Source organism: Cupressus sempervirens, chromosome 4, assembly GCF_028749045.1.
Source record: "Cupressus sempervirens isolate cs-2001-9-10 chromosome 4, ASM2874904v1, whole genome shotgun sequence".
Taxonomy (NCBI): Eukaryota; Viridiplantae; Streptophyta; class Pinopsida; order Cupressales; family Cupressaceae; genus Cupressus; species Cupressus sempervirens.
Genome location: NC_143121.1, coordinates 857,550,864 through 857,695,042, shown reverse-complemented (window position 1 = coordinate 857,695,042; position 144,179 = coordinate 857,550,864).

Here is a 144,179-nt window from a genome sequence, read left to right as displayed (position 1 = left end):
AGTTGCTTTCAATTTAAGATTTCTCCTTTGCCTTGAAGTTAGGCCCTCTAGATATTCTCCATATGTTAGCAGATAAGTAATATTCTCAAACTAAGGATCATGCAGACCTATAGCCAAAACTAGTTGCTTTTCTCGAAATTCTTTTGATTCTTAAGTGATCTTTTTTTCTGCAATTTCCTTTCACAAGGCATTACCCCTTACTATCTTGGTAGGTTTAATTTCAATATCATACACTTGTGTCTTTGCTATCTATGTTCCTCTAACATTACACCCTACATCATATTGTGTTAACACACTTTTCACTACTAGGACATAAATCACAGAATCCAAATGCTAGATGTAAAATCTAAAAAATTTAAGTGCTTTGACTATTGCAAAAGTATGTTTCTCAATTTGTGAACACTTTAACTCATGATTTTATAAGGGTATGCTCATGAAAGCTATTGGGGCTTGTATCCCTTCACCATTATCTTGCATGAGTATTGTCGATAAAGTGTGCTCAAAGGCATAACAGTAAATGATGAAATCTCACTCATAATTTAGGTGATATAATACTAGAGCATTAGCAATAGAAGTTTTTATATTCTAAAAGGCCTACTTTCCTGCCTCATTCCATTTAAAATTTAAATTTCCCTTCATCATGTCCACAATACGCTTAGTGGTCTTTGCAAAATATGGTACAAACCTTCTAAGGAAATTCACTTGCCCGAAGAATGATTTAACTCCTATTTTATTTGATGGTAGGCTCAATCTTCAAATGGCTTTGACTCACTCAGGATCAATTCTAATGCCCTCTTGAGAAACTATGTGACCAAGGAGCTTTCCCTCTGTCACATAGAGAATGGATTTTTTTGGATTAAGTTAGATTCCATGTTCCCGACACCTTTGCAATACATTCTTCAAATCTTCTATGTGATATTTTCTCTTTTTTGAAAACACAGTGAGGTCATCCAGATATATAACTATAATTCGATCCTTTAAATTAGAAAACATTTTACTCATACACGTTTGAAATGCAGCGTCAACATTAATGAGTCCAAAGGGCATTCTATGATATTTGAATGTACACCATGGAGTAGTCAAAGTTGTTTTGTATTGATCCTTCTCTTCTACCTCTATTTGATTATACCCTGAGAAATCGTCGAGCATGGACATCATTTTAGCTCCAACTACTATTTACAATAGGTATTCCATATTGGGAAGAACAAAATTGTCTTTCAAAGATGCCTGCTTCAAATTTTGAAAATCAACACAAATTCTTATTTCTCCATTCTTCTTCCTTACTGGAACTATATTAGCTACCTAGGTGGAATGATGAATAGGATAAATAATCCTTGCTTTTAACATCGTATCTACTTCCCAGAATATGGCATCAACTACTTTAGGGCTATAATTCCTCTATTTCTATCCAAAGGGGATTGTGTCAGGCTTTAGGGGAATTTGATGTTTCACTTTCCCATCTTTGTAGCTTTTCAAGTCTTCATAAATCTAGGTGAACACATTCTAGTATTGTATGAAAAGTTTTTTAGCAACTTCTTTTTCCTTTGGTGAACAAAACTTACCAATATTGATCATTTTAGGATTATGGACATCACCACTATTTATTTCTTCATACTCATTGTAGTAGGCCCCTTTTCTGCCCTCATTTTCTTTATTTAGGCATCATGTCTATTAAACAATTTTTCCAAAGATAAAAAGTATGGGGGAATAATATTACCTCGTATATAATTGGACTTCACCCATTTCATTTTCATTTGGGTCAAGATTAGAATCTTCATCATTACCTTCAATAGATTGATGTCTAGAAGTAGCCTTGTCATCTTCTAAGAACAGTTGCAAGCTCTTGTCATCTTCAAAAACTTGCCAAGATTCTATATTATCTAGAATAGAGGCTCTATATACAATCTTGATCTGGTACTTCTTGTAGGTAACAACAGAGAAGCATAAATCACTAAAGAATCAGCTTTGGTGTTCATCTCTCTTGGTATTGATTTGATAGAAAAGGCATCAAGATCTTTTATATCATCCCAAACTCTATTTCTATAATTCTTCAACTTGTGATTTTTCACAGAGTATTGCCCTTTAACTTTTCTCACAAACCTTGAGCTTTCAGGATCTTTATTCCTTTTTATTTCACTATCATTATCCCTAGTATCAAGGCCTCATACTCTATAGTGTTATCCATATATCCAAACTCCAATTTGAAGGCCATTGGTTCAGGTTCTCCCACTGGGGGTATTAATACTACACCTGTGTCGAATTCTAATGAGGAACAACTTCCATCAAATTCTAGTGTCCATATGGTTGTTAAATCTTCTTCCTCATTGGGAATTCTTTTCTTTAGATTTTCATTTCTTTGTTCATCTAGGCCTCTTTAGTAAATAACATGTAATTACCAAATTCTAGCTCCTTGTAGAGGATCTGAGCTTTAGGATCATCTGACTTTAGCATAGTGAATTTTTCTTTTTCTTTAGGTTCTAGTTTAACTTTCTTATTTCCTATGGGTATGACTACCTGAGACCAGTCTAGTTTTATTTCTCCTCCTAAGTCTCAGCAAAAACTCATGCGCAGAAGAAGTGCATAACTTCCTAGAATATTCACCACTAGGATAGTCAATAATAGTTTCTTTCCAAGGTGTGAAGCCAAGGCTACCTGAGCATCTTTATTCTATCCAAGCAAGGGAACTTGTTTGGCATCCATGGAATTTAGTGAGATTGAGACCTAGGGCTTTAGGTATAGAATAAGGCATAACATTATCCAATGCACCTGAATCTATAATGCAATTGCTCAATTTGCATCCATTGATATATAATGAAATATAGAATGGGTCAAGTTTTTGCCTGAGAGAGGTTGCTAAAATAGTAGAATCATCTTAATTAAACAAGTTAGACATCAATTTTTCATTCCCTTCTTCAATAGTCACATTATGATTTAAATCTAAAGTATTCCCTTTACAATTATCTACTAGTCTTTTCGACCCAGAGGGATGAGATTTCAAATAATCTATGGGGGAAATTTAGATTTTCGATTCTTTACAGAATTGAATGAAATCAAAGGGCATTTTATCCTTACCTATTTGAGATGTGGATACTCCTTGATCAACATGAATATTATTCCCTAAAGTACTAGGATCATTCCTATGAGTATGACTTGAGGATTGATTCTTTTTCCTTTGACCTTGAGTCAAAACTATATATGAAGTTCCACCAATAGTTGCATAGCATTTTCCTTTTGGTTTAGAATCTAACTCATACTCCAAAAATAAATTTCTAGAGTCACCATTGAGTATGAACTTGACTCAGAACAAGGAGTTGCACTGTTCAACTCATGGGTGGACAACAACTGCATCATACAAGTAGTTTTCGGATAGCTCTCACTATCATGATCTATTGTCAAATGAAACACACACATATTTCCTTTCTTTGGTGTTGCTCCAATCGCCAACTTGGATTGTAAGCCTATGGGCTACAGGTATTTTCCATCATTGTTCCTTTTGGAAAATTTTGATAATTTTGCTAGTAAGAATTATTGAATCTGGGTAATTACCTTTTTACTTCTACCAACTCATTTAATAGTTTCAAAATCATTTCTTCAGATAATGTGGTATTACTGGAACTTCTTTTAGTTTGAAGTTCCTGCTTCCATTTTCCCACAAAAATCAAATCATCTTCAAATTCAATTGCCTTTTGTGTATCTGCTAGATCTGTGGGATGTGCCCTTCTCAATTCATAATTGATATCCAGGGGCATCGCACTTATGAAGAAGGTTTTCAGATTACCTGTAGTGGGCCTATCAACAGTTGGAATTCTACTAGTAATCTTATTGAAAGTAGCAACAAAATCACTCATACTCATGGAATGTTTCTTTTTAACAGATGTCAACTGTGTTAACAAAACATGTTCATCCTCTATAGTATTAAATCTTGTTTCAAAGGTCATTCTCATTGTATCTCAATCAGTGATTGAGCCATCATCCAGATGATATAACCTATCTATTGCACTTTCTATCAAGGTTTCCACAAATAATCTTATGAAAAAATCCTCATGTGCAACTCCTAAGATGTGAGTAGCTACAAAGAAGGCCTTAATGTGTTCATCTATGGTAACCTTCCCACAACTTGAAAATTTAGGGAAATTCTTCCTTGAACCAACTGGGAGTGGGTGATAAGTTTTTAGTGCTAATGGTCTTGTTGTTATAGCCCACGGAGTTGCCATAATTGTTCTAGCAAAGTATGGCATAAAATTGACAAAAGGGGGAGCAGTGATTCTATGTAGGGCCAATACCTAGCAAGTAGTATGTGAAGTGATTTAATTCCTAATAGGGAAAGGTGGTATACTTTGACTCTTCTTTTCACCTTTCCATTTTGAAATGTCTAGGATGGGAAAACCAAGTTCTACAAGCTTGTCAAAAATAGGGTCTTGTCCACCCTATTCTTTGGTACTTCTGAGGAACCTTGTTTGTTCCAAAGGTGCTAGGTTAGTTTTATCTTTAAGCTTCACATCTCAATTGTCTTTCTTCTCTTTGGATGTCTCTCCTCTGAACAAACCTTTCTAAATATTTGGCTATTGATTCTTCCTCTTCCAATACTTGGCTAGTGTCCCTCTAATGTTCAATGTTCCTCCTATTTCTCCAAACCAATGTATTAAGGGATGAAATTATGTCCTCTTGGTCATCTTGGAAACCAAGGTTAGGTTGGAGCACTCAAAAAATGTTCTCATGAGGTAGTCCCATCTTCCCTCATGATATAGTCTTATTAACAAAGAGACTATTCATATTCCTCAGTAGAGTCACCAAAAATCTATTGGTAAATAGATTTGTTCTTTTTTTATTCTAACTCTTAAATGCCCAAATTATGAACAATATCTGATTACAAATAGCTGAAAAGTCGCTTCCAATAAGACTAGCTTTTCTCTGAATTAATAAGTACAACTCCCTATGGTGGATTTGCAATGAATTATGTTTTATTCCTAAAACTAATATAGGGGTGTGTTCTTGACCCAAGAAAAGGAGAGGTAAAATCGAGTCAAGATAAACAAGATTTAACTCAAACAAAAAGTGATTTCTGAAGAATTGGTTAAGTTCCTGAACCCACGCATTTTATGGACTCACAAAGTTTAATGATTTAAAATAGGATAATAACTACTACTAAGCTAATTCAGCTAGAATCTAAGCTACAGGGAAGGAAAGGTTAATTGAAGGGAAAAACATCTAAGATATTTCTCTTTGAACATGCAATGACACTACTTTTCACATCCCTTCACTGCCTCAAAGCAAGGGAATGAAACTCCATTCTTTTGTTGCTTCAATTCAAATAAAAGAGAAAACATATAACTAACAACTAACAGAAATGGAATAGAAAATATTTGATACAAAATACCATTCAATCGACTATACAACATCAAGTACTTCACTTGAAAAATTCAATCTTTCAATTTCATACATATAGGATTTTGAGATGACTATTACAATAGGAGTTCAATCGGTTCATCTCCTCAAGAGAATGACAATTGGCTAGAAACTAGTTTTTTGTACTACAATGATTACATAAGAAAGTGAAAAGGGGATGGAATATGAATTACTTCACCTTCTTTCCCTTTTCCATTTGTGTTCTATTGGCCTTAGCAACAACTATGATTGGATTATCTCTTCATGCCTAGGCACATGTATGTTAGTGTATCTTAAGAGCCACTTAGAATGCTCCCTGGCCAACTCCTTCATAGCATTCAATTGATCTGGAAATTCCATAGTGGCCACATGTATACATCCACTAAGCTTTTGGAGTTCAACAACTCTATTTTCATTATTGAAGGATATATCCATCAAACTATCTATGTTTGTAGAAATTCTCCTACATGACAGTTATTCCAATGAGTTCTTTCCCTTGGCCACTAGTTTGTGAATTTGTATGCAGTCCCCTCATGAGTTCAAAACCTCTATCTTGGACCTTCTTCACTTTATCCTCTATCTCCTTAAGTCCTTTCTTTGCTAACAAGATCATTTTTTATTTGAACTACATGCACTGAAACCATTCGAACAAAGGTGCATCTCCCTTTGGCAAGATCTTTGCTTCAATGGCTTCCTTTTCCTTCATTTGAATAATCCTCTTCAGAAGAGAGATATAATCATCACTCTTCACTCTTTCTCCAACCAAAATATTGCTATTTTCCAAGATGTTATCCTTCTCTATTTCTAATCTTAAGATAACATTACCAATTTTCCCTATAATAGAGACTCCCTTTAATTTGAGCTTCCCCTTCTAGTGTTTACCAATTTGGCCAAAATGTGTATCTTCCTGAAGTTGAGAGATAAGGGCTTGAACTTTGGTAGTAGTAGGATTTCTTGTTACTAACACTCCAGAGATAGTTGCCAATGGAATGACCAATTGTCTGATAAATATGTTCAACTTTTCTATTTCAGACTTCATCCTAACTTTTGACAACTTGAGGTTTTCCAATTGTCCTTCAATTACTTCATTGGTCAACTTCCACAAGCCAACCTTGGTGTCATGTCTGGCCTCTCCAAGATCCACTGAGTGTAGAGTGAATCATTAGTAGTCATATCTTCAATTCTTCCTTCCCTGTTGGGCTTGGCTATATCCATTGTTAAATGCCCTATTTTTGGATCTTACCCAAGTATTGACAACATTTTTTGCTTCTTCACTTTGGTTAATGTAGATCTAGAATGAACAACAAGGGATACAGTATCCTTGGTGGGGGTGCTTTCATCTTTCCTTTTTCTCTTTCTCTCCAGAGTATCCTCCAACTAGGAATCAGTGCCTATCATCTTGGAGGCTATTCCAACAGAGTCTATGCTAAACATCTTCTTCTTAACTAGAGTAACTATCATTGCAGTTGAAGAGAAGGGATTCTTTGGGGCCTAAGAAATGAGCTTGGAAGAGCTCTAGCCTTTCTCTACTTCTGAGGTTATGTTAGTTGCCTCATCAAATTTAGTAGATTCGCTACTACTACTCTTTCTATCCCCTAAATCCACTAGCTACACTAGGGAGCTATTTGGTTGCAAAAGTGTATCACTTGCTTGCAGAACTGGCCTATGATGAGGTGAAGAAACTGGAGTGACATGAGGAAAAGGAACTAGGGAAATATGAGGAGAGGGAACTAGGGTAACAACACTATCCTTTTTCTCCTTTGTCTTCTTCTCAATCTCTAATTGTGTACCAACCACTAGAGGGGGGCCATCTTGACAAATCTTGGTCAACAAAATGTTCTTGTCTAGGGGTTGGTCACCTCCACCTGCCAGTTGAGCTTGTCCTTGAGTGATAGCTAGTGTTACTCCTAGTGTACCACTATGAGAGGAAGAAGGAGTTGGAGTTGTTGGAGAAGCTTGAGTGGCTATGCCCTTTCTTTGAATCTTTTTTCCTATCCATTCAACCCACTTCCTAGTTTTTTTAATGATTTGAGCCATCATGGTATCTAAATCCTCCTCAACATCTTTATAAGGCTCTATACTGATAGGAGTGTTTCTTAACTTTGTCAGATATGTATTACTATACATATGTTTCCCATCATCCTCCAATCCTTCAACATCAAGATTGATATTATATGTTTTTATTTGCTCCACTATGAGCCTGACAAAAGCACAATCTCAACTTTTGAATTCATCTCTACAATCTGCCCAATAGTCCTCAACAATGGTAATGTGTTTGATCACACTTCCAATCATACCTCCCTATCATATCCATTTAGATCAAACATACGTCTCAAGAACTCATACATCTCCAATTTATACTTCATCTCAAACAATTTAAGCATATTCTTTGCATCAAATCGAGACTCGCATCTAAAAGCTCCTACTTTCATAGGGAACCCATATCCCTTCTTTTGCAAGCTCCCGCTCAGTATGTTCACTTGGACTACCTATCTCATGATCTTTATTAGCAAGATCATGTCACTTAGATACCTAGGTAGCTTCAAGGGGAATCCATTGAAAGCTACAAGGCATAAATATGAGAAAGATGAGAACTGGATAAAATAACTCCTGAACTAGCTAATAGTTGCCATTGGTTTTGGACTAAATCTCCTCTCTAGGCATCCCTAGAGCTCCCTACAAATTATCATAGTGAACACATCATTAACTTTGACATACTCCACATAACTATTTTGCAATTGCAACATGGATAGAACTCATAACACATCACATTATCAAGAAATTTTTTTATTCTTGAGAGGCCCAGCCATAACTATAGAGATGCTAGCATGTAAATTAGGAAGGAAGACATATAGAAAGTGTTGTAGAACTTCACGATGTTGAGAGCATTGGAAAGATTTTCACTTACCTCATGAGCCCAGTCAATAGATTGCATATCTGAACAAATAACTTGTACCAAAAAGAAATATTGCTCAATGAATTTTAGACATTCTACCTCACCTTTCAATTCGTGCAAAAGAACTAGAATATCTACAATCTCAGGTTTGAGATTAGTACCAAATAAAGTTTTGAGGACCTTACTCTTGGCACTCTACAACTTTTGAAACCAAGACTACATAATCTCCTTCCTCCAAACCATCTTCTTTGTGGAGAACTCAGAGACTACTCCTACTGTCAAATCTAAAAAATCCTCTCATTCTAGAACTCAAAGACAATTCACCACAGTTTTCCTGTTAATGGAGATCAATACTGTATTATCTGGTAATACAATATGTCTGGTACCTAGATTGTAGTGATTTATGCATTCATAAATCAATTCTAGAGCTTGAACTTCCACCAGGAAACTAGCTGCTTCCACTAGTCCACATCCTTGGAGCTTATTAGTTATGGGATGAATTGACTCTAATTTTAGCCTCCTTTGGAAATCTTGCATATCATAAAAATGGAGTGAAGTATTCCAGAAATTCTACAATATGGACTTGATTCTGTTCAGCCCATCAAAACCTAAAAACCTAGTTGCCATTATGTCTGAGAATGAAACAAATTGAAATTCTAAATCTAGGAGAAGAACAAGGTATTGAATTTGCAAATGCAGACTATTTGAAAAAGTTGTGCAATTTTAACAGAATAACAATTCAAGAAAAAGTGGTAGTTTGAATAACTATTATGTCCCATTTATATAGGAGTCTCAATCCATCCATTAATCTTTAGGATCCATGCCACATGAATGAATTAAAGGATTAATCTATTGAAATAGTAAATGTGGGAGCTCTAGCGGGTATTTTGGCGTCTTTTCATTATTTCCATTAGCCCAATTGTAACTTTTGGTTCTTTCATACGTACTTTCCCATTTCCCATTAAGTCTCAAAATGTTATGAATAGAGTACCCCATAAGGAAAATTTTGCCTAATCAAATTCTTCCCAATACACCTTTCTCGCAATAGTTAGATTATCACCATTATCATTTTAAGATGTCTTGTGTATAATTTGTGAGTCCAATTTGATTACAAAGTTGATTTTCTTTTGAATGTGGAAAATTGTCCTCATGGGTTGGAAATCCATCGAGGAGAAGATGATTTTCATTTATCCACCCAGGCTTTCCTTCAAATGTTATCTTTTGAGTTACTATCTTCTTTGGGTTCAGAGAAGTTTAAAAGGATTGCAAAAGTCAAGAGGGACCCATTTCCTTTTTTCTTTTCCTTTACAATTACCTTTGGTGGAAAATGGACTTCATGGGTTGAAAACCCACTGAGGAGAAGTCAGTTTTGAGTTTTTCACTTAAGGTGATTCTGGGTGTTGTGACAAATCATGAATATTTCCCAAGGTGGTATATTGTAGTGAAAATAGGAATCTTCCATAAGATATCTCATTATCTTCTCACATAGATCCATGAGCATCATTTGTTACTCTTTGCGATAAATCACCTTCATGGGTTGAAAACCCACCGAGGAGAAGGCGGTGCTCAATTTTCTGAAAGCTTCCTCTTTTCATTGAAAATATGATAAATTGCAAGAAAGCTTAACTTTGTGAATAATTTTAGTATGTTTCAAGAATCTCCATAAGATTAGGTACTAAGATACCTGTAAGACTCACAACATAAAGGAAAACCACCCAGCTATGAAATGTGGGGGAAGGAAAAGATGAAGAATTTGATGAAGACTCTTTTCACCTAAGGGAACTTAAAGCTAGACACAAACATACCTAGGCTTAACTAAGACACAAAATTCTTCACTTTTGCAAAATGGTTACAGGGTGAAAAGTGAGGCAACAAGATGGTTGTACCTTTATGATGGATAGTCATATCTTTATGATGGATGGTTTCATTTATTGTATTGTACTTTGCATCATGTATCTTGAAGGGATGATGTAATCTATTTTTATAAATGTATATTCTTTTAGCCTTTTTTACCCTATGACATGTACAGTGGATGATTGAGCATTTTGAATTTTATTGCCAAGTGGCATTTGAAACAAATATATATTATTTAAATGGACTTTGGACTTTTAATTATTCTTTCATGTGGATGTGGTATTTGTTAGACATAGTATCAATTAAATTAAATGTGATTCAACACCTTGGGATCCTTAATAAATGTAATCTATTATGTTTGCTTATGGATGATTGTATGTCATTGCTTTTGCTACTTTATGATTGATGTGTATGTTATTCTTTCATTTTAAAAAAGTTTGGAAAACTTAGTAAAACTTTAGGTTAGTTCTTTTGGATCCCTTGGTGAGGTGTTACATCTAGTATTAGAGCCCAAGTTCTACATTAGGAGATTTGAGCATACTGGAATGCCACCAGTTGTTAACTAGTTGAACAAAAGAAATAAAACTTTAAACTATTATTTATATCTATTTCAAACGAAAAACTTGAACTAGTTGAATTGAAATAGAACTTAAACTTTTAGTTGTATACTTTCAAACTTGAAGATTTAGACTTCAAAACTAAATTATATGTAAACCTAAAAATAGGAAAAACTAAAAATTGAACTTATATTGTTTCCTAAAAATGTGTCATTTATATATGCTTTCAATAGTACGGTTTATGGTTATTATATCATCTTGTATCTTGGTTATTATTGTAGGATGAGATCTTATGTTAGAGGTCATAGCCTAGGTTGTAGACGAGGCAAAGACATCAATGTACATGAATCTATCCATGAAGGGCCTACTCTAGAAGGGAATAGGGAAGAGCATGTTAGAGAGAAGCATGCCAACTCTAAGGAGGTTGACCTGAGGTAAATGATGAACCTCCTGTTCATTGCTTGGATAGAGCACATCAGATAAGACCTAAGCATAGACCTAGGTTTAGGATCCCTTAGAGGGATTGACATAGATCCATATAAGCTACTCAAATGAAGGACCTTCAGAGTTCCACAGTTAAGCCCTTTAATGGGCATGGTTTAGGTGATGTAGTCAAGTAGTGGTTTATTGCTTTTGACAAGGTTTTTTCTATTTAGGACTTTGACACAAATGTCAAAGCAAGGTTTGCTATTATCAACCTAGAACTTTTTGGAGCCACTTGGTGGACTATCAAAGAGAGGAATTTGGGCATAGACATAAATAATGTCACATGGGAGTTATTCTTGGAAAAATTTCTATAGCAATTCCTACCAGAGGAATGGAAGCAGCATAGAGCAGATGAGTTCCACAACTTGAGATAGTTCACTATCACTGTAGTAGAATATGAGCACAAGTTCTATGAGCTCATGCCCTTTTTGATAATTAGGGATAACCCAGTATAGTTAGCACAACATTTCATCAGAGGCTTGAACAATTAGTTGGGGATGTTAAGGTGTTTGAGCCTAAAACCCTCAAAGATGTGATACATCGAGCCATCCTTCTAGAGTAGAGTGTCAACCTAGGACATGGGGATTTTGTTGGAGCACCTACAACATCAAGACCTAAAGGAAACCACAACTTAGTTGGGAACATGAAGCCTCCTTTTCCTAAGGAGAATCAAAACTAGTAGTAGCCACAACAATAGAAGGGATCATACACTCAAGCACAAAGTGGTGGCGGTGGTTCTAACTCTAAGAACTATTGCAATTTACAACACAATAGGTGAAATCAGTACAGTCAGCCTACATAGAGCAACTAGTCTTTTGCTAGTAGGGATAGCTACATGATGCAGGAGCATCCAAAGGTATAAGGGCAATCCTGTGTCACCCAAAAAAATACTTCGACTTAGTTTCTATTTCATGTGTTTTCATTTTTGGATACCCATTTGGGTCAAATAAAGGTTCGAACTCTCACAGTTCCACTATCAGTGTTCGTGTAAATCCCAAAAAAATATGAGTATGTAATTGAGCCATCATTTTGGTGAACTAGGAGGTGTAAATTGGCTAGATGAATGTAATTGTAATTTAGAGCATTCCAAAAAAAGAATCAAGTCAAAAGGCCCCACGGTTTGAAAGTTATTACAGTTTTTCGGGTTGTAGAGACCTCCTAAGAATGCTTCAAAGTGAGGTTAGGGGTATTAAATGACCTTGAAAAGGGCCAAAAAATGGGGGATGAGAAAATCTTGTCCATAGGTCTATAGAGAACTTTGAGAGCTTTTCAAAAATGTAAACGGTTCGTCAATCGGAGCTACGATTCAAAAGTTATGCCTCCCGAAAGTTCGGTTACCATTTCTAGATTCTTCTAGATTTGCATCGACTTCTAATGCAGCTTATGGAACCTTCTATTTGGTCGATGGATGCCTACTAGCACTTTCTAGAATGTACTCCTAGTCCTTAACCCTCTGGGGTCTATTTAAGGAGATTTTTGGCATTTAAAAGGCAGTTCGGAGTGGAGTTTGAGAGGAGGTATTGACAGGAGAAATTATCTCCAGATTTATGCTATTGTAAGCCCTTAGGGCATGTTTTGAAGTTTATTTTCTCTGTACTATTTGTACTAGCTTATTTTCTCAGTTAATATAATTTCTCCTTTTCTGTTGTGTCCATTCTGTTCTTGGGTTGTGTCCCCATCACTACAAGTAGTCAAATGCACCTCCTATAGGGAGAGGATCTGGTATAGGAACAAGATGTTATTCTTGTGGGTAGATTGGATACTTTGTAGCTCACTATCCATAATGTGCTTCTCAATATTTAGGGTCCAGGCCAGCAACATATGAGCCCATAGTCAGAGATGTATGTAGAGCTCACTAGGTATTTGTGACAGTGGATCAATATCAGGAAAACCATCAGGGGGCTATGGTTAAGACTACGGGAGCTATCTAAGGTACACCTCTCTCTGTATTGTTTGATTCAAGTTCCATAGACCCTTTTATTTCACCATCATTAGTTGCTAAGTGTAAGTTGGAAGTGATTAAGCAAGATCTAGGTTGGCAAGTGGAACTAGCCTCAAGCACTAAGGTTTCCACAAATTTTGTAGTACAGACATGTGAGCTAATCATAGGAGGGGTTGTGAGATTAGTTGACCTTTGAGTTATTTGTCTTGGCTCCTACAATGTGGTCTTAGGTATGGATTGGCTTAGCTCTCATGCAGCTAGACTGCAAGAAGAAGACCATCATGTGTGAGGATGACCAAGGGAAGGATGTAGAGATTTTTGGGATACTGAGGCCGATATCTCTATGAATGATATCTACTATGCAGTTGAAGCAAAGATTTCATAAGTGATGTCAAATATTTTTTTTTATGATAAGTGATCTGGAAGAAGAAGATCCTCCATGAAAGACTATGAACCAACCTATTCTACAAGAATATGAAGATGTCTTTTCGAGTGAGATTTTGGGCATGTCCCTAAAGAGAAATATTGATTTCAACATTGATCTCACTCTAGGAGCAGAGCATATTTCTTGAGCTCCTTATCATATGATCTCAAGAATTGAGTGAGTTGCACCTATATCTTAAGGACCTTTTGGCCAAAGGTAGTATCTGATTGAGTGTATCACAATTGGAAGCTCCACTGCTCTTTGTGAAGAAGAAGGATGGTTCTTTGCACCTTTGCATTGATTATAGACAGCTAAACAAGGTGAAAATAAAGAATAGGTATCCTTTACCAAGGATCGATGATTTATTTGATCAGATTAAGGGAGCTATAATGTTCTCCAAGATTAATCTTAAGTTAGGATACCATCAGCTTTGCATCAAGGATGTTGATATTCATGAGACTACCTTCCAAACTAGATATGGGCAATAGGAGTTCATAGTGGTTCCTTTTGGGCTAACAAATGCTCCATCATTTTTCATGTGTTTGATGAATGGAGTGTTTCATTCCCATCTTGATAGATTTGTACTTGTGTTCCTTGATAATATATTGATATATTCTAGATCCCAGAAGAAGCATGAGGAACATCTAAATTTTTTTTTGTAGTGCTTGAGAGATAATCAACTTTCTACCAACTCAGCAAAGTGTGATTTCTTTCAATCAGAGATATCGTACTTAGGGCACATCATATTAGATGAGAGTATCTCTATAGACCCCATGGAGATTCAAGCAATGGTAGATTTTCCTACACTCATCTAGCTAGTTATTATCATAGATTCATCCAAAACTTCTTTAGAATAGCACATCATATCACTTCCCTTCAGAGGAAAGGAAATAAGTTTTTATGGATAGATAAATGCGAGGAAGCATTTTCAAAGCTCAAGGAGATTTTGACCAATGCATCAATCTTATCAGTACCTGATGCAATAGGTGACTTCATGGTGTGTATAGATGCTTTCCTTGAGGGGATTGGAGTGGTATTGATGTAGGATGGATAGGTGATTGCCTATGAATTACACAAACTCAAAGATCACGAGTTGAATTATCCAATACATGATCTTGAGTTAGCTAAAGTAGGGAATGCCTTAGTGAGATGGAGACATTTATTGCTAGGACATAGATATGAACTTCATAATGATCATTGCATTCTACAATACATATTCACTTAGCCTAATCTAAATGCTAGAAAAATGTGTTGGATGGAGTTTCTATGCAAGTATGACTTCGAGATGAAGTATGTTCAGGGGAAGGAGAACATTGTGGTTGATGCTTTGAGTCGTAGGAGACATGTGACATTATCTATGACTCAAAGTGTGGATTTGAGGAACTAGATACTTTAGACACTCCCTACTGATACTTGGTATCAAGAGGTGAGTAGAGAGATAGATTTAGGGAGACCATTGGAGGGTAAGTTTTAGGACTATGTTCTAAAGTCAGATGGCCTTTTGAGACATTTAGAAAGGATCTAGGTACCACTACTAGATGAGCTTCATAAATTGATCCTATCAAAGGCCCATCGTGCACCTTACTCAGCACATCCAAGTGTCAAGAAGATGCATGTAGGCTTGCAATGTCTATTCTATTGGATAGGGATAAAGCATGACATTGCTGATTTTGTGGCTAGGTGTCTTGAGTGTCAAAGAGTCAAAGCAAAGTACCAACACCCAACAGGGCTTTTATAGAAAAATCTCATTCCTTCATGGAAGTGGAACATCATCTCTATGGACTTTATAGTAGGATTACCTATGATAGCTAGTCGACATGATGCTATCATGGTCACCGTTGATTCATTGACTAAGGTGGCACATTTTTCACTAATGAGGTCATCCTACATTGTAGCTTCTATATCTAATATCTTAATGCATGACATCATGAGACCACATGGTATTCCATAGAAGATCATTTCGGATAGGGATCCTATATTCGCTTCCACATTTTGGACACCATTGTAGCGTGATCTTGGAGTGCAATTGAACTTCAACTATGCATATCACCCAGAGACAGATGGATAGATAGAGAGTGTGATTCAGGTTTTGGAGGATATGTTGAGGATGTATGTGATGGATAGATAAACTCTTTGGGAGGACTATCTTTACCTAGTGGAGTTTTCTTACAACAACGGATATCACAGTTCTATTGGCATGGCACCTTTTCAGGCCTTGTATGGTCATCCTTATTGTACATCTTTGAGTTGGGATAGTCTTAAGGATTGCATCCTATTGGGTCCTTGAGATGCTTTGAGATATGGAGCAATAGTTAGTGCACATCTGACATTACATGTCCACACCATAAGATAGACAAAAAATGTATGTTGATACTCATCGAATGGATAAGTAGTTTGTTGTGGGAGAGAAAGTTTTCTTGAGAGCGCGTCTGTGGAAGAGTTTGATCCATTATGGAAAGCATTTGAAGCTAGCACCTCACTTTGTGGGATCATTTGAGATTCTTGAGAGGGTAGGTCCAGTAGCCTATTGTCTTGTCTCATTGCCTAGCCTAGCTCACGTTCATGATGTTTTCCATCTTTCAATACTTAAGTAGTATATTCCTGATTTGGTACATGTTCTTGATTGGAATGTGTTGTAGGTAGAGGATAGACAGCTGGCTTTGGAGCCAGTTCACATTCTAGAGTAGCAAGAGTTGACCCTTAGGGGTTGACCCATAGAGGTAAGGGTCCAATGGAACCCTACAGATGATTCATCAGCTACATGGGAGGTTGCATCTGGCTTATGAGATTTATATCACTACTAGTTTATAGGCTTCTAGGAGTAAGCCTAAGTCTAGGGGGGTGGATGTAGTGCCTACCCCTAGTTTACATTTTTGCTATCATTGATGAACTCTTTAGGCCATTTTTATGCTTGATGATTAGTAGCATTATTTTAAAATTATCATATATTGTTTCAGATTCAGTTAATTTTATGATGAGATTACTTGGTACTCTATACTTCATGTAGGCATGATGATTATTACAGTGATTTTAGTTATTGATGATGATTAGGTAGATGGATTATCACATGTGTTTTCTTATGGATACTTACCCCATATTGCATGTGTACGGTATGCGTGTAATTTTCTTTATGTATGACATTTATGATGTGGTTAAGGAAGGGAGACATAGTCACCTGCTACTCGAGATCTACACGATGCATCACTTCCTGCCATTGCCTATTTAGCTTAGTATATATGTGTTTGTACATGCATAGATTTTATGCAAATTACAAGTACCAGGTACTGACTTCCCTAAATTTCCAGGATGAGTATACCCTATCGCATTATCTCAATGGTAAGAGAGGGGAGATAAATTCTTAAGGCCAAATCCTAACCTTTAAACCCATTTTTCCTAGAAAATTAGGACAAGTATTTGAGTTGATTACCTTCTAACCTTGTCAATACATCATATGATGTAAATTCATGATTATAACCCTTTAGTTTGATCTTGTATGTGTTTTTCTACGATGGGTTTTTGTATTTTGTCTTATAAGTCTTTGGTGATTTTTCTACTTATTAAGTCAAATTAAATGATTTAATTTAATGAAAAATTATTATGATATTTTTAAATATTTAATTATATTTAATTATTTGGGAAAATTAATTATATAAAGAATAATTAAATTTAAAGATAAAATTATAAGTTTAATTTTAGAACGTGATAACATTTATTTAACTTAATAATAATATATTTAGGAGTCCATTTTTAAATAAATGCTAAATAGTATTATTATTTAAGTTAATAAATATTTTATCAATTAACATTTCGAAATTAAATTAAAAAGTGAAAAAGATATTAATATATTCAAAAATATAAGATTGCATAAAGTGTGCATGAGATTAAAATTTAATAAATTAATTAAAAAGAGAAGTCAAGTGAAATTAAATAAAGATATTTTATATTTCAATAAACATGCATGAAAAAAGATAAAGAAAATAAAATAAAGAGTTAAAGACTGGTAAGCAAGGAGTCCTCTCGTGTGATCGCACAATTAGTGCCCCAATTTTAGGAGAGAACTCCATATCACAATTGAGGGTTCATTTTTGAAGGACTGCAGATTTTGGAAGAAGGAATTTTCGAAAGAGAGAAGCTGTTGAGAGGAGAAATTTCTCTCACAAATCTTTTTGGACATTGCATTGTTAGCATCAGAATCTAGGTAGATTCTTGTGATTAATTTACATAGTTAATTACGCTATTTCTTTTCCTGTCTTCTTCGCAACTATGAAATGGTTATCTAAATAATTCTTTGTGATGAGTATTTCAATATGGTGAATTTCTGGTATGCATGTTGATTCTTCTGTATATGTAGAAATTGAAATATTTTAGAATCCTCATCTAGTAATTTTGCAAATTAGAATTTAAACCAGGAAGGGTTTAGAATTTTTTTTTAAAAAGATAATTTTAAATGGAAAATTTGACTAATTGGTCGTATTTTCCTTATCAATGAATCATTAATATATATATATATATAGAACTGAAATAGTAGAGGGTTTGTCTTAAAAATTTATATGAATTTTTTTTTATAAAATAAACAAATAAAAAATAAAAATAAGATTTAAAAAAAGAATATATATGATCAAATTTATGGTGGGGAGGTGGGGCCATCAAACCCCTACCTCCCACGAAGGCAGAGACTATCACATGGTAGACCCTAGTCATGTACAATAGTACCTTTTGTCTGGTACAGCAGGGACTGCTATCATGCCAGACCCTATCGTGAAAAGCAAGGTTCTGTTGTTATGATAACAAGATGTCATGGGTAGTGACCTTTTTTTTAAGGGGTGTTTTTTTGTTTAAAAAATTGTTTTTATTATAATTTTATAAAATTTTAAAACTACATTTATTTAATTTAAATTATTATTTATTGATAAATATATTAATAATTTTTACTAATATTTAGTAATTTGATAAATCATTAATGAATTTTAATATAGGTATTTTATATCTAATCAATTTAATTTAATTTATTTATTTAATAATGGAAATTATTTAATTGTGTTGTAGATTTATTTAATTATTAACAATTCTAATTTTTAATAAAATTGCAAATTATTTTATTAAAATCAATGAGAATTATTTTAATATTTTAAATAAATAATCACCCTTAAGTCATTTGGATCAATGAACTTAAAAATTCAATTAGGGTAATTGTGCACTTTATTCAAATGTAAAGATGCGGTAAATTGTAAGGGTTAAATTGTAAATCGTAGGTACTTGAAACATACATGGAAACAAAAACTGAAACCTTACATTTAACTCAACAATATGTTTTCAAAATCCAACCAAATAATGAAACCTACACCGTGTTATCTAGATGTTTTTTATGTTTTGGGTTTGGGTTGACTAGAGTGTTGACTAGTTTTAGGACGTCTACAAGAGGCTTGGGAGTTCTGTGATTGTGGTATTATGTTGATCTATTCTTGATATTTTTTAACTCAACCATGGTAATGCATTGGTATGCTCTATGATGAGTGTGATTATATTTTTGGTTATTTTTTTCATTGTCATTGTGGGATAGTGAGATGAATGCTATGATATATTTGACTTAACCATTTTGACTCTTCGATCAGTATTTTGGGATACTTTCCAGTTGCTTGTAGAGAACTAATGGGTATTTGATTTATATTTTTATGCTTTCTAGTCACTTGTATAGGACTGAGGTGATTTACTATGATTATTTGATTTATGATTTCATGAGCTTAGGGTAGGTTATCTATATGTAATGTCGAGAAGTGGCTTACAATGGAGGTCAGGGCCCTAAGTGGCTGCTAGGGTAACCCATTGTAAGTTGTTTAGTAAGTGAAAACACTACACTAAATGAGAGTAAAATGAACCTAATAAGAGTCTTTGTATGTTCTTTCTCATGCCTCGAGTGCTAGTACAGACTAGGATGGAAGTAGAGAGAATGTTTGGTTGCGACCATGCATCATTAGTATGCCTTGTTAGTACGAGAGGATACTAGTGTCGCATAGTTTCACTAGGGAGCTAGGGTCCTAAGAGATTGCTAGCGTAACTCTAGCATTGATTCACATGATAAAACTTGCTCACTTACATAGTAGATTCCCTACATGTCTATGTTTGCCTCTAGGTTTAGATGTTGATTTATCTTGGAACCTTTGAGTTAGAATACTTTTAGGGTTTCCTGGACTTAGAGATTACTTTTGATATTTGGATTGATATCATGTTTGGGACTTCAGACTATCTCCTTAGCATGGTGGGAGTGGGCCTTTTTGGGTTACCACATGGTCAAGTGGTAGTGCTTTTTACTCTTACCATTGAGATCCATCTGTAGAGGTCATGGCTAGAGTTCTTTGTATGCATTTCCTTTCATTCTATCTATGTGTATTATGATGGATGGTTGTATCTTTATGATGGATAGTTATATCTTTATGATGGATGGTTTCATTTATTGTATTGTACATTGTATCATGGATGCAGAAGGGATGATGTAATCTATTTTTATAAATGTCCTTTCATACCCTATGACATGTACAGTCGATGATTGAGCATTCTAAATTTTATTATCAAGTGGCATTCGAAACAAATGTATATTATTTAAATGGACTTTGGACTTTTATTTATTCTTTCATGTGGATGTGGTATTTTTTAGACTTAGTATTAATTAAATTAAATGTGATTCAACATCTTTGGATCCTTAAGGAATGTAATCTATTATGTTTTCTTATGGATGATTGTATGTTATTGCTTCCACTACTTTATGATTGATGTGTATGCTATTCTTTCTTTGAAAAGAATGTTTGGCAAACTTAGTAAAACTTTAGGTTAATTCTTTTGGATCCCTTGCATTACTCCACCCAATTTGATCTTCTTGTTGTAGAAGCAAGCAATAGAGCTATGGAAAGGATCTATAGTGTTGAATTCTACAGTGAGAAAATTTGCAATGCAAAAATTGTTGCTGCATAATGAAAAATTGTGTTTGTTTCTAGGTTAAAAACTAGATAGATGCCAAAAATCATTCATTTCAGTTTTACTATAATCCTCAAAATGAAAAACCTTGGATTTAATTCCCAATTCCTATTATTTTGATGCAAGACTAGTATCCTTGTTTTGGGTCAAAATTAGAAGACTGGTATTCTAATTCCGTTTTAACAATTTTAATCCAAACACTCATTTCGACAAAACCAGATTTTGTCAAACCCAATTCTAGTATAATTTCGCAAAATAAATGGGCCTTATGGCCCCATTTGGTTGGGGAAGATGAATTTGGCTAAAAACCTTATTACCTCATAATCAAGTTTTCGAAAACCTGGTTTTACATTTTGGGAAGATAGTTGGATGGTTTGATTGAAATGGAAGATGAATATGCAAATTCATATTCTGCATTTGTTTGTTGATGTAGAAATTGGAATTGGCACAGAATATGACTAGGAATATCATTTTCTTGCCTTTGGTTGTTCATTTTCCAATTGGAATTGTAATTTGATGTAGATTTTTTTAATCTTATTTTATTATGAAACACAAGTATTTTAAATAGATGCCAACTTCATCCTATACAATTTGATTGATGGAAATTCATCACATATAGATTGCATAATTTAGTTTTAAAAAATAATCCTTCCTTTATAATTATATTTCTATTAAAAAATTAATTAATACTATTTTATCTTATTATTATTTTCTCATTTAAAAATTATTTTATAATTAAGATGCACCACATTTTTTTACTTGTGAATGTCAAATGAACATAAAGATATTCATTCGATATTTGACTCAATTGATGTAGCTCCTTTGACGCACAAATCTATACAACATTGTGAGATTGCAACAAGGAGTCCCTTCACTTCAAACAATCAGGCAATCCTATGCAGACATGAAAATGCACCACAATTTTTGACCTGTGAATGTTGAATGAGAAAAAAACACATTCATTTGATATTTAACTCATTCAATGTATCTCCTTCGATGCATGAAACTGCACAACACTACGAGATTGCTGTCAATAGTCATTTATGGTCATTACTCACCCACTCCACAAAAAAAAAATTCAAATAAATGATCATTGTAACTCCTGGTGAAAAGCATGTACACACCTTCAATTTCTTTATCTCATTATTCATAATAATGATATATTACATTTTTCACTTTTATTGCTATAGAAACAATGATAACCCTAGCGGTCATCACCATATCCATTTCTTGTAAAAGAGATCATCCATGATCAAAATTGCCTTATTGATATAATCTATAGCGATCCTTGTTATAGGCATATGACTTTTTTGTCATAACACATAATGATATACATCTCTTCATTTCTTATCACTATGTCATCTTTACACCAAACATGATGCATGATCCTTTTGACCTATCACTATAGTATATAGTGACCTAACTTCTTTGTCATCATAACACATAGCGATGTGTGTGTCTTCATCACTTATTGCTATGTCATGTTCACTCCAAAAATGATGTGCGATCCTTTTAAACCATCACTATAATATATAGAAACCTATGTTGCTTTGTCATCATAACACATAGTGATACACATGTCTTCATCATTTATCGCTATGTCATGTTTATGCCAAATGTGATGTGCAATCCTTTTGACCCATCACTATATTATATAGAAAATTTTTGAGAGATTAGACTACCATCACCATAATTTATGATGATCATGTATTTTCTATTGTTGATTGCCACAACACAATCCTCCCCTTTTTGATCACCGAAAACACTTATCACTGAGACATATAGTGATATAATATCTTTATCACTCATCACCAAGATGACTATATTTCATTTCTGATTGCTGATAATTGCTAGGTGTTATAGTGAATGTTGACTAAATAGAAAGATATTTGTTTGATATTTGACTCATTCAATCTATCTCCTTTGACACATAAAACTACAAAACATTGAAAGATCACAACAAGGAGTCTTTTTGCTTCAAAAAGTCTCGTGATCCTATGTAGGCATGAAAATGTACTACAATTTTTGATCTATGAATGTTGAACAAGCATAAAGATATTCATTTGATAGAATCATTCAATGTATCTACTTTGACATATGAAACTGCACAACATCGTGAGATCGCAACAAGGAGTCCTTTCACTTCAAACACTCCTGTAATCCTGTGCAGCACAAAATTGAACCATAGTTTTTGACCTGCGAATGTTGAATGAGCATAGATATTTATTTAATATTTGACTCATTCAATGTAGCTCCTTCAATGCACGAAACTACACAATATTTTTATGGACCCAAGAATTCTTGAAACTGTACAAGTGTATATGGCCTAAAATATGTCAATTTTTCTTTAGATAAGTATTATGATTTGAGGTATTTGTTTTGCTAATGTTTTCACATGTTGTATATAGAGAAAACCTTGATATACATTTATTTAAATAATTATTCTTAATATATTATTATTTTAAACAAATAAACATTTAGCATGTTCAATCATACACAAATTTGAAAGGATCTTATTTATTTTTTAAAATATAAAACAAAACAAAAATGAAATTATTTATAAAGAATAAGAGATAGACAGGTTCATAGTATCCATAAAAGAAGAATATTGATTTAACATTATATTGAATTTGGTATTGACATCACATAACTTCTCACAAATATATTAAAGAATGTAAAGAACCTTGTAAAACATACTTCCAATTTGTTAATAAAATAAGATAGATAGAAATTGTGTTAAAATAATCTACTATAGAAACATAATTTCCCTCCAACCAAAAGAGTCACCTTAATTTTTGAAACATCCTTTTTAATTTAGAATATTTATCATTAAAAAAATCAAATGACTCTATTCATTAAAATTGAACCTGAATCATTTTGTACTCAATTAAAATGACATAAATTGGTTGAATCCATAACAAACTATAATAGCTTCATTTTATAAGCAAATTGTTAGCAGAGAGATCTTTCATACAAGTTAATTTTGTTATCATTTGTGTAAGTTGATTTAAATTCACACTCAGTAATTTTGTTACAAGATCTTATGCTTTTGTTTTGTCTTTCTCCGAATTTTGTGCATTCTTATAAGCTAAATAGGAAAACAATACATATATTTTTTGCCTTCACTTCTTTGTAACCTACAATAAAATAAAAAAATCTTTATAAATTCAATGAAAGATAAGATAGGTGAGATTTACTTATTTTTTAAAAGCTATCATAATATTATGTTAATAAACATAGCCGAGAAAAAGAGACAAAAACTCTCTATTTTTCAATCATCAATAACAATTTTTTCTATAAAATCTCTAGTTTATGACCTCATAAATTGTTCATTGATCTAACATAATTGATGTAGTTGTACATTTTATTTCTACTAGTACAGATAATTCAAAGTAACATATGTAGCATGAGATAGAAGATGGAAAAACAATATCCATGAACTAATGGGAAAGAACAATATCCATGATCTAAATGGTGGTGTGAAAACACATCATTAAATATGAAAACGTAGGGAAATACACACTCTACACAAGAAATATCCATGAACTGATGGGAAAGAACAATATTCATGATCTGAATGGTGGTGTGAAAACACACCATTAAATATAAAAATGTAGGGAAATCCATGCTCTACACCCTTATGCCCCACATTCAGCGAGAAACCCTCTCATATGCTACTCAATCTTCCCATTACTGTCTATATTGTTAGATGGTCAATCTTGCATAGGGTGAGCGCACCAAGTTATGGTGCTAAAAGGGGGGTATAAGTGGACACCTTTTTGTTCTAAAATCAACAATTTCTAAATTTCGACGAGAGCTTGAAGATAGTTACTATCAAAATTTTAAGATATGACAAAAAAAAAAAGTAGTAGTCATTTGAATCTAGTTTCTAAACTACTATTTTTTTTTCAAAATGGTTTAGTTTTAGGCCCTCAGAAAAGGGGGCCACAGAAAGAGGTACTAATTTTTTGCAGAAAAAATATAACATAGTGCAAAGTGTGACCCCCCTAAAATTTGAAATTTTTATTTTGAAAATTTTTAATCACTTTAGTCAAAAGTTACCTAACACCATGTAGTTTATCCCAAAAATTTTGGGTAATAATGTGTTTTTTTAATGAATTTCTTAAGTGGGCACATCCCAAAAATGTGAAATATTTGTGTGCTTCCCCTAGAAATTATTGAAAACTAATCCAAAATAAAAACTTCTTTTTTGCAAAGTGTGTAGAATGGAGTCTAGTTTTTAAAAAACTTACTTTTTGCAAAATTTGACAAATGACCTAAAATCTACACCCCAATTAGCACATGTTGTTTTTTTAGATAAATTGGACATACATTCAAAAGAATTTATAGATGACAAGCTTGAAATAATATAAATTTGAAATAAATTATATGGTTATATAGCTAACATGGAGATATATATTACTATGTAACCTGATTTTATTGATTCTTAACCACAGAAAAACTTAAAGGAGAGCATAGAAGAAAAAATAACCATTTTTTGTATTCTTGTTGCAAAACATGTCTCATACTAGTTTAGAGCCTCCAAACCTTTGGGTTAGATCCCCAAGAAAATATAAGCCCTAGACTTGATGGTATCTAATGCTTTAGATAGTCCATGCATGCAATAGTGTGTACTCACTCTAGTGTGTGCATGCTATTTAAATAATTTTTAAATTCAAGGTTTAAATAGCAAGTACATGCTATAGTTCATGCACACTATTCAATTTTTTTTTAAATTGAAGACTTAAATAGTGTGTACGCACTATAGCGCGCACGTGCTATAGTGTATACATACTATTTAAGCCTTCAATTTTAATAGAGAGAATGGATAAGGAGAGAGGGAAGGAGAGAGGGAGAGAGGGAGAGAGGGTAAAGAGTGAGAGAGAGTAGAGGTTGGGGAGAGAATAGGGGATATGATGTAGAGTGATAGAGAAGAATGGAAAGACAGAAGGGAATGGAGAAAGAGTATAGAGAGAGAGAAAGAGGGAGTCCACATAAATTAAATAATTAAGGTAGGGGAGGGAGGAGAGAGAGAGAGAGAGAGAGAGAGAGAGAGAGAGAGAGAGAGAGAGAGAGAGAGGAGAGAGAGGATGGGGTAGGGAGAGAGGGAGGGAGAAATGGACAGAGGGGAATGAAGAGGGAAGGAAGGAGGGAGAAAGGGAGGGAGTGAAGGAGGGAGGGAGGGAGGGAGGTGAGAGACAAATAGACAGACAAAGAAGGATGGGAGTTCAAAGTGTACATGGGATATGATTCATAAAAAGTGAGAGGAACGTAGAGTAGGGGATGGGAGAGAGAGAGAGAGAGAGAGAGAGAGAGAGAGAGAGAGAGGAATGGTGGTTCAAAGATTACATGGAATAGGATCATAGCGAGAGAGAGAGAGAGAGAGAGAGAGAGAGAGAGAGAGAGAGAGAGAGAGAGAGAGGAACACAAAGTAGGGGATGGGAGTGGGATAGAGAGAGAGAGAGATAGAGAGAGTTTGTGTGTAAGGTCCATCCTCACATGTACTTATTAAATATGAATTTCTTTGTTAAATCTATTTTAAGATATTAGAACAAATATGAAGTAATGTTTTATGTTGTGAATGTCCTAATGAAATTAAGAGTAGTTGATACATCCATGTTTTAATACCCAGTGATTTGAGAACTACTACATTATCTTAATTGTTTAAACATTAAAATTTTACTAACAATGATACGAGGTGTTTTCATCTTATGATGATGACATTGATTATGGTACCTTGATGATTATGCATTTAGATAGTTTAGGATTCCTTAATTGGAGATGTTTATGATGTTAGGTATATGCATGTCTAACGATGATTATTCAAGTATTTTAATTTGAAATAATGAATAAGTTATGTTTTATTGATTATGTGATTTTTGATGATTAAATGTGAGTAGAAATTACTTAAGTAGTTAATTATATGAAAGATTCATGTTTGATTTATGTAACTATCCATATAAGTTTTAAAAATATGTATGTGATTTTCTTGAGCTATTGATGTGTGCAAGATATTTTAGCTGGCAAATCTAACAGAGCAACGAAATTGAACCCTATGTACCATTATGGAAACTAGGGTTGAATCTAAGAAAAGATGCAAACCCCATTATTTGTATTTAATTTGTATCGTGAGATGTATGAATGTATCATTCTGTAATCAATAAGTGTTAATGTTTTGTAACAATGGATTTTCAGTGTCGCTTGACACTCATAAATTGTATATGCATTCTAGCATGATAGTTAGGGTTAACCAAGTAACCTAAAGATCTAAGTCATACTAGGTTAGTGACCTTTTTGCTAATTAGTTAGTAATTGAGGTTAATTACCCTAACCAAGACTAGTGAGTAATCTACATTTTTTAAGGTTGTTAGAAAGTCCTAAAAAATTTCTAGCTTTTGATACGTCCCTAATTAATCCTAAAGGCCAAAAATCATGAAATCTAAGTACCTAAAGGGTATGGGTATGGGTTGGGGACATTTTTCACCCCCATAGCCCCTTTTGTTGACTTTTATGGTCACTCAAAAACTCCATTTTAGCTTTATTGCGAAAATTGAATGTTTTCATCATGAGTTGGATAACTTTAACTCCACCTTAAGGTTAACCTATGTCTAGTTGAGTTAGAAGACTCTAGAACTTTTAGGCAAGTGGATGAGTTATTGTTTTTTTAAAGGTGGTTGAGTTTAGGATATTATTTAGAGGGAATTTTGAGAGGGTTTGAGTGTTCACCCAACCTCTAGTTTTAGAGTGGAATTCAAGATTGAAGGAGAAGGAGAAGGAAGGGAATTCTCATCTCAAATTGCTCAATTGCCATAACCTAATTTTGAAGGTATGAATCCCTCAGCTCATGTTGTTCATGTTTTGTTCATGCTTAAGTTATTGTGTTTGCATTTGAATGTTCATATGTGTGTTGAGTATGTTTGGGAGGGATTGAAATAGGTTTTCTTAAATGTTTTTTGCTTACATTTTTTCTTTTAATTTCAAAGGGATTGTATGGGTTGTATTGGCATTACTCACCCTCAGATAGGGCAGAAGTGGCCATGTACGAGAGGAGGTCTTTAGTTGGACTCTAATAGTGTAGAGTCTCTTCTTAAGACGAGAAGAGGGAGAGAGGGTAGGGTGTTATGGGCCCCTACTTGTTAGCACAAACCATGTGTATGAGTTTTGGAAATTAAGATATGGAAGAACAAAAGTTCTTGAGTTTATAGCCCTGAAAGGGCACCTGTTATGGTGTTGTGTTTGACGTCTCTTGTTGGAAAAATCCACATTCTCCCTAGTCTCGTTCAATGTCAAACCTGTAATGTTTGATTTATCTTCATGTTATGATTGGTTGTCTCCTGGTTAGTTTTTGTTCTCTCCAACATCATCGTGATGTATTGTAGAATTCATAATGGATCGCTTGTTAAGGGCCAAGAAGGAAATTTAAATTGTTATTGAAATTCAATTATGTTGGGAGATTTCTCCTCGAGATTGAAATCATGTGTAAAAATGTTATTGTTAACTTATTGTGGAAATGGCAATGATGTCGAGTTTTCTTCTTGGTTCTTTCCTAGCAGAGCCTTTGAATCAAGTGGTCAATAAAAAAATGATTGAGTAATATCCTTGCTTATGAGATTCTTGTATTTTCAATTATATGAGTATGTGTATTGAAAAATAGATAAAATGGTGATATGCAATTATGCAATTTTAAGTCCAAATATGTTAAAGAGAATTTAATGATACGATTGGTATTTCATTTCATCAATTTCGTGAGTATTAAGAAGTATAATGCTTTGTTTCAAATGTTCAAGCATTACATTTAACATCTACATTATAAATCAACTTTAAAAAAAATACCCCCTTGGCTAATAAATAAATTTGATATTTCCATACTTAGATTTTAAAAAAAAGCCTTCAAAAAAAAAAGTATTCGCAAGAGCAAATATGCTCTGGATTTTGTATGGGATAGAAATTTAATGTTTTTGTGAATAGAGAATCTTAGAAGATTCTCTAAATATTCTTTTTAACCTTAATTAATATTTCAACTTATAGGAAAGAATATTAAATAATAAATAAAAATAAAAATCTATACATAAATATCTATTTTCAAATATCCTACAATATCCTAATCTACCAACAAACCTTTATCCAATAACTACCCTCCTTCCTCCTTTCTAGGTGAGTTGACAAGTTATCTTATGGCTCACTTAAAGTATAGTGTACCCCCATGTGTCTGGCATGTCAGATTGAAGCCAACAAATGAAAAAAAATAGGGGCAAGGTTTTATGTTGGGCAATTGCACCAAAGCCAATAACAAAGCCTTGTAAGATAAACTTCCACCACATACCTTTTTGAGCTCCCATTTAGGAAGCCATGTCATGCGTAGAAAGGGGGGACCAGACTTGCAAAATGGGTATGCTTAGTCAGCGTGGGGACAGCCTTTGGGCCATGTGCCCACATGGGTAGGATGGAGCGGGGGGGGGATTTAGTTAGTAAAAGAATTAAGATAGTAATTAGTGGGGTTAGGTTAGAAAAAGGTTTGTAGTTAGTAGAAAATGGTTAGGAGAGTTTTAAATTTAGTTAAGTTTATGTTTCAAAAATTTTAAGTCTATGTTTTTTTTTAATATTAGTTAGTTAGTATTCTAATGATTAGTAATTTTTTTGTTTTATTAGGATTAGTGTTATTTTATTTCAAGTATCTTTTTATAAGTATTATGTCATGTAATTTAATTTAAATGTGTTTAAATATTAGTAAAGTTAATGAATAGAAATTAATATGTTTTAAGTTTTAGTATATTTAAATTTTAAGTGATTTTATTGTGTTAATTAAAGTTATTATATTAAAGTTATAGTTAGCTAGTCATTTTATATTTTAGTTTTAGTTAGTGTTAGTTTTAAAGTAATTTTAAGTATTATGTTTTTGTATATTAGTTATTTAAGTAGATATTAGTTAGAATAATGAAATGTTAGATTTTATTTGGATAAGTTAGTTTTGTTATTAGTTTAATATTTTGTTTAAGTGAATGTTAGATATTTGGTTTAATTAAATAGATTAGTTATGAAATAGAGTTTAATTTAAACTTTAAATATTAAGTAAATAATTGGATTAAATGAGAATGTTATAATGTTAGTGTTAGTCTTTTAGTACTAGTAGTGTTAAGTGATTTTAATGTTTTGTCAACCTTATGCATGGAATATAGAAAAGTAAATAAATATGTATATATAACTTTAAAATTAAAAGTAATAACGAAACAAATGACAAGATCAATTTAATAATGACTGCTCAAATTTAATGATCTATTCATACACATTGATTTTAAACTTAAATGGAAATGTCAGGACATTGTTAGGAGATCCTATATCTGTTTTGTCATCATACCTATAGTTTAACTCATGAAAACAAACATATTAAACTTAGTGAAATACACTTTTTTTTAAAAATGGCGTGTGTTTTTGTCCTTGTATTTTGGGCATGACAAAGAGAGAGAGGGAGTAGAGGATGGGGGATCAAAGGATACATGGAATATGATGCATGGAAAGAGAGGGAGGGAAACATATTAGGGGATGTGAGAGGGTAGGATTGGGATAGAGAGAGAGAGGGGGGGGGATGGTGGTTAAAAGCATACATAGAATAGGATGCATGTATATATATATATATATATATATATATATATACAAAGAGAGAGAGAGAGAGACATAAAATATTGGATGATAGAGGGAGGGGGGGGAGGGTGAGAGAGAGGTAGAGAGGGGGGGAGAGGGAGAGGGAGAGGGAGAGGGAGAGGGAGAGAGAGAGAGAGAGAGAGAGAGAGAGAGAGAGAGAGAGAGAGAGAGAGAGAGAGAGAGGGAGAGAAGGAGAGAGAGAGAGAGAGAGAGAGAGAGAGAGAGAGAGAGAGGATGGGGGTTCAAAGAGTACAAGGGATATGATTCATGGAAAGAGATAACGGGACATAGATTAGGGGTTGATAGAGAGAAAGAGAGGGATGAGGGAAGGAGTATGAGATAGGATGAAAAGAAAGAGAGAGAGGATGGGTTGGGGGGGGGAGGGAGGGAGGGAGAGAGAGAGAGAGAGAGAGAGAGAGAGAGAGAGAGAGAGAGAGAGAGAGAGTATTGGATGATAGAGGGAGAGTGAGGGAGGGGGAGAGAGGGGGAGAGTAGGGGAGAGAGAGAGGGAGAGGGGGGGAGAGAGGGAGAGAGGGAGGGAGAGAGAGAGGAGAGAGACAGGGGGATTGGGTAGGGAAAGAGGGAGGGGGAAATGGAGAGAGAGAGAGAGAGAGAGTATTAGATAGGAAAAAGAGAGGGTGAGATTGATAGGGAGTAGAGGATGGGGGTTCAAAGAGTACATGGAATAGGATGCATATAAAGAGAGATAGAGAGAGAGAGAGAGGGAGGGAGGGAGGAGAGAGGGAGAGAGTGAGTAGGGAGAGGGAGAGAGATTGAGTAGCAGATAGGAGAGAGAGAGAGAGAGAGAGAGAGATCAATAGGGAGTAGAGGATGGGGGTTCAAAGAGTACATGGGATAGGATTCATAGAAAGAGAGAAAGGGACACAAATTAGGGGGTGGGAGAGAGAGAGAGAGATAGATGGGGGAAAGATTACAAGATAGGATGCAAAGAGAGAGAGTATGGGGTAGGGAGGGAGGGAAGGAGAGAGAGAGAGAGAGAGAGAGAGAGAGAGAGAGAGAGAGAGAGAGAGAGAGGCAAAAGTAAGGAGAGAGGGAGGGAGGGAGAAATGGAGATAGGGGAATGGAAAGAGAGAGGGGAGGGAGGGATGTAGGGAGGGAGGGAGGGAATGAGGGAGGGACATAGAGTAGTGGATGATAGAGGAAGGGAGAGGGGGAGAGAGAGGGGGGGGAGGGAGGGGGGGAGAAATGGAGAGAGAGGGAGGGAGGGAGAAATGGAGATAGGGGAATGGAAAGAGAGAGGGGAGGGAGGGAGGGAGGGAGGGAGGGAGGGAACGAGGGAGGGACATAGAGTAGTGGATGATAGAGGAAGGGAGAAGGGGAGAGAGGTGGGGGGGGAGGGGTGAAGGGAGGGAGGGACATAGAGTAGTGGATGATAGAGGGAGGGAGAGAGGGGGAGGGAGGGAGAGAGGGAGGGGGGGGGAGAGAGAGAGAGAGAGGAGGGGGGGAATGAGGGTTCAAAGAGTCTGTGAGATAGGATGTATATAAAGAGAGAGACGGAGGAGGATATAGAGTAGTTTATAATAGAGGGAGGGAGAGAGGGAGGGGGAGAGAGATAAGGAGAGGGAGGGAGGAAGGGAGAGGGAGAGGGAGGGAGAGAGAGTGTGTGTGAGAAAGAGGGGAGATGGAGGAGGGAAAGAGTACGAGATAGGATGCAGAGAGAGAGAGGATGGGGTAGGGAGAGAGGGTGGAGGGGGAGAGAGGGGGATAGAGAGAGCAGGGGTTTCTATTGTTGTATGTCATTTCCAATAGTGCATACACACTATTGAGTATTCCATTTCTCCATAGTGCCTACGCACTTTAGCACACATGCACTATTGAGAAATCCATTTTTTCATAGCACGTACATGCTATGGACTGGGCTCAACAAGTCCATGCCTAGGCCATTGCATGTACATGCTATTGGAAATTTTGAAGAAAAAGAAGTGTCATCTTTTTGGCACCACAACTTGGTGCATTCACCCCATAAACAAACTAAACATGCTTGAAAAAATAAAACATGATTATTTTTTAATGGAATACACTAAGGAGTAGCATCATAAATATTGACCATTTACAAACATTAATAGTAAACAACCATCAAATATCTCATTGTTTATCAGCATTAGTTGTCTCGTAATATCATCAAATCAAGATCAATAAGAAAACCAAAAGAAAGACACTTTGTCAATACCATTGATAATCTTGTCAAGAAACACATACATAGGAAACCAAATAGAGAAAAAAAGACAAGAAATAAAGAAATATCCAAGAAAATTAGGAATATACATATAACATGGGACATAATCATAAATTATACAATCATCTACTAAAACACATTTCTATTAGCATATGGTCTCAAGTTCTACAATTGAGCATTCACCATTTGTTACTCCTCAGTGTATTCCACATAGGTATAGTTCAACTATATCTCTAAATAACAATAAAATGAACAACTATACCAAACGTTTACAAGGTCATAAACTATGTATAGATCAATTATGTATAGATCCATGTCAATCTTGGCTCTAATCTACACATATTAGTTTATGATGTCATAAACTATGTATCGATCAATGCTTTCATGTCATTACCTCTAATTACTTGTATATATCATAGTTAAAGCTCTAATTATCTGTACCAATAGCAATGAAATGTACAACTATATCAATATCTTACGAGGTCATAAACTATGTATAGATCAAGAATGTATGGATCCATGCAATACCATTAAACAGACGCAACTCATAAACTAGAACTACTTTAGATGACGATCATGCCAATGCCAATGAAATGAAAAATTAAACTATGTAACAATTTTTTGCCAGTCTACTTAGAAAAATAGTCAATATGTGCTCAGTAATGAGTTCCAATTTAGTGTTGTTAGAGATCAATGTGTTACTATTAAACATAGCCAATTCATAAACTAAAACTACTTCATATGCCAATCATGCCAATGCTAATGAAATGAACAACTAAACTATGTATTGATCAATGCCAATCATGCCAATGAAATGAACAACTAAACTATGTATAGAAACAAAAAGTAAATGAAGTAATATTCAATGGATAAGATCAAAGTAATAGTCAAAGTAAACCAAGAAATTATAAAAATAACATTCACTAGCTGAAATAACTAAATTGCACCAAATGTCATTGCAATCTAGTCCACTTTCTCTACCTCATCCATCATAAAGAACCCTTTGGCTCTTTTGCATTGAAGCACAAAGGTGTCATATGCTTTCAAGAAAACAACTTGATTTAGTTTAGGGATGGCTATAAGAGTAGTATATGTGGCACTCAAAACATTATCCTCTTCATATTTATCCATTTTCACAATATGAGGCTTATTGAGGTCATCTTTGAGTTCCTTCATAGTTTTTCATATCACCTCCAATGTGTTGGAATTATAGATGGAGTAACTAAGAGGGGGGGCGGGGGGGGGGTGGTGAATCAGTTACCAAAAAAACAAATCCAGATCCCTTAGATGTCTTAAATAACTAGTTACTACTATCACTTGGTAAACACTTACAAAAATGCTATAACTTCTTAGATTAACTTGTTACTGATCTTTAAACATTCATAATTATTAACATGCATGCAAAAGTAAATAACATGAACACAAGAGACACCAGATTTAACGTGGAAACCCAATATGGGAAAAACCACCTAGTAACTAGCTACCAATTTTCACTCTTCTGAAGTGAGCCATGTTAGGAGCCAACCCTATTAAAGGTTACAAAACACACTATTAGGTGTGACCCTGTTAGAGGATTTAATCACCCTATTAAGAGTGGCCTTGCTAGAGATCTTTTAGAAAAATTCAACTGAACTATCCACCTTGTTAGAGAATTTACAAAATGGTTGTTAAACCAACTCTGTTAAGAGATTTTGAAATCATTGCTACAATGGTTAGAAAGTAACAATGAATTGACCTAAATAAGATGCAATTGAATTTTTTGATTACAGATCTCTAGTCTACACCATTAGATCCTCCTTGATCAAATAAAGCTTTGTTGCTCCTCAATGATCTCTTGTCATCACTCAAAATTTGCTCTTATAATAATCAGTCCTCCTTCACATTCATATCACATCAAATCCATCACACACTTAGAATTCACAACTTGACCTCTTATATATACCATTCAGATTATCAAGTCGGCTCATTCACAAGTTACTTTTACCAATAAACCATACATCAGTCAGCTACAAGTATAACATTAAAAAAAAAAAACTTTATTTCTCAATACAATAATATCCTTCATTGGCCAACCCAGCTTGATAAACATTTCTCTAAAAACAATTTCCTTAATTAAACATCTCAACTTGGTTAACATTATAAAATCTACAAAATACTTTGGCTACCGAATGAACTCGGTAAGAATTGAATCTCCTTTGTTGACCATGAGAGCTTGGTAAGAACTGTTCTCTGCCATATTTCCTTTGATGATCGAGTAAGCTTGGTAGACACGAAATTTCCTTTGTTAACCTTGAAAGCTTGATATCAACTATCTACACAAGGTAAAATCTAAGAATGCTTAGTAGACATTGTAAACCTTCTTGCAAACCTTCTGAGCTCAGTAGACTCTACCTTTTGCCTTGCTGACCAACTAAGCTTAGTAGACTCTGTCTGATAACTAATATGACATTTGTGTAACATCAAAGACAACACACAATTGAAAAATTGTATCCAAAAATCTCCCTCTTTAGCATTGATGGCAACCCAACATGTCATAGCAGAATGAAATTTGAGAACAAGTCTTTTCTGATAGAATGCTTCTCCTTCTTACATTTCATTCCCCAAAACTCTTTAAATATAGTAATCTCCCTCTTTCATAGTAATCTCTCCCTCTTTTATAAATTCTCTTTTTCTTACAAATTTCAAAAAGATATGACAGTAAACTCTCCCTCTTTGACAACACATGCTAAAGACAATACAACTCAAATGAAATTCAATGTACCTTAAGTACTGATTCAATGTCTTCATTACTTTTCTGCATCAACTAATAGATCTTCAATTCTATTCCTTTTGATGCATCACTAAAACTATATTTTAGTGAGCTTATGATAGGGTAATAACCCCTAACTTACCTCTTAGATACAAGAATGCATCCTTAGGTAAAGGTTTTGTGAATATGTTAGCAATTTGTTCCTTTGTATGGACATATTCCAATCTGATCTCCTTATCTTGCACCAATTCTTTGAAAAAATGATACTTCATAGCAATATGCTTAGTTTTTGAATGCATCACTGGATTCTTGGATATGTTAATTGCACTTTTATTGTCACAAAACATAACAATAGGTTCTTTGATTTCTTCCTTCATACCTTCCAATAACTGCTTGAACCAAACAATGTTTGAATAGTTTAATGTTGCTGCAACATATTCAGCCTCTACTGTGGACTGGGATGTACAATTTTTCTTTTTACTTGTCCAAGTAACCAACCTCTTTCCAAGAAAGAAAGCTCCTCCACTTGTACTCTTTCTGTCATTAATGTTTCCTGCCCAATTTGCATCAATAAACACTTTTAAATCCATATTTCCTCCAAGTTTATACCATAATCTATACTCTTCAGTTCCTTTCAAATATCTTAGGATCCTTTTGATTGCCATCATGTGATTTTCTCTTGGTTTTCCTGAGAATCTTGCTACAATACCTACTACAAGAGCAATGTCTGGTCTTGTATGCACTACATACTACAACTTTCCAATCATAGATCTATACAATGTCTGATCCACTTCCTTTGATTCATCATCCTTGGTAAGTTTCAATCTAGTACACATAGGAGTTCCAACTGGTTTGCAGTCTTCCATACCAAAAATTTTCAATATCTCCTTGGGTATTTAGATTGAGTGATGTAGATGCCATTCTTATTCTGCTGAATTTGAAGACCAACTAAGAATTTGATCTCACCAAACATTGACATTTCAAATTTCTTGTTCATTTTTTTTGAAAATTCTTTGCAAATATCATCATTTCCTGTTAACAAAGTATCACCTACAAATATTTCTGCCAAAACAATCTTATGATATGGTCCTTCCTTGATATACAAGCTACTATTATCATTAGTTCTTTGAAAACCAATCTGAATAAGATAGTTGTGCAATCTTTCATACCATGCTTTAGGGGCTTGCTTTAGACCATACAATGCTTTATGTAATTTTTAGACCATGTCCTTCTTTTCTGGATCAACAAAACCTTCAGGCTATTCAATGTAAACCTCTTCATCCAGTATACCATTGAGAAATGTTGACTTGACATCCATCTGATAAACTTTGAATCATTTTCAAGCAGCATATGCAAGTAAGGTTCTGACACCTTCCAATCTTGCAACAGGGGCAAAAGTCTCTCCATAGTCTACACCTTCTTTTTGAGAGTATCTTTTGCATACTAGTCTAGCTTTGTTCCTTGACACCTTGCCATCTTCATTTAACTTATTTCTGAATACCCTCTTAGTTCCAATTACATTTTTGTCTTTAGGCTTGGATACAAGAGTCCATGTTTTTTTTTTTTCTCTATCTGCTCTATCTCTTCATTCATAGCTTCAATCCAACTTTCATTGTCTAGTGCATCTTTGACATTTCTAAGTTCAAAAGTAGCAAGTAAACAAGTGCCTTTCAACTTACTTCTTGTCATTGTTCCTTACAATTTATCTCCAATGATCTGATCTGGTGCATGATACTTTTTGACATACTTAGCTAACATGGACTCCTTGCCTTTTGAATGACTTGAATTTTTATCTTCTTGTGTTTCAATTTTTGGTTTTGGTTGCTTGGGCTCGATAGCTGTTGATTCAGTAGCTTTTTTTTGCAACTCGGGTCCTTGCAGCTTGGTAGGTATTAGCTTAGTTTGAACTTCCTGCAACTTAGTTACTGAAGACTCTGGACTAGAAGATTTTTTATTGATAGGTGTATCTGGATCTATATCAGGTTCAATGAAAACAAATCTCCTGTAGTCTTCTAGTTCCCTTTTGCTTTCTTCTTTAGTTCTTTCTGCAAACTTGTTAACTTTTACATGTGCACTTTCTATGACTTTTTGAGTAGACAAATTCAAACATCTATATGCTTTACTCTTGCCAAAATATCTTAGAAATATTCCTTCATCACCCTTCACATAAAATTTACCTTTTCTAGATTCTTTCAAAATGTAACATTTGCTTCCAAATACTTTTAGGTAACTTACATTAGGTTTGTAGCCATACCATAACTCATAGGGGGTTTTGAATGAGACCTTCGTCAATTTTACTCGATTCAAGGTATGAACTGCAATATTGATAGCTTCCTTCTAGTATTTGATAGCAATACTCTTTTTAATCATTAAGATTCTTGCACAATCCATGATAGATCTATTCCTTCTTTCAGCTATTCTATTTTGTTCAGGAGTTCCAGGTGCTAAGACCTGCCTTTTGATTCCCCTTTCAATGCAAAATTTATTGAACTCATGTGAAATGAATTCACCACCTCTGTCTGACCTCAAGCATTTCAATCTTTTTCCTATTTCCTTCTCCACTCTGGCCAAATACCATTTAAACTTCTCAAATGCTTCTAAGTTCTCTCTTAGGTACATGATAGTCATCATTCTTGAATAATCATCAACAAAAAGAATGAAAAACTTTTTACCAGTATAACTTTCAATTACAATAGATCTACACAATTAGTATGCACAATTTCTAAAACTTCTTCAAACTGATAGTTTTTACTTTTAAAGCTAGTCTTTCTCATCTTGCCAATTTGACAATTCTTGCATAAACCAACCTCAAGTTTCTTTATGTTAGAAATGCCTCTTACTTTCCTGAATTTACTTATTTTCACCAAGTTATCAAAGTTCACATGACACAACCTCCTCTCTCATCCTCATCTGATCAAAATGACCTCTCAGACTTTTTTCTTTGGCTCTTCTCACATTATCATCACCTTCATAGATCTCTTTTAGCTTGTTCCACATTTCAAAAGCAGTTTTGCAATCCTTGAGATCATCAAATTCTTCATAACTAGGTCAGATGCAATATCTATCATCATGTTTTTTGTGAGTCTTCTTTTTAGCAATATCATTAATAGATAATGTGCCAGTAGGTTCTGCATATTTTTCATCAAGGTACTTTAGCCCTGTATCACCAATAGAAGCAAGATGAAGTCTCATCAATCCATGCCATGCTGAGAAGTTGTCCCTATTAAGTCTTAGAATTTCTCTCTTCTAAGACATCCTAATCTTTAGCTTAGATCCTTGAGATATTTCCCTGCAAGCACCAAAATCTTTGATACCAATTGTTGGAATTATAGATGGAATAACTAAGAGGGGGGTGAATTAGTTACCACAAAAACAAATCCAGATCCCTTAGATGTCTTAAATAACTAGTTACTGTTGTCACTCAGTAAACATTTACAAAAATGTTGTAACTTGGTAGATTAACTTATTACTGATCTTTAAGCATTCATAATTATTAACATGCATGCAAAAGTAAATAACATGAACACAAGAGACACCGGATTTAACATGGAAACCAAAAACCACCAAGTAACTAGCTACCAATTTTCACTCTTCTGAAGTGAGCCCTATTAGGAGCCAACCTTGTTAAAAGTTACAAAAAACACTATTATGTGTGACCCTGTTAGAGGATTTAATCACCCTATTAAGAATGGCCTTGCTAGAGGTCTTTTAGAACAATTCAACTAAACTATCCACCTTGTTAGAGAATTTACAAAATGGTTGTTAAACCAACTCTGTTAAGAGATTTTGAAATCACTACTACAATGTTTAGAAAGTAACAATGAATTGACCTAAATAAGATGCAACTGAATTTTCTAATTACAGATCTCTATTCTACACCATTATATCCTCCTTGATGAAATATAGCTTTGCTACTCCTCAATGATCTTTGGTCATCCCTCAAAATTCACTCTTACAATAATCAGTCCTCCATCACATTCATATCACATCAAATCCATCACACACTTAGAATTCGAACTTGACCTCTTATATATATCATTTAGATTATCAAGTCAGCTCATTCACAAGTTACTTTTACCAATAAACCATACATCATCGGCTACAAGTATTACATTAAACAAATAAAATTTATTTCCCAAAATAATGAAATCCTTCATTGGTCAACCTAGCTTGGTAAACACTACTCTAGAAACAATTTCCTAAGTTAACCATCTCAACTAGGTTAACACTGCAAAATCTGCAAAATCCTTTGGCTGTCGAGTGAACTCGGTAAGAATTGAATCTCCTTCACTAACCATGAGAGCTCAATAAGAACTGTTCTTTTCCATATTTCCTTTGATGACTGAGTAAGCTCAGTAGACACAGAATTTCCTTTGATAACCTTGAAAGCTCGGTAACAACTGTCTACACAAGGTAAAATCTAAGAATGCTCAGTAGACACTGTAAACCTTCTTGCAAACCTTCTGAGCTCAGTAGACTCTACCTTTTTCCTTGTTGACCAACTAAGCTCGGTAGACTCTGTCTGATAACTAATATGACATTCATGTATCATCAAAGACAACACAAATTTGAACAATTGTATCCAACACAATGATGCAACTATAGTTATCTTCTTCTTCTTTCCCCTCCTTGATGATGATGGTGGAGGAGTCCCTCTACCACTTGCACTCGATTGATTGGAATGATATAACTCTTCATCCAAATCTGGTTGGCTATCAAGAGGTACCACAACTGATATCATCTTCATAAATGAGGTGGAATGCATCGTTCATTGGGTGCCCTTCTTCAACATCAAGTGGCATTGTAGCTACGTACCCTTCAACAATGTCATTACCGATAATTATAGCCAACTCACTGCAATATTGGAAGGATGACCTCTTATACATTGTTGTATTCTCTCCTCTAAATGTAAGAATAAATAAATGCATTAGGTTGTTATTATTTCATTATTAAAATAAGAAGGAAACATTTCTTCAATCAAAATAATACAAAGATCATCCTACCTTCAAAAGGTCATCCCACACAGAATCCTTAGCATCCATAGTTTGAGTTGCTTAATTCCAAGAAAACCCACTTGTATTTCTCAAGTCCTTCATTACTCTATATCCTAATTTCCATGTTCTTAGCTTATTTTTAAAATTATCCCATGATAGATTCAAATTCATCTCTACATTAAATGTCCTCTTAATGGTGGACCATGCTTCTTTTTTAAAACTACCTTCACCTTTTCGTCCGAGATGAACTTGTTCAAGGAGAAAGTCTATAAAATTGTGTTTCGTCTATTTTGTCCATATTATCTTCTTTAAAGAAGAACAAGATATGTGGTTGGCATTGAGGGTTCTATCCATCTTGCTCAAACTAATGGGAGGATCCATCTGGCTCACACTAATAGGTTCATCCATGCTCATCATGAGCTTAGTATATGCCATACTCTACAATTTATGTTTACATAGTATATATTGTTGTCACTACTTTAAACATATTACAATTTAAACTAATCATATGATTGAATTTGAAAGTTAATGCTCTTTAAATTTAAATGGAATGCAACAAGGACTAACATTTTTAAATATAGAATTTTTAGTGAATTTGTTGTTCTCTTGTTAATAGTGGGATTATAATCTTCATCATTTGTTCCTCCTTATTGTATTTCATTTAGAATTGAATATGATAAACTTTAAATTTCAATTTTAAATACATCCTAATGCAATGAGGCTAACATATTCAATAGGTATGAACATATTACAATTTAAACTAATAATATTATTGAAATTGAAAATTAATGCTCTTTAAATTTAATTGGAATGCAACAAAGACTAACATAAAAAAAGAAATCATCCATCACTATATATGCATACATCACTTTAATCAAATAAAACACATTTTCCCATAAAATTTCTATTATTCTCAAGATCTTTAATCTTCCCATATCCTACTTGCTATATCTTCTCAAAATTGTGCCCACTCATTTCCATCATCCTAAGACAACTCATATGTATTAAGCACTAGTACCTCTATCCTATTACAAACATCTTCCTCTTCAATAGGTACTTTTGATGGAAGGCCATCCTCTATCGTAATGAAATTGTGAAGTATACAACATGTTAAAACAATATAGGTTTGTTTCATGATATCATAAGATGTTGCATATCTTAGGATTGGAAAATGCTACTTCAGAATACCAAATGTATGCTCTACTAGATTTCTAAGAGATGAGTGTCAGTGGTTGAACAACTCATAGTAAGAGCTTATTCGGTTTTCTTTTGACCACTCTTTCAAGTGGTAGCATGTACACTGATAAGGAGTGAGAAATCTAGGTTTATTTGGATATCCATCATCCACTAGAAAATATTTTCCTACATAAAGAAAGCATATTGTCAATAATTGAAACATTTAGCATACCCTTGAGTATATTAAAATATGATTTTTCTTACTAGGGAGAACTACAAGCGGATCTACTCTGGACAAAGTTGAAGCTAGAACATGATTATCCACAACAAGGACTTCCCAACTAGTAAGGCAGTACTAAAACTTACAATCAAAGGAGCAGACACCCATAACATTTTATGATAGGTTCCCTTTTCTGTCACGATATTTACCCTGTATGTCAACAGTGATGGTAACTAGAATATGGGTTCTATTGATAGCTCCAACACAATCCTATGGGATATGATACATTGATGAAATGTATTCTTAAGCAATAATAACATGAGGATAAAAATCCACACAATGAACTTGTAACAATGCACTATTTACTTTGAAGAATGGGTCAAAACATTCTTTCCCACTAATTTTGGGAGGAGTGCCTAGACCAAGTGGTATAAAGTAATCACTATGAAGGGCTAAGACAACCATCAACTCCTTGTGGAAGTACTAACTAACTAGATCTCTCTTGAGTGCCCAAAGTTATCGGCAATCTTATGGCTCCTTAGATTATGACCAAGGGTGTGGAGGTACATCACTAATTGTTCCTCTAACTTCAAGTGGATTGTCTCTCTCAAGCTTCCTATCAACCTAAGAATACAAGCTAGAAAAAAGAAGGCTTCCCTACTCATTTGAACTTGATCATGACAATCCATTTCATTAGAATGAATAATGCCTCTACAAAAAGAATTTCCTTTTCTTATTTGTTTACCCATTTGACTACATTCTTGGGCTACCAATACATTGGCTACAACAAAGAAAGAGAAAAAAAGCTATGAGAATGCAGGTGTATGTGGTCTTCTGTAAGGTCCCTCCTTGCATGTACTTATTAGATATGAATTTCTCTATTAAATCTGTTGTAGGAGATTTGAATGGATATGAAGTAATGTTTTATGTTGTGAATGTCCTAGTGAAATTAAGAGTAGTTGATACATCCATGTTTTAATACTCAGTGATTCGAGAACTACTACATTATCTCGACTATTTAAACATTAAAATTTCACTAATGATGATATGAGCCATTTTCACCTGATGATAAGGGTGTTGAATTTGATACCCTGATGATTAAATTTTATGTTCTAGATAATTCAGTATTCCCTAAATGGCAATTTTTATGAAGTTAGGTATATGCATGCCTAAAGATGATTTTTCTAGCATTTTAATCTAAATTAATGAATAAGTTATGTTATATTGATTATGTGATTTCTGATGATTAAATGTGAGTAGAAATGATTTAAACAGTTAATTATATGAGAGATTCATGATTTGATTTATGTAACTATTCAGATAAGTTTTGAATATATGTATGTAATTTTCTTGAGCTACTGATGTGTGCAATGAGTGTGCAGGGTATTTTATCAGAGAAAACCTAACAAAGAAATGAAACTGAACCCTACGTACCATTTATATAAACTAAGGTTAAATTTGATAAAGGATACAAACCCCGTTGTTCATATTTTATTTGTATTGTGCATTGAATGAATGTATCATTCTGTAATCAATAATGTTAATGTTTTGAGCAGTGATTTTATAGTGTCGCTTGACACTTGTGAATTGTATATGCATTTCAGCATGATAGTTAGGATTAACCAAGTAGCTTAAAGATCTAAGTTGGACTAGGTTAGTGAATTTTTTTGCTAATTAGTTAGAAATCGAGGTTAGTTACCCTAATCAAGATTAGTAAGTAATCTACTTTTTGAAGGTTGTTAGTAAGTCTTAAAATTTTCTAGCTTTTGATAGGTCCCTAATTAATCCTAAAGGCCTAAAAATATGAAAACCAAGTACCCAACGGGTATGGATATGGGTTGGGGGCATTTTCCACCCCCCTATCCCCTTTTGTTGACTTTTATGGTCACTCAAAAACTCCATTTTTGTTTTATTGCGAAAATTGATTGATTTCATCATGGGTTGGATAACTTTAACTCCACCTTGAGGTTAGCCTTAGGTCTAGTTGAGTTAGAAGCCTCTAGAACTTTAGGCAAGTGGGGGAGTTATTTCTTTTTGGAGTGGTTGAGTTTGTGATCTTATTTAGAGGCATTTTTTAGAGGGTTTGCAGTGTTCACCCAACCTCTAGTTTTAGAGTGAAAATCAGGATTGAAGGAGAAGGAGAAGGAAGGGAATTCTCATCTCAAACTTGTTCAATTTCCATAACCCAATTTTGAAGGTAGGAATCCCTCATCTCATGTTGTTTATGTTTTGTTTCATGCTTAAGTTATTTTCTTTGCATATATGTGTTTGTGTTGTGTGTTGAGTAAGTTTGGGGAGGGATTGAAATGGGTCTTTCTTGAATGTTTTTCCTTTGTATTGTTTGCTTTGATTTTCGAAGGGATTGTGTGGGTGTATTGGCATTACTCACCCTTGGATAGGCTAGAAGTGGCCATGTATGGGAGGTCTTTAGTTGGACTCCAATAGTGTAGAGTCTCTTCTTAGGACGAGAAGAGGGAAAGAGAGTAGGGTGTTATGGGCCCCTACTCATTAGCACAAACCATGTTTTAAGTTTTGAAATTTGAGAAATGAAAGAAAAAAAGTCCTTGTGATATCAGCCTCGAAAGGGCATTTGTGGAAGAACAAAATTTCTTGAGATTTTAGCCTCGAAAGGGCTTATGTTATGGTGTTGTGGTCGACATCTCTTGTTGGAAAAATCCACCTTCTCCCTAGTCTGGTTCAATGACGAACCTATTTTGTAAACAAGGATGGGAGTGAATGTTTGATTGTCTTCATGTTATAATTTGGTTGTCTCCCAGTTAGTTTTCATTCTCTCCATGATTACTGTGATGTATTGCAGAATTCATAATGGATTCCTTGTTAAGGGCCAAGAAGGAAATTCTAATTGTTATTGAAATTCAGTTATGTTGGGAGTTTTCTCCTTGGGATATTATTTTCTTGTGTAAAATTTTTATATTTAAACTTATTGTTGAAATGGAAATAATGTCATGTTTTCTTCCTGGTTCTTTCCTGGTGGAGCCTTTGAATCAAGTTGTTCAATAAAATAAATGATAAAAATGACTGAACCACATTGTTGATAAAAAAAAATTGATTGAGTAATATTCTTGCATATGAGATTTTCGTATTTTAGTTTTGCATATGTCTACTTGAAATTATATGTGATGATGTTTACCTTAATGTAGCATTATATGTTTTGAAGTCATATTCATTTGATCAAGGTTAATTAGACAAAATGATGATATATATTAAGATATGTAATTTAAGTTTAAAATATGTTATGAAAATTCGCATTTTGATTGGTACTTAAATTTCATAATTATTCATGAGTATGAGAAACTTAAGTAATTCTATTTGAATACTTATGTATTACATTTAATCATATTATCACTTTAAAAAGAAAAAGAAAAATTTGTTGGTGTGTTATTGCCGTGAATTTTGGGCATGACATATTCCTAACTATGCACCCTAGAACCTCTATACTTTCCATAGGATCCATCAATGGCCTGAAATGTGGAGAAAATATACACTATTAGTTACGAGATCAACTCATTCTTTTGCAAGTTGTTTGCATTGATGTATTTGTATCTGTGGGTTTTAATGTACCTAGGATTGAAGGATTGATCTCAGATGACATTCAAATGGTTATAACTTATAGATGACTATTTTAAGATGTAAAATGGATCTTAGTTTATAAGATATTTAATGAATATGATTTATGGGGATCCATTAACTTGAAGATTTTAGTTTGATAGTAGGCTTACTGTTTGTGGTTATGTTTTATAAAGATTTAGATGTACTAGTTACCATTTTTCACAAACTATGCATAGTTGGGCCAGCAAGTTTCCATTATTAGGTGAGCACATATTTAAATACATATTTGTAATTTGATATTAGGATCAAGTTTGAAGCCCTACAAGGAATATCATTTTGAATTGATGTATGTCTTGAATGTAAAGAAATTTTAGTTGAATCTATGTTTCTGCGGAATTAGATGCTTTGTTAGCCTTAGATTGAATAAAAGAGGCTTTTGGATTATATTAGGTAAAATAGGGAACTTAAGGTACAGGTAGTTAATTAATAACACACAAGTGTGTAAAATTTTTCAATTCATTATATTTTTTTTCAGAACTCCAAACTCTCCCCTTTTAGCACTTGTCTGCTAATTTATAACTATTATCAAGCATGTGATGGTATATATAAATTATGCAATGATATATTTTTTTCAAAATTTTAGATAATAATGGGAAGTGGAAAGAGAATATTTTGTCTAGGTAGAGTGGAACGTCATAATATTTTGTCCAAACACACATAAAAAAAATAAAAAAATGCAAAGATTGGTGAGAGAAGAGAATTGTGTGCCTAGAGATGAGTCCAAAACCATCATTCAAATCCATCACCATCATCCAAAGCCTCCAGCATCCAAAGAAGATAGAAACAAAGATACAGAAGTATCCTATTACTAAATGCATAACCTTCATTGATGTAGAGAAATCCAATATTAAATGCATATTCATTGTTGATGCAGAGAAACCTTATTCAGCCATCACCAGAGAACAATGCATAGAACAATGTCACCCAAGAAACCCTATTCTGAAATGCCTTTTTCATCTTCTAAAAAGCTAACCACAGTTTTGGCAGACTCAATGGTTTTATTAAAATGCATTCATAAAACCCAATTTTAGGTTATAATTTGGAATTCCACCTATTTCGTTGGAAGATGCATCTTCTAATTTTGGTCAAAAAATGGAAGATGAAAGTGAAAATCAGGTTATTGGTTTAATGAAACAATGCTCATTTTTGGCTCCGAAACTGAACAGGGCCTAAAGTTAAATGATCTCATAAATATTATGGAAACTTTGGAAATGATTTGAAACTTAAGGTTCAAAGGTATTAGAGAAAGGTAAGTTTCTCTTGAAGCTTTTTTCAAGGAGACAAGAATAGAAGAACATCACCTTCATTTTGAAAAAAAATGGAGACATAGATTTTTTGAATTGGAGGGAAATTAAGTTTAAATCATTATATATTTTTTTATAATCTATATAAGGAATTGTAATTTAAGCTATAAAAAATTTGGATTCAAATAATAAATAATTATTTATTTATTTCCCTATATCATATTAAAAGGAAAATGTTACAACTAGTAGAAATCATTGTAGAATCATTTCAAGATTTTGAATGGATAAATTAAGGGAATGAATTGAATGCATTAGGATGACAATGGATGGACAAGTTCTTTAAATAAATAACTATAAAAAAATTACAAACAAAAAGAAATATTGGATCTAATAGGATGGTAAATATGACAGTGCATTGAGATTGAATCCCAAAGAGAAGAGATGATCACTAACAATAGGGTTAGCAAGAATCTTTAATAAAATAATGCATTCAATTATCAAATCCCAAACATAAACCATAAAAGTGAAGATTCACATATAGAGGACTTATGTAGAAATAATAATTCTCAAGGTGCCTTTTAAGAACTTGAAATTTATTGTCTCATGTTGTAACTCTGGTGAAGACAATAGCTAACTTTCTTTTACAATAGAACAAGAAGAGTAATAGTACTTCAAAATAATGAGCTATTCATGAAGGGAGGAAATCCAATCACTCTTAGACATGGAAACCTTTGTGCAGATAGGTATCAAGTCCAAACATAGTTATGAGTAATGGGAGAGATTACACATCAAGTATTAGTAGAGACCTTCCTATTGAGGAGAGTATTTATTGTAGGGATATCAAATATAAGAGGTGTAGAAATGAGATAATTTGAAGAAAACCTCCATTAAAACCAAGAGAGGTAGACCTTTTAATAGTTCAAGGAAGATATATATATATATATATATATATATATATATATATATATATATATATATATATATATATGTAATGAAAAGAAAGAATCTTTGATATATACAATTCTCTAGTATCTAAAAATTCAAACTCAGGAGGGAGGAAATCAATGAAACTAGTAGAAAAATTAAACACGAAGATCTCCAAATTGGTACTATTAACTAAAGAAAAGGAAAGAGATGAAGGGAAAGTAGAGTCCGAAAAGAAAAATTGAAATAATGGAGCTAGAAAGAATTTGAAAGATAACATTTTGGAGGAAGGAGAATTAAATGAATAGATTGCTATAGGAGATATTATCTCTTTGAGTAAAAGAATAGGGAATGGTTCCAAAAAGAGATTTCTTCCTAGAATACTCATGGAAGAAGAGGATAAAAATTTTCCAATGGAAGTACAGACACAATATATGGCCCTTTTGGTATAAGTGAGTAGTATAAGAAAAATCAAGAGGAAAAATGGAGTAAAAATAATATATACAAATAGCATTAGAAGAAAAAATTATAGAGAAAGATGATTCATGAGTGAAAAATGCTAACATTCATTATAATGATAAGGACCACTTGTCATAATCCAGTTTGAACATCTTAGGATTGTGCCAATTATATTTAACCAAAGTCAAATAAAATTTGGGTAATTCATTGGAGAAGAAAAGGAGAAAATCCTTTTTGAAACTTAGGACATTGAATTGAGAAGTCTTTGGTCAAGCAAAAATAAAAGAATATTAGAATGTAGGGGAGAGGAAGTTCCTTCCCAAAGAGATATGAAGATCATATCGTAGAAAAGCAGTTTACTATAAAATATTGTATTTTTTCAACTAGGGAAAACAAATCTTCCTATTAAAAGAAATAAAGCTTCAATCAAGATGATTGGTAAAAATTTAGAAAAAAAATTGGCTCTTAGGAGGGGAAGCATTTAGGAAATACTATTATTTGGAATTCGCTTATAATCATTTTTTCCAAATTAGGAGAGATTTAAAATTGACGAGGTAGTTTTATTGCCTGATATAATGGAAATATAAAACTCAAAGTTATAAATGTATATGACCCTATTCCAACAAAAAGGAAGATGGAATTATGGAACAAGTTGTCTTTTTCTTCAAAGTTTTAAAGACGACCTTTCTTGGATGTGACTTCAATGCAATCATTCATATTTCAAAGGAGGTATTAAAAAAAAATGCAAACACAAGTTGATTTCAGAATTTGGGTCATTTCTAATAAACTTTTGGAAACAAAAATAGAAAATATTGTTTAACTTGGAGCAATATGAGGTTAGGATTCAGCCATATAGCAGATGAATTAGACAAATTCTTCTTCAAGGGAGATCTTAGACAAATCTTGTTTAATTTAAAATATTCTATTATGTCAATATTTGATCCAGTCCATTTTTGTCTTCTTCTTTACTTTCATATTCTTCTTGAGGTCTTCAATAAAACAAACCATTTTTTTTCCTTTAAATTTGAAAATATATGGTTGACCACAAAAATATCTTAGATCTAATATTAGAGTGTGGCTAGAAGCCCGAATTAGAGGTTCCAAATTGTTTTAATTTTTAATTAAGTTAAAATATATTAAGAATAACTTTCTTAAGTAGAATAGGAAAAAAATTTAAAAACATTATTTCTACCAAAAACTTTACTTGGAATGACATTAGAAAGATGAAAGAGGAAGTCATGTAAAATGACATGAATTCAAATCGATTCATTAGAGAAAATAACTTTTAGAGCAATATGAGGAAGTATTAGAAAAAGAAGAAATTGTTTGGAGAAAAAAATCTACATAACTTTGGCTAGAAGGAATAGGAGCACAAAATTCTTCCACAATAGCACAAATAAGACAAGAAGCATAAATGGAATACAAAATTTAAATGATGAAAATGATGTTTTAATAGAGGATCCTAAAAAAAATTAATGAAAGAGAAATTTGGGTTTTACAAATATTTTGAATAATGTAGAAGGGTTAGAATATGAAGCTTGAAGAATAATTCTACAAGGAATAGTAATGTCGCTTGTAGAAATTCAAAATAGATACCTTAATGCCTAGATAAGTGAAAAATTAGTGAAGGTAGCTCATTTTCAACTTCATACAAACAAGGTGTTGAGCCCAAAATGGATTTTAAGTTGCCTTATTTTAGAAATGTTAGCATATTGTGGAAACAAAACTAATAAAGACATTAGAGGAAACTAAGAATGGGGACAAATAAAGAGAGAAATTAACAACACGTTTATTTCTCTAATTACTAAAAAGTAGAAGACTCAAATGCTAGATGAACTTAGACACTCTTTTAATAGGTAATGAGTCAAAGCCTAGATTAATTATTATTAATTATTATTATGTGTTAAGATCTAGTTAAATCAAACCCAAGACCTCCCAAATATGAGGCTCACAAGTTACCATTGTGTTCTAGGCTCTTGCTTGAATTTAGACCTACTTTATCATGTAATGCATTTATAAAATTTTGGCCAAGGTTTTAGCTAATGGATTTAAGATCATTCTACCACACATGATATCAAAAGACCAAATAGGATTTTTCCTTGGGAGGTCAATTTTGATAGGTTGGTTATAGTTTAGAAAAGATTCCATTTAATTCAATAACAAAAGAACCCAGTATGATCATTAAATTAGATATCAATAATGCATATGATAAAGTTAATTGAAAATTTAATCTAAGTGTATGTAAGCATTTGGGTTCAACAAAGCATGGATAAATTTAATCTTTATTGTTTATATAGTCCTAAATTTTTACTACTCATTAATAGATCCCCACAAGGCTTTTTTGATAGATTGAGAGGAATTTGGAAAGGGTATCCTCTCCTCTCTTTTTATCTATAAAAACAACATAGGCTTTAGGAAGAACCTTATAAAAAGCTCAAAATAATGGTATCATTTATAGTTCTAGTTATAGTCCACCAATAATCTATAGATGATAGCATGGTTTTTGCAAAAAGGGTGAAAGAATAAGATTGATCTTTTAAGGGGATATTGGAGTTTCAATGCAAGAGCATCTTGGGCCTTTGATCAATCTTGTATCAACCACAAATATCTGTTGTAAATTATTTTTTCCGAGTTGGAAGTATGTTTAGATGATCAAGGAGATATATAAGGAGTTGATTATAATCCCTATGCAAGGTAATTAGCCAATCAAAAAATTGGAAGGACTAAGCAGAAAAAGGGATAGATCTTGATAATTCATTTAGATCTAGAAACTTTGTGAGATGATTATAAAGGAAGAGTAAACTCTAATCTAATCATGAGAGATTAAAAAATTTGTGTGATGATGCTAATTTAAGGTGAATCAGCAGGGTAAGGAGAGAGGTGACCGACCAATGAAGTACATAGTAAAAGATATGTATATATATGATTAGAGGAAGTGATCAAGGAATTGGATGGAGGAGATCCATTATCAACATTACAATGCATACTGAAGGACCAGGTACTAAACATTTTAACAGGTGTTTAAGGGTTCTAATTTCTTACTAGAGTAGCTTTAACATGCTTTTGTAAATATACTAACAAAGTATTCACTTAGTTGTCATGTAAAATACTTTAATTAAGGTAGAACTTAGTAGTTTTTTTAGCCTTTAACAGGGAAGACTCTTCATAGGGTAAATCATCAAAAGTGAACAAATCATTGTAGCCTTAACAGACACAACTTTATTGTTGCAGCAATGAAAACTTTGTGGGTGTCATCCCCAATGCAATTTTACCTTCAACTTGGAGGGTTTCTACATAACCAAATTTGTGTGCTGATGTGTTATGTGGTTATGAGTTTTCATTCATGTAGTTAGAATTTATATTTTATTATATGTTAAAGTATATGGTTACCTTAATATGAGATAAATATTCAAATGAGGGTTTATGTGATGATGTCAAATATGTTTCATGTTTGAAGTGTGAAAAGTTTTATAAATCCTTATTCACCCCCACTCCACCACCACCCCCCCCCCCCCCCACTTTTATCTCAATCTCCTTATTAGATTTTCAACTATTGGTATCAGAGTTGTATACTCCTGGAAAAAGTCTAACCACTCGAGAGTTAAAGATCTTGAAGATGGAAACCTAGCTACAAACTAGGAAATATAATTAAGAATTAGAAGATTGATGTCCATCTTGCATATGAACAAGTCAAGGCTAAAAAGGATACATTAAGGAAATCCTTGAAGAGAAGGAAAGATGTGGAAATACAAAACAATGATACCTAATACAAAGAAGAGACAGCTGAAGAACTATTTGACCAAGGAAGTTCTAGTGAATCTAATGTGGCAATAGAAGATCTTTTGGAGAGGAAAAATAATGTGAATGAAGAAATCAAATTATTGAAAGGAAAAAAAGATACAAGTAGTAAGGCTATGTGAAGTGACTGAACAAAAGAAAAAGGTTGAGGTAAAAAAAAAAAAAAGGCTTAACAAGATCGAGCAATGGATGATAAAGACAAGAGACAAATAGCTACACAACTTGATGAGAGGATCAATGCAATACAAAGATTGACCCATAATGAGTTTGACATGCTTAATCAGTTACTAAGTGCAAGTCATGAGATTGCAAGAAAAGGGAGATTGCAAATCTAAAATATGAGAATGATAGATTGGTGAATGAGTTGAAAGCTGAAAAGGAATTTGTTGAAACATTCAAAAAATGTAAAGAGGCAATGAGATTCCATAATGAACAAATGAATATATCAAGAAGACCTCATGAAACCTTTGAACTAGGCTATACTGAATTCCTATCAAGTTTCAAGCAAGGAGAATCATCAAAGAAATGAATGTGACTGCAAAACCAAAAAAGAAGAAGTCTACATGTTATTACTAAGGTAAACTAGGACATATAGAAAATATTTATAGGAGAAGGTTGGTAAGTCAAACCCTAAATCCATATTCAATGGTTATTATTTCACTTGTAATAAACAAGGTCACCAAGCACATGAGTGTAGATCAAAGGTTAATATGACACCAACTACTTCTAGATTTTAAGGTTAATGTTATACATGTTAGAAATATGGTCATAAGGCACAAGATTGCAAATCTAAAAAAAGAACAATTAGATACCTAAAGGTCAAGGAAAATTATCTAAAGAATGTGATACCATAAATTGGGATTACACTACTAGGTAAATTGTCAATATTGTGGAAGATATGGACACATTGCAGTAAATTGTGCTAGGATATATCTTAGCGGAAGATATGGAAAATGGAAATACTTTGGACCAATATGTTTCAAATGTCAAAAGGTTGGTCACCTTAGCAAGGACTATATAAACTGAGCACCAACACCCAATGTTAAGGAGAATAATGGAAAGGAAAAGGAAAATACTAAATAAGTAAGGAATGAAATGAGTCAAACATGGAGGAACAAGTTTGATGGAAGCAACAATTCTGATGGTAAATTTGTGATCACTGAATCAAATGGATTAGATGACTCCCTCACCTCAAACTAAAGAAAAGAGGTAGGTATGTACCTATATTTAAAATTGCTATAGTATACACTAGTTCCTAATATTATATACACATAGTATTGGAAATATAAGGTAGGCTAGGTTACTAAGAGGGGACGGGTGAATCAAGAACCAATAAAATTTTCTATTATTTCACCAATTAATCCTTCATATGTTATTCTGATCTAATTGCATGCATGAAATAATGAAAGCAATAAAAGATTCATAACACTTTGACACAAGATATGGTGACCCAGAAACCTTCGAATTAGAAAGTAAAACTGGGGTGGGGATGATACCCACAAGGTTAAGTACTGTAATATAAAGTTAACCTATTAAGGCCTACAACTGACCACTTCTGACAATCTACCCTATTAGGAGAAATAAGGACTATGAGGTCCACCTTGTTAAAATATTTACAAACATACACTGAAGTATGCACTCTATTAGGAGATTTAGCAAAAGACTGTTAAGTCTATTGAGTTAAAGGATTTGACTGATGCACCTGTTAGAATGAACCAGTGGTTGATCTCTAATCTACAACTTTGATTTTCTAAATGAGATTCCTTGTATTACAATGATCATCTGGCTATGATAGGTAAATCTCTACTATCCCTTATACTACTTGTAGCCTTCTTCAATTTGCACTCATATCCTTCTTATTCTACTTTTTATACTTCTTTTGATATGATAAAATGCATCACATATATGCTAATCCAATTCATTACCTTCTGGAGTTGACTACAATGTTAAATTCATCTTAATTCGCAAAGTTGGCCCAATTTTTGTAACTTAGTTTTTGAAGATAAACTCAATGATGTTCTGATACATGACAACCACTATTACTTGGCAAGCTCTAGCACTTGATTGAAGTTGAAGCTTGGTCCATACTAATGACTTTCGAGTAGCTCAAACTCAGTCAACACTATGTAACTCGGTGAACACTAAGAAACTCGATAGCTATTGAATCACTCAATTAACACTGCATGACTCGGTCAACACTAGATTTTTTGAGTTAACATTGCAATCTCAGTAGATATTGTAGAGTTTGGTTAGCACTATAGAGTTGGGTTAACAATGGATTCTTCATCACATTGACCAGATAGCTTGGTAGACACTACTATGCTTAGGATAAACTATCTCTAATGCTCGGTAGATGCTCTGTAGCTTGGCATGAACTGCAACTTGTCTATTTAGCTCAGTAGTAACTAAGGCACTTGGTTAACCTTGATGGATGAATGATAAGTGTTGAGATAATGGGTGTTGTACACATTGCATAATATTATTATTTTATTTTATTATGTAATATTGCACCTAGATGGATGTGCAACATGTAAGATTCCCATGGGATATACTTGATGAATTTGTATTGTAACATTGTGATAATATTTCATGTAATTATGTAATATTGGGAAAAAGAATTAAAATTCCAATATTAAATGTGGGGTCAATTGGTTAGGTAGCACATGGTTTATGTAATACCACATGGTAGTTTTGTGGGACTTGCTACTATATAAGTAGTCACAAGGGTAGTTGTTAATGTAGAAAAAGGAGAAGAAAAAAGGCAAAAAAAAAAAAAGAGTCAAGCAGGACAAGGCTTGACAAGTTAACCAAGGGAGTATATGTGAAGGTTGGAAGCATGGCACGGGATGTGTGGATTCATGCTTGTTCACATAGATTGCTTGGTTGTGGCTATGGCTTTGAAGGCTTTGATGGTTGTATTCAATGTTATTTTTCACTGAATAATACATAGTGATGGATGCTTTTGAAGGTTGAGTTTTTCCTTCAATGAGTGTTTCCTAGTGTATATCTTATGTCACAATTTTGTCAGTATGTTGTCTATTCTCTTGCATGTGGATTTTAATTGCACATTTATTTCAGATCTATTATGGGTTATGTGGAAATGATTATATTATTTCTTACAAGTTTCCTTACAAGTGGTATCAGAGCTATGGTTGTATTGTTGTAACCCTAGATTGAATCCATGAGAATGCATGAGAGGATAAAAGAAAGGGCAAGATATATGAGTTATTTATTGCAGATCTAAAAATTTTGAATTTTTTGTTATGATGGGATACTAGTAGATTTTGGACATGTGAAAATGTTGGACAAAAGGGTTTTTCAAATGTTTCATTTAAATGAGGGTTTTAGGGGGGAGCTTGCAAAAATTACCTCCTTGGTAAAAACAAATCTCACCATTGGATTTTGGTCGAAGTTACCATAAATCTTGATATATAATATGTCCTAGTTTGGCCATGTTCAGAGGATATGAAAGAGTTTTTTAATTTTAGCCCATGACGACCATCAAATTTAATCCTACTACAATTTTTCATCACAAAAAAAAATTTGTACTGAAAATGGTAAAAAGACTATCTTAGTTAAATGATCATAACTTTCTCTCAAGATATCAGATTTCAAAGTTCTTATAAAAATTGGAAAGCTAATTCAGAGCATTACAACTTGGTGTAGGTTTAGTTCTATGATTTTGACATTTTATTATGTTTTAAGAGCCCTAAATTCAGATTTATTTATTTTGAGTACAGATTGGTGCATAACTTGGGCATATGGAGTCAGATTTTGGACTTCAAGTAGTCAATAGAGAGCTCTTGTAGAGCTCTACACATCGGTTCAGATTTGGCATAGGTTTGGCATGGTTTATTTGGTGATATATTAATCTAAATAGTTTATGGTACATATTGACTATGGTAGCATTGTGAGTTTATGACATTGTATATTTTGGAGATTTAAGATTTGATGTCATTGTATGCTCAGTTCATATTTCATATTGGTCTCATGATGATATGGTTATCAATGTTTGGTTTGGATATGTATGATGACTTGTTGGGTCTACAAGTTGTGCAATATTGTAAGTGGTCTATACTTATAGGTTGCATTTATAACTTGGTTATGGGTTGTCTTTGCCCATTGATATTTCATTATTGATGCATATTTAAATTGGTGTCTTGGGTTTGGGTTGTCTATGCCCCAAGTCACATGATTTGTTGATTTGTCTTCATGTAGAAGGGATGAGATGTTGTTACTAGGTATAGTCATGGTGGAGAATTGTGGTTGACTATTTTATATTGAAAAGTTGGACATATTGAGGGTCAGATGCTTAGTTCAGGGATGTGATCATGGTGCCATAGATTTTGGCATGACATGATTGGATATATAGGTACATCCTTGTTGTTCATTGGCTTGGATTTTTAATTTGGTTATGGAAGTATATCTTCTTGGTTGATGATTATGGTTATTTATTTTCTTTTGAAGAGCTCATTATGTGCACTTTGAGTTCTTTGATGGTTTGATTCCTTGGTTGATTCTCATGGTTAAAGGATGGTTTTTTCATCATGATTTCATGGATAGCTTGGATACATGGTTCAATGGGATCTTTTGGTAGTAATGGGGTGATAGTGCAATATTAGTTCTTGGTTTGGTTTGTATCTTCTTGGGTTTGGAGATCTTGGTTTCACTTGGTATTGACACTTTTGATATGAGTGTAGACCTAGAGGATCCTAGTGTAGAATATGAATTTTATGATGCCATAGGTGACTTAGTTCCACAGTTGTGTAGGAGTTCTTGGCATTGATATATTTATTGAATGTTTGCATATGTTAGAGATTTGTCTTAGATCTTGTTGTGGCAGAAGCATCTTTGAAATTTGCATGGTGCACTTGTTATCTTCATGGTGTGTGAAGATTGTTAGATCTTGAGGACTCATGGGGTCCTTAGTTATCTTCAAAGTGTGTGGAGATGGTTCTTCATGGTATGTGGAGATAGTTTTCTTCATGGTGTGTGGATATGGTTCTTCATGGTATGTGGAGATAGTTTTCTTCATGGTATGTGGAGATGGTTGCATCTTGAGGACTCACAAAGTTCTTGATAAAGGTGTGGTTTATGCTTTCATTTGACATGTTGTCCTTGGTGTGAGAATAGTTTCATTATTATGTCATGGTATACTCTTGATACATGTTTAGAGTTGTGACATGTTATAGTACATTCATATGGAGCATGTTATCTCTTTGGTTGAGATGGTTAGATCATGTTATCATGTTTATGTTCCTAAAGCCATGGTTGAAACTTTGAAAATGATCTTAGTTTAGTTTCTTGGTATTGAGTACATTGATCATAAGCTAGATACTTCATGATATTGCTATGTTGCATTTGGAATTGGCATGAATTGATTGGTTATAGGTGCTCATGGATAGTTTAAAAGGGTGGTGATGCTAATTTCTCTTGGATTAGAGAAGTATTTGTTGGGAAAGTTGATGGTTTTGGCAAGAAGTCTTAGGGGAACTCACCTAATATGGACTTGAGAGCATATTTTTCTTAGATGAGTCTTGGTCTCATTCCCCACTCTTGTTCTACTCAGTAATTTGCTACTTGAGAGGTATAGCCCTTTGTTTCCTTTAGGTGCATTATGTTTATGCTTGTCTTTCCTGGATATAGATCTTGAGTTATGTTACATAAGTTAGTTTTGGAGGGTTCATTTGAGAGATGGTTTAGCATTGGTTATCTCCATTTGCATATGTTGTTATGTTTCTTGAATTTGGGAGATGGTTTTATAGTGGGCATATTCCTTGGATTAGGAATGGTTTATGAGTTTGATCTTCTTGTGAGAGGCTTACATCCATGATTAGTTATATGGTATGGTTTGGGTGTTGTTGAGACTACTTGGTTGGGGTTTTATGGAGGAGAACATACTTGTATAGTTTACATCTAGAGGTGTGTGTAGACAGACATGATATAGGTTATTATTTGCATGGTTTCTCTTTGGTCTTGGTTATCTTCCTGGATGATCAATTTTTCTTACATTGGATTTGAGATTGGTTAGATATTGTGATCATTGATTTGTGCTCATGTATGTCATGTGAGAGATGACATGGTTATTCCTTTATCTCTTTCCTCTGTTAGTTGTGGAGAACTTGGGAGAGCATTGGAGACTTGTTATGAGATTTTTTCTTGTATATTATTAGTTTATGTGTTGTGGATGTTTTTGAGACTACTGGATTCACTTCTTTGAGATGTTGTGAGTGGATTGGTTGTAGATTTGACATTAGCTTTTGTAGTGAGAACTTCTTCGTATATATGTGGCAGGTATTGCTCTTGAGGCTTGTGATTATAGGTTATGGATTGGATATGTTGATGATGTGAGACTCACTTGGTATACCTTTGGAGGTATGGATAGTTGGATGGGTTTGGCACTTGTTGTGGGTGCTATTTTAGCTATGCATATTTTGACAACTATGGATACATGTGATTACCTTTGGATCAAGATTTTGTGCTTGGCATTTTAGTTGGTACAAGATTACATGATCTTCTAATATGACAAGTTGGGTGGCTTTCTCTTTGGATGACTTCTATGTATATTCAACGACAGTGACATAATAAGAGGTGGGATCATTCATGTTTGAGTTGTTGGATACTTTGATTTTGTTGCAAGTACTAGGATGGAGCACTTGGTGTACTTTGATCGATGATGGTGGATATGCTGAGAGGGATTGTTCCATTGTTCATTTATGTGGCTACAGATTGACCCTATGCAATGTATACAACAAGTGGGAGATTATTGAGATAATTGGTGTTGCACACATTGCATAATATTATTATGTTATATTATTTTATTTTATTTTATTGTGTAATGTTGCACCTAGATGGATGTGCAACATGTAAAGATTCTCATGGGATATACTTGATGAAATTGTATTATAACATTATGATAATATTTCATGCAATTATGTAATATTGAGGAAAAGAATTAAAATTCTAATATTAAATGTGGTGTCAATGGGTTAGATAGCACACGATTTATGTAATACCATAGTGGTTTTGTGGGACTTGCTACTATATAAGCAGCCACAAGGGTAGTTGTTAGTGTATAAAAAAGAGAAGATAAAAGGTAAAAAGGCAAGAGTCAAGTAGGATAAGGCTTGATAGGTTAGCCAAGGGAGTATTTGTGAAGGTTAGAAGCATCACATGAGATGTGTGGATTCATGCTTGTTCACATATATTTCTTGGTTGTGGCTATGGCTTTGAAGGCTTCCATGGTTGTATTACAATGGTATTTTTTACTGAATAATACATGGTGATGGATGCTTTTGGAGGCTAGGTTTTTTCCCTTAATGAGGGTTTTCTAGGCTATATTTTGTGTCACAATTTTGTGGGTATGTTGTCTATTCTCTTGCATGTGGATTTTAATTGCATATTTATTTCAAATCTATTATGGGTTATATGGAAATGGTTATATTATTTCTTGAAAGTTTCCTTACAATAAGCTCAGTAGTAATGTAATCATTTGACTAAGTGTTGAGTCACTGATAAACAAATTGACTTTAATGTCAACAATTTCCCCGTTTGGCATTAGTGACAAAAACACTTATCAAATGAAAAATCTGAATACTCAAAATTACAAGTAAAAAAAAAAAATCATTTCTCGATATTTTGTTTCTTCAATATGGTTTTGACTTCCTACTATTGTAGCTTAGTAAATTACTCTATTTTTCTAATTTTTCAAAATTGTTTTTGTAAAGATATTTTCTCCTTATCTATACATGTATATTACTATACTACTCCCCCATACATATATCTCTCATATATACATACATCTGGAGTATAGTGATCTTCTCTCCCTTTATCACTAACATTCTATACAAATAATCTTTTTCTCCTATATCTTCTCCCCTAAGCATTATCTTCTCCTCTAAACATATTTACTTCTTCCCTTTTTTTGACATAAATGTCAAAGGTGTATAATATCTATAGGTTAATAGAAAAATGTGACAAGAAATTAGAATGTACTTTTAGAATTAGTACCATAGTCTTGTCCCAATTCTCTTGTAATAACTTACTTGCATGCAAGGCTATCTATACTTTTGTTGACAGTTCCATCATGTGGTCAGCTATGAAGAAGTTATTATCATGGATGAGAGTCTTTGCATATGCAATGCACTTTTGTTTTGTATCTATGTTTGGAAGAATCATGCCATGAATTTATGCAATTGTGGCCCTAATTTTGGCTTCTTCCATCAATATTTCTACCTGAAGATTTGTCAAATATCTAATCTTTTTGAAATGTGCAAAACTATAACTTGGATCAAGTGATAGTTGGTGGGTAGTTGCCTTCATATCCTCATCTATCTTGGACAATTTATCCTTGATCTCCTTTGTGAAGATAGATGTATCACTTAAATTGAAAACCAATGAAACAACATTACTAATAGATATTTCTAGTGTAGTAAGAATGTTAGACAATTCTAATTGATCTATTGTAATCTTTAGTGCAACTTACTCCAACACTATGTTTTCAAATTTTCTTTCAACTCTTTACATCAGTTTTTTTGTCCATTCAAATCTTCATTATACTTGTGGACAATTTCAGCTAACTGATCTAGAATAGGTTGTTTTCTATCAATCTCAATACTCAGAGCATCAAAAAATATGTTATTTATGTCCTTAAGGACTTGATTTTTATTCTTCTTCTCTTCTCTAAGATTTTGTTGCTTAGCCCTTTTCTTCAAGTTTTCTCCCAAGGTATCCATTTGATTAGGAGTGACGATAGAGATATCCCAATTTGGAATAACAATTTCCTCATCTAGATCAATTTCTTCCTCTTCTTCTTTACCCTTAACCTTTTAAATGGTAGAGACAATTTCTTTACCCTTATTGAGAAATTCATTGCTCGGTTGAGATCGATCTTAAACTGTCATTGCACTGGCTATGGATACACTTGGTATTGAAACAATTGTAGAAATAGATGGAAAATCACTAAATTTATAAGTAGCACTAACAATAGGAATACCTTGTTGTCTCTTGGTCAAGCTTGATGTTGGAAGAACTTGCTGCTCGATAGATAAAGTGTTGGGTACTTCAGTCAATGTAGCACTCGGTAGTACAGATCTAGAGATTGGTTGTGTGCTTGATGTAGTTTTTTTTACCTCAACCAACATGGTAGAAGCCTTCTCTGAGCCTAATTGCATTAAGTATTTTCTTGGAGAGTGAGGAAATGAATTCATAACTAATGTTGCAATCTTCTCTGCATCAATTTCTTTAATGCTCTATATTTTTAGAAGAATTTCCTCAGTGGCTTCCTAACCTTCCTCCTCATCATCAAGATCAACATCATCTCTCTTAGCATCCCTTATTTCTACTTTTTCTTTTTCATCCTCATGTTCACCATCCTTGTCATCAACACACACCACAAAGTCACTGGGTTTGTGTAATCCATGGATGCTTTTCCATATAGTAGTAGTAGATTGTACCACAGATTTAATGTCCTTAAGCAATATTATACATGTACAGAATTTGAGAGTGAGCTTCTTCTCATTCTAATTCAAGGATTACCTCTTTCTCATTGAGACTCAACATAAGTTTTCTCAAATTTTGTTCATAGACGTCCTTAGTAGTCTTCATTGTACTTTCCTATCTAGGTTTAACTGCCTTCAAAAGTTCATCATAATTTTTTTGTGAAAGCTCATAAGGTGAGTATTTCCACTTCCCCAATTTTATCTCAAGGGTATCCTTAATATTCTTTTTCTCTTTTTCATTCATATTCTCATATTTAAGAGACTTAAAACATGCCATACTAGATCCTTCTTCCATCTTCTTCAATTTTTCTTGAAGTGTACGTGTAGACCTTTTAAAGATGATATGTTTGGCTTTATCTTCACCCAACTTCAGCTATGTATTCATTGATTTGGTATAATATTAGAACATCCTTTCTCCATACTATAAATACTTTGGAAGGAAAAAAAACTTTTGAACAAAGAAAAATAGACATGTCAAAAGAGAACTAAACTTGCATGGGTTGTTCTTTGACACTCTGATGATTTCCATATTCTTGTTGTAATAGTTCAATAGCTCGGCAAGGTTGAAAGACAAGTTATTCTTCACCATCTTGTACACTAGATCAACAACTTCACATGACACATTGTCCAACTAGCTTGAGCTATATATCATGTGAGCAATCACATGGATCCTAAACTTCAACTCCATGTCTATCACACCACTTAGCTTCATGCAACTTCTATCCCACTCAGCAAGAGCACACTTTGTTAGTTCAACCTAACCTAGGGTTTGAGTGGTCTTAGCTTTATTCAACATCATAAATCTAATGATTCTATGTATCATTTTCTTTGTTATCAAGATAGGGTGATCCAACCACAACTTTCTATTATGAAATTGGCTCAGAATAGATCTGATCCACTTGACTTGAAATTGCTTTGGCATATGTGGAATATGTGTTAAGCCCTTTATTTCCAAATGATTGTGTTCAGGTTTGAAAACACCATCTACACACAACTTATTGAACACTTCATTCATTTATAAGGTTATAAGTTCTTGAATAGAACAATGATAGAATGAATAGATATCATGGACAAGAAGCACCTTGGGAAGAATTTTTGATTGCACTCCAGTGGGTCTAATGTCTCCTCAATTACTAGACTCAATTTGAATGCAAGCTCCTTACCATCCAATCCACAAACCAACATTTCCAATCCTTTCTTAACTTTTCTACTCAAAGGTTTCATCGCTTGGCAGGGTATTGAATGCAAGAGAATCTTCAACAATAATTGCTCAAATCACTCAAAAACTCTAAATTCTCTCTTCACTTTGTGCTTTGAAAATTCATGGTGAAATAATGCATTCAATTTCTTCCTTTTAATGAATTTCCTCATTTCAATTTCCATTAATTCTTCGTATGCATACTCACTTAGTGATAGGCTATCCTCCACTCAATTTGATCTTTAATGCTTATAAGAAATCTTCAACTTAATAAGGTATCCTAACTCGATAGGAACTACCAACTCAAAGAACTTCAAAACTTGGTAACATAACCACCATTTGGTCTGGACTTGGTACTTGGTAGAGTCATCAACTAGGCATCTGCATTATGAGACAATATGTAACTTGACCATACTCGATAAGGTCTTGCAAACCTTGTTATCTCTCAGTAATCCTTGTGCATCTTGAATGCTGATATGGATCTTTCTACTTGCTAGTTGGAACTGATGTCAGACTACTTCTAAATCACAATTCCAGTAATCTCCATAGGGAACTGAGTTGAAATGTTTGAGCCACTCAAATCACTCACTTGGGTGTCATCCACTTCATGAATTTGGCTTACATTCTCAGGAGATTTTGCTACCCATTGCTGCCTCATGTGTTTTCTGATATTGTCAGCTTTGGCTTTCTTTTCATCTTCAATTCTCCATATCTTCATGCAATTCTAGGCAAGATGTATGTCCAAATTTTTAACTAATAAATCTTCTCTTTGTAGTATCTACACTAGTACATTTGACCTCATTTTTAGACCAAAATTTTTCACCATCTAAAAAAATGGGGTCAAATTGGTCATTTTATGCAAGCAATGTATATAATTTTTTTAACTAGAAGCCTGTGTTGGTCGAAATTTTGACCAACACGAACTTACACTTTCCCGAAATTAAAAACAAGGTCTTTGCCATGCCAATGTATATAAATTTTTTAACTAGAAGCCCGTGTTGGTCAAAATTTTGACCAACACGAACTTACACTTTCCCAAAATTAAAAACAAGTCTTTGTCGTGCCCTAATTTCAGTCTTGCGTGATCGAAAGAAAGGCTGTGTGGTTAATGTTGGTCGGATACTGCATTTTGTGGTGTCATTACATGCAGAGGAAGGGTTTGAAGATTACGTACCATGTTTGGCAGCTTCAGTGCAACCTCTGCCGGAATAGTAAGGTTCTATCTCTGTTATATCTCCTCTTTTTCGTTGTTCAGCACATCATCTTCAATGTGATTGGAATTTGTAACATATAATTTTCCTCAGTGGCTCCCACCTTACATGCCTTGCATGGATGTTCTGTTTATTGGTTTGGGAGTTTTCTTTTCAGTGCTAGACACCTCTATTTTAAGCTATGATCTTGTAGCTATTGGCTAGTTTCATGGTGGATTCCCCAACTACAGGTTTGATGCTTTGGATTGGCATGAAAGGTTTTCCAAAGCTTTAAGAGATGCAAGCTTTGATTCAAGTTGCCTCAATTTCAGGATGTCAACTAAAGCCTCTATTACATGTGCATCAATTAATGACTCTCTACAGCTGTCATCAAGATCAAATTTTGCAAGAGCTTTTTCCATTTCCAATTTTGATTCAGCTGACCCCTTGAAAAGGAAATCAACCACTGGCTTGCACCAGTTTTCCATCACCATAGCTTTAATGTTTTCTGGAGAGTCTACCAGTTCATCTAACATTTGTTCAATTTCTATTCCCCTGTTTAAGCATCCATCACCTACATCATAATGCAAAAAGCTATTGAGATAGCTGATAATGGATTCTTTGCTTCTCACAATTACATAACAATTTCTATTGAACACTTATCCATAAAATGAGAATCTGCCAGTTCAAACAAGCCTTCAAGCAAGTGTGATACTGGTGGCCCCACTATATTGGCTTCTCTTTTGACTATAGCTCCTCAATTATTCAGTGCCTCTTTTCCCTATGTTTCACTTTTAATTGTTTTCATAAAAATTAAGCTTATAGAGTCTTCAAGAAACCATTTAGCCAATGGGCGAAAGAATGGAAAAATTATAGAAAAGAGACAGTTCAAAATAATTCACACAATTAAAACTATGCTAGAGTTTGTGTAAACTGATACAAAAATTATGTACCCCATTTTCTTCAATACAGATTCTATTCACAAATAAAACTTATCTACATCAATTGTACCCTTGTTTATCCAATGTGCTCACAAGTTTGAACCTCTTCACATTGATGTTGGTGGCATTCACACCAGATCACTTAATGTTGATAAAGTTACAGACCCTTGCCATTGTAGTCATGGGTTTTGTCTCTTTTAATATGTGTAGAGAATCCTCTTTCATTAGATAACAACACTCTTATGATCTCAAATCAACCTAGACTGTTGTTGTTCCCAAATTGGGACTATTTAAATCCGATGTAGAACTAAAACCAAATCTTGAAAAAGAAACCAGTATCATAAAGCATACCCCAATTTCATATTCAAACATTTAACTTCTTGAAACCAATAACTGATACCAAGAATTGACTTGGAGCAAAACAAAATTGAGATCTTTGAAATTGTATTGTAATTGGTGATGACTTCAATCACAACTCTCTTTTAAACTATTGTTAAACCATTTCATACTCATCATGACCAGCCACCAAGGTAAGAACAGAGAAATTATAGATAGCTTTAGTGTCTTCAAACCAAATAGCAATTAGCACAGGTTTTGAATACAATATAGTTCCATAAAATTTGTTTACTCCATCTATGATGATTCAAAAATTTAAGAACATAGAAATGTGCATAAGAACAATGAAGAAACAAAAGATCTAAACATAATTAAATTCTACCATTATTCCATTCATGATTACATTGTTTCTCCACTTTCCTTGATTCTCAAATCTTCTCATACTACTACTATTCAAAAAAATTATATATATTTCTCTCGGGTTTCTTTAATTACATATATCTAAAGATATTCAAAAGAAGGTAACCCAATAACTAATTCTTAAAACTGACTTTTAACTTCCCACACCTGACTCATTATAATTCTAAATATATTAAAGATACTAGTAAAGTATCTTGGAGTTTATTCAAAACTCTTAACTTATAACCCCCAATTACATCATTAAATTAACTATATAAAACTAAGACTCATCCCAACATTATTAAAATAATCATTTAAAGTGCATTAGAATCCCAGAGCTTGAAAATAATTGGAATCTCTGGATGCCCCTGTATCATTATGCCTTTGCCTTCTTCCTTGTAGCTCTTGTAGGTCCCTATTTAGCTAGTTTTTCTAGCTTAGCAGTAGGAGGAGTCTGATCTCCTTGTAACCTTGTGAGGTTGAGGAGTAACCTCAACTTTTATTGCCAAAATATCAGGTGTATCTACCACCTCTACACTCTTCGTAATGTTGTCCTTGATTGGTTTTATGCTTGTGCTTCCCAATTGAACCTTTATTGAAACTTTGCTTCCCTTCTTCATCATGTCCCATTATTCTTTGATAATGCCCTCCTTTTTTCTAATATTTTCCTCAAATTTCTCTACCTTCATTTTTCTAGATCATGTGTATAATTATTCCCTTGTCTAAATTTCTCGTTATAAGTCCCCCATTTTTATGCTTCCTTATCTCTAGGTGAGACCAACATAACCTCAGCATGTTTTTCAAGAAATTCTTGGCTAACCTCATAACCAAGAATGGTGAATAAATATCTCTCTAGGATCAATAACCTCCATGCATGCCAAATTAGTTTCAACCATAAAGAAATTTATATCTGTATACTTCTCCACAACTAACCTAGGTATTGTATGCATATATTTCATCTCTATTTGAAATCTCTTGAACAAACCAAGTAGATCACAAATAATGTCACCTTTGTATTACATGTGATAGTGCTAAGTTACCAAAGCATTTGTTGGTACATAATTAGTCGAAGCATGTGGGTGCATGTTTCTTTTCTTCATTACAAACATAAACATTTTAGTTTAATCCAATGGCTTTGGTCAATTGTTTATTGCGTAATCATTTAATGTTTAATGCTGATCATATGAGCCCTATAATATCTAACGCCATAGAATTTTAGGGCCACCAGTCGGCATCCCCACATTCCATATGAAATCATTTGAACATAGGGAGATCTCTAGAAAATAAATGATTTTAGAGATAACTAAAATAAATGTGAGTACTTCAAACTTATCATAAGAAGGAAATCACTTATTATTTTCTTTTTTATGTTATGGATGATTTCAACTTTCAACTTCACCAAAAGACCAAGGATGCATTGAAATATTTCACTATTTTGAATGCAATTGTAGTTAGTATATTCTAGGTTTAAATGTGTCAGATTATAGAAATTCTAATTTTTGTAGATACACTGCTAGATATTTTTTGTGTAGATATTTTGTCTTCAACATTTTGATTTTGTTGATAAGTTATCCTTCTCTAATTAACATACTCTTTCGGATGGAAATAATTAACATACATTGTCTCACTAGTACATTTGACTTGAATTTTCGACCAAAACTTTCGACCATCTGATAGTTTGGGGTAATTTTAGTTGAATTTTGATGGCTTTAGTTAAAGATGAGCCCATGTTGGTCAAAATTTTGACCAACACGGGCTCACACTAAGCAAAAATTGAAAAAATGTTATGTTTGCTGCCCTAATCTTATTGTTACCACGTGACCCAGAATACTCGTGCATTGGGGACTCCTTCTTTTTGTAGTTCTTGGAAGATGGGTTTAGTTGAGATTTATTATCCAATATTTCTACATTTTGGAGTGGGTCAAAGGATTTAGATCATTTCCTTGATCGCCTACCTCCATTGCACATAAGAAACCTAGTTGGGGGATTATTCCTTTTCCCACTAAGGAAATTTAATCTTCTCTTCCTGGATCTATAAGAGCGGACTTCAGCCCACCTATCTTTCAAGCACATTACTTTCTGGATGCAAATGCAAAGGTTGATAGAAGGAAAAGGCTTATGCTAGAAGTAAACGCATTGCCGATAATACCTTGGTATATTTGAGAGAGATCTACAATTTATTGGATTCACAAAGTTAGCAGGAGTAAAATATTTTCAAAGAAGTATCGAGATTTATGTCACCCGTTTGCTTAAGCTTGAAAGCGAATTTGTTAGACTTTGAAGTGCATGCCAAAAATTGGCAATCCAATGTTTGATTAAGAGTAGATCACAATACTCAGACTGCAATGCCAATGTGTTCATGTGACAGTTAGCTCAGATTGTATCAATGAGTCCCGAATCAAAGCAATGTATACAATGGTTAACCAGGGAACTTGGCTCTTAGATGTTAATGTGTGAAATGACTCCAATGTAGCGGGGTGATAATTGTTTGATGTCATAGATTATGGCATGGATTTGAATGTCTCGTGGATCTCCAATTAAATGTTCCTTGTGTGTTTCACTAAACCATTTTCTACCACTGTGATTTGTGGCTAGGAGTACGCGGAAAAAGGGTTTAATAGCATCACATTGAAAGAGATTTTAGAAAGAAGGCAGCATGAAAGGATCAAATAACAGCTAGAAATGTTGAAGAGTCTCCTTCCCAGCGTTACAAAGGCGAGTTGAAGTTTTGTTTTATAGATTGACATTTCTTGCCATGTTTTGAATATATTTATATGCACCTTATACAATGTTTGCCTTTTTTTGTACTAGACATTTCTCATTTGCTTGAACCTTGAATCATGGAGTTCTTCCTTCAAGTGATCTTTATGCTCAATACGCTAACAAACTGGTGAGGGAGTTTTATAGTAGTCATCTACTAAACTGTTTTAGCTAGGGATATGATGAAATTTGCGGGGGCAAAAATACCATAAAACATTAAAGTGACACATCATGCATTTAAATTTTTAAAATTTCTTAAGTTCATAAAGATTTTAGTCAATATTTTATATTGTTTGATGTGTAGATTTTCATTTGAGATATATAGTACCACAAACATAGCCCACTTGTGCCAAGTTCTGTTGTAAAAAACATATAACAAAATCCCAAATGAAGAGAAGAGATATTTCTTCTGATTTGTCTCCTTTCCCTCTCGCTTGTCTAACAATAGCTACAACCAATCATCAGCTAAGAACATATATATAGAACTATTGATGTCCACCCCCATTGTAGTAGTGAGGCCTTATTTTTCAGCATGAAGCAGGTGAAGATTCCCAGTTATCGAGTGCATAACCCTACCACAAACTTGGCCACATCATCAAATCTTTGTTCAATAATATCTTGCCTCTCATGTAGTTTCTTAAAGCTTCTCTAGGGTGAAATAGTTCTCTTCTTGTTTCTGGTTTTCACCTTCAGGAGTCACTTGGGTGTCCTTGACCTAACACTGCTTGTCTTTCTCCTGCTGACATGGAGGCGAAGTGAAGGTCTCTCCCTTTTCTCCCACCCATTTGTAACTATCAAGATTATTTTTAAGTTTTATGAAGACCCACAATAATAGAAAAAATGCACCAACACTTACTTGGAATCCAAGCATTCGACATCGAGTGGAAGATGGACCAGACTTCTTTTGCAAGAAAATGATCAACATTATATAATTAGAGAAAGGGACAGTTCTTGCATGTTTTCAATAGGTACTCTATGTCAGGTGCTCTATCTACCATTATATTGGACATGGAAATCAAGGTGTGCCTTAAAGAAAAAACAAATCTTTTCCCTTCTCAAAAACAGACCAGATTGAACTCTCCATTAATCTCAAGTACTGAGAATAATACTTAATTGTTTGTGAGATACCTATTAGACTGGTGCCTAGACAAGAAAATTTTAAAAAGTACTCTCATTCAGCTGGTCCATTAATCAGTGTAAAATGTAGTGTGCCAACAACATTTTTCCTAGTTGGAACATGGCAATACAACAGTGCACACTTCCCATAATTTATGTGCACTTATCAATCATTCGCAGGTCCGTATCAAAAACATTATATTCTTGTTTGGCATTCAAGCATTCATTACAAACAGAAAGATAGAGTAGAATTATCTTGTAAAAAGCAATTAAAAATTACATGATAAGCACAGTAACTTTTTTGACCAGAAAGCATTGAGATTAGTTATGAGTTACTTTATAGAGAAGAAAATCATCACACCACCAAGCATTGCAAACTATCAGAAATAAGTTGGATAGGGGAAAGCAGAAATGTACAATCTTTGATAACATCTTAATGGTTTTAGGAAATCAGAAGCAAAAAATATTTTGAGCCATAAGGAAATGCAAATGAATACACAAATCAAATACTTTGGCCCCTATAATTTGATTATAAGATTCCACAAATAAAAGCAATGTATTTTTTTAATATTTGTAAGTAATGCAACTACTTATGTGCTTCCTTTTAATTTACTTTTTATACATAAAACTAATTACATTTTAAACATTTTGTGATGTTTATCTAATAGAATGTACAATATGTTCAAGCATATATTTTCCTATCTCTTAATAACAAGGCATTAGACTATTAATATGATTCTGACAAATTTGGAACATTATTTGAAGAGGATTATATTCTATGAGATAGTTTTGGAAGGATGATATGATGGACTAGAGGAAGAAAGTGATTTATTATTTTATTTAGGATTTTATTATTTGGATGAAAAATCAGAGGATGATTCAAAGTATTGACACAGAAAATACAATACAATTGAAACATTGATGCAAAAAGTTCTCATTTGCAACCCCTGTAATATCCTAGTTATATAATAAGGCTTTAGATAGTTATTAGAAAACATATCTTCTTTTCAAGCTCTCTATTATTCTAATGATGGATTCTCAATTTATGCTAGTGCAATACAAGCATCTGATTTGAAATGTCAATGCAAAAAAATTCTTCTCCCTTAACTCTCTGTTATACTGACGATAGAATGTGATTTAAAATGTCAATCTAGAAATGTTTATCTCTGACTCTATATTATACTAATGACAAAATGGGATTTGAAATGTTGATGTAAAAAAATTCTTCTATTCTAACTCTGTATCTTGATGATAGAATCTAAGACAGCGAATTACACATTACTTCATTTTATGTTGCATGAAAGTTGGCCCTACATAAGTGCATTTAGAACTTTTATGTGATACTGTACAAAATCTGAAATATAGTTACTCCTCTATTTGAGAAGTATTTTCATAAATCAAAGGTGTTGTTGATAAGGTGACTATGATGAGGGTGCAATAATAATGTGTGGAGCTTGACCAAAGACCAATTTTGCATATAATAATATGAACCATCATCTTCTATTATTTAAGCAGTGATAAAGGCCAAGCTTAGAGGGATTTATGTTGCTTCACTAATGTTAGAGTAGAATGAGAGATCTAAAGAAGTATTAGCCACAGATCAAGTTGATAGTGCTAACAGATTTACAACAGTTGTTCCGAAAAACAAAATTTTGGAAGCTACAGTTAGTTCATATTTAAATCTCCAGATCTCCCCAAGCTCATCAAGCTCATTAAAAATAAGAGTATTTGGATATCGTGTCTCACCACTAAAAACCATTATAATTCTACCGTTGTACATTAAAATTCCCAAGATCTGATGCAGTTTACCTTGTGTCCTCGGTAGAACCCAGAGATACTTGATATTGCCATCTCTATTCAAATCACAGACAAAGACATATGTCCCATCTTTAGAAACCCAATAGATTTTCTGGTTCTGCATGAAAATACTTGTAAAAAGCCAATTGGCATATAGTCATAAGACCTTCTTTTCTTGAAGGGAGCATCTCTTATTCACAGATTTATAAATTAGAACAAAAAATTTCTTACTTCTAACAAGGTAAAGATTTCCAATTATAAGGGTTACCTGATAGGTTTTTGTCTTGGGATCACAGTTGAGATGAACAGCCACATCATCATTATAATCTTTTATGTTATATGAAAGTTTGGTTTCTCTGTTCAGTCTTACATCTTCAATATAATGGGACTGCATAGTCAGTGGATTGACCACTTGAAGGTTCCCATTTCTCTTATAGCTATATGCCAAGAGGCCTCCATCTCCAGCTCTTAGACACCACTGCAAGTCACTACATCTCCAGTCTTCATTAAATATCTGCTTGTACCTTCATCTTCTATTGACATCATAGAAAACAAGACCTTTGGAAGATCCAATGGTTTCGTCATAAAGTTCCATCACCGGCCACCTTTGTACATTGCCCTGCTCCCATAGATTGTGAAAGTAAGTAGATCCAAAAATAGTACATTGGTATGAAGTAGAAACTATTTTCATTTGGAACAGTGTGGAGAGGAAGTTTGCAAAATATCAAGGTCAAGATTTCCTCTGGAATATGACATGGAAACAAAAATTCTTCCCTTCCTTCTACTCTTTTGTTTAATCCATCATCATTTCTTGATGAAGCCTCCCCTCTATTTTCTATAGCATTGGCCTCATCTATGAAATCTGTATGCTTACTGGTTCCATCTTCAATGTATGAGCCTTCTTCAAGGGTAAGCCAATTGGCATATGGTTTAGTTGATCCAAAGTCACCTTCATTTGGTGCATCCATGGCCTTACCTTTGTTGTATGGAGACTTGCTTAAGCCTTCGCCACTCCCCTCATTCTCTTAACTCGAAATGTTATCCAAGCAGATTTTCTTCTTTTTAATATTTTGGATGAACCTTGAATCATCAAGTTCTTCCTTTGAAGCCATCTTTGCACTCAATACCCTAACAAAGTGGTAAATGGACTTTATAAGGCATTTATGTTATAGTGATATTATTTCACTTAAATGACAAAATTTTCATTCTTTTATTTATTTTTGTACAAATATTTGTTTTAGAGGACATTTTTCAAACTTCATTTGAGGTTCAATATGAGATTTTTGGGGAAGAAACTATGTTAAAATGTTTTCTCAATGCTTCCACATCGTTCCATCATTTTTTTCATAATAACAATCATGGATCTTTGGTTCATACAAAATTTCTAAATTCAAAAGAGGATGCATGGAAAAATATTTGTTTGTGTCTTGGTAGACCTAGAAGCACCTACTAGGATGTCAAGGTAAATGATGAACATCGGAGGCCTACTCTAAAAGTGGATCTCTCCTCTTTAAGAGTGGTCTTAGTCAATAATTCCATATGAATATGTTTTATTTGACTGAATTAATTTATCACTAGTATCAACATGATACCTTCATATCATTTGACTTCTTAATGTGATTCCTTATCTTCTAATTCATCATATTGGTGCACATCAAACTACAATATTTGCCAATATCTTTCTTACTATAGTAATGGATGACTAAGATCCTAGATAGCAATGGATGACCAAGTTGTTACAGCGAGTATCCACCAATTAGTGCCAAGACTTTTGAGTGCTCTTAAAGGATTTTGATGTGCCTTGTTCTTGCTGACTTGCTATGCCCAATTCAGGCAATATGATTGACATAAGAAAGTAATGCCTAGCTTAAGATGGCTAGAAGTATGAACTACATAGCTATTTATACCATCAACTAAACATGTGGAAATTATACATACCAAACATCTACGCCTTCTAGAAATTATAGGATCATTTTAGTTACATTTGAAAACATTAATCAAGAAAAACCATATGTGCAGATATAAACATTAATCACAACATGTCCAATTTATTTGTAGATATATTTTCCTGTGAAGAAAGACCACGCTTGACAATATGAACGCTGAACAAAATGAGACAATGGTTGCATTGTGGGCTCAGTTCCGAAGAAAACCTAACAAATGTTATTGTCCTTGCAAGAAGTGTAAAGGCTTAAAGACTCGAAGAATTCTAATCACAACAACCCAAAGTCATTGTAGGCAACATGGTCATGTTGAAGGGGGCCACAATTTTTGTCCATTGCTGGATGTGGATTTCCTACTAGAGGAACATGGAGGTGTGAATATCCAAGCTGAGGATAACACTCTCATGGAAGAAGATGATAATGTACTAGAGGACATGATTGAATAAGATGGTATTGGGGCAGGTGATGAAGAGGCTCACAATGCTAGTACTAGCGAATCTAATAATGATGATGAAGATGGTCTTGATATACCTTTACTTGAGAAGGCACACAAGCCCTTATACGAAGGCTCCATAAAAACTCTACTCTCGGCTATAGTGTTGTTGGTGAACTTAAAGGTTATGAATGGTATATCCAATGTAGCAATGTCATGTATGCTAAGGTATGTCATTTTTTTCATCTTCAATGTTAGCATACAATTACTATTCATTATATTAACAATGCATATTTTTTGTTGTAGGTTGATTAGTGAGTTTTTGTTACCACCATCAAATATTTTGCCTCGTTCATACCGAGAATTATCTAACATTATGGATCAGATTGGAATGAAGTATCAAACAATACATGCATGTCCCAATGATCACATTCTATATCATAAATAATATGAATTTATAGCATAATGCCTTGATTGTCATAGTAGTAGATATCGGTCAGATCAAATAACAAAAAAAGTGCCTCACAAGGTTCTTCGGTACATTCCCATTATTCCATGTCTTCAACGGTTATTCAGGTGCGCTACCTTGGCACAATTTATGGATTACCATGCACGCAATAGAAGTCAGGATGACATTATGTGAATGCCTACCAATGGTTTTGCATTTAAAGAGATAGAAGAAACATGGTCAAACTTTAAAGAAGAACCTTGTAATTTGAAGCTTTCATTGGCAGCGGACGGTATCAATCCATATGGAGATATGAGATCTGTTTACTCAGTGTGGCCTATTTTTGTTATTAATAATAACATTCCTCCTTGGATTTCCATAAAGAGGGAGCACATAATGTTGTCAATGATTGTGCCAGGTATTTTTATCATTTTATAGTTATCAAAATTAATTTATAAATAGTGCATGAAAATGGTCATAATAATAATGTAATGTTTATGTTCATTCAATTGCTAGGTAAATACCAAGTGAAAGATATGAATGTGTATATTGAGCCCCTAATTGACGAGTTGTTGAAGTTATGGAATGGCATCACTATGTATGACATCTCTAGACTGATAGGACGTCGACAATTTCAATTCCATGCAATACTTGTATGGACAATACATGATGCCCCTAGGTTAACTCATTTTTGTGGTATGTTATATTGTTAATATCACATATTTTTGGTTTTTTATAGTGCTTACACATTACTATCAAATGTTTAAGTTGCGCATGATAATTGTACATGATCGACACTTCTACATGATCTTGTAGGTCTTCAAACAAAGGGAAAATTCGCATGTCCAGTTTGTGGTCTGAAGATGAAATCTTCTCATTCGAGAACTTTAAGAAAGTAGGTGTTTGATGAGTTTAGACACTTTCTCCACAAAAATCATAGGTATCGAATTGCCGAAAAACATCTTTTCAATGGGAAAGAAGAGACATCATCAAGGCCACGAAGAATGACACCTCATTTATGGAAGTTGGAATATGATCGACTAAATTGTCGAGGTAATATCCAATTTGTCATCCGAAGTTTAAAATTTGTATTTTGATATTGTCTTATATTTACTAACGTTGTAATTGATGCTTGTGAAGGTCGTCAAGGCATCAATGACCAACTTCCTAGAGGAATGAAAAGTTATCCTACTCAATTTAGTAGGTTACCGTACTATAACATTCTTCCAATTGCGCATTTGTTTGATGCTATGCATATTGGAAAGAATGTAACAGAGACACTATGGAAAATGTTGGATGGAAGGCGTGATAGAGAACAAATTGCCAAAATTTGTACCGACATTCATGAATCCAATCATGCACTAAAAGCTTCCATTGAATCAAATAGCAATGGAGACTGCATAAATACAAGCGCCCTTCCTTGGTTATTAATGGAGAAATAGAGTAATGCATTCAAAGAAGTCATAAAAAAAACAAAATTTCTAACAAGTTTGTTGCAAATATAAGCACTCTTCTATCAAAGAAAGGTGATTTTGGGCCTAGGTTGAAAACACATGATTGGCATACCTTCGTCAAGGTAAGTCATGTTCTCTATTTATAGTATATTTGTAAGATTGAATGTACTACCTATTGTATTATTTAATAATATATTGAAATGATCATTTTTAATGATTGCAGTTCATCCTACCTCTATCCCTTCCACAACAGTTTGACAACAGTATTAAACAAGTTATATATGATCTTGGAAAATACACGAGGTTAGAAGTTTTTTTTCTTAGATTTGTAGCTTTCTCTTAAATCTATTGTATAATTTTATTTGAAATTTCGTTTATGTGGTTTTGTGTGTTGAATCTCTTTTAGGTGGTTATCATCTAAAGAAATTGACAAAAAAGATATAAAATATTGGAAGAGAAAAATTCCACAGCTTATGTGTGAAATGCAAAAGTGTTTACCTCCAACCTTTTTCAATGCTCAAGAACACTACCTCATACATCAAGTTGAGGAGATTGAATTGTGTGGACCTATACAAGATAGATCAATGTGGATGGTTGAGAGGCACTTGAAATTTATGAAGGGCTTGGTTCAATAAAGAGCACATCCTGAGGGTTCTATGATAGAGGGAAATATGATATACCAGACCATGGTGTACATTACTGAATATCTTCCAAAGTTTGCAGCAGATATCCACATAGATCACATTTGGGATCCCAACTCCAATGACAAATTTGAAGGGGAGTACCTGAGGGGGAAAGGTAGATTGAGGAGGGTGAGAGGTAATTATAAGTTTTTTTTTTTGTAGTTTAATAATTATTATTCATCATCAATATATATAAGTTGTTTCTAACTAGTGGAATTGTCTTCTTTATAGTTGGTCGTGAGTGGGATGCACTACACTTGTATATTGCAAACAATATTGATTGGATGACGGTATGGATTGAGAAGTCTCAAGAAAATGGTCGCTCATTAGCATGGGATGGTGTTGTATCGTTCATTAAAGAAGCTCATCGTAATGGAGATCCCAATGTTACACAAATGGTACTTGATCTAATATATGGCTTAAGAGATACAAAGGTACGCATAAGATTACTAATCATCACACATAAGTTTAATATCAACTCACAGATCAATACAAATAATCTTGACATGTTTGAATAATTGCAGGTCAAACACCACAAAGCTATGTACTACGATGGCTATAAATTCCGCACAAAAAAGTCAGATGAAACGAAGAAAACATGTGATTTCAGGATAAGTGTTGTCTTTGCGGTCACCAATATTTCATCTAGAACTGACATACATCCTCAACGATCTGAAAATCGATACTATGGCATTTTGGATGATATACTTGAGTGTGACTTTAATTCATTCAAAATAGTTCTATTGTCGTCAAATGGTTGGAGTTACGACAGAATCGAAATGATCCTGATAGGACTGTTATTGAACATGATAGTGGATTTACTATGATTAATACAAGGTCATTTGAGCCAGTCGGAGATGAGCCCTATGTTCTTCCAAGCTAGTGCGAGCAAGTTTTTTATTTTGTTGTTCCACAGAAACCAGGTTGGTATTTGTTGTTAGACATGACCCAAGAGGAACGCTGGTAAAGTATAATGTGATCGAAGAAGAAGAAATTGAAGAAGCAGAAGAGGAAGTAAATGATTATCAGGAACAACAGTTACCCAATGGTGAAGATGAAGAAGATGGTGATGATTTTGGTCATACTGACGATAATGGTGATAATGATGATGATGATGTTGATGACGATCATGATCATGGTGATGATGGTCATGATGATGATGGTCATGAAGATGATGATGATGGCGATGAAGATGGTGATGATGGCAAAGAAGATGGTGGTGGTGACAACGATGATCAAAGTGACAAGTACGATGATGGTGATGATGATGATGATGATGACATAGATGAAGATCATGATGATCAATGAAATGTCTAGCTAGGATCAATGTCAACTATGATGGGGTCTTGTACAACCAAACTTTTCCTTCTAAACCATATGTGCACATATAAACATTAAATAGAACATGTCAAAAAAAATTTAGATATACACATTAGTTACACTAAATATTTAACTTAGGACAAATGATTTACATATACAATCTACTTTATTATTTTTATTTTTTTTTGGTAAGTCTATTACTTTAATTTCACTGCGGATTTCTAAGACTTACTAAAAATTTTCACAGGGCGATATGGATGCACCATCTCAGACACCTTCAGTAGAGGTAAACATTAAATATTGTAAATTTTAATGTTAATATAGAAACAGATGTCGTATTATTATGTTCTTTTCTTTGTGGCTTTGGAGTTTTTTTGATGAAACTTTACTGATATTTAATGTCACAAATGATAGGAAAAAGCTAGAATGACCGCTGATCAAATGCGATCTGAAATACGGGCTTCATATCTACATAACATCACCCTTAGTATTGACCTTGTGTTCATCACCCAGAAAATCAAGCAAAGATACACTGATGAACTTGTTAACATTATCATCAAGGGTGACAAAAGTGAGGAGAAAGAGGCACTGAGAACAGAATTGGGCCATAGAATCCAATCTTTGCAGGTAAGCAGTAATTTGACTAAAGCAATAATAGAAGTTCAATAGATATGAATATTTATACTATCTTATGGATCTTGATCTCTAATTTTATGTGTACTTGTATAGACATTTGTGCCATTTGTGGCATCACATGGTGAACATGGTGATGGTCCTTGCGCACAACCTTCGTGTCAGTAGCACTTTGTTTGTTTTCATCAACATTATAACAGTTACTCTTTTTTTTGGACATTTCTAGCTAGTATCCCATTTGATCTTTATCCATTACAAATGTCTTTGCTAACAATATTATATTCCTCAGCTCATGATGATGTGCGGACTCCTCCTTCGGTTGTTGGTCCACTATTGCCTACTGCATTGTCGGCAACAAGGGCCATGCAAACATCCTCATCTATACCCACTAGAACTGGTAAAACCTTGTTTTGCTAGATTTTGTAATGTATTTGTACAAGTTGATGAACAATGAAATAGCATATGAGTTCTTAAATGATGTCTACAGAAGCCTGCATACACACAAACAAATGCATACACACACCACGCATACATACATATATTGTACTACGTAGGCAAGATTTTGTGCTACTTTTTGAATTAATGTCAAATCAAAGCCAAAAAACTTATGAACACACCCCTGCAACTAAGCCACACACTTAGCAATCATAACAGTACCGTACAAAACCGTACAATCATAACTTTATGCATTTTTGCAAATCTGACTACCTAATGAAAAAACATTTTTGCTAGTCAATTTCTTCAATTTGATTATATCCATAAGTATTCTTTAATTCATTTGGTGTCTACTTTAATCGTCACGATGTTTCAGTTGACAGACTAGCAGAGAGCAGTACTGCTGAACTTGATCCATTTCCTGAAGCAGTTCGTGTGATTAGTATTGGTTCATATGAAGGGACATTATTGCTGAATAAGAAAACTATGTTTCCGTTAAAAGAACGAAAGCTTCTATGAGCACTTTTCTTAAAAGAGCTCATAAAAACAAAAAGAAGAAATGATGTTTTAAAAATCTTCTTTGATAAACCTTGTTGGATAATGAAAGAACTTTGTTTTAAGTAATTATGTATGAATGATGCGTATTAATACTGATTTTAATCTTATGTTAATGAATATTTTTATGTCTTAATGAAGTCTTGATTAGTATTGTGTATTAATGAATTTTAAATCATATTAATGAATGTTATGTGATTGTATTGATTGAATTTTATGGTTCATAAATGGATGATTGAATCAATGAAGTATGTAATTAGATGATAATGGGTACTTTAGATTGATGTTAGGGGGAGGGGGGTGAGGCTAGATGAGCTTCCATCTTCACGTGGTTGGACTTGTTAAGTAGAGAATATTATAGTATTCTTGAAACCAAGTGAAGCTCAAACTAACATAAAATGGACACTTCGCATGTGGTAGGTCTAAAATGATCCACGACTACTGCTGCCCATAACATGAATTTGTGAAATAAATTTTGATATCACCGATTTCAACACTCTATTCAAATCATAGGAGTGGCCTATAGTCTTAGCATGAATTTTGAGTAATGCCTTAGTCCAGATTTCCTCAAAAGTGGTTGGAAGAAGCCTGCACGAATCTGAGACTATGAACTCTCCCCGCCTTGGCCAAGAAGAACTTGCCAACTCTCTACTATTATGGAAAACTACAGAGTGGTGTGGCTGGTCTGCAACCAACCAATAAGTTCACAATTAAAGGAATGAGCCTTCCTTCACCAAGGATTGCCAAGCAACGATCTCAAGTGTACCAATTTGATCAATGCTCCAATCCTTATTGAGAATCTTGTCCCAATCAATCTCTAGATGAAACAAGGACAAAAAGTGACTAGTCAAATGGTGAATAACACCTAAACGTCTAAAACTTTCATCCTTATATCTTCCAAGGTCACTCCAATGAATCCCAACTAGTTTTGTTACTTCTTGTTGAGAAATCCCAACATTGACACCCAATCGAGATTGATCCCCAAGACCAATGCATCACATGAAGAAACTACATTCCCAAGTGCCATAACAAGCACAATGCACTCTTAGTCTATGATGCAGAGGTGGTGTGTGGTATCCATCTTCTTCATATGAGATAGAAAATCCATTCATTTAGCAACAACTCTTTACTCCTATGTCCCCTCAAGGAGTTACCTTCCAGGCTACCCCAAGTGCACTTAGAGTTTCCCAAACACCATAACTTCTTCCAAGGCTTCAACCTTCATTCTTCCTTTTTGAATCATCTCCTCATGGCCTTTCCACCATGTTCCATCCATCCATTCATTTTGGACAACTAATCTCTTACCCAACATTCATATCTAGCCTTAAAGCTAGTAGCCCTCACCAGTCACTAATTTGGATTTCTCTCCAATAGTTCCCAAACAACTACAGAAACTAAAACCTAATTAAGATACCCTTTTGGGATCTATACATCCTCCCTAAGTTTCAATATCAACTCTTTTGGACCATACCCAAGATCCGATACCCCTAGCCTATCTACACTGGGCCTAATTCTCCAATTTTACACAGCAACCCACAACTCCACTAAACCCTATGATTGAAGTCTCCTAGTATTCTAATCCAAAAATTGAGGTATCTCCGAAGTCTGCTGATAAAAATAAATTTAAAATATTATATTATATTATTTTATGTATTTTAGCCCTCATTTTAATATTTTTAAATGCAAAAGTAAAGACCAATGACAATTTAAATGATTTTTTGGAGAGAATGACAGTTGAAGATCTTGAGATTGATGATCACAGCCTTGTGGAGTAGATGATAGTACCATCAACATCCTAGTACTAGATGGATTTCTGGTTTTTGTTTACTATACTAATTTGTTCATTTTCGTTTTCATATTGGCAATTCAACATCAAACTGTACTTTGTTGCATTTAAAATTTGAATATGTAATGATAATGTCAGCGATTATCAATCTCATATGATGATGATCATATGTAATATTCGAAAAACAAGTATGATTATGAGATACAGTAATGTGATTATTTGAGTTTTGAAATATTTGACTCTATATTAATGTGACATTACTATTATTATTTACTTTAGTCTTTTAGTTTTACAATATTACTATTTTGTATTTAGTATTAGACTCAACAAACTATCAAAAAAACAAATTGCAGTCTCCAAATACCCCCCATCTCCCATTTTTGAAAAATTGTCGTACCGGTACCAGTATTAGTACCAGAGACCTCCAAGTCTCCCCATCTCCCAGTGACCTTGTTTTTACCACTTGGTGAACGATAGATCAGAATATATTAGAAGCTCAAATTTCAAATACTGTTGTTAATATGCTGATGCTATTATGACAGTTTTAGTATAACTTATTGTCTTATTTGCTGACTATCTATCAATAGATTGTAGTGTAACATATTATCTTATTTGCTGACTATCTATCAATTGCAGAGTGCTAAGTTGTCATCATAAGTTGTCTCAATAAACCTCCAATAGATACTAGTTGATCTAATAGGCAGCTTGTTCTCAAAATAATAGGCAGGAATATGCTAGAGTTCAGCTGTCATTACTTAGAACTCATATATGTAACAATATGGATTCCAATGCTCTTTTTTTCTTTGATTTTATGCTTTGGTCTAGATAAATGACATGTTTTTTCTGTTTTCTACTAGTAACATTTAGTCGGATTGATCTAGAAGGAAAGCTTGTCATGGGTTATCGAAAGGCTTCTGATACTATATTAAACCAGGTTGTCTTTCCTGCTTATTGGACTTGCAAAGTAATGAAATGTGAAGTGATGTCATATTTCTTGTCTTAAGCCTGACTAGGTTATATGTTCATTATACAATTTAATCTTTCATATTATTATTTTGTGTGCTTTATTGATTATTACAATAGCATTTGGGTACTTTTCCAATATTTCTGTTAGAAAAGTAGAGCACATAACAATTTGCTTGATGCATTGATGTCCTCTTTTCTTATTTTAGGAAGTTCAACCATCAACATCAGGAATTGGGCCATTTTTCAGTAGCGCCCTTAACTTTGCAAGTACAAAATTTTTTTCAGGCTATACACTTCCTTCAGTCAATGTAAAAGAAGAATCATTTGTAGAGCCTCTGACAGGTCAAGTCAATACTCCAAGCACAAGCTTTAGTCAGTATAAAAGTGACAAAGCTGGAGGCAAATCCAAAGATAGTTCAAGTCAATCCTTGTTGACACTAGAAAAGAAAAAAAGTTGCAATCTTTGTTCCAAGAATAAGAGACTTTGCATGGAGAATGGTGATGCATTTGAATTGAAGTTGGCATGGGAAGAAGCTTAGGATTTGCTTCATCCTGCTCCAAAATTTGTACCTAGCATTGTCATGATTGAAGGGCACGAGTTTGAAGAATATGAGGTATGGAGGCTCAGCTAGGATGGGTTTTAAATTTTATTAAACATAGGACGAGAAATTCTATGGACACTCTTGTCAGATCCTTTTATAAATTACTTCAAAATTATTCAATAGAAATAAGTAGAGCTGACTTACTTAGATTCCTTAACATTTCAAACATGTAAATATTTGATTTCAAACGCCCTTGCAATTGCTAAATCTTAAAATCCAAATATAAGCCAATGAAAAAGCTAAAAATTCATCTAATGGGGCATCCCTTCTATGTGAAATTATAATTTTAATCTACCTCTATATTTCTTGTTTTCTGCCTAATATAGGTGCAACTTGCAAGTATTGATCGTTCTGACCCCTAACTGTGGCCGACCAAAATATTCTATTCAGGAATATATCAAATGTATTTTTAGGAAGTTGGCTTGGCATGAGACATAGTGCAGAGAGAATTTTCTAATTTTGTCCTCTCAATCTATGCATTCTTTTATTTGTTGTAAAGCCAATGTAATTTTGTCCTTGAATCTCCAATGTGCCCCTGATGAGCATGGGATGCTCCTGCATCACAAAGAACTTACGAGCTCTTCAATCTTGAAAGGTTTCTTTTCAAGATGAAATTTTCCATCTTCAATTTTACCCATGTCAAGCACATCATTCAATATCTAAATCATGCAAGATGATGAAGCATCCATCATCTAGCCAATACCCAGCACTCTTATTAAAAGGTACTCTTATTTCATGTAAATTGAAATTTAAAAATTGCTTAACGCGATCTATCTTCTGTGGGTGTTTGGCCTTGTTTTGTTGAAAAGTTCGAATTGCTACACTCTCTTTCAATCTACATTTTGAAAGAGACTCTTCCTAATGCAGAGATACTTCACACAACCTCCAAAAAACTATTTCCATGACAAGGAGCAACTTATAACTTAAGTGAATCTACAAATTGGAGACTTCCCACATGCTAGCTTCTATGCACAGTTCTGAAAACTCAAGCCTATTAATGACCAAACACATTCCAAATTTTCCTTGTATTATCATTAGATGGGTTTATCATAACCACAATCCTATCTTTACCCTACTGTCAAATCTGGACAGCAACTCTATGCATAAATCTTTGTTGTAGAACTTTACTTTGCACATTCTGATATATTAAAATTCAATAGCAACTTTATAAACTTACCTTGGAGATTCCTATACTTCTTCAATTTCATTCCCTATTCATTCTTGGAGGACCTTCACAACAACTTCTATATTGAGGAGAAACTCAACACGTAGAAAATTTAAGGCAATTAAAAATAACTCATTCATCTTGTACTTTGGCAAATAGTTTGTTACCGAGCTCCTGCATCCCATTCAAAGATACATCAATCTGCATGCTCAAAAAAAAATCTTTTTCATCAAACCCTCAAACAATGTCTTTTAGTTCCATGTAGAAAAATCTAACCATTATCCATTTGGTCAATCTGCACAAACTCGACACTAATGATATCTAGCCCCGAAACTTGGATTATCTTTTCCAATATGGAAATCTAAGGCAATTAGTTATCTTGACCCTTGATTGAACTTTGGAGTACAATCTCCTTCAACATGCATTTTTGTTTGTAACGACACCATGATTCGACTGCATTTAACTATGTATTTTTTGATCTTGAAATGAGATGAACATGATTGTGTAGATGACTTGATTATTTATAAATTTGCTAGATTTGATACACACTCTTTTTTGGATTGCAGGAGGCAAAATCCTCTCTAATCTCATATCCTCTCCAAAATGAGATTGAGAAGCTTTATATCTAGTCAATATGGAATGATGAGTCATGTTTTGCATTGATAAGTAGGAGATATTTTCCATAGCAAGTCAAATTGTGATATTGCTATCATGATTTAACTCATGAAGAAAAGGTCAATGAGTTTGACTAAAAAAAAATTACACAATTAAATTCTGATTGTGATATCACAATGTCCCATATTACTAATATCATGGCTACTTAGATTCTTAACAAATATTTCCTAAGGGTAATCATATTAATTCATACTATTTGGTTATTGTGTGTATCAATGTCTCGGTGTGCATTTGTAGTGGTAATCTTACTAGTTAGCAATTTGTATGATGCCTGTTGGTGGAATTATCATGTGGTAATGATTATTCAAAGGGATATCTATTATATTATTAATTATGTGTCTCACTAGGAAATTTATAAGGAGATGTCCAATGTAGATGACTGTTTCAACATTGGTATATTGCATCCAGCTAGAAGCCACATTAGAAATACAATGCTGAACCCTTATTTCAATGTTCATGTCCCATTATCTCAGAATCATTTTTGTCAGTCTTTTCTCTTTATGTGATGTTTCCTAGCCAATTCCTATTATGTTTTTTTTATGGTAATATTATCCTTCTTGGAATATTCATGTGTAGGTCTGTGAAGGCTTCCCCAAATTATATTTGAGAGCAAAAGAAAAGTTTGCCAAGGTTTAAAAAAGTGGTCAACCAGAGCCACTTTTTATTCGTCCTTCTACATAGTGGTATGCATGTGAAGAGAAGCTCATGTACCATTTATTTCCAGAAGACAAACGAAATCAGTACTAAAAGGAGTAGAAAGAGACTAGTTTGGTATTTGGCATGTTTGTTTTTCTATACACTCATCTAAAGAGGAACTTGTCGAAACATTAATGGTTCTGAATCCCAAAGAAGTCATTTCAACCACTTCCAACTGCAAAGCGACTGAATTGCAGTATGTTAGTAAGAAAATTGAAAATACTCAAAAATGGTCTCAAAATGATTCAGGTTTGCAGTCCAGAACTAGAAATACATTCTATCAAGCTGGTTCAATATCAGGAATCAAACAAGATAGGGTTAATGATGTAACTGCATTTCATGTTTCAAATCAACTGAAATTTATTTTAGAATGAGAGAGAAACTTAGATTTGAGAGTAGCTTTAGAAGAGAAGCATTCTCACACACACGTGCACTTTTCTTCACCACTTAAACCCATTCCTCTTTTTGGGATAACAAGATACAATCTTCTTCCATCTCCACCTATGTCTTTTAGTGATGAGGAGGATATTTTTAGCTCTTCAGAGTGCAAGACTTCAACAAATGATGCAGGACCTCTGTCACCTTCTCATTTTCCACAAGATATTAAGCATTTTATGTGTGGTGGAAAGAAAACATCTCAATTTACAGATTCAGTAAGGGCTAGAAACCTTGATGATGAATCCAAAAGCTCCACAGATCATGTAGAGGACTGCACACAATCATCTGGAATGATAGCTTTGCATATCAATGAGGAAGTGAAGAAGCCACATGTATTAAGTGGCCATTCAGAAGAGAGTGAGCATCCACTTGACTATACTGATCATCCAAGTCCTAAAAAATATGGTGCAAGTGACAGTGAACAAGTAGGCTACATGTAAATTTACATGATGGAAGAGAGCTTCTTGAGTTTTGATAGCCATTGCAAGCATCCCAGGTCACTTCATGAAAATGTTAGAAAAATGTACAGATCATTACATGTACCAATTCCTCAACCCCTTTTGTCATTATTGGACCTTGCAAATATCACCAAGCGACCTAAAATCCAAAACTCTCAAAGTTAATCAGATGAAAAGAAATCACTGTGGCTTCTCATTCAAACTCCTTTCCTGTTCATTTGCTAGATAAAAATTGGAGTCTAGATTAAGATAGTAGCATTTCATTCTATTATTCATTATTATAATGATTTTGTAAATTACCTCATTCTATGTACTATGATAATTATATTTTCTTATCAAGAAGGTATTCGTTACACTCAATTGCTTCAGCTCAGTGGGGTTGGTTGTATACTAGTTGAAACATTATGTGACACACAGCTGCAGCAAGAAGTCTACTGTTGCCAGCTGGACACAACTATTGTTGTAATTGTCAATGACCACAGCTGCAAAGGATCAGTTACGTATTTATGTTTGGTATGCTTTTGTGTTCTCTAAAATGTTGTCTGTTATGAGCAAAGTAATTCTCTTGGATGCTATCTAAATACTTAGCTATTTTTTGGCATGGAAATAAGAAGCTTACTTTGTCTGGATGAAAAAATTCCTTATCAATCACCTTTATGATGGCAAAATTTTATAAAAGTTTTAGTACTAAAGCAAAAGAGGAGCCATTCGAAGTTGGGCTTCTTAATTCATGTTGCTTTTGTAGTGCACAATTCATATCATCTGTGCTTTATGCATTTGATTATTTAACAACAACTGATCCTAATCATGTGCCATGCACATCATTACTTAAAAGGAACCAATCTGAATACTTGTAATTGACAACTTCCCCAATTAAATGCATTTTAACACAACTGCAATGCAATAATTTGGGGACAGATTATGTCTGAATTCTAGCTAATTGGAAATGCATATATATCTAATGATTTGTATGATACTTTGTCTAATACAAGTTGGTTGATGTTCAATCCTATACATTCTTATGTTTTTTGATTTCCCAAAATAAAGCATGTTCTCCATCTTAATCAGGACCATTGAAATGGTCAGTCCTGCTACACAATTGAGGTCAAAACTTCAAATATTTATACAAATATTATTGAAATTGAATTTGACATTACTAGATCCAAAGTAGCTTTTTTTCCATGAGCAAAGTTTTACTTCCCTCATGTTTATGATCTAAATTTTGAATGTTCTCATTCAAATGATGAATTGGCAATACAATCTAGGGTGATACTTCATCATGTATATTCTCATTAATCATGTATCATTATATCCTATCTGTTTATTTTTAGCTTTAATTTAATAGCTTTTTTTCTCTCTCTGAAGCTCTTTTTTTCCTGCCTGTAAAAAGACGGTCTTGTAATTTTTAAACATAAAGAATTAGTTTCTGGCTAGATTTTTATTCATGATCTTTGCCTTTCCACTAGTCTATTGGCAGTTGCTTTGCTAACATGCTGCTTTAGTGCTTGATATACACAAAACCTCTTGCAGCCTATCTACTCCATGGATCACATTCTCAAAAATGTATGTTATCATTTCTAAGTAGATTTATCCTTAGACACGGGCATTGCAATACTAGTTGTGGCTTGCAAAAACAATAACCTATACTATTTATCGGGTCTGCTCAGGTCAGAATAAAGACTTGTGCTTCATGTGTGAGCTTGAGTTTCTTGTCTCGAGGGTGAGAGGAGGAGATGGTGCCTTATCACCAATTAGAATACATTCTAGAATTAAAAACATTGGCAATCACCTTGGATATGGAAAACAAGAAGATGCTCATGAGTTTTTAAGGTAACATGAATTGCAAAGTGCTTAGAGTCTTTCAATTTTTAAATCATACCGACATATATCAAGATAGAAATGCTCATAGAAAGAATTATTTAAGGATATGCTAAAAATTATGTGCACACAAAAATTAATCTCCATTGATGTGCTTAAACATACTTACATGGCACACGCATGCATGCTCGAGTGTGCGCGCGCACACACACAGATTGATATCTTATTTTTCTTTTAACTTTTATATTTGTAGTTGATACTATGCAGTCTATATGCCTTGGTGAGCTGACTAAAAGAGTCAACTCATTGAGGTGACTTGGCAAGATGACTTGGAGAGTTGACCTAGGGGACGGGCTTGGTGAGAAAACTTAAAGAGTTGACTTGGTGAGAGCACTTGAATTGTCGACTTGGCGAGCAGACTTGGGGACTTGGTGGGACATGTGGGTGAGCCAACTTGGTGGGTTGGCTTGGCGAGCCGACCTTAAAGAGTCAACTTTGTGAGTGTACTCAAACAATCAACTTGGTGACATGACTTGGTGGGCTTGGCGAGCCAACCTGGCATGCGTACTTGAACAGTAGACTTGGTGAGCTGACTTAAAGAGTCAACTTGTTGAGGTAACTTGGTGGGCTAACCTAGAGAGTTGACCTAAGGGGCAAACTTGGTGAGTGAACTTAAAGAGTTGACTTGGTGAGCGTACTTGAATTGTCAGCTTGGCGAGCTGACTATGGGAGTCGGCCTGGCAAGCTGATATGGCAAGTCGACTTAAAGTGGCGACTTGGTGGTGCAAGTTGGTGAGCTAACTTATCGAGGCCACTTGGTGAGGCGACTTAGTAAAGTGACTTGGTGAGCCGACCTACTAAGTGTACTTAAAGACTGACCTTGATGAGGCGCTTTGGTTGGGTGACTTGATGAAAAAACTTAAAGTGTCGACTTGGCATGTCGACCAAGTGAGTTTACATGGTGAGAAAGCTTAGAGAAACAACTCTATGCGGCAAGGTGGTAAAACCACTGGGTGAGTCAACTTCGTGAGCTGACTTAATGAGTCAACTCGTTGAGGTGACTGGGTGGGGGTGACTTGGTGAGCTAACCTGGAGAGTTGGCCTAGGGGGCAGACTTGGTGAGCAAACTTAGAGAGTCGACTTGGTGAGCATACTTCAATTTTCAGCTTGGTGAGCTGACTTGGGGAGTCGGCCTGGTGATCTAACATTGTGAGTGGGCTTAAAGTGGCAACTTGGTGGGGCAAGTTGGCGAACCAACTTAGCGAGGCCACTTAGAGACATCACATGGCGAGCTGACTTGGTGAGCAAGCTCGATGAGGGGACCTAAAGATTGACCTTGATGAGGCACTTTGGTGGGGTGACTTGATGATCGAACTCAAAGAGTCAACTTGGCGAGCATACTTGCACTAGTGCATTTGGGTTCATTTTTCGACCTTCATTGATCAAATTTTTGACCAAATTTGACCAACTCACTGGTACATGATTTGTCTCAATCATACAACTAATTATATATTTTTCATATTAGTTACTATCAGTATTTTTTAGGCATTCTATAAAACAATTCACAAGCCTTACGTATGATATGACATTTTGCATGCATCCTGCACTCTCTCTCATCTGGCTAATGATGGATTATGTAGAGTGATCTGAAACCATGATGCTAAAAAACACACAATCAAATCCAAAATGAACTTCCACTACAAATGGATTGTGGAAATCTGATATTGGTAAAATTGCATGCATGTCTACCAGGACAATCACAACTTAAACATATATTTGTCCTGGTAGACATGCATGCAAAATTAACAATATCAGATTTCCACAATCCATTTGTAATGCAAGTTCATTTTGGATTTGATTGTGTGTGTTTTTTAGCATCATGGTTTCAGATCACTCTTCATAATCCATCATCAGCCGTATGAGAGAGTGCAGGATGCATGCAAAATGTCATATCATATGCAAGGCATGTGATTGTTTTGTAGAATGCCTGAAAAAAAATTTACACCTACCTGTTGGTAGAAATTTCTACCTTCATTGGTCAAAATTTTTGACCTTCATTGGTCAAAATTTCTACCTTTATTGGTCGAAATTTTTGACCTTCATTGGTCGAAATTTCTACCTTTATTGGTCAAAAAAAATTTCCATTGTTGGTCAAAATTTCCCAAAAATTTTGACCTTCATTGGTCAAAATTTCTACCTTTATTGGTCGAAATTTTTGACCTGTATTGGTCAAAAGTTTTGACCTTCATTGGTCGAAACTTCTACCTTTATTGGTCAAATTTTTTTTCCATCATTGGTTGAAATTTCTACCTTTATTGGTCAAAATTTTCTACCTTAATTGGTCAAAATTTCAACCAATTCCTGGCAAAACTTGCACCATGGCTATGGAGGTTTTTTGACCAATATGTTGGTCAAAATTTTGACCAACCAGAAGGTTGGTCAAATTTTTGATCGGAAAAATTCCGACCAATGGGTTGGTCAAATTTGGTCGAAGTTTGGTCAAAAATTGGGTCAAAATTTTGACCAATAATGGTCGAAAAATGGTCTCAAATGTACTATGCTATTTGCCTCATGTGATGTTTCACATAGTTTTCTCCAATGTTTCCAAATTCACTATAGTAGTGACATCTACACCGTGTTCTGTAATCCCATCCAAATATTGCTTTCACAATTTGTTCTACTAGATTCCACTTCTTAGTCTTGCACTCTAAAGATTTTTGTTCTTGTTTCTTGCAATTGTGACACTTTTCTTCAAACTTAGGTTTCTTTGCGCATTCACTTTCTTTATGTCCATTCTTGTTACAACTATAACACTTTCCAATAAATGTTTCTTTACCATTGCTCCAACATTTTTTGATCTATGACCTATCCTATCACAATGATTCCAAGTAGGTCTTTTAGTCTTTTGAGCTGCTTGCTGAGATGATTCACCCTCTTCTATATATCCTAATCCAGCTTTGCTTTTGTGTCTACATTGATTTTTCTCATTCAATTGATTCATGCTTTCTTGAGATTTCATCATTCTCTCATTGGTTTTATTTTTAATGGTGAGATCATTATGTGGTCTTTCATTCTCTATCCTTAGATTGATAAGCTCTTGATTTGCATAATTGATTAATCAATAAAGTCTTCTTGCTAAAGGGATAGATGTTGAATTTTGTTATCCTTTTCTTCTATCACTTCTTTAGATTTGTCTTTTTCTTCCATGACTTCACATAATCTGACTCACTAGATTTCTTTCTCTCTTTTCAGCTTTCTGACTTCTTCTTGAAGTTTGGGATTCTTCTCTAATAGGTCTTTGATTGTTGCATCATCTTCATCTGAATTTCTTTTTGGACATAAGTCTTCAATATCTTTTCCAATGTAGAGATTATCATCCATTTGTACTGCAAGATCTTTCCTTCTTTTCAATGATTGAGAGAGTTGCTCCTTTATTTTCTTGAGTTTTCCAATGACAAATTCCAGATCAAACTTTTCATTCTCAATACTCTTATCTATCCTTTATACCTCCATTACCTCTGATCTTATCTCAAGCTATCAAACTTATGATGTGAGAACCAGTAGTTCTGATACCAATTGTTGGAAATATAAGATAGGGTATGTTACTGAGAGGGTAGGGGTGAATCAGGAACCAATAAAACTTTATCTTATTTCACCAATTAATCCTTCATATTTTATTTTGATCTAATTGCATGCATGAAAGATTGAAAGAAATAAAACATTCATTACACTTTGACACAGGATATGGTGACCCAAAAACCTTCCAATTAGAAATTAAAACTAGGGTGGGGATGATACCCACATGGTTTAGTACTATAGTATAAAGTTAACCTGTTAACGCTTACAATTTGACCACTTCTAGTGATCTGCCCTATTAGGAGCAATAAAGATTGTGAGGTCCACCTTGTTAAAGGATTTATAAACATATGCTAAATTATGCACTCTATTAGAAGATTTAGAAAAATACTATTAAGTCTACCCTATTAAAGGATTTAAATGATGAACCTATTAGGATGAATCAGTGGTTGATCTTTGATCTACAACTTTGATTTGCTAAATGAGATTCCTTGTATTACAATGATCACCTAGTTGTGATAGATAAATCTCTCTTGTCCCTTATACTACTTGTAGCCTTCTTCAATTTTCACTCAAATCCTTCTTATTCTACTTTTTATACTTGTTTAGATATGATAAAATGCATTACATATATACCAATCCAATTCATTATCTTCTAAAGTAGGCTATAATACCAAATTCATCATAATTCACAAAGTTAGCTCAACTATTGTAACTCAGGTTTTGAAGACAAACTTGATGATGTTTTGATACATGAAAAACATTGTTAACACTCAAAAAACTCTAGAACTTGGTTGAAGTTGAAGCTTGGTCCATATTGATCACTTTCAAGTAGCTCAAACTCAGTCAATACTATGTAGCTCAGTGAATAATAAGAAAATTGGTAGCTTCTAAATCACTCGGTTGACACTGCATGACTCGATCAACACTAGATTCACTGAGTTAACACTGTGAGCTTGGTAGACACTATAGAGCTTAGTTAATAATAGAGTCTTCAACACATCCACTAGATAGCTTGGTAGACACTACTATATTCAGGCTAAACTGTCTTTGATGTTCAATAGATGTTTTGTAGCTTAGCATGAACTACAATTCTATTTAGCTCCATAGCAACAAAGACACTTGATTAACACTATTGGATGAATGATAATCTTAGTAGCAACTATAGAGCTTGGTAGCAATGTGATTATTTGACTGAGTGTTGAGTCACTAATAGATAGATTGACCTTAATGTCAACATGTATGTCCAAATAAACATAATCATAAATGCATAAGGACATAATTTAATCGTTGAATTGAGATGAATTGTGGTACCAAATTGAAAACCTTGCATGACTAAGTTGTAGCATGCATAAAGGTGTACCCTAACATCACATTGAAAGGAAACCCTTTTGGAGCATTATCATTGATTCCACCTCGAGTGATCATGGTTCATGATGTGAGATCATGTTGCGTGTGTACGATAGGAGAAATCAAAGATTTTTAGATAAGGAATGCATATGAAAAACTATGTGAAGATGACAAATTAAAAGATAAATTCAAGGTATTATCCAAGAAAGGGTTAACACATGCTATAAATTTCCTAAGAATTTTTAATTTTAATGGATCAAATGACACAAAGTTGTGGCTTGAGAATGGACCAATAATCATTGCTAATGCAATTATGCAACATCTTATAGGCTACCTTGCTACTGATAGGATTAAATCAATTTGATGTCAAGGAAGAGATGTAATTGAAACTAATACCAAAGCAAAATAGGATGGAAGAGGGATGTCAATTACAACCATCGAACGACACTGTGATTGAGTTTGTTATTCGAGTTATTTCTCATAAGTTCTACTAGTCAAGCCCACTAAATAGTGTTTCATGTATCACTGAAGATGTGGGATATGAAATTGTGAAGACAAACCATAGTTATAATCTAGTTGATCTTCAACTCACCCAATTGGCCAAAACTTGGGAGAAATAGGGAAAGAAAAGAATATAGCATGTAATTTTGGTTCTCTTATTTTCTTCATTTTATTTTATGTGCAAAAAGCATTCCCTACTATGGGATATATCGTGTGGGATAAAAAAAGGCCAATAACCTAATAAATTAGTGAATATATCAACAAAATAGGAGAAATTTTTGAAACTATAATGGATGGTTATTTTCAAGGTTTCAAATAGAATATTAGGAACATATTTAGAATCCCTAAGTAGGTATTGATCAATATTATGATCACATATGTTCTCTTGTTGAAACTAATTATAATTATGTTCAAGCTATTATACCTAGAGTCACATGGTTAAGACCTTTTCAATATGATGTGAACATTGATGAAGTTTTAGTTGCTATAACTACATTGTTGGTTGAAGAGATAGATAAGAATGCTAAATCGCTCGATACTTCTGAGACAACCAAGGTGAAAATGCTAATGCAAAAAAAGGTTCCAAAGGTAGAGACAAAAAGACAGAAGATAATAAAAAAACCTATAAGCTACATTTGGTGAAACACCATTGATAATTTCAGAAGGAAAAGAGAGGATTTAAGAAGTGAAGAAGATGAAGAAAAAGAAGAACAAGAAGCTAATGGTATATAATTATTTATTGTCAAGCCCAAGAAAACCAAGGACAAACAAGTTGTGGTGGTGGTCCCAAAGGCAAAGAAGAATATAAAGAAGATGTCTACCAAACCTACTCCCACACCACCAAGTATAACCAAATAGAGATCAAGGGAAACTAGCACTCCAGTTACCGAGCCAGCAAAGAAAGGTATAGTAAAGATCACCAAGACCATTCAAAAGAAAAGGATAATAGATACTATAGAAGCCAAGGAAAACAAGCCAAAGAAGAAATCAATAAGAAAGTTGTCAATGAAGCATGATGATGATGAAAAAGAGTCACAGAGGACATAATATGATGATAAGAGCCAATCTAGAGTGGCTAAACACAAGAAGCCTCTGGATATTGATAAAATATATGAAAACTTGAGTAGTACAATAAGATTAGAAAGATTTAATTATATAAAATATGATATGTTGGACAAGACTAATCAAGAAAAGGTAGAACAAACTATTATTGACATGATGGTGAATTTCAAGTACACATCAATTAAATTAGTCTAGGGATTACCTAAAGAATCATATAATAAGGTTGATTCTAAATGTAAATGGGAATTAACAAAAGAGAAAAAGATGGAGGATACATTAGTCCAAGTAATGCCTTATTTAGGAAAGAAACATGTGTCTATATCATTTAAAGATTATGAAAAAATGTTTTTGCGAAAAAGAAGAGCCTATATGATCTTGAAGAATAGAATTGAAGAAGTTGTACAAGAAAGAAAGATAGCTTGGAAAAATTGTTTTCATCTGATGCCTACTGATGAAGAAGAGGAGGTTTGAGAAGAAGAACTAGATAATAAAGTGTAGACACCTAAAAACCTTTAGAAAATAAAGTATTTTTATTTTCTGAAAAAGTCCTGATGACATCATCATTTATTAATTAATTATTTAATTAATTAATTAATTAATTTTTATGCCATTAAATCCCTTTATCTTAATTAAAAATATTTAATTAAGGAATCCCTCCCAAAAATGTTTAAATCTTATTTAAACATTATTTCCTTATTTATTAATTATTTAATTAATAAATTGACCAAAAATCCTAAAATAAATAAAAAATTTATTTTTTTCCCAAAAGTTGGCCAATTTCCTTATGACCAATAACCTCTTCCAAAATCTTCTAATCCTTCTTTAATTTCGATTAAAGGCTAATCCCATCATTTCCTACCCCTAATCCCAACTCAAAATATTTAATTAAGATTAAATATTAATCCTCATGTTTATTAAAAAAATTTTAATAAATATCTCCTCAACCCAAACCCTTGAAATAAATAAAACTTTATTTATTTCCTAAAAATCTAATTTATCCTCATCCTAGGAAATTCTAGACTATTCTAGAAAGTCTTTATCCTCATCCAAAATCTAGACTCTTCTAGAAGATGTCTTTAAACCTAATCCTAATCCCCTCCTAACCTTGTCACATTCCCTAAACATGGGTTAAAACTTACTAACCCAAGCCAAAGTTAACAAATATCTCCTCCTTCACCCACCCTCATTAAATGCCATCCACTTGCCTATCCCTAAGCTAATCCTAAACCATCCTAATCCATCCTCTAATCATTTGCACAAGCCTAAGCAAGCTTAAAACCTTCCTAATCAAGTCCAAGTCGAATTTGCTCTCATCACCCTCAAAATATCTCAACCATAAAACTTTATGAAGTCCACTAGGTCATAAATGACTCTTACAAGCCCTTTTATTGCTCTTACAAGTCATTATGAGGGTCTTTATGAAGATTTTATCTCTTGAGCCTCCTTTGTTGACTCATTCTTACCCTTTCCTCCATCCTCTCACCATGTGACATGTGTCACTCCTTGATTGGCTATAAGGAAGCACAATCCATGTGCTCTCCTCTCATGCAATCTGAGCCTTCCATAAGCTTTTTTCCATCCTTGCATCTTAGCCCTCAATCCCTCAAGCCTCTTGCCTATAAATTGGATCCTTCCCCTTTACAAAATAACACAATCCATGAAGTAAAGTCATAATGCCATTTTGAGAAGCCATTTTACATCAAAACCATACACTCACACCCAAATTCCAACTCCATTTGAAGCCCTTTTTGAAGCATAAGCTTGAGCATACATCCTATCTATTTAGACAAAGCTACTCAACAAGAGAGCTTCTCATTGAGAGAGTCCATTAATGGCTCATATTCTCAATTGAGAGCTCATCTTAGTCTATCTTGAAGTTTATGAATTTTGTTTAGTTTGTACAAGCTTTATTTAAATTTGGTTTCTATTAGCATACTAACATTTCTCATATACATAAAGAAGACATCTATGATGATGTCAAGCAATTGGTAGAGACCATAAATAAAATGGCACAAGACAGTGAGAAGCAAACTTATATAGTCACTATAGAGGACGAACCCATAGAAAATCCACTAACAAATGTGACCTAGGATGAGCAGAGCCATAAAATATTGGGAAGGTCGAGAAAAAAATGAGGGAGCAAGGCCCTAATCTTAAGCCAATAAGAGATACATTATTGGACCCCAACCTTATATTTTGCAAATCAAAGAATATCCAAAGATTGGAGGTTAGGAGACATCTCAATAGGTGACTATTAATATGATTGATACATCTATAATCCCTATTGATACAAATGTTCAAGAACATGTACAAACAAAGGATGATGCTATCGTTGTTGAGCAACAAGATGTACCTACAAGTGAAATAATAAATGATGCACAAGATGTAAATTTTGAAAAAGAGAAGGTAGAAAAGGACCAAGATGGTCAAGAAGAGAAATCTAGTACTAGTGATGTAAGACCAATAGCCTTAGGACCTCTCATTGAGGGAAAAAAGGAGGAAAGACAACCAAGCTCCACTTATGAACTCAAACCAATAGAGACTGAGCCTAAGGAGGAAAATCTATATAGACAATGACTCAAGGACCATGAAAAAAGCTTCAAATACAAGGCATATAACTATTATTACTAAGCTCCAACATCGCTTACTCTAAAGGCAAGAGGATTAAGAAGAAAAAGGAGGTGAAATCATTTGGAAAACCTGTGTTGATTGATGAAGTTATTGTTATTCTATATTGGGACACAAATAACTTAATCTATGAGAAGATGAAAACACTATAGGAGTTATTAGCCAAAAAAGCTAAGCAAGAAAAATTGAGGAGAGAGAAAAAAATTTTAAAAGTTTTGCATGCAGAGATTAGAGATATTTTCTGTGTGATTGTTGATGTGGAAAATTTCAATGCACAAGCACCTATAATGGAGCAATTAATCTAGATTGTGGAAAATCTCAATGACCCTGACATTGATGCGTATGAGAAACTAATGCAATGGACAATGAGGAAATTTTAAAATAAAGTTTTGGAAAAAGTCTCCACATAAATCATATTGAGGCAAGTTCATCTTTCAAGCCTTGTAAATATTTTGGAAGAAGTTGTTAAGAATATTCATTCTCTGTATAAAAATTTGTGTGATGTTATATATTTTGGATGAAGTTGTTAAGAATATTCATTCTTTGTATAAAAAGTTGTGTGATGTTACATATTTTAGATATAAAGTTGGTCGAGTTCATGGTTGTAGATATAAAAATAAGGGTGAAGCTTATCTCCATTCAAACACTATTGATGCCTCACTTGGAGGTTATGTAGAGAGAGATACAATCAACTGAGGAGGTAATGCAATGAGATCTAAATCTCTTTACTATTGATAGTTTTGTAGACCTAGCAGCTATGCTAGAAATTAACATTCAAGTTTTGGAGTTTGTAAGAACCAATTGGGACAATTCTCTATCCATGATATCATAGATTGAAAAAATAGTTTGGGACAAGTATGGTTTGACCCCTACCCTAAGTGATAAAAAAAAGGGGGGAATAACATGGTTTTGACGGACAAATAAAATTTAGTATGTACATAATGAATGTTCAGTGTAAGGTATGAAGTCAACTCATAGGGGGAGCAGTTTTGAAATGAAGGCTTACTATTTTGAAATTTTTACTATAGTGATCATATCAATCACGACCAAGTGTTTTTTCCACTAATTTCAAAGGGGGAGATTGTTGAATTCCTAAGACATGTTGTGTATTAATGTCAAACACTTAGTCATTTTCTAGGTAGACTTGGTTGGTCATCACTATGACTAATCCATCTTAATAGGACAAACAAATGAATGAAGTGGTTTACTTATTTATCTAATCCTAATTAACATTAGATTTCAAAAACACGCCATTATCATTGAGAAAACTAGTTTGTTGGAGTTCTAATTTAACATTACCAGAAGACATCAAAAATAATGGTACCTAGGGTTTAGCTACTTCCCACAACTAGCTTATTCTATTTTGGATTTAGACCAACTAACAAGGAAAATGATGCCTTCTACACTTTAGATTTTGCTAACCAAGGTGGGTTAACCTAGGGATTTGAACCAATTTTAAGCTTTATCACACTATAAATCCCTTACAATAGACCTGGTCTCTAGAACTTCTAGAAATTGCAAATTGACAACAAGCTTATAGAAGCTAACTAAAACTTGCGAAACTCTTGCAGTAAGTGATGAACAACATTGAATAAAATTTTCATAAACATTTGTAAATTTGATTTTGATAAAATGAGTGATTTAATACAAATTATGACTATCTTGCTTGATTTTCAAATCTTGACCAATGCCTTAACTCATTGTTACAATAGAGTCACATCAATGAATTAGATATGTTTAATTGACTTGTAATTAAATTAATTAGTTTTTAAACACTAAATTCCATACTTCTAATATCCCCTCCATACACCAATAATTCTATCACTTCATAGAAGCATTTACTTTATTCATTGAATTAAAAGCAGCAATGAAGTAATATACAACTCATCCAAATTACATTCAAATAAATTGAACTTTGTTCATTTACTCCCAGAGTCATAGACACATAAAATGGAGACAAAATTTAGAATACATAGATACCCTACAATTGATCTTGGTATTAATCTTCTTAAGAATGATATATTTATTTGATATAAGACTCTGAAATATAACAAAGATCTGAAGAACACTTTCTCATTTAAATTCTGCAAACTCTTAGAATACAAGCTATAGCATCATAAATTATGCATAAAACATGGACCGACTCAAAATGATTTTACTATCAAAATTTACTCAAAATTCGGACCCTCACTCCACATCTTAGAAATCCTTTTATAGAATAAGGATTGCAATAAGATTCAAATGGGAGAACACATGTCAAAAATTAATTGCAGCAATATTGTTTTACATAAGATAATGCAGTTACTAGAGAAAATGTTAGAGATAACCAAAGATGAATAACTATCATTCTAGATGTTCAGGATCAACTTCATTGTTTGTAATGTGAGACTACCCATTATAGGTGAACCATAAAGATAAGGTACCCCATTGAAATAGTTTTTCTTCCTCTATTTTTTCTTTTATGTATCCATCAACTATCATCTAATTACCTCTTGTGGGTAAGCCTTTGATTTATCCAATTGCTTTCCACACATAGATTTTTCTCTTTGTAGGACATTCAGTGCCCCTAACTGCTTCCAAATCACTAGCTTCTTTATTCCACCTAGCATCTATGATGGCTTTTGATTCTATCATAAACTAATTCATGTCTATTTCCACTTTGAAGAGAGAATCAATCAACTCAATGAAAGCCACCTCATCAACATCTCCATCAAATATAGTTGTTACTCCTCCCATTGTTAGAATCTGATCAAATGAATTTGACCATTGTTGCCAATCCTTTAACTTATTATCACTATCTAAGATTGATGGAATAAAAGAATCAATGCCCTCAATCATTTTTTTACTTTACTTTGAACACTCTGCAGCCTACCAATAAAAAATCTAATTAACTCTTTGACAACTTCTAGATCTTCTTTTACTGTGCATATTTTATCTAGTAATTTTGGCTTCTTAGCCACTAAAACAATCAGTTTTTCAAAGAATTGTATGTATGGTTCCCATTAGTTGAAAATTGGTGACAACATGTTAATGCTTCTTTACAAGTATAATCAGTATTTTTTAATGAAATAAAAATATTGTGTGCCCATTGAGAAATCCTCTTCAAGACACTTATCCTATGAATTACCATAACTTTCAACACATTTATTTTTAATTTATTATTTGACTGAGTTCTAGCCTCCATGGATATAGTTTGAAACTCAGGCTTTGTTTGTTCCTCTATTGATATCTAAATTGTTGCTTGTTTACTAGCCTTTTCTAACTCTTCAACCCTTACTTTAGCTTTGCTCTCCTCCATGGCTTTAATTTTATCTTTCAATGTTGCAACTTCTTTCTCTACCCTCTAAGTCTTGACCTCTAGCTATTTTATTGTTTGTTCATACACATAGTTCTTTCTGAACTCCGCTTCATAGATATTCCTTGCATCAATGTAATCTCTAAAGGTTCAAGCTAGTCTTGTTTCAATTTGATCAACTTTGGCCTCATTCATGAATGCAAAGTGCTTCATATCACTTGAAATACCTTCACCTATGGTAATATCCAATGTCCACACTATTGCACTCCCCTGTGCTTTATTTTTCACAACCATTAGCTTAGGCTTATTTTTCTCTAGTGACATGCTCCATACAACCAAAGTTTTTGAAACTATATCAAAACTAGTTCCCCTCTAGAATCCTTCAACAATTAATTCTTCATAGGATATGGATTTGTCCTACCTCTTGATTTGATCTAGTGCAAAGGCTTTCTCTAGATCCCAATCATGTACTAGAAGCATACCACTTCTTTGTACAAGATTCCTATCCAAACTAGGAGTCATTAGTTCACTCTCAGGGTCATAAGCTAACAAATTTTCAACAAGCTCCTTCTACTTTTCAACAAATTTGCTTAGCTTAAGAGTTAGAGACAACTCATTTTGCTTGACTTTATATAGGAAGATCTTAAACTCCACAAATTTTATGAACTCATTTGTTGGAAATGTAAGAGGAGTAACTAAGAGGGGAGGGGTGACTTAGTTACAACAAAAGAAAATCCTAGATTCCTTAAGATTTCAATAAAAAACAAAATCAAACTCTACTAAATATGTTGTTGTAAGTCAGTTAGCACTAAAATACTCAGTTAACATAGTAACTTAGTTTAGACTAAAAATGATTGTCACTCGATAAACACTTTGTTAATACTAAATATATTGACTATTTTGTTAATGCTAAATAAGAATATCTTATGACAATAACTATGATAAACCTTAATTAACTTAGTTGCATAATCATAAAGAAAATAACATGAACGGAAGAGATGTTGGAAATCTTTCAGAATAACTAAGAGGGGGGGTGAATCAGTTATCCAAGGTCCAAATGCACAAAAGAAACTTTTTAATGCTTAGTAGACCCATATCCATAAAACCTTATCATGTATGTATTCATTACATGATACAATACTTAAACTTTGTAGGTTATTGTCCTAGGTCAAAACAACTTTGCAGAAATGTAAACATAAAAATAACAAATTCAATAACACATTTGACGTAAGGATTTTACGTGAAAACCCAATTTGGTAAAATCACTAGTAAAATGCTACAAATTCTTATTCTTTTGAAGTGATTCCCTATGAAAGGCCAACCCTATTAAAGGTTACAATACACACTTTTAAATGTGACCTAGTAAAGGATTTCAATCACCTTGTTAGGAGTGAGCCCTATTAGAGGACTTTAGAACATTCCATTAGATGTCACCAGTTAAAGGATTTACAAATGACTTTTAGGTCAACCTTAATCCAAAGGATTTACCCTAGCCTAACACAATGATTATATAGTAATAGTAAGGCCTGATCTGATAACAAGTTACAACTCACTTGTAGATTATAGATCTCTGTTTCAATCCTCCATTTTGATTAACATTCACACACTTCATCTCTGATAGCTTGTTCACCCTTCAATAATTCATACTCTTAAGCCTTCTTGCTTTGCATGCCAATTGTAGTCATTTCTGTTTGGCCACTGAATGAAGCAATACCCTAGACTCCTTGTCTTCATTAGGTTCTTGCACATGACAACCTTTGCTTCTGACTAGCTATCTCTATAAATAGAGAATTAATATCTTTTTCTACTTAACTATAATCATCCATTTTAGGATTAGGTAGGATACAATGCATCTACACACTTTTCATTTGGTTCCTCTAGAAACTTCTTCTACAATATTCCTTGAATTTTCCTCAAAATGGTTTACCTTGAATTCTATGCCACCAGCTCATCATAGTTATCTTCCACACACTTCACACAATTCAAGAAAAAAATAGTCAACTCAGATTTGTCAAATATTAGATTAAACATAAATTACTAGAACTCGACATCAACATGTTCTCACTCAAGTTCTATACTATTCTTTCGCTCAACCAACACTAGTTTACTTGGCAAACACTAAAGTTTATTGATGCTTGACATCAACTAAACTTTACTCGGCATATACTGATAATTACTTGGATTGCATTATTTTTCATCTTTGCTCGACACCTCTTATTTTTCACTCAACTTCCACTGATTTTTGCTTGGGTTCCATGGACTGCTTGGTAAGGCTTAGCAGAAACTTTTCATAATTGATCTTCTTTCAGTCTTAACTTGAGTAATCTTTCATTTCTAACTTTAAGTAGATAAACAATAATCTATAATATCAATGTCTTATTTGGTCCTAGTACTTCTTTTACACACCAAATAACTCAACCTTTCTCTAGGTGTTATTGTTAACTCCTCTTTTAAAATCTCTTCATCAATCAAATAAACAATAGCTATCAGACCGAAAAGCAACTACCTCTCCAGCAAGTAGCACATTTGATATCATTGACAAAATAATGATTGTACCATTATAAGTTCTTACTTCAAAAATAATCTTATATCAACAATCTCCCTCTTTGGCATTGATAGAAAACCAAGATGTTGATCAACAATACCAAAAAGAAAATAAATCTTTGAAATTTCTCCCTCTATTAGTGTAGTTTATGTCCTTATGTGTAGGGTAATGTGAGCTTTGTCAAGTTTCTTTACTACATCTTCTCCCTCTAAATTTTAGCTCCCTCTCATAGAATATAACTCCCTCTTTTTGGTATTTAGGTATATCCATCTCTTTCTACTTTGTTTTAATATCTCCCTTGGTACTTTCATGTTTAGGTACGCTTTCCCTTTTACTAGGTAGATGTTTATTTTCCCTTAGGCTTATATCTCCTTTTTTAGGTCATTTCTTCCTCTTTGACAATAATGCCAAAGACGTGTCATCTCTATATGCATATATGATCAATTCTAGATACTACCTCTGTCACCTTTCATGTGACTATAAATTTTCTAATTTAGCTCCATTACTTTAGGTATCTCCTAAAGTAATATCTACTACATCAAGTTGTAAGATACAACATTCAACTCAGTTGATGTAGGGAACTACTCATGCTTCTTAAGTATTTTTGGATAGAGGTATGACCCCTAGTTTACCTCTTAGATACTCATGAGCATCCTTAGGTAAAGATATTGTGAAGATATCAACTATCTACTCTTTTATATTCACATATTCCATCCTCACTTCTTTGTCTTGAACTAATTCTCTCACGTAATGATGCTTGATTGCAATGTGCTTAGTCTTTGTGTGCATCACAAGGTTATTTGATATATTTATAGCACTTGTATTATCACAATAAAGTACCATAGGTTCAGTGATTTCCTCTTTCATACCTTTGAGTAGTTGTTCAATCCATACAATGTTTGTACAGTTTACTGTAGTAGCCACATATTTAGCTTCAATAGTAGATTGAGATATGCAATTATTTTTCTTGTTGATCTAGGTCACCAACCTCTTTCCTAAGAAAAATGCTCCATTGCTTGTACTCTTTTTTTCATCAATGTTTCCAATCCAATCAACATCAATGTAGGCTCTCAACTAAAAAATTTCATTTTTCTTATAGTATAGACCATAGTCTTCTAGTTCCTTTCAGAGATCTCATAATTCTCTTAACAACCATCAAATGATTCTCCTTAGAATTAGCAGAGAATCTTGCAAAAATATCAATAGATAATAAAATGTCGAGTTTTCTATGTACTACATATTGCAATTTTTCAATCATAGACTTGTACAATGTTTGATTCACATGAGCCAAATAATCATTCTTTGACAACTTGTGTCCTATCACCATAGGTGTGTTAACTGGTTTTGAATCTTCCAATCCAAAAAAATTCAATATTTCTTTCACATACTTACATTGAGTGATGTATATACCATATTTTGTTTGATATACTTGCAAACTAACAAAGTGATCTCTCCAAACATAGACATCTCAAATTATTTCTTCATTCCATTTGAAAATGTCTTACATAAAGTATCTTGACCTCCAAATATGATATCCTCAAAAAAAAATTTAGCTAGTAAAATAACTTTACCTCCTTCTATCTTCAAGTACAGATTTTTTTTATCATCAATCCTTTCAAAACCAATGTTCACAAGATAATTATGAAGCATTTCATACCATGCTCTTGGGGCTTGCTTTAAACCTTATAAAAATTTGTGTAGTCTACATACCATGTTCTTTTTGTTAGCATCAAAAAATCTTTCTAGATGTTCTATATAGACCTCTTTTTCTAATATAGAATTCAAAAATTCTTACTTCAAATCCATTTGATAATTTTGAAACCTTTGTATGCAAAGTAAGCAAGCAGAGTTCTTACTCCTTCCAATCTTGTAACTGGGGCAAATGTTTCTCCATAGTCTTTTCATTCTTGTGCATACCCATTGTAAACTAATCTTTCCTTATTTCTTATGACTTCACCATTTTCACCTAACTTGTTTCTATACACCCACTTTGTTCCAATCAAATTGTTGTCCTCTAGTCAGGAAACTAGAGCCCATTTCTTGTTCTTCTCAATCTACTCAATCTCTTCTTTCATGGGTTTAATCCAGTCCTCATTTTCTAAGGCATTCTTCACTATCTTAGGTTCATGAATGCTCAACAAACATGTACCACTTCTTAACCTATTCCTTGTCATTAGTATAGCATCTTTGTCTCCAATATTTTTTTCAATGGTGTGTTGTCTTTTGACATACTTTGACAATCTTGGTTCTTCTCTTCTTTCCTCATTAGGTATGTCAACTTCTAAATCACTATTCACTTCTCTATTAGATAATTCAACATCTCTTTCATGTACACTAATCTCAAAATTAGAATGTATTGTAGCTTTTGTTTATAACTTGGCTCTTGGATGTAACTCAGTTCTTGAATGCAACTCCACATTCATTGTATGCGACTTGGTAGTCACTGAAACTTTCTATTGATTTGCGACTTCGTTTACAACATCTTCACCAGTAGACATACCTTTATAAAAGTATACAAAATATTTGTACACCTTAGATTCCTTCATAGGTTCAGCCTCATGTACCTCTATATATTCATCAAACTTCACATTTGTACTTTCCACAACTTTGTTAGTGTTAGTATTTAAAAACTTATAAGATTTTTTTTCTTGTGGAATAGCCAAGGAATACACCTTCACTTTTAGCATCTAATTTACCATTCTTGAAATCCTTAAGAATGTAGCACTTGCTTCCAGATACCTTAAAATATTTTACATTGGTTAAGTATCCATACCATAATTCAAAAGGTGTTGAATGAGTACCTTTCTTGACCTGTGAATTCTTTAATGTATAGACATATGTACTTATAGCCTCTCTCTAGTATTTCAAAGCAACATTCTTCTCCATTATGAGTGTCGTAGCACAGTCCATTATAGATATTTTCCTACTTTTAGCAATCCCATTTTATGGAGGGGTCCTAGGTGCAGATATCTATCTTTTGATTCCTCTATCATTATAGAACATCTCAAACTCATTTTATGTGAATTCTCCACCTTTATTAGATCTCAGACATTTCAATCTTTTTTCTATCTCCTTTTCAGCTCTAGCTAGCATCATATTTTTGTTTCAAAAACATAACTACCATCATCCTAGAATAATTATCAAAAAATAGGATAATGTACTTGTCACCCTTGCAGCTTTACACATCAATTGGTCCACACAAATCAGTATGAACAATCTCCAAAATTTCTTTAGAAGTGTGAGTCTTACTTTCAAAACTAGATTTTTTCATCTTGCCTAAACAACATTATTTGTAAATTATGTTGTCAAGTTTCTTCAATTTAGGAAAACCTCTAACTCTTTTCATGTTACTAATAATCACTAAGTTATCAAAGTTAATATGATATAACCTCTTGTGTCATAACCACGCATCATCAAATTCTACAACAAGACAAGTAACATCATTCATATGAAGATAAAATACATTACCTCTAGTTTGATCACCTTTCCCAATTAGTTTTCCATCAGTGTCATAGATCTTTTTTATCTTGTTCTCAAACTTAACTTTGCAATCTAGACTATCTCATTGTGAAATACTCAACAAATTAAAGTTAAGTCCTTCAACATAATAAGCATTGTCACACATAATCTTTTCTATGAATTTGATAGATCCTTTACCTTTTATCAGATGGGTGCATCATTACCAAACCTTACACTATTTCCATCATAATAATTTAGGATAATGAACTTACTTTTATCTCTAGAATGTGATGTGAACACCCACTATCAATGATAGTAGTGTAGTTGCCTCATCAGAATTAGAATCATCCTTCATTACAACATACATCACTTCATCATCATGGTGGTCAATTTCATCTTTGGTTTCCTCTTCTATGATGTAGCAAGACTTCTTCCCTTTATCTTTGTAATCCTTTTTGTTGTCATCTCTTTTAATTTTGTATTTGTCTCCACTTCTATTGTTCTTCTTTTCTAGACATCTAGCACCAATATGACCAACCTCATTGCAATTAAAACATATGATAGGTACCTTACCTTTGAATTTTCCTTTGCCTCTATGAAATCTCCTTACTAATAATGCTTCAAGTTGTTCTACATCCTCCTCATCTGTATCACTATCACTAGAAACATACTTTACCTTTTTCTTCTTCTCTTTAGGTTCCTTTAATGACAGTTTAGGTTTGAAAGAAGATTCAACATTCTCATATTTGAAGTTATCATAATTAGAGAGTTCAAAGGCAGTGAGCCTACCTACCAAACCTTCAAGAATCAAACTAGAACTTGGTATAAATCTTAGTTCTTTTATAATAGTGTGTTCTCATTACTTTTCTTAATATAGTCTCATCATCTATCTTATCGTTAGCTCCTCTTATAGAATTAACAACATCTTTTATTCTAGAGCAGTATTGAATAACATTCTCACCTTCTTGCATCCTCATGTCATCGAAATTACCTTTAAGACTTTCATATTTGGCTCTCAAAACAATATTTCTCCTCCATAAATAGTGTAAAGAGTTTCCCGCATCTTCTTTGCAGTATCACAACCCTTGATGTCATCAAACTCAAAATAACTTAGGGCAAAGGAAATCTCCAACATTGCCTAATTATGTTCTTTCTTCTTTTTATAGATCATTAGTAATTAGGGCACCAACAAGATTATTACCCTTAGTGGTGATGGTAGATTGTGCATGATCTCCAAGACCTCCTAGGTATAGCTTCATCAAACTTTTCCATGTAGGGTAGTTCTCCTTGTTAAGATTAAGTACCTCTCTTTTGGACATCTTGTTTTTTTTCTTCTAGTACCTTCAAAGTATTCCTCTTAAGCACTATGGCACTCTAATAACAATAGTTGGAATTCTTTTAGAATAATTGAGCGGGGGGGGGGGGCGCACAGGAGTGGCCTGATTTAGTTATCCAAGGTCCAGATGTACAAATAAAACTTTTCAATCCTTAGTAGACCCATATTCATAAAACCTTATCATGCATGCATCCATTAGATCATACAATACTTAAATTTTGAATGATATTGTCTTAGGTCAAAATAACTTTGTAGAAATATAAACATGAAACATAACAAATTCAATAATAATATTGACACAAGGATTTTACGTGGAAACCCAATTTGGAAAAAACCACCAGTAACATGCTACTGATTCACTCTTCTGAAGTGATGCCCTATGAAAGGCCAATCCTATTAAAAGTTACAATACACACTTTTAAATGTGACCTCGTTAAAGGGTTTCAATCACATTGTTAGGAGTGATCCTTGTTAGATAACTTTAAACCATTCCATTAGAATGTCACCTAGTTAAAGGATTTACAAATGATTGTTTGGTCAACCTTAATCCAAATGATTTACCCTAGACTGATAGCATGATTAGAAAGTATTAGTAAGGCTTGATCAAGTAAAAAATTACAACTCATTGAATATTACATATCTTTGTTTCATTTCTTCATTATGCTTGGCATTCATATACTTCAGCTTTGATAGCTTGTTCACCCTTCAAGAATCCATACTCTTAAGCATTCTTACTTTGTATGCCAATCATAGTCACTTTTGTTCAACCACTGAATGAAGCAATACCCTAGACTCCTTGTCTTTCTTAAGTTCTCACACATGACAACCTTTGCTTCTGACCATCTATCTCTATAAATAGAGAATAAATATCTTTTGTTGTTTAACCACAGTCATCCATTTTAGGGGTAGGTAAGATACAATGAACCAACCCACTTTTCATTTGGTTCCTCTAGAAAATTCTTCTACAATAGTCCTTGAATTCATCTCAAAATGAATTACCTTGAATTCTATTCCACCATCTCATCATAGTTATCGTTCACACACTTCACATAATTTAAGAAAAAAAATAGTCAGCTTAGATTCGTCAAATCTTTGATTAAACATAAATTATTGGCACTTGGCATCAACATGTTGTCACTTGGCTTCTATATTGTTCTTTCACTTGGCCAACACTAGTTTACTCAAGGAACACTAAAGTTTATTGATACTCGACATCAACAAGAATTTACTTGACATATACTAAAAATTACTCGGCTTGCACAATTTTTCATCTTTTCTTGGCACCTCTTTATTTTCATTTGGCTTCCACTAACTTATTTTGGGTTGTACTGACTACTTAAAAAGGCTCAGCAAATACTTTTCATACTTGATCTTCTTTTAGTTTTAACTTTAGTAATCTTTCATTTCAAACTTTAAGTAGATGAACAATAAACTATAGTATCAATGTCTTACTTGGTCTTAATGCTTCTTTTACATACCAAATAACTCAACCTTTATCTAGGTGCTATAGTTTTCTTTTCTTTTCAAATCCTCTACAGTAATCGACTAAATGATAGCTTTTAGACCAAAAAATAATTGTCTCACCAACAGGTAGTAGGTTTGACATCATTGAAAAAATAATGATTGTTCCATTATAGGTTCTTTACTTCAAAAATAATCTTATATCAACAGGAGACACCTAGATTTAACGTGGAAACCTAATTTAGTAAAAACCACCAATTGAAACTACTTATTATATTTCACTCTTTTGAAGTAAGACCTATGTTAGAAATGCTTTAGAATAACTGAGAGTGGGGTGAATCAATTATTCAAGGTCCAAATGTCCTAATAAAACTTTTCATCAAGTAAAGTGACCCCATAAAATTGTTCATGCATCCAAGCTTAAACTTTCCTACTTAGAAAGTTACTATAAAATCAACATACAAGAATAAAACATGAAAGATGAGCTCATAACATAGTGATTTATGTGGAAACCTAATTTGAGAAAAACCACCAGTAACATGCTACTCAATTCTCACTCTTCTGAAGTGATGCCCTATTAAAGGCTACAACACACTATTAAATGTGACCTGGTTAAAGGATTTAACCACCCTATTAGAAGTGGGCTTGGTTAAAAGACTTTAGAACATTCACTTGGAATACCACCCTGTTAAAGGATTTACAAATGGTTGTTAAACCAACCTAAATCCATAGGATTTTACCCTAACTAGTACAATTGTTAGAGAGTAACAATAAGGGCTTTTGACCTGATATAACTCACAACTTAACTTATAGATTTTAGATCTCGGTTTAGCTCTTAAATTTTCCTGGCTTTCGGTATTTGCAGCTCTGACAGCTTGTCCTCTTTTCAAGCTTTGTCTCTTTAAGTCTCCATGCTTGATGTACCAGTGCAATCTCCTATATGACCACTTATCAAAGCAGAGTCTCTATGCTCTATTTCTTCCTCCACAATGTCTTCTTCTTGACACCCTTCAACAACTTTGCAACTTTGCACCTCAACAACTCTAGCTTCTTGGCCTGTGACTCCTTAAATATAAGTCTGACATCCTTTTTCTTACTCATTTCTTCCCACTTTCAATTTTAGATCGAATGGATTAGGTAGGATTCAATGAATCTAACACATATCTTGTTCCTTTTAGAAACATCAAGAAGAATCCTCTTGAATTCACTTTAAAACAGTTTATCTAAAATTTTGTGCCTCCAACTCATCATCCTTATCCTCCATCTAGTTCACAAAATTCAAGGTAACAAACTTGTTGGCTCATATCTAGTGAATCTTTGACTTTTCAAATAATGCAGCAGCTCGGCACTATTGAAATTTGGGTACTTGACACATACTGTGTTTCTTGGCATCCACTAAGTTTTACTAATGCTCAACACCTACTATTGATTCACTCGACATCTAAACTTTCTCGGCTCCTTCTGTATTACTTGGAACACATTAGATTTTGCATTTTCTTGACACTAACTAAAAATTTCCTCGGCATGAACTAGCTTGCTCGGAACTCACTAATGAACTTAGTTAAGCTTTGCAGACAACCTTGTTACAACTTATTCTTCCAGTGTTTCTAAGTGTGACCAAACTATGTATCTTCAAGTGTATTATGAATACAACATTTTATCATTGTCTTAACTAATCCTTACACTTCATTACAAAACCATTACTCAACCTTTCTGTTAGGTATTTTTGTTAAATCTTATTGATTAAATCCTCTTCATCAATCAAGTAAGTGATAGTACTTGGATCTTATAAGCAATTATCATTCTAACAAATAACAAGTTTGACATCAGTGACAAACAATGATTGAAAACATTCTTTATCAACAATCTAACTCTTTGCAAACAATATGATCTTTTCAATCAAATTTTCAACACCCTATTAGGAGCCAACCTTGTTAAAGGTTACAAAAAACACGGTTAGATGTGACACTGTTAAAGGATTTAGTTAACCCTATTATGAGTGGGCTTGTTAGAGGTCTTTAGACAGTTTGATCTAGAAATGAAACCTTGTTAGAGGATTTGGAAAATAGTTGTTAAGCTAACTCTGTTAGGAGATTTGATTCACTACTACAATTCTTAGAGAGTAACAATGATATGACTTGATTGTTGATGTAAATTATATTTGTTGATTTCATATCTATGTTTTGGCTTGAATACTTTATCCTTCTTGATTAGAATGTTTATTGCAGCTTCATAAGCTCCTAATTTTCTTCCTTGATTCATCTTTTCAATCCTATGCCTCTTCTCTTTCCTTTTACAATTTAATCCTATGCTTCTTCTCTTTCCTTTTACAATTCAATCCTCAACTTATAGTTATATGTTTTACCTTGTGAAGTCAGCTTGAATACAATTTCAAATAAATGAAATTCATCCCATAAGTTGAAATTGATACAATAAAATCCTTCATTAATTGACCCAACTCGGTCAACACTAACTCATAAATGATTTTTCTTCAGACTTCCTTTGGTAACTGAGTGAGCTCACTTAACACTTGTTCCATGTCATATTTTCTTTGGTAACCAAGTGAGCTTGTAGACATTTTCATCCTACAAACTCCCTTTGGTAGCTAAGTGAGGTCAGTTAACACTAGTACTAAACTTCGTTAACATTGAAACACTTGTCATACACTACAAATTCCTTTGACTCTAGAGTGAGCTTCGTATACACTTATTTCTTAGTATATACATGAAATTTGTGCAACATAAAAGACAACATACAATTGAATGATTTTATCCAACACTCATCATCTTCAATAAGTTTATTTACTTGGATGATCATGTCATCCAACCTAGTAGTCTTTATTTAAATGTTAGTCAGAGAATTCTCTACTAATGTCACTCTATCCTATAAATATTTTTTCCTCGTGTCAGCAAAGTATTGGCTCCTTCCTAGTATTAGTTGTCTTATTTTCTCCTTTACTTTCTCAAGCATTTGAATAACCCTATGTCTCTTGTGTCCCTTTTTCACCCATCTAGAAGTTTTAGGCTCTTCTTATGTCACTTCTAGGACAACATCTAGCTCTGGGGAATTAGGATTCACTTTTCCCTCTTCATCCTCAAGATCTTGTGGCATTTGTGACATGATATGGGCATAATCTTCAAGCATCTTGTAGGGTTTTTCAAGGTATGATACTTCTAGATAAAAACCCTTTAAATCTGGGTATGTCCTCTTTAGCTCACTCTCTACCCTCAATATATCTTCATATTTTCTTAATCTTTCATCAACCTCGCCCTCAATTACTATGTTTTTTATGAAATCCTCATTGAGAAACTCCTTGTCATTTTGAAATGTGTAATTTCTAATTTCCTTTAGAGTATGCCTAAAAAAACCCTCAGGATCATAATTTCTATAAGGGGAAGTGGATAGGTTATATTGCCTCAAATATTCAATAATTTTATCAAGAGATTCTTTTCCAATTGAAAAATTGCCTATCCTAAAACACCTACATAAGAAGGTTCCCTTATGTAACTTGGGGCCTAGGTACTCTCTATCCATCAAAATAAATTTCCATATAAACTCAATTATAGCTAGTCTTGGAGGAATAAATTTTGGTAGTATATGGAGAGGTTGAGGACATGCATAAACTCTCAACACTGAAAAATCTTTGAACAAAAACACATCACCCCAATTGTTGTCAAGTTTTACATTATCAAGTAAAAGAGTTGGCCTCATTAATCTTTTTAGGATCTCTGGGGCTCTAATTAAGTTATGGTTTAGCATTCTCATTATCACAACACTAAAATTATTAAAGAAGGACAATGAATTAGAGTAACAGTAATGTCCAAACCTATGTCCATAATTGTACTAGTAGATATCCATCCTTATCTAATGTTTGGTCAATAAAATGTAGGCTGAGGTATCCAACATTGTAATACAGTATCATATGCATCAAAAATGAATAATGGTGGAACTTGAAATTCCCTAGGTCTCCCCTTTAAGCTGCCTAAATTTGTTCTCCCATCTTCTCAATGATATACCCCACATAATCAAACTCCAAGTTTTGAAAGGCATCTTGTACACTCAAGGACATAATATATATTGATCCAAATACCACTTTGGAACCATCACTTCCCAATGCTTTATGCATACCATAAATTATTTTATGGAAGTAGTTTTTGAATGTTACCACAGGGAGTATCTTGTCCACCTTCTTTAGAATATCTCCCTTTGACTTGAGGTTGTAGGGGGTATGGTGGACCATATCACCTTTTCATTGTAGAAGCTCTTACTATTCTCAAAGTTCTTATGGAATTTGTCTATGTCAATTGGAACACAAATTTGACCCTCAAGCCCAAAATCTTCAATGACCAAAGAATGATCAAGTGTTCATAGAATACTTTTGTCATACCTATGAGAATATTTGGTCACAAGATTATATGAATTTATTAAGGCTTTCACAAAATCCACATCCACATATACCTCTAGAAATATAATCTTTTCTAGATTCCTTGTCCATAGATTTGAAATTGGCACCTTCCCAAATCTATTGTTGTAGAAGAACATGAACAATTCATAGCCATTGGTTTCAAGGAAGATTACATCTTTGCAAAATGCATGTGGATCTTTGAAATCATGGTTGTGTGCCAAAATAGTGTTTGATGACTCTGGGAACAATTTCATCCATTTGTCAGCGTACTTCTCATGTTTTCTCTATCTAGTATTTCTAGTCTTTAATGTCAAAGTCTTAGGAACCTTAGTATTCTTGGATTGGACTTCTTCTATCTCCATTTCAGACGTTTTCTCTACTCAAACTCTTCAATTCTCTCTGTAGAACAGCTTAGTAAACCTTTAGCAATCTTATATCTTTGCAAATTCAGGAGCTCGGTAAACCTTTTCTCTTCTCAACAATAAGTAGCTTATTATCTCTTAGAGAGTATATTTATGCACATACATACTCCATCAACCCCATTTATTTCATTAACTATCAGCATGCAAAATTATTTTAAATCTATAACTCAAATGTCACTTCTAAGAAGTTGATTTAATGTCCAACTAAGCACTTTTCACTTTATCTTTTTGAGGATTTGATTGGCTAAACTCGTTGTCATTTTCTAGCTCAAAAAGAGGAAACATGTGTTTTATGTCAAGTTAGGGTTTCTAGTCTTACATCCTATTGAAAAATATGGTATTTTTTTGTATAATTTGATGAAAGAAAATTTCACACTGTGCCAAGATCACCTACATGCAAATAGCTTGCTGAAGAGAAATCAAAGGAGAAAGAGGTTGAAGCAAAAAAATGCAAGAGAAACTATTTCACAACAGGAAAATGAAACTGTTATGTGAATTAATGAATTTACAATGAGAGAGAGACTGAATATAAAGTCCTCAAGAAAGCTTGTAGAACAAGCTGGAAGGTGGTAGAAGATAAGGTTGACAACTAAGCACACTTCCACAAAAAGGTGGAACATGCTAGAAGGGAACAAACTCTTGTGTTGTCAACAAATCATCACTACAACTATTAACTACATGCATTTACCTAAGTAATCTTAAGTAATAGAATAAATAATTAATAACCAATTAATTATTTATTCTAACACCCCCCATTAAGTGCAACTTAGGGGAATGCCTTAAGCTCACAAAACTAAGAGAAAATGCAGAATGGGTCCCGACAAAAAGGCCATGTTAGGTACCCATGTACAATGAAAAGAGATGTAACCTCTGAAAATGGGTAAAGAGGAAAAACCTCATGGGAAAAACCCTCCCCCAAAAAGAGGTAAGTACAAACATGCAAAAAAAATGAAGGAAGGAAGGAAGGAAGGCCTCAACAAGACCCCCCAAGGACAACTTCCACCAGAAATGTTTCAAGAGTCTCTCTCAAAACCATAAGTACCACCAACCCCCCCATGAGAGATAGAAAAGGCACCAAAGCCCCCCCAGAATAATGGAGCCCCTGAACCAATGAAACTCCAATGTGGAAGAAACAAGAGAGTAGAACAAGGGAACCCCTGAATGAGAGGGGAAACTAGAAGGCCTAGCTGATGCTCAAAGAAGAAAGTATGAGGATCCTAAAAGGGAATCCCCAAGGTAGGTGTGATAACATTGTCATAAATGTCCACTGTAGAATCCACAAGAGGTGTACCTGGAGGCTTAATGAATGAAGTTGGAGGATCAGGTATAGCAGAAGAAGAATCTTGTTGAAGAGAAAAAACCTCAACTAGATGTGGTGTGGAAGTCAAAATAGGGATCTTAGGAACAATACAAAGGTTCAAGTATCCTGACTGCACCACATGATGCTCCTACGAAAGAGAAGAAGTGTGCTCTGACAATGGAGATGGTGGATCAAAGTGTGAGAAGGTGTAGAGATAGGTGGAAGGATCAACTGACCCCATAGCAATAAGACCTCCTATTGCACAATCCCAAATGAAGACTGAATCTGTTGTCAACTCAACTATCTTCCCTGATCCACTGTGTGTAATTTGAGAAATTGAGAGAAGATTTGCAGACAAAGATGAAACATACAATACATCTTTGAAGGTGTCATCCTAAATACTAATTGAACCTTTCCACAAATGAGTAGGATAGTGTTATTCCCCATGCAAATATGAGGAATAGGAGAATCCTCAAGAGTAGAGAAGACACCATGATAAGATGTCATATGGTGAGAAGCACCTGAATCCAGTATCCAAGGGACCTAGGAAGGGGATGTAATGGATGCTCGTAATGCATGACCCTATCCAAAATCTGATGTAGAGGATGAAGATATGGAAGAAGATTGAAAGGAAGATCCCTGTGAGGTAGAAGAGGATGGAGAAGAAATAGTGCTCTTCTAAAGAAGAGCTTGTAAATTTGCAATCCATTTCTCATAGCCATCAAATCTCTTCTGAAAATAATGTGCCTCATCATGAGATCCTTTCCAACAATAGGAACAAGTAGGAGTCTCATTCTTATTTTTCTCCTTCTTCTTAGAAGAGGATGATGAACCAATGGAAGGAGAATTTGATATCTACTTTGGCTTCTACTCCTGTGTATCCTTGGCAAGCAATTTCTATGACTGTGAACCTAAAAGTGAATCCATCTGAGTGATCTTGGATTTTTAACGAGTTAACTGATCACAAAATATCTCAAATTAAGGCATCATGTGTCTATCACCCAAGGCATCCATGGTGGAGTAGAAAGTGGAAGAGAAGATTTGATACTGTCCCCTCAGCTTTGAGAGTATCAAAAAGATACACTCATCATTTGTCTTGGTTTTCCCACATCCCTGCAAAAGTGTATGAAAAGATTTGAACTTCATCAAAAATTCCTTAATGGTGGAAAAGCTATCAGGTGTCAAAGAAGTCAACTCTACATCAAGCTGCAATACCCAGAATTCATTCACCCAAACAGCCTGCAAAGTGGTCAAACCATCTAAGTGAAATAGAAGGCTAGCTGAGATGTTCAGTACAATCAATCCCATGGCCTCATCCATTTTATTCCTATGCTGAAGAACCTCAAAAGGGCATGTTAGAGCAGGTTGGTTCTCATCCAAACATGACCATAAGCCTCTTCACATGACAAGCCTAGTCATTTGTTCCTTCCAGGTGTGGTAGTTGTGTGGTGTGAGATGGGTCACTAAAGGATCTAACATTAAGAGAAGAAGATGAAAGAAGAAGGGTCTATTCTAAAGTAAATTATAGAAAAGAAAATGCTTCCCCCACAATATATAAATTGGGCACTCTTTACTTAGTGCAATTACAATAGCCAATTTAGGCCCTATTTTTGAAAGTAGTATTTCTATCTATAGAACTTATAATCTAATTATAAATATGGAAAGTAGACAAAAAATGGTACACTTTCAAAAAAAAGGAACCTAATTATGTGTCCAGATGAGCCCATACTAAGCATTTGAAGTGGAGAAAATTGAGAATTGTGAGTTGCAAAAAAATTTAGGAATAGAAATCTCAAACCACCTCTGTAGTTATTTTTTTTGAATTGCCACCATCGAACCCCCAAAAAATAAAGAAAAAGGCCCAAAAATTATTAGATCTATTATGTCAAACCCTCTTTCTCCTTTTTCTCCAAATGCTGAAAAAAATGCTCTTCCTCTCGATTGAAGAGAAAATCACAAAATACTAGGGTTTGTGTCTCTAAATCATGGCTTAAAAAAATCCTTCAAACAAGAAGTAGCAAGGAGGCTCTAATACCATGTAGAAGTTGATGAAAGCCAACTTCATAGTGCGCCAAGATCATCTGCATGCAAATAGCTTGCTGAAAAGAAACCAAAGGAGCAAGAGCTTGAAGCAAAACAATGCAAGAGAAAATATTTCACAATAGGAAAATGAAATTGCTATTTGAATTAATAAATTTACAATGAGAGAGAGACCAAATATAAACACCTCAAGGAATCTTGTAGAACAAACTAGAATGTGGTAGAAGATAAGGTTGACAACTAAGCATACTTCTACAAAAAGGTGGAACATGCTAGAAGGGAACAAACTCACGTGTTATCAACAAATCATCACTACAACTATTAAATAAATGCATTTAACTAAGTAAGCTTAAGTAATAGAATAAATAATTAATAATTATTTATTTATTTACTCTAACATTTGTAACCCTATATGAATAACAACTCAGCCATCCAATCTTACACTTAACAGCTCATCATAACATCAGAGATCTTGTCTACCATTTTTATTTTTTATCCATGGCATACAGTAGTCATTTACAACCCTTTGCATGGCATCAGAGATCTCCCTTATACTCCTTACACTTTTACAATCAGCCCTTGTCATAGTGTCAAAAGATTTCATCATATGCTTTAAGGCCTGACGCCCATGATTCTATCATGAGATTTGACACCTTAACCATTCATGTTTACTTTCACCCACGATAATACATTGAAATTTAGCTAACACTTCTCATAAGTTCAGAAGCTTAAACTTACCTTTTGACTTAACATCCTAATCATATGCCTAGCCCTTTTAGCGTAATGTTGGGGACTTTTTTCCCTTACTCCTCTAATCTTATGCTTACCTTTAAGTCATAACTGTGAAAGCTTTCATATAACACAATGTGATCCCATGATCTCCCTTTGATCATACCTTTGGAGACCATTTAAATCACATGCCCAATTTCCTTACACTTGCACACTAAACCCTTTCTCCATAACATCATAAACATTAATGAACTTTTAGAAAAAGACTTATGATGGTACACTTTTAGCATAATCATGAGGTAAGAAGGTGTGTGTTGAGTTAATGAATTTCAAGAAAGAAATCTTTAAACCTATGCCGATTGATGCTCTACACAAGTACAAGTACAAATGTCATTTTCATTATCATAATACACATTTACTTTATTGTAAACATTTCAAATTATATGTTCAAGAAAGAGTTGCTTTAGGAATTGTATCTCACTCTCATGCAATTTTACAATTCCTTCATAATTTTGATATAGGGGATTCCCCTCATTTTGATATAGATCTCTTCTCCTCGTGTCTCTGGATTGGGGTGCAAGAGGTGTATTTCCATCCAATCTCCTAGGATCCATTAGGCCTTTTATTGGGCTTAATTGGTATTCTTTCTTCCTATTGTTCTATGATTCTATATTATACTTATACTCATTTGCATCCTAACTTCAAGATATCTTTTCTAAGACATTATTTTGCAAAGGTATCCCGTGTCTTCATCCCTAGGGGGCAAGGTTCTTCCTTCTTTCTCTTTGTCTAGGGAATTTCTTGCCTTAGCTTAGTAGTACTTATTTATATTGCAATATTATTTCATCATACTGACATATCTTTTGATTATGGATAACCTTTTTATACAAGAGGTTGTTGTCCTAGCTCATCACCTCTTCTTTATGTTGTAAATTGTGTTCCTTATAAACTATTGCCCTTACTTTGGTGTTAGAGTTATTTCCCTCATTCCAAATATTCCTCTTCCTCTTCTTTACAGGGAGCTTGCTGATTAAATCTTTGTTCCTGCTTGGTTTATCTTTGGAAGATGATATTTTATCTAAAACCATTCCTCTATGGTGGGGGTCTTGTTGATAATATCTTTTCCTTTGAGGATCCTTTTTGCATAAGTGATATATCCTTTTCACAATCATCTATGTTCTTCAATGTAATGGTCAATACCTATCACTAAAAACATAGTATATATTGTTGTTAAATAGGATATCTCCTTACATTATGAAGTAGGTATCCTCTTCCTTATCATGCCTAGTAGATAGCCACGATAAGGAGGGAGCATATATAGGGTCTCCCTTGTACTGTAGTGTTTTTCATTTACAAGCTAAATCTCAAAAGGTAACACATATAAGTTGCTAAACCTTGAAGAGACACACATTTTTCAATTTTCAACATGCTAAATCTTGGAAGGTAGCACACATAAGTTGCTAAATATTCAAGAGATGTGCATTTTCAATATGCTAAATCTTTTGAAGATAATGCACATAAGTTGCTAAATCATGAGGAGGCACACCTTTCATATTCATAGTGATACACAAAGGTGAATCTATGGGTATTCCACAAGCCATCAGAAGATGCATTACAATTGCAAGCAGAATTTATGGGTGAACTATCAAGTTTGGCCACCTATTTGGCTCTCCCTCCCTTGGTGATTCACAGTAAGATGGGCATCTTACTAGATGAGGTAATCACTTCCTCTTTTCTTTCTTTTCACTTTCATGCTAGTAGGATTTGATCATGAAGCTATGTTATTTATAGTGTTGCTCTTGTCTTTCTTATGTAATCATTTGTGATTTTATGATAGCTTTCCTAATATGATATTAGCATGAGAAATATTTCTTAGCAAGGTTTCTTGTGCTAGTTGATTTGGGTTGTTTAACCCTTCTTTTGTGTTGTTTTAATTTTTGTTTTCACACCCTTGTGCTTGTATGTTAAGTTAGAATCCTTAGTCTTGGGGCTTGTGTCCTTAGCTAAGTTTTATTTTATCTCATTATAAATCCACTTGGATCTCTTCTTTCTTCTCCTTTACCAAGATTTTGCATTGAACCCATACTCTTACTAAAGTGAGGGCTTAATGTATAATCTTAAAATGGAAGCACTTCCATGTTAAGATCATTTAGACCTCTGAGTAAGTGGTTCAGGGTCATGTCAAGTTCCTTGAACAAGTCTTTGCATGGATCTAACTATTTCTCCCCAAATCTGCTTCTCTCTCCCTATTTCTAGTCTCTTTCTGTCAACTTTCTTTAAGAAAATGAAGACTTTGACTTTCTTGTTCAATGATGACCAGAAGGGACTAGGTAGACCTTGACCCTGACCTAGATCAAGGAAAATGTCAACCATAACCTAGGGTAGAGTCGACCTCAACCCTGAACCCAGGTCCAACTTTCAAGTTCTAAAGGTTTCAGGATATTGGGCTTCGAAAAGTTTCATTTTCCTGATGCAGGAGCATCCTAGGTTTCCTTGCGAACCTACACTTTTGTTTTTTCTACCTGTTGGTGCCGAGTGATCCTTTGGGTGCCAATTTCCTATTGATGTCAAGTGATCCTTTAGGTTTTGAGTTCCTATTGGTGCAGAATGATCCTTTGGCTGCAGAGTTCCTTTTGGTGTCGAGTGATTCTTTGGGTGTCGAGTTCCTATTGGTGTCGAGTGATCCTTTGGGTGTCAAGTTCCTGTTGGTGCCAACTGATCCTTTGGGTGTTGAGTTCATGTATATGTCGAGTGCCAATTTCTATAAAGTCTTCATTTGTTGAGTTATATGTGTCTGGTTCCAGTTTGGGCCGGCATTGCTTGCATTTAATTTTGGTATATGTAGTTAATATCTATTATGGGCTGACTTGTGTCTTTCCTTGTTCTAGAATCTTTTAAAAGCCATTTTGGCTATAATTTAAAGAGGTCTAGGTTTGATTTTAGGGTGTTAATAGATAGGAGAAGTGTGGAGTAGAACTAAAAGTTTGAGTTGACTGTTGGATCTTCAAATGTGAATATATTTGGCCGTAACCCAAAAGGCCTTACAACTGGGCATGTATGCTGATTATTTGATGAATCAATAAAGATATTCTTATTATCTCTCTCCTTGGTGTTTTACTTTGTGTTGATTTCACTCTTCTTCATCTTTTTGTTTTTTTTCCTTGTGTTTTCTTTCATTGTGTTAACTCTTGCAGGGTGGTTTGGATAGCTAGGTGAGCCTTTAGCCCTAGTTTTTCACCCTTTGCCTATGTCAATGGAATCAAAGCTTGAGGTTCATCCTTGTAAAGATTGGATTATGTAGAACCCTGATTTGGATTTGGTTGTAGAGTGGCAGATCTATGGATTTAACCTATAACTTAAAGAGGGTTAAGATCTTGCAAGAACCTAATTTTAAAGATGGTTCATGGTAGAGGAAATAATGTGGATAATGCTATATTGAATCAATTGAGACAAATTGCAGCCAGATTAGATGTTGTGGAGATAGCCCAAAGGAGAGGAGCACATCTTGATGATGTAAGTGATGATGAAGCAATAGCACCAAACCCTAATTAGGAACCTAAGGAAGACCAAGATGAACCTACATTGTTGAGAGTATTGTCTAGAGTGAATTCAAAACCTACTATAGAAGTTGTTCCTTATGATGGAAAATTGAATACCAATGTTGTGTTGGATTAGATCTCTAAAATGGAGAAGTTCTTTGAGTATGAAAAGACTCCTGATAATAGAAAGGTGAAGAATGTAGTCACTAGGTTGAAAGGTCATGCATCACTATGGTGGGAGCACTTGAAAATTGATAGAAAAAGGATAGGAAAGGAGAAGATCAAAACTTGGCGAAAGATGTTGAACAAGGTAAAGAATAAATTCCTCCCTGCTGATTACCAAGTTAGCTTATTGAGAAAGATGCAAAATTTGAAACAAAAGGACATGACTATGAAAGAATATACTAAGGAATTCTATAGATTGGTGATCAAATCTAGACATGTGGATGATGATGTTTAGAAAATTGCAAGGTACATAAATGGATTGAGATCTGGAATTCAAGATGAGATAAGTTTTGTGAAATTGGGAAATGTAGAAGAATCATATCAATATGCCTTGGAATCTGAAGAGATCTTAACAAAGAAGCATGAACAAAGACAAAGAGGTAGAGGTGGTAGATTCTAGAGAGGCAGAGGTAGATCTTATGGTGTAGATGGTAGATCTGACAATTTTGTGCAAGATAAACGCAAATTTGAATGGAAGAATGATGAAAAAGGAAAGATCGAATAGAAAAGTGGCAACTCAAATCGAGGAGGACTAATTCTTATCGATGAAGAGGTTATTCTTATTCTAGAGGTAGATTTCGTGGTAATTGTTTCAGATGTGGTAAAGAGGGAAATAGATCTTTTGAATGTAAATCTTCTGAAAGTGGGCAGAATAATAGAAATGTTGTGATTCAAGGAGATGATGAGGGTTAACCAAGTGGACGTGAGGCTAGAGAAAATTTGATGGTGAGAAGAACCTTATTTAATAAGGGAAATGATGAGGAACCTATTTTAAGAAGTCCTTTCAAGACAAGATATAAGATGGCTGGAAAATGCTACAAAGTGATCATTAACAGTGGAAGTTCTACAAATTTGGCATCAGAGGAGCTAATTAAAAAGTTGCAATTACAAAGGCTAAAGCATCCTAAATCCTATCATGTTTCATTGATCAAAGATGAGCATAAGATATTGGTAAGTGAGCAATGCCTTGTGAAGTTCAAGATTGGACATTACTTTGATGAAGTTTTGTGTGATATTATGCCCATGGATTGTTGTCATATTTTGTTGGGTAGACCTTGGCAATATGATAGATATATTGTACATGATGGAAGATTGAATCAATATACTCTTTGGGTAAAAGGTAAGAAGCAAATATTGTTGCCTTTAATTGAACGTCCAAATGAGGTTAATTGTACTTCTATAAAAATTTGCATGGTAAATGGAAAACAATTTGAAAAAGAAGTGAACAAAAATCAAGTCTGTTTTGCCATAATCCCTAGAGAACCAAGTGTTAGTAGTAATGAACAAATAGTAGAAGCTAGTAATAATTGAGCGATAGTAGCTAGAGGTAGCCAAGTACCAAAAGAAATTGTTGAATGAGTATAAAGAGATTGTTGCTAAAGATATTCCTGATGGTTTACCTCTAATGATAAGTATAAGTCATTGTATGGATCTAATTCCTAGAGCTAGTTTGTTGAATAAAGCACCATATAGACTAACACCTACAAAGAATGAAGAACTTAACAAACAAGTGCATGAGTTGTTGTAGAAAGGTTTGATTAGATAAAGCTTGAGTACATGTGATGTACCTATTGTATTAGCACCTAAGAAGAATCTAGAATGGAGGATGTGTACTGATTCCAGAGCTATGAACAAGATAACAGTGAAATATAGGTTTTCTATACCGAGGGTAGATGACACAATGGATTGTTTGAGTGGAGTAAAGTATTTTACCAAGATTGATTTGAAGAGTGGCTATCATCATATCAGAATCAGAGAAGGTGATGAATGGAAGACTGCTTTCAAGACAAAAGATGGTTTGTATGAATGATTAGTTATGCTTTTTGGTTTGACTAATGCACCTAGTACTTTCATGAGGTTGATGAATGAAGTTCTGAAAAGATTTTTGGGTAAGTTTGTGATTATTTATTTGGATGACATTATGATATTGAGTAAGACTAAGGAAGAACATCTTGAGCATATTAGACAAGTATTGCAGAGGTTGAAAGAGGAAAAGTTGTTGATTAATTTGAAAAGGTGTTCTTTTATGCAAGAGAAGATTGTGTATTTGGGATTTGTGATTTTAGTTGATGGATTGAAGATGGATCTTGAGAAGGTTAACACAATTTTGGAATGGCCTACACCTAAGAATGTGGATGAGGTAAGATCATTTCATGGTTTGGCTAATTTTTACAAAAAGTTTATAAAGAATTTTGGTGCTTTTTGTAATGCTATGACCGAGACAATTAGAGGAGACAAAAAAGAATTCAAGTGGACACATGGAGCTGATAACAATTTTGAGACTTTGAAACAAAAGGTTGTTGAGTTTCCTATATTGGCCTTACTTGATTTTAATAAGGTATTTCAAGTTGAATGTGATGCTAGTGGTAGTGCAATAGGAGCTGTATTAAGTCAAGAAGGTTAGCCTATTGCTTTCTTTAGTGAAAAGTTGAATGATGCTAAAAGAAAGTATTCTATGTATGATCAAGAGTTTTATGCTATTATTCAAGCATTAAAGAAGTGGAGACATTATTTGATTCCTAAGAAGTTTGTATTGTATATTGATCATAAAGCTTTACAATACTTGGGAAGTAAACATAAATTGAACCAGAGACATATGAAGTCAATTGAGTACTTGCAGAGTTTCACATTTGTTATTAAGCATAAGAGTGGAATTACTAACAAATTTGTTGATGCATTGAGTAGAAGACATTCTTTGCTGACTAAAATGAAGATTGAAGTTCTTGGTTTTGATGAAATGAAAGAGTTGTATGATGTTGATCCTAATTTTTTTGAGGAGTGGAGAGAGTGTAGAGCACCAAATCTGACAGATCACATAAGTATGATGAGTATTTTATTCAAAAAAATATGTTGTTCAAAGGTGAAATTTGTGTATTCCTAGAAGTTCTATGAGGTTGAATTTGATCAAAAAAAAGCATAGTGGTGGATTGGCTGGACATTTTGGAATTGATAAGACATTGAGTTTGCTGAAAGAGAAGTATTATTAGCCACAAATGTATAAGGATGTTTATAAATTTGTGAAGAGTTGTGGAATTTTTCAAGTTGCAAAAGGAGTAAGTTAGAATACTGGTTTATATACACCTATTGTTGTTCCTGAGAAACCTTGGAGTGACATTAGTATGGATTTTTTTCTTCGCTTGCCTAAGATAGTGAAGGGGTATGATTCCATATTTGTTATAGTGAATAGATTTTCTAGGATGGCTCATTTCATACCATGTAAGAAGGCATCAGATGTCAAGCATGTTGCTAAAATTTTCTTCAAAGAGATTCTGAGATTGCATGGATTACCAAGAAGTATTCTTTCTGACAGAGATAGTGAGTTTGCTGGTTATTTTTGGAAGGCTTTGTCGAAGAAGATGGGTACTGAGTTGAACTTTAGTTCTACATTCCATCCACGAATAGATGGATAGACAGAGGTTGTGAATAGAAGCTTGGGTAACTTGCTGAGATGTTTAGTTGAGATAAGCCAAGTAATTGGGAAGTAGTGTTGGCACAAGTTGAGTTTTCATATAACAATTCTATAAATAGGAGTACAGGGAAAACACCTTTTGATATTGTTACTAGAATGCATCCTAGAGGAGTATCAGATTTGAGAGATGTTGTTGGTGAAGAAAAGAAAAGTGTTGTAGGAGAAGAATTTGCTAATTTTATAGAGTCTTTGCATAAGGAAGTGAAGTTGAGGTTGGAACAAAGTAATCAAAAGTATAAGAAGAATACTGATAAGTCTAGAAGACATAATGTTTTTCAATTTGGTGATGAGGTGATGGTTCATTTGAAGAAAGGAAGATATTTTTTTGGAACATATAGTAAGCTGGAGATGAGGAAATTTGGACCTTGTAAGATCTTGAAGAAATTTGACAGTGGTAATGCATATGAAGTTGAGTTACCTGATGACATTGATATATCTCCTATATTCAATGTTGTTGATTTATATAAGTACCATGAGTTAGATGATGAAATGGTTGTACCTAATGATTATCCTAAGAAGCAAATTGAAGTTGTTGAACAGATTTTGGATCAGAGAGTTGGCAAGAGTACAAGAGGAAATGATTACTATGAGTATTTGGTGAAATGAAAGAATAGAAAAATTGAAGATGCTACATGGATCTCTCAATTTGAGTTGGATTCGGCTCAGGTTGTGACACTTGCATGATTCAGGAGAATCATTTCTCCAACCCTAGTTGTCTGATGCAGGAGCATCCTAGGTTTCTTTGCAAACCTACACTTTTGTTCTTTCTGCTTGTTGGTGCTTAGTGATCCTTAGGGAATTGATTTCCTATTGGTGCCGAGTGATCCTTTGTGTTCTGAGTTCCTATTGGTGCTAAGTGATCCTTTGGGTGTCAAGTTTCTATTGGTGTCGAGTGATCCTTTGGGTGCTGAGTTTCTGTTGGTGCCAAGTGATCCTTTGGGTGTTGATTTCATGTAGATGTCGAGTGCCAGTTTCTACGAAGTCTTCATTTGCTGAGTTATTTGTGTCTGGTTCCAGTTTGGGCCAACTTTGCTTGCATTTAATTTTGGTATAGGTAGTTAATATCTATTATGGGCCAACTTGTGGCTTTCCTTGTTCTATAATCTTCTATAAGCCAATTTGGCTAGTATTTAAAGAGGTCTAGGTTTGATTTTAGGGTGTCAGTGGGTAGGAGAAGTGTGGAGGAGAACTGAAAGTGCGAATTGGTTGTTGGATCTTCGAATGTGAATATATTTGGCGATAACCCAAAAGGCCTTACAGCTGGGCATCTATGTTGATTATTTGATGAATCAATAAAGATATTATTGTTTTGTCTCTCTTTGGTGTTGTACACTTTATTTATTTCACTCTTCTTCGTCCTTTGGTTGTTATTCCTTATGTTTGCTTCTGTTGTGTTAACTCTTGCAGGGTGGTTTGGATAACTGGGTGAGCCTTTGGCCCTAGTTTTTCTCCCCGTTTCCTATTTCATTCCCACTTTTGGGTGGGTTGTTTCAAGTTTTGGAATGGTAAACTCTTAAACTACATTAAATCTAGGTCCATTTATAGGGGTTAAGGTTGATTGGGATTTAATTCTCCAATGTTAGCCTCTCTAGAAGTTTGTGCCCTAGATCACTATATAAGGAAGCCTCCTCCTCTCATTTTTAAAATAAACTAAAGCACAGGAGGTTATTGGATGATCCATTATTTCCACAATCAAGAAAGATCAAGAAAGCATTCCATCAAGTATCCAATCTATTAACTTCATTCAAGTTCTCTATTGAAGATCAAGGATTCAGGCATTCAAGCCTTTGAAGGGATTTGGTTCAAGCATTCAAGATTCATCATTCAAACCCTAGATTGAGCCATCATGGTGGTGTGATCTTCCTTCAAGATTCTTTTTTCATCTTCTGGATCCATTCATTCTTCTCTCAAGGTGGATTCTAAGCATACAATCATGGAGGTTTTGATTTAAATTTGCTAATGTTATGTTCAAGCTTTCATACCAACATACTTGTTTACATTTCAAATACAATTGAACATCTATTGAATGCCATAGCTTCATTGTTAGATTTACTTCTACTACTTGCTAGCATTCTATTTCAATTATATTATTCAAGTTGATTTCAAGCTGGGGCTTGACTAAGGCAAACCCTTCATCCAAAAAACAAAACTATTTTTCTTGTAGGTACATGTATAGGAAATTGAACATCCGTGTAGATTTGGATACCCTTTTCATTGAACTTTTGAGATTCGTGAACATAAATTTAATCGGAGTAGTGCGGGTCAAGGTTGACTTTTTTGGGTAAGATTCTACTCTATGGTAAGATTGTGCCCCGTTATCTGGGTCAAAGTCGACCTACCCTCAAAAAGACAAAATTTTTCTGGGTTTTCTCTATCTCAACATTTCTACTACAGAGTAGGTTGTAGAATTCTCAAAAATTGTGCACAGACAACAGAAAATAGGTAATTCCAGATTAATTCCTTAATGAGGTATGTATCTTATCTTATCTAATTTCAAGCATTTCCAAATTTGCATTACTTATTCAATTTCAACTCAAAATGCAAATGAATAGTGGGAAACATTAGATGCATTTTTAAAGCTCCATTTTTTCATCTATTCACTCCCCATTTCCATCATTTTAATATTTACATACTTGAGGGTTTATATTTTGGGACCCATATTTTTAAGGGAAGGCACATGAAAACCTGCCACTTGTTGGCAAGAGACCCAAAGGCAATACTAAGAGGGTACATACACAATGTATTGAGGTAAGTTATTTGATATAGTAGTGAAGGTTCCTCTCACATCATTATATTATCAAAATCATAGTATTTTCACCTAGTATTTTTCACCTTTCTAATGCTTTCCAGGTTCTCAGCTAATTGCCTCATTTGTATGTCAGAAAGATCATAGTTGTGATCTTTCTTTATGATTTTCCACACCACATCTAAGGCCACATAGGGGACATTATCCAATTAGCTAGACTCATAGAATTTATGCACTATAACCCTTGCTGCAAACTTGATCTTTGGATTTGTAATGGTGGAAATGGTCATTCCACTCTTGTTCCATACTACCAATGTGTTTTTCTCAATAAAATCCTTACTCTAGCAATGAATTTTCTTAACCTTGTATGTAATAAGGTATCTAGTGACATGGTGAATGATCTGCCTAGTAATATCCAATGGTCCTCCTTCCAACCATAGATTCTTGTCATGAACTCGGCTAAGCACAATCTTTATCCATTCCATTTTGAAAACCCTAGGAGAATTTAGGGCATGTGTTAACCCGTTCTCAGCAATGTGTTGATGTTCATCTTTCAACCTTCCACCTTCACACAAGTTCTCAAACACATTTCTCAACTCAAAGTCTCCTACCTTTCCAATTTTGTACATATAACATGATTGAACATCATGTGAATTAAAATAACTCTAGGTTAGACCAAGAATAGGGCTCCAGAAGAATCACCCTTCGCTGCAAACTTGGGATATGTCTTGAATTTGTATGGTTTAGCAACTTCATTTTGAAATGATTCAACACTACTAACCTTTGATTCCATATTATTCTTTGTAGCTTATGAACTAGATGCCATTATATCAATTAGGGTTTGATCAAATAAACTCTGCTTCACTCAATTTCAACATAAATCTCACAATTATGCTCTCAATATTGACAACACGTAATGGATCTCTTTAGACACTCAATTGCACTCAAAAATAGTTTAGGCTCTATATGATCATGAAAACTTTGAAGACAATGTGACTAAAATGATTGAAAAACTTTTCTATATAGGTAAAAATTTTGATTTAAAGGTCTCATTAATGCTTTGTACCTACATTGGTTGCAACATAGCTATCTCAGCCACTACTCCAAAACTTGGTTGTAACACTTCACAAACTTCAATTTGAACACGGCCAAAACTATGACTCAATCACTCAACAATTTTCTCAACCACTTAACACCTTTCAAACTTCAATACTGACACTCAATCATTACTTACTTTTCAACTCAGCATCTAGAAATTCACTTGGTTGACATTGCAAATTTGTCCTTATGCATCTGATATTATGCTAATTTGGACTTTTATGCATAAAATCTTAGGAACTAATGTGTGAATTGACAATTTGAAATACAGTTCCATACATACATCTTTATCTAGTTTGTGTTGTTGGAATCACCTAATCCATTGGATTAGGTGATCACAACTTCATCATTTGCACTGCTACTTCCTTCAGATTTCTTCTTCCAAGTTCAATTCATCTAGTTTCTCACTTCTTCAATATTAACTTTTATTTTTCCTTTGTTATCTTCATCATTTGGTGTTGATGCTTGGTTCCTATAGTCTCTGCTTACGTTACCAATATTCTTACAGTGAGAGCATATTGGACCAAATTTCTTCAAGTTTCTTGATCTTCCTCTTAGATGTACCCTTGAACAATTTTCTACAATATGTCAATACTTTCCACATTACTGAAAAGTGACCCAAGTATTGTAATCCCAATTGTTTGCATTATCTTGCCTAGTTGCATTGTCTTGACCTTTAGGTGTCCACATTTGTTTTCCATTATATCTACAATCTTTTGCCTTATGACCATAATTCTGACATGTGTAGCAATAACCTTCAAATCTAGATGCAAATAGTGTCTTACTAATATTTGATCTACACTCATATCCTTGATGTTCATTTTCAATTAAAGAAGTAACTATTAAACTTAGGCTTAGGATTGGACTTACTAGTTTTGCTCTAGCAAACATTTCTTGTATGACCTAGTTTTCTAGAGTGATAGCATGTAGACTTCTTGTACTTTGGTTTTGCATTTCTTGTTCTCCTTGCTCGGAAGATGATATGAACTCGGTATAATCTAATCCAATAGTATCATAGGGTATTGTTTTTGCTCTTATTTTTTCATCAAGATGTCTCGTGGCCTCTCCAAATCTATTCATTATTTCAATGATTTCTTTTTCATCTCTCAATTTATTTTTTATTTGATTATTCCTTGACCTCAATTATAAAATATCTTCCTATAAATTGCATAATTGGCACTCAATAATTGATTGGCCATGTCAAATTTATTGTGTGTTGGCCTTTTTACTTCAGTGATCCTTTCATCAAGTCTTGTAGCCATTTTCCTCTTATCTTCATCATATATTTCCTTACATGCAGTGGTCTTATTCTTTTGTTCCATTACTTCACATAGCCTTATTGAGTGCTTTTCATGTTCTCTTTTTAGTGCTCTTACTTCTTCATTCATAATGTTTTTCTTCTCCAATAAGTCTACTATTGCTACATCAATTTTGTTGATCTTCCTTCATCATATAAGTCTTAAATTCTTTCTTCCTAGTATTGTGTGTCATTTTTTTGGATTTCCATCTCCTTTCTTCTTTTCAAGGATTTCTTCAGTTCCTCCTTTGTAGCCTTAACTTTTTCCAATAAAATTTGCAAATCAATCTTTCAATTCTCAATCACCTTTACCAATTTGTAGGCTTTCATCTCCAAGATCTTTGACTCTCAAGTGGTTCGACTTCTTTCTTAGAGATCTAAGCTCTAATACCAATTATTGGAAATCTAATGGAAAGTGAGATGTTGAGGGGGAGGGGGAGGTGTCTCAAAACATAAACCATACTCAGACTAAGTCAGTAATTCTTCATTAACCTTAACCATGCAACATCATGTAATAACATGTAATACCAAATCTAACATCTACTTGCATGAATAAAACACATAAACAAGTAATTGACTCATGACACAAGACTTGGTAATGCATAAACCCTCCAAGGTGAAGGTAGAACTATGGTGGGGATGGCACCCTCAAAATCTTTACTACTACAGTAACAAAGTGTCTATTAGGGCTACAATTTTGATCACTTCTAATGATCTACCATGTGAGGGGTCATCTCTGTTAAAAACTTATAAGATTGTTAAGTCTACCTTTAAAAAAGGATTTAACTTCACAATTAAGTGAGTACTTTATTAAGAGATTTAGAATGGGCCTATTAGGTCCACTCTATTAAGAGATTCACCTAATACACTTGTTAGAATGTAACAGTACCATGATCCTTTAGTTTGCACTAGAATGTTGATAACATATATTCTCTATCCAAACTGTAATCACCTCATTGTGACTCATTTTCAATATCTCCTCACTATACTTCTTGTTCACCTTCCTTCACAACTTGTTCAGTCTCCTTCAGCTTTGCATACATGCATCCCTCCAACTCACAACAACAATTTATTTCTTTGAAACCTTCTTTTATACCCATCTAGATTGTGATCAACAATTAGGATTCATTTATGTTGCTTCACCTTTCCAATTTTTTGATTGGTCCATCATACTACATAGGGATTAATGATGTGTAATCACAGGTGTAATTAGTACCTCCTTGATTAGCTCCTCAAACTTAGAAACATGATTCATGCTTGCCAAAATGGTTTACATAAGATTTTGTGCCATTCCAAACTCATATACTCAAATGGTGTAACTCAACACTTATACCTTCCTAATGCTCAGTCATGCTTGTTTCTTCACGTTTTCCCTCTCCATGAACTACGCTTGGATCAAACTACTTTATCCTCTAAATTTCTTTGCTCAAGTGTAGCACTCGAGAACAACTGGAATGCTCGGTGACTATTGATGTGGTGCAGGGGCACATAGGTGGGATAAAGAAGACATAGGGCTTCCTTTTAGATTTTGGCTTGTAGTGGTGCTAGCCACATCACTATGTTAATAAAGGGACTTATGTAGTCCTAAGTGTAGAACAAGAATTTTAGTATGCAAAGAACATTAACAAATAAAGTAAACATTCACAAACCAAAAACTAAATTCACATATATGCTTAGACAAAGAAAGCAAAACAAGAAGTGCAAACCTCATAAGAGAAAGCACTCCATGCTTTCTTGATTCTGTAGATGTGTCCTTTTGCTGTGGATGTATGCTCAAGATGCTCAAAAGCTGCTTCAATGGAGATGGGTAATGGCAAATTGGTAGCTTTGTGAGCTCTCAATTTGGCATTATAAGGGTATGGTTGATGGCTTTGGTTCTCAAAATAGCATGGTAACTTTAGCTCAAAGATTGTTGATGAAATGGCTTGGGATGGGATTCAATTTATAGGCTAAGGGGTAGAGGGATGGAGGGCTTAGATGCAAGGATGGATGAAGGCTTAAGGAGGGCTAAGATGCACTCAAAGGGGAGCACATGGATTTTGCTTGTTTAGCACCAATGGGAAGGTGACACTTGTCACAAGGAGGATGAGTGTGAGAGGGTAGGGTAAAGGGTTGGTTAAAGGCATGATGAGTGGGGTTGAGTATGTAAGAGGGATGTAAGAGGAATGAGTGTGGAAGAGGGAAGAGTGTGGAAGATGGGTGTAAGAGTCATGAGTGGGCTTGTAAGAGTCTTTTATATTTTGTAAGAGCACTCATGACTTAGTGGTTGGGTTTTTTTAGGGGAGACTTTGGTTTGGATTAGGAAAGTCTTAAACTTGTTTAAGGAATGTGACAACATTAGGGGGTGGATTAGGCTTGGGTTTAGGATTATATTAGGGATGTTAGAGATGTGAAAGTGGATGGCATTAATGAAGGTGGGTGAGTTAGTGGCTAAGCTTGGTTAGTATGGGTGGATGGGGTGGATTAGGCTAAATGGAGGTTTAGAGATAGGTTAGGGGTTTTTGATTTTGAGGATTTCATTTATCAAATAGATTTATTTAATAAATGGGGATTTTTGGAATTAGATAGGAGAAAAGGATTTAATTGATAAATAATAGATTATTTGATTTATCAATTAGGACTATAGATGATTAATTAAATTAATCAACTAGGGGATGACAAAGGATTAATTAAATAGAAATTTAATTAATAATGCCTTTTTAGATAACTAAATAGGATTACTGAAATAGTGTAATCAAATTTAGGTGTCTACATTTTGCCCCTCTTTGACATAGTGTTGAGACAATACTATTTCAAAGAATTTTGAATGAAGACGACACGAAGAAGATGTTTTAGCAACAAGGTTGCCCCAATCTCGGATAAGAAGAGGAGAGACTAGACTTAGATGATGCCCCCTCAAGAAGGCGGCGGGGAGAGAAATGAGGCTCGATGACTTCTTGAAAAGTACAAGAAATTGAGACGAGCTGAGACGCAGGTTGGCGAAGAGAAGGGGCTGAATTAGCTCAAACTCTCACTACGGGAGAATGATAAAGGGAAATCAGAGGCACAACAGTAAAGCAAGCTTAAGACTTTCCAAGATTGGGGGGGGGGGGAGATGGAGGAGCGGAGCACTATAAAAGGAATCCATGGTAGGGAGATGGATGACAGAATGATAAAGCTGATGCAACAGGATTTCAAAGAGTCAAACTGGCGGAAGATGGGTTTCGGAGATCCCTAGGACTAGGATTGTGGATCTCGAAAGATGAGGCTTGGTGGATTGATTTGATTGGTGGATCCCTAAGACTAGGATTGTGGATCCCTAAAGCTAAGTGTGAGGAGTGATTCAAAGAGATACTGATGCATAAGCTGGGGTAGGAGTTACAGATGTAGGATATGGATGGGGGATAATGGAGATGAAGGGAATCCATTGAAGCTTTTTGAGCGGGGGGATACTTCAAAGAGAAGTACCACCATGTAGTTGAGCACTACATTTGCTATAGGACTATTGGTTAATTGCCAAGGTTACCAAGAACATCAAGGCTTTTTCACCAACCGTCCAAAGGACTGAAGAACTGACTCAAAACAAACACACAAGGATTGCCCCAGTATCACACATGAATCCCAAAGGAAGCAGCATGGAAACGACACTAGGTAACCCACAAGCAGAAAAAGAAAACAAGCAAAAGACCTGATCAAGACCTTACACTCTAATTGCCCCATTCGCAGCATACCATGATATGGAAGATCGTGGCAACCTTGAGGAGGGAACAAGGAGATTGCTTGGAAAAGATATTTCAAGACCCAAAAGGGAAGATCCCAAATCAAAAGAAAGCAAAAATTAAAAGAGAACTATTTGCCAACGAGATGGATAGGACGAGGTACTAACGGACCAAGATCAGACATGAGGAAAGCTATATCCTGCAAGGATCTATCAAAGAGCACCTAAGCTGATGGATCTGGATGAGTGATGCATCTGGCAAGCTGAACTAAGAAGGATAACACTTTGGTGATAGGATATCTAGATAAAGGATGCATTGGAATATCTAACCAAAGTGTGCGATGTGTGCAAGATGTTGACCAAGGATGAACTAACACGAAAGCCAGATAGATACAATGATACTAAGCTAAAGAGGATGTACAAGTTGACGGACCAAGATATGTTACAAATGTACAAGTTTGTTCATGTTTTGGTTTTTTGTGAGATGGAAATGTTTTTGAAGGATGGGATGTCTATAATAGTTGATAGGTGGATAGGTAGATGGTTTGTGAAAAGCTTAAGGAAAATGGGATTCTGTGTGTGCATGTGATAGGATACAGGCTAGGATACAAGATTATTTACAAGCTGGAATATGGTACAAGCTTTGGACAAGATTCGAATATATACAAGGTATGGTACAAAATTTACAAGGTATAATACAAGCTTTGGTACAAGATTTACAAGCTGCACAGGAGGTATTGACAAGCTCCATCAGATTTTAGATATTTGATTGGAACACCAAGGGAACAAGTAGGTGTTTTATGGGATGGTGGGTGGATGGATGAGGGATATGATAGTGATAGATAATGGATTAGTATTTAGCACACAAGGTGCCTGAGTTACCAAGTTTTCACCAAGGTACCTATCCAATACGCTTGAATTGCCAAGTTTTCACCATTGGATGCTTATTTCTCTTTACTATTTTTTTGTATTTTTCAAAAGCTGGGTATGCCAAAGATCTTCAAGCATAGAACTTCTTGAGATGAATGATGTTAGTGGGATCATTCAAGAGTTCTCCTTCTGGTGTAGATAATTGATAGGCTCCAGAGCCAAAGGAGGCAGTAACCACATAGGGACCAAGCCATGTAGGTTCAAACTTGCCTTTCTTTTCTCGATCTACTTGGACTTTCATATTTTCTTTGAGGACCATATCACCTAGCTGAAAGTGTCGTGGGAGCACCTTCTTGTTGAAATTCCTTTTGAGATGAGTTTGATAGACTGTGAGATGGTCATAGGCTTGTTGTCTCTTCTCGTCTAAGAGATCTAGCTGGGTGAGTCGAGCTACTCTATATTCTTCATCTGAGATTTTCCCTCGCAAAGATATGCATAGTGAGGGAAGTTCAACTTCTATAGGTAATACTGCTTCGGCACCATAGACTAGGGAGTATGGAGTTGTGCCTGTGGATGTACGGAAGGAAGTTCGATAGGCCCATAGAGCCAAATTTATTTGAAGGTGCCAATCACGGCCGGAATCATTGACAACTTTCTTTAGGATTTTGAGGAGGGTTTTATTAGTCGCCTCTGCCTGGCCGTTACCTTGTGGAAAATATGGGCTAGAAAAGCGGTGATGGATGTGGAGGGAAGTGCATAATTCTTCCATGTTGAGATTTTCAAAGTTACCTCCGTGGTCAGTGAAGATGGTGGATGGGATGCCGAAGCGGCAAACAATGTGGTATAAGATGAATTTGGAGACTTGAACTCCTATAGCTGAGACTAGGGGGATTGCTTCCACCCACTTAGTGAAATAGTCTGTAGCTGTTATTATCCATTTATGTCCATCAGATGAGAGAGGTGTGATAGTTCCAACTAGATCAAGGCCCCAACAAGCAAAAGGCCAAGGTGGTGCAATAGGCTGTAGATCTTGTGCTGGAGTGTGCACAAGATTTGCATGTTGCTGACATGGGAGACACTTTCTAACAAAGTCACAAGAGTCTTCTTCAATGGTAGGCCAATAGTAGCCTGCTCTAAGGATTTGTCGTGCTAGGACAATACCACTCGTGTGGGCACCGCAAAGTCTAGAATGTACTTCTTTTAATGCCATCGCGGTCTCATTTTCATCTAAACATCAAGAGAGAGTATCGTGATAACCTCGACGATATAGGGTATTGGCTATGATAACATAGCGGGATGATTTTTGGATGAGTTTCTGGCGTTGGGTACGTGTGAGGTGAGGGGATATGATACCATCGTTAAGGTAAGCGTGAATTTCATGGTACCAAGGGGATTGGGGACCAACCAAGATACAAACACGGTTTGAATCCTCATTTGCATAGGCAGGTGTGAGGAGCTGCTCAACTAAAAACTCATACTGCGTAGCTTCTTGGGGAATTTCCAAGAGCGAGCCGATAGTGGCCATGGCATCTGCTGCCTTGTTCTGCATTCGAGGCACTTGTGTAAACTGAAGCTTTGTAAAATGCTGGGTTAGCTGATCAACTAGCTCTTTGTAGGGTAATAGCTTTTCATCTTTGGTTTGATATTCATTTAAGACTTGTTTGATGATGAGTTGGGAATCACCAAAGACTTGTAACTCAGTGATATTCCATTCTACAGCTATCTTTAATCCTGCTACAAGAGCTTCATATTCTGCTCTATTGTTGGTGCTAGGGAATTGTAGCTTGAAGGCTTTTGGAATGTAATCTCCTTGAGGTGTAACTAATAATATTCCTGCCCCTGATCCATGAGAGGTGTATGAGCCATCAAAATAAAGCTTCCATGGGGGTTGTTCTTCAATTAGGCAGATATGCTCATCTGGAAATTCTGTGAGCAAAGGATATGCATCTACTAGAGGTGCATTAGCTAGGTGATCTGCTATAGCTTGCCCTTTGATTGCCTTTCTATCCACATACTGGATGTCAAACTTACTTAGTAGCATAGCCCATTTGGCCAAATGACCTGTAAGTGTTGTTCTGGAGAGCATATACTTGAGAGGGTCAATCTTGGAGACTAGTTGGATGGTATGACTCAGCATGTAGTGGCGAAGCTTTTGAGTTGAGAAAACAACTGCCAAACAAGCTTTTTCCATAGGAGTGTAATTGAGTTCATAACCAACTAGGGTTCTACTGATATAGTAGATGGCTCTCTCTCTACTATAATCATCATGTTGTGCTAGAAGTGCCCCTAGAGCAGTAGGTGTTGCTGATATATACAAGATCAAGGGACGACCAGGAACTGGTGGACCCAAGATAGGGGGATTCGTGAGGTACTGCTTGAGCTGATCGAAGCTGCGCTGACATAAAAGATCCCACTTGAAGTTCTCATTCTTCTTTAGCAAGTCTGAAAATGGTGTACACTTATCTGCAAGTTGGGAGATGAAGCGCCAAACAGATTGAAGTTTTCCCTGAAGAGAGCGAAGCTGTCGCAGTGTCTGGGGAGGAGGCATGTTTAAGATAGCCTTGACCTTTTTGGGGTCGATCTCTATACCTCGTTTAGAAACTATGAAGCCTAGAAGCTTGCCAGATGTAACCCCAAAGACACACTTCTTGGGATTTAGCATGAGATGATATTGGGCCAACCTATCAAAGACTTTCTCCAGGTCAGCAAGATGATCCATGAAGGTGTGAGATTTGACTAGGATATCGTCCACATAATCCTCCAAAATTCTATGGATAAGATCATGGAAAATGGCTGTCATAGCTCTTTGATAGGTAGCCCTAGCATTCTTTAGGCCAAAAGGCATCATGGTGTAGCAAAAGGTTCCCCAAGGGGTAGTGAATGTTGTCTTATGTTGGTCCTCTTCTACAATCTTGATCTGATTATACCCAGAAAATCCATCCATAAGGGACAGAATTTCATGTCCAGCTGTAAGATCTACAATCATATCTATGTTGGGCAAGGGAAAATCATCCTTTGGACAAGCTTTGTTAAGATCTCTAAAATCAGTGCAGATTTTGATGTCACCGGAAGGCTTAGTGATAGGGACCATGTTGGAGATCCATTCTGAGTAGTCGATAGGTCGGATAACCTTAACAGCTAACATTCTTTCTAGTTCAGCTTTGACTAGTAATGCCACCTTGGGGTGCATTTTTCTAAGCTTTTGTCTGACGGGCTTGATCTTTGGATCGACTGCAAGATGATGAACTACAAGCTTTGGATCAAGTCCTCGCATGTCCTGATATGACCATGCAAATCGGCCAATGTTCTCTCGTAAAACCTCAAAGAGGAGGTCAGCTTGGTCTTGTGATAGGGATGCAGCAATGTGAACAATTCTAGGGATCTCTGAAGAACCAATGTTGACTTCTCTAGTATCCTCTATTAGAATAGAAGACACCTCTGGTCGATTATCTTGAGGAGGCAATACTAAATCCTCATGTTCTTCTTGTGGCTCTGGATTTTCTTGCTGAGGGGTTCTCTTCGCTGCCTTAGCTAGTCCCAAATTTACCTTAGTTCCATTTTTGGGTGTATCGAAACTAGGTTGGGGATTTTCTCCAAAATACCCCTTGAGATCTAGCTTGTAGATGTAGGTAGAATCTGGCTTTTTCTTCTTATGAGGAGTTTCAGCTCCCATGAATCTTAGAAGTGCTTCCTCTGATGCGAACTCATCAATATGTATGACACTTGGTTGGTCCCAATCTATGAGTTGTGGATGAGCAAGTGGTAGGTCAATGAGATGGATGGATAGTTCTCGGAGAATAGAGTCTCCTAGGAAGATTTGGTCTGGGATATCGTCGTAGGCTCTCTTTTCAACTTCCTCAGGAATGTCTTCGATTTCGACAAGGTCACGGTGGATGTTCGAAAAAGCGTGACCGTTCTCGTTGGTGCCCCCAGTTGTGGGTATGCCAAAGCCAAGACCTAACTTTATTTCCCAATTATGTGCTTCGATGGGACATTGCATGCCCCTTTCTTCTGGTCCTAGTCCACCTCCTTGATAGTTCCATTTTTCAGTGATGAGCTTATGTTGTTGGGGATACTTCTGGCTGAAGTGATCAAGGCATGCTTGATTTCTTGGAGGTGCATCCTTATGTAGCCAATTGTTGATATCTGGAGTGAGCTCCTCATGAAGAGGGGTTTTTGAGGACACAAAGGTGGTTGGGCTAAATTGTTTGTATCGAGGAGGTGGAATCTCCTTAGCTTTGTGATATGTTGGCCGTCCATGGGTATGTGGATCAAGTGGGATTGCTCCGACAGCAAATGCATCTGATAGACTATATTCTCCACAACCTTTGTTGTTGATATTTACAGTAGATAGAGTGGAGGCAAGGATGGTTTTTGCATCATTACAAGTGTGGGATGAGTTGGCGATGGCTGTGCCGATGTCTATTCCAGGGCAATGGTTTGTATATGAAGCTTCAACCGCATTGCAGTAAGCAAAGGGTTCTGGATCGGCATGGATGGTTACCTCAATGCCTTGATGCGGAAATTTGATGCACTGATGGTAGGTGGATGGAACGGCCTTCATAGCATGAATCCATGGGCGACCGAGGAGGATGTTAAATGGTAGGTTTAGATCAACAACATGGAAAACTGTCTCTTGAATGACTGGCCCAACCTTGATTGGTAGCAAAATAGTCCCTTCTGTGGTCCTTTCCAAGTTGTCATAAGCTTTGATGGTGATAACCTCACTGATCATATCTGCCTCAGTATACCCAGCTTGTTTTATGAATTTTAAGGTGCAAATGTTCAAGGCTGATCCATTATCTATCATTACTCTTTTCACGGTAAAATTGGATACCATGATGGCTATGCAAAGTGGAAGGGTGTGATCTGGCTCAACTGCGGGTATGTCGGTGGGTTTGAAAGATAGGGCACATGAAGATGAAAGGTGTCCAACAAGATTATGAAAATCAGTAGCATTGATATCAGAAGGGACACGAGATTCTATGAGAGCACTGTCAAGGATGTCTTTGTACACAGGACTAGTGCGGAGAAGGTCTAAAATGGATATTTGGGCTGGCATGTTCCCAAGGTGTTCCAAGATATTGTACCAGCTTTTTGATGGAGCTGATGGTGTTGATGAAACTGGTGGGCCTGCGATGTTAAATCGCGCTCTTCGAGTGGTGACTGCACACTCATTGTCTGGTCCTCAGATATTGATAACATTGACAGAAGGCTCTTTCTCAGATATACAACCTATGAGGCTACCATAGTCTATATAGGATGAAGTGTGGTCATTTTTCTTCCCATGCTGTTGGTTTGGCTGGCGGTTGTTGGTGTTGTTTTGGATAGGTGCTTTTCCAGGATTTTGGTTGTTGTGTGGAGGAAAAGCATTTTGATAAATCTGTAAGCCTGCATTGGGAGAGGTTTGAGCACCAACAGTGATTTCCTTCCGATCAATGAGGTCTTGCACATAGTCTTTCAGTTTCATGCATCTGAGGGTGGTGTGACCGTTTACCCTATGGAACTTGCAATACTCATTGTCCTTGTACCATGCAGCTTTGGATTGGCTTGGATCAATTTGCTGGGTAGGAGGAAATTTGATGAGGTTTTCCTTAGCCAATTTCTCAAAAATAACATCCAATGGCTCACCAAGGGGTGTATAGTTTCTAGGTGCAGGTTGGAATCTGGGCTTTTGCCCTGCAGCTACATTGATGGCATTAGCTTGATTGTTAGACCCTTGAAATTTGGGTCTTGTATTGTGGTTTTGATAGCTTTGGTTATTTCGTTGTTGGTAATTGGTAGCTTGTTGGTTGTTTGTTTGATATGGTGGGTTAGACTGGTTTTGAGAAGGACCAACAATATTCACATGTCTGGTGTCAGTAACCCCATCTGTTGCAACATGCTTGTTTTTGTTCCAATACCTAGACTTGTCATTGGAATGTGATTGATTTTGGTTGGCCTCTTTGTAAATCTTTACCACACCATCTTTGATAAGTCCTTGCTCAAGGATCATTCCTTTCTCTTTGATATCCTTATAGGTCTGCAAACAGTTCATGGTCATGTGGTGAGCCAAGCTGGGATGTGCATTATCAATAAACATTTTCACCACATGGCATTCTGGCAAGGTGCAGGATATGCGGGTGGTAAGGGTTTGCCATCTTTGCAGGTATTTGGCAAGGCTTTCTCCACCTTTTTGCTTGGTGTGGACAAGATCAACTATTGATAGCTCTGTTTCAACAAGATGGGCATATTGGGCTACAAATGCCTCAGATAATTCAGCAAAGTTTTTAATTGTGCCATAGGGGATTCTATAAAACCATTCAAGAGCTGGTCCAGCCAAGCTTTTGGGAAAAAGGCGCAAGAGGAAGACATCATTGTATGCCACATCCTGGCAATGCATGTAAAATTCTTTGATATGTGTGACAAGGTCTCCTTTTCCTCTGAATTTGTCAAATTTAGGTACCTCAAAGTGTTCGGGAAATGGTGTCGTGGTAATGGCTCTGTCAAATGGGTAAGGACACACATTCTCAAACTTGAATGTCTTTGGATCATTCCCTTCTTGGATGGCTTTCAGAGCTGTCTTCATTTGCTCCCACTCTGAATTGATAGGTGATGGTTGGGGTGCCCCCAATGTAGGAGTGCCTTGAGGTAGGTATGTGCTGGATGGGGCCACTGAATATGGATGGTTGTGAGGGATTTGCTGATAGGGATTGTACATTGTTTGGGCAGCTGCATGGTGGATGATGGGTTGTTGAGGGGGAGGTGGCGGATATTGCTGCATGTGCTGCGAGGCTTGCTGTTGATATGGGATTTGAGGTTGGGATTGAGGAACATAAGCTGGCTGTGGGATAAATGGATTGCTTTGTGGAGGTAAGGTATAAGATGGTTGTGAGGCTTGGGGAAAGGATCGGAGGGCTTGTGGGGTTTGACCAATATATGTGGGTTGTGCCCCCATTTGGGATGGTATCTGCAAATAATTGGTGGTTGGCTGGGGCGGTGTATTACCTCCTAGAAGTGGCATTGAAAAGTAGTTGGTAATTGGAGGTAATGGATTAGTTGGTGGTGGAGGTGGTGGGAATTGAAAGCTTGGGAATGGAATTGATGGGGTTTGATAGCTTTGTGGCTGGATTTGGAAGCTTGGTAGAGTGGTGGCGAGAGCTGGGGTCACTTGGGAGCTTGGTAGAAGATTGGCAGTAGCTTGTGGGATTTGATAGCTTTGTGGAGTGAAGGTAGTAGCTTGTGGATTTGTGGCTGGTGGTATTGAGCTCCCAAGACCTAATGGAAATGATGGGATTGTGCTTTGGGCTATGGTGAACAAGCTGGGGGCGATGAAAGGTTGATTACTTGGCCCCATGGGTGGCATCCCTTTTGTATATTGCTGAGGTTGGCCAAAGATGCTAGCACTGATTTGGGAGATGGGTGGATTTGGAAGGCTGGGTTGGGGAGCAGCAGCAATAGTGAAGGGGGTGAACGGTGAGGTATTTTGAGTAAAGGGGGTTTGGAGTGGAGAGGTATGAACCAAGGATGGAGTGGTGGTGGCTGGGTTGGCTTGCGGCATGGAGATTTCAACTTGGGTGGATGATGGTATGTTTGGGTCTGTTGGGTCATATGGATTGGCTGGAGGCTCTTCTTTTGGAATATATTGAGGATAATTTGGATCATAAGAGCCTATGGGTGGTGGCAGCTGCCCAAAAAATGGGTGAGATGGATCTGATAATGGAGGGGGTCTTCCAAAGTCAAAGGTTCCTACATTGTCCCTTCAAAAATTAGCCATGATTGTCTCTTTGTTTTGGTCTATAATGGCGTTTACCAATACTGCATTTCCTGGTTGCTTCATGAAAGCTTCAATGTCAGTAGGTGATGGCATAGCTTGCTCTACGCTGAAGGATGGTTGAGTGCTCAAGGGGGGTGAGGCTATTCGATCCAAATGATAGGGCTCCATTGTTTCTTTCTTCTTGGCTAAGCGAGTGACGGGTGGCATGAAAAATGCTCCTAGGGATGAGATGCAATAATGTTGATGGATGCAAAAGGGGGAAGGCTTTTCTATGCAAATGATTTCCTAGGTTGAGGCAAAGCTATATGACAAAACCTAAGGAGGATTGGGTTGGGGATTCTAACTTCAAAGATATGTTGTCAAAGCACAAAAGGTCTACTTTCCTATGTGCAAGCTTGGTGGTGATTGTGTCAACTTAAGGATAGACTGATGATCCTTTAGGAAGAACACGAGATTGACCACTTGCGAATCCCAACCTTTAGCTCAAGGCGATGAGGGATAACAAGTGACAAAGCTAGATTACCCTAGACAAAGCTCTGTCAAAGGGATAACCTTCGTGAGATTGGTGGATTTAGAAGATTTTAGGAATGGCAAACTTTTAGCAAGGTGACAACAATTTTGAAAGCTTAGATGTGCAAATTTTCGATTACTGGCTAGATGGTATGATTCTAAATGAGATGGATGAGCTAATAATGCTTAAGGGGATAACCTAAAATGGCTGAGTTTTCTACAAAGATGACTCTAAAGTGAAGCTTATCCAAGAAGATGTGGAGAAACAAGGGTGTCTAATCATAGAAATCATGTCTAGTTGGTAAGGCATAAGCAGGATTAACTCCTGGATGTTGGCTAAATTTGATGGTGCGCTCTAACCAGGCCTCTTGAAGTGCTTCATCGGTAGCTTTGTCCTCTGCTTTGTGGAGTTTGGCAATTCGTGGGCTTGGTGTTATTTCTTTTCTCTTGGCTGAAAGTTCTTGGTATGCTAAAGATGGCTTGAGTTTGACCTTGTGAAACTTCTGTTTGGGTTTGGGTTGTTCCGACATAAATTCCTGAATTTTCTTGACTTTGGGAAAAATATCAGTTGTTTTGCTTCAACTTGTTCAACTTCCAAAATAGGAAGTGACTACGCTAAGTGTGCCCTAAGCTAGGATTGACCAAGTTTGGCAAACATTCATTCAATAAATAAAAACAAGCAATAGATAGGAACACCCAGATAGAAGTTTGTGGTTCTCAAAATGTGATACTTGCACCGAGGAGTGTGTATGTTCTACAAATGTTTCGATCAGTCACTCCAAACACATTAACATCTTAGATGGTTTTCTGCAAGGCTGACAGTTGGTTTAGCTAGGGAGTCCTCGATATACGCAAGGTACGTGAGGCCCAAATCAGTAGATGAGACCAAAAGGATGTCACACAGCCGAGAGGAGCGGTAACCCACTTCTCCTCTTTCACTTCTCAAGGGTATAAAGTTCCTTGAGGCTTAGCCCGAATGACAAAATCTTGATCCCAAGAGAGGTGTCTTTCGATTCACCTCCCGATTATTATACTCCGCCGGAACGCTGGAGTTGAGGTCATCCAAGGGGTGATGAAATCCCCAAGCAGGCCTCCTAAAAAGAAACAAGGTTTTGGATCCTAATCTTATGCACCCAAGATGGCCTCGAAAGACGACAAGGGGAGAGAAGACTTGGATGACCTTGGGCTAAAAAACATGCTTGTTCTTTTACCAACTGACTCTTATGTGTGCTAATCTAGACTTTGCAAGCACTCATGTTTAAGAGACAATGTTCAATTCCAACTTGAAGCGCCAACAAAAGTAAATCGATCGAAGAATGCAAACAATAAGAAGAGTTAGGGTCAACAAAAGCAAACTCGCGTGCCCGGAGGCCCTCCACGTCAAGTATCAATTAATTTTCTTTAAGGCATTCAAGATTGAGTGTGAGTTTGTTTTAAGCCCAAAACAAAAGTGTGTGAGATTCGATTTCAAGCGCGCGCCCGGAGGCTCTCCACGTCAGTTGTTGTTCAATTTTAGTGCCCAAACTTGAAGTGTGATCGATTTAATCTAGAGTTTTGGCCATTTAAGAATTTTGA